At 39.2% G+C, this 144179-nt stretch overlaps 10 protein-coding genes and 2 long non-coding RNA genes across 19 annotated transcripts in view; 2 read left to right on the top strand and 10 right to left on the bottom strand.

The window, feature by feature from the left end:
- Positions 1-29837: 29837 nt before the first annotated feature.
- Positions 29838-31315, bottom strand: LOC11175982 (uncharacterized). Its single transcript, XM_003437062.2, has 2 exons — positions 30838-31315; positions 29838-30748 (listed from the first exon to the last, which is right to left on the bottom strand). The coding sequence occupies exons 1-2, from the start codon at positions 31093-31095 to the stop codon at positions 30134-30136; spliced, it is 873 nt and encodes a 290-aa protein (XP_003437110.2). The 5' UTR covers positions 31096-31315; the 3' UTR covers positions 29838-30133.
- A 2679-nt stretch (positions 31316-33994) lies between these two features.
- Positions 33995-36213, bottom strand: LOC133393076 (uncharacterized). The gene is made up of 2 exons (XM_061656398.1): positions 35445-36213; positions 33995-35374 (listed from the first exon to the last, which is right to left on the bottom strand). Exons 1-2 carry the CDS (start codon positions 35527-35529, stop codon positions 35055-35057), a joined length of 405 nt encoding a protein of 134 aa, XP_061512382.1. The 5' UTR covers positions 35530-36213; the 3' UTR covers positions 33995-35054.
- An 11128-nt stretch (positions 36214-47341) lies between these two features.
- On the bottom strand, positions 47342-49150 carry LOC133393834 (uncharacterized). Its single transcript, XM_061660588.1, has 2 exons — positions 48009-49150; positions 47342-47916 (listed from the first exon to the last, which is right to left on the bottom strand). The coding sequence occupies exons 1-2, from the start codon at positions 48025-48027 to the stop codon at positions 47501-47503; spliced, it is 435 nt and encodes a 144-aa protein (XP_061516572.1). The 5' UTR covers positions 48028-49150; the 3' UTR covers positions 47342-47500.
- Positions 49151-60929: 11779 nt separating this feature from the next.
- Positions 60930-65172, bottom strand: LOC133392929 (uncharacterized). Of its 2 annotated transcripts, none has more exons than XM_061655558.1 (3): positions 64878-65172; positions 62214-62477; positions 60930-62123 (listed from the first exon to the last, which is right to left on the bottom strand). In XM_061655558.1, exons 2-3 carry the CDS (start codon positions 62469-62471, stop codon positions 61509-61511), a joined length of 873 nt encoding a protein of 290 aa, XP_061511542.1. In that variant the 5' UTR covers positions 62472-62477; positions 64878-65172; the 3' UTR covers positions 60930-61508. The 2 variants fall into 2 exon arrangements, with proteins under 2 accessions (XP_061511542.1, XP_061511547.1); XM_061655563.1 differs by having other exon boundaries at positions 62214-62472; positions 64878-65171.
- A 2228-nt stretch (positions 65173-67400) lies between these two features.
- LOC133393763 (uncharacterized) lies at positions 67401-68986 on the bottom strand. The gene is made up of 2 exons (XM_061660107.1): positions 68578-68986; positions 67401-68507 (listed from the first exon to the last, which is right to left on the bottom strand). The coding sequence occupies exons 1-2, from the start codon at positions 68660-68662 to the stop codon at positions 68188-68190; spliced, it is 405 nt and encodes a 134-aa protein (XP_061516091.1). The 5' UTR covers positions 68663-68986; the 3' UTR covers positions 67401-68187.
- A 5037-nt stretch (positions 68987-74023) lies between these two features.
- On the top strand, positions 74024-74863 carry LOC133392680 (uncharacterized). The gene is made up of 2 exons (XR_009765745.1): positions 74024-74616; positions 74692-74863. It is a non-coding gene; the product is annotated as an uncharacterized LOC133392680 (long non-coding RNA).
- Positions 74864-81920: 7057 nt separating this feature from the next.
- LOC133391189 (uncharacterized) lies at positions 81921-82632 on the bottom strand. Its single transcript, XM_061642916.1, has 2 exons — positions 82429-82632; positions 81921-82336 (listed from the first exon to the last, which is right to left on the bottom strand). The coding sequence occupies exons 1-2, from the start codon at positions 82445-82447 to the stop codon at positions 81921-81923; spliced, it is 435 nt and encodes a 144-aa protein (XP_061498900.1). The 5' UTR covers positions 82448-82632.
- Positions 82633-95312: 12680 nt separating this feature from the next.
- Positions 95313-104143, bottom strand: LOC5666769 (uncharacterized). Of its 4 annotated transcripts, none has more exons than XM_061660127.1 (6): positions 103766-104143; positions 102041-102307; positions 100372-100638; positions 98702-98968; positions 96394-96660; positions 95313-96303 (listed from the first exon to the last, which is right to left on the bottom strand). In XM_061660127.1, exons 2-6 carry the CDS (start codon positions 102299-102301, stop codon positions 95689-95691), a joined length of 1677 nt encoding a protein of 558 aa, XP_061516111.1. In that variant the 5' UTR covers positions 102302-102307; positions 103766-104143; the 3' UTR covers positions 95313-95688. The 4 variants fall into 4 exon arrangements, with proteins under 4 accessions (XP_061516111.1, XP_061516116.1, XP_061516106.1 ...); XM_061660132.1 differs by having other exon boundaries at positions 102041-102302; XM_061660122.1 differs by having other exon boundaries at positions 103809-104143.
- A 2158-nt stretch (positions 104144-106301) lies between these two features.
- LOC133393981 (uncharacterized) lies at positions 106302-107692 on the bottom strand. The gene is made up of 2 exons (XM_061661697.1): positions 107447-107692; positions 106302-107376 (listed from the first exon to the last, which is right to left on the bottom strand). The coding sequence occupies exons 1-2, from the start codon at positions 107529-107531 to the stop codon at positions 107057-107059; spliced, it is 405 nt and encodes a 134-aa protein (XP_061517681.1). The 5' UTR covers positions 107532-107692; the 3' UTR covers positions 106302-107056.
- Positions 107693-112535: 4843 nt separating this feature from the next.
- Positions 112536-113376, top strand: LOC133392270 (uncharacterized). Its single transcript, XR_009765581.1, has 2 exons — positions 112536-113129; positions 113205-113376. It is a non-coding gene; the product is annotated as an uncharacterized LOC133392270 (long non-coding RNA).
- Positions 113377-125543: 12167 nt separating this feature from the next.
- On the bottom strand, positions 125544-126283 carry LOC133395042 (uncharacterized). The gene is made up of 2 exons (XM_061663300.1): positions 126080-126283; positions 125544-125987 (listed from the first exon to the last, which is right to left on the bottom strand). Exons 1-2 carry the CDS (start codon positions 126096-126098, stop codon positions 125572-125574), a joined length of 435 nt encoding a protein of 144 aa, XP_061519284.1. The 5' UTR covers positions 126099-126283; the 3' UTR covers positions 125544-125571.
- Positions 126284-138976: 12693 nt separating this feature from the next.
- LOC5666768 (uncharacterized) overlaps positions 138977-144179 on the bottom strand; it is a 5488-nt gene continuing 285 nt past the window's right edge. The window contains exons 1-4 of one of the 4 annotated variants that reach the window (XM_061660440.1): positions 144087-144179; positions 142364-142630; positions 140056-140322; positions 138977-139965 (exon numbers count right to left, since the gene is read on the bottom strand). The exon at positions 144087-144179 is cut by the window's right edge and continues 285 nt beyond it. In XM_061660440.1, coding sequence (XP_061516424.1) covers positions 139351-139965; positions 140056-140322; positions 142364-142624 — 1143 coding nt within the window. In that variant the 5' untranslated portion in view covers positions 142625-142630; positions 144087-144179 and the 3' untranslated portion in view covers positions 138977-139350. The remainder of the gene's footprint in view (positions 139966-140055; positions 140323-142363; positions 142631-144086) is intronic. The other 3 variants (XM_061660457.1, XM_061660446.1, XM_001689350.3) reach the window with 3 other exon arrangements.

Below are 144179 nucleotides of genomic sequence, written 5' to 3'. Positions count from 1 at the left end.
TATGTATAGCAGCATGGTCCATTTGCGGCTTGAACCTACGACATATGAAGATATAGAAACATGATGAACGTCCGGAGTTTGAAGCTACATTTTTTACTTAATGGTACCTATTGAGAAATTTGAACGTTTTGTCTGTTGTTAAACGTTGTGTATTTGTATAAGTTAGAATATTGCATTAGAATTAATTCTTCTTTTTCTTCTTTGGGCTCAACAACCGGTATTTAGAACCGGAATTTAGGTATAATAATGTTTTTACAACTATTAGAACTAAGAATATGTATAAAATATTACACGAATTTTAAAGGAAATCTCAATTAATATTTACAAAACATGAAGATATGCTGCGATCAGAACTAAATTATTTGACACAAAGTTCTTCTTCTTCTTCTTTGGCTCAACAACCGTTGTCGGTCAAGGCCTGCCTGTACCACTTATGGGCTTTGGCTTTCAGTGACTAATTGATTTCCCCCCATAGCAGGATAGTCAATCCTTGCTATCCTAAACTCGATCGAATATAAAAAGTAGATGCAGTTGCCAGGATCCAATGATTGTTTCAATTTATCTCATGAGTGCCGTGCTGTGTAGAACTTCAATTTTACTTCATATTCAATTCAAACTTCAATTTTATGTCATATTGACAATCGCTGCGATCGTTCCCAAATTTGTTTGCTATTAATGCATGTTCACGTCATGTTGAGAAGCCATGCAAGTAGAAGAATAGAAGAATGTTATGGAAAGCCAGATGAACTCAGTTCGCGGGCCGAATTTGACCCGTCCACTAGAACGGACTAAATAAAGTTTACCAAACTCTTGGAACAGTCTCAGTTAAATAATTATCAACTCACTACTACAGAAGCATTCCAAAATATAAAAATAGGTAAAAAACAATAATTCTATTACATTGACAACAGCTGAATTAGATTTTCTTTCAAAGAAAATGTAGGGAACTGTGTACATTTTAGTGTACTTCCTGATAGGCTGCACACTCAGCAAATTACAAATTATATTTGCAACATGCGTAACAAAAACGAAACTTATTGGAATGCTGGTAAATATCTTTGTTTTTTTTAAAGAAAATTCTTATTCGACAACCTATTTAATCTTCTTTTTTGGCACAACAACCGCTGTCGGTCAAGGCCTGCCTGTACCCACTAGTGAAGTGAGCTTGGCTTTCAGGTAGTCAGTTCTACGTATGGGGACGCGGTCGATTCGGGAACTTGAACTAGAACTTAAATATACGTATCGAACTAAGAATGCAGCAGCTTACATTCCAAATGACAAAAGCAATGACAAATACATTAAATAAAAATTACAGAAAATTTAGGACTGCAACAGTACCATGTGAAGCCTAATCACCAATGTCTAAAATAACTATAAATTATGGTAGAACTAGGCTTACTGTTCCAGAAGACGCTAGCTAGAGTTTGATAATTTGAAAATTAGTTCTAAATTAAAAGTGATTGAAGATGACAATGCTTTTACAGCTTCATGAATTTGAAAACATGGGTTTACAATTGTTACATTTTTGTTTCTATGTTTTTAAATAAAAATAAAACAAACATGTATAATAACATGCATTTTTGCCGATTCATAGGAGAAAAGTTTCAAACTGTAAATAACTTAAATAAAGTCTTACTTAGAAAACGAATGATACGTGTGAGATTGTGTTGGCATGATGTGTCACCATTACTACGAAAAAATAAAGTAAAGTTCTAACGCAACAATGGATGGAAAGTGAAGAAAATCAGAACAATCTTTAAAAAAAAACAGTACAATAAATCAGAATAAACGCAAAAGGTCCAAAAGCAGTCGGGAGCTATACGAGTCTTATCTTATCTGATTGCAAGGCAAGCCTGTATGTAGAAATAGACACATACATGTGTGGCCGGGTGTGCACCGTAGCTTCGCAGCGAAACCGTGTCTTTCCGTGTGAATTTGCTTCGCTGTCCCAATTGGATGGATTATGCGTCCTCTATCAGTGGAGCGTTTCATACGATGATAAGATCGTCCAATCAGCTTAACACATTCATCACTCAATGACGACCGCTAGTGATACGCTAGTAGACGCGCAACTATTGTACCCTCGGCGGTATGCAGAACACCGATGGCGGTAGACATTGTACGGAAAAGTGTAACAAAAGTGTAGAAATGACATCATATCGATACCAACTTTAGATAATAGGGTTTCTGTCTCCCCGTCTTGAATCGACACACGGAAAATTAATCAGTAATAAACTGAAAATAAATATATCATATTTCCCCTTTGTTTGTTATTTGTTTGTTTGTTTTAAATTAATCAAACTAAACTCTAAACCTCAAACTCTAAATTCTTCCTTACGTGTTTTTATTCCATTCTATGTCAATATTTTCAAAAGGATGAAAAACTGTATCCAGTGGCCTACGACAGCATGAATACAAAGTTTTAACTCGAAGGAGAATTTCGTATAAAGTCTTGCGTGTTTCTTTCTGTATTCTAAGCTACCAATAATGAACAATCTTGTAACGACGATTTGCCAGAAAAGAAGAGGACAAAAATGCCGTTTCGTCATCTTTTTATTAAATCTAACGCGCTAGTGATGTCAGCGTAAACAAGTTCAAAAATAAACGGATTTGTTCTGCTCCGCTTCAAACTGCTCGACTCCAGCAGTTGCTCCGACACAAAGATACACAGATAACATAACGGAATCTTCGGATAACAGCTCATATTGGGGTTGCTCTCAGCGATGTGGATTATAACATTTTTATAATTATTAAAATGTGGATTGAGGGTCTACTTCGTTCATTTACAAACCCCTCGTTATTGTTTTTAAAAGTAAAAAAAATAAATTTGAAAGAAATAGTCAAAATAATAACATTCTAATTTTATCTTTAACAAAGTTATTGTGGGTCTCATTATAGGCTCTCAAAGACCGTAGTTTAGAGACACTCATTATAAATTAATTGACTGATGGCGAGATATTCAAAAAATAACATTGAACTCGTCAACATCTCCTTCCGAACCTTGCAATATCGCACTAAAAGAGACAATTATATGGTCAAATGCTCCTCTCTACCTGATTCTTTCCCAAGTGCTCTTGACTACTTCTCCTGTAGGTGTACTACTATTTCTTTTTCTCTGAATAGATAAATGTAATATAATATTCTACACTACTTCCCGTTGCTTAGTTGTATATTGTTACGTTCTAGATCGGGTCCAGGTAAATTCCGTCTGGATGATATAGTTCTTAGGTGTGTTGCTTGACAGTAGCCTTATGATCATTATGATTACATTGTTAGCAGAACTTGGAAAAAGCTGCAATTGATTAAGCATTGATCTTCCGAATTTACCGATCCACGCTGTCTTTAGGCATTTTTCAGTTAGTTAGTAGATTTTTGCTGAAGATATTTGTGCTCCGGAATGTGTTGTTCACATTGACTACATCAACCCAGCATAGAATGCATTTACTGGATTTTCTGTTTGCAGAATCATAGTAAATTTATTCATGTATTTTCTTTACTATGTTTCCATGTGTTGATTACTACGGGAAAGCTCTTTCGAAATCCGCTGCACACACGCCCAATTTTTATTAGTCCCCTTGCGACATTTGTATTTGTATGCGAATGTAGCTATTATTTCTTACGTGCACTGTCCTTATTCCTTACGTAACCATTTTGATTTTCAGCTCTCTTTGATTTTCAGCAAATCTCTACCAATTTTATTTTATTATTATTAGTCATATGCGACATATGTCATATATTTTTGGTCGTACACAAGACGGTTAAAAGCCTCTCTGAATTCATTTCTCTTATTTAGATCAAATAGTTCATTGATATAAATACTTTATAAAATGAAGTCCAGTACATGTATCAGACACGTTACATTGCTTTTAACAACTTTGTATCTCATGGTTGTAAAGAAAAAAAGCCAACACTTAAAATTCTGTTCTTCAAATCAATAACGATATTCGCAAAGAGTATATATATATATATATATAGCATTAAAATTGCAGTTAATACATTTTTTTTCTTCTTACTACAATTGAGGCTGTTTTCAACAACAATAGTGTAAATGTACTATGTACTATCTTCGCCACCGTTTAAAAATATCGTAGCTACCTTCGGTGTGTATTTTTTTATTTTAAATTAGCGACAATACGGCATCGGCAGCATTTTTATTGAAAAAACTGTAAGTGGATAGCACTAATAAAGGTAATTTAGTCACAATTTCAGACTCATTTTAATTTACGTAAAAAATTTAACAACTAAAAATAACAGAATACAAGATTGTGTTATCATCATTGTTGAGCCCTACATGATGATGTGGTAACAGTTCATTGGTTTTTAATTATTTTGTTTTTATGCTTTAAATTTGCTTTTAATTGGTTGAATTTGTTTCTTGATACCATTGGAAATGTTTAAGCATTCAACTTTTCCTTAGTACTGTTCCCTTAGTCTTGAAATGTTGGCATCATTATACGTTTTTTGAAATGTGTGTATAACCATTGCAGTCGTTCAGCGAGCCGTTAAGCTTGCTTACTTGATTGTTATGTATAAATTTTTCATTTGCTTCTATTTCAATATCTAACATTCAATAGTCAACGTAGTGTGCTTATGTGCGCTTGGTCGCTGTCGAATGCCTTCTTAAAAGAGCATGAGTTTGACATCATAGTATGCCCCAGCCATCGTATCCTGTCGGTCTTCGCCACAATCGCCGAGCAGCTCAGCAAGCTCGTTGCGCGTCCTTCATCTTCTCTTTCTATGCTCGAACATACTGCCAAATATGATCTCAAGGAAGCGTAACTCAAACACGCTAGAACGTCTGCATCCTTCGCTTGGATGGTTAAAGACACATGGCTCAATTGCTGCGATCTAACTGGAAGCTTTGAAGTCTTGGCTTACTGTGAAATATTAAAAACAAAACCAATAATTATTTCAAAATACAATATTATTCAAGCAATACGGCTGGGCCGTCCCTATTGAAAAATAAATAAATAATCAAAATTATTTATTGATTTATTTAATTTTGAGTTTAATGGCTTTTAACACTGACTAAACCATACCAATAAGTCACCAAAAGCCAAGTCCAGTTGAGGTACAGGCAAGCCTAGACAGGCAGCGGTTGTTGTACCAAAAAGAAGAATATGTAATCCGGTCCTTGACCCAAAACGAGTTTGAAATCTCGCGCTCCAACATAGGTCATTACACTGCTCTTGACTGGTGCCATTTAAAAATGTTCCTCGCTTTCGGGCACTTTCTTGGGGTATACGGTTCAGGAAACAACAAAAATGAGTTGAATGAGAAAGAGAGAGAGAGAGAGAGAGAGAGAGAGAGAGAGAGAGACAAAGAGATCATTGCAGATTTTACGGTTGCTCGGCCTCGTCCCGAAACACTAATAACGTTGCGTTGTTATGTGTTTTACGACCTGCAGCGCATTTTTTCACACTCTTCGCTGACCTTATATCAATACGTTGCCAGCTTTGCTTGCCTTTGAGGATGTGCTGGAAGCTGCATTCGGAGAAACTATAAGTTAACAAATTATAACGATAGCTAGCATAGTTTTGAATAATGCGTATTATGTGTCGTGTATTTATGTCCTACATTTTTGTAGGGCAACTGAGTATAGCAATATTTGAAAAACTTCTGGAAAGAAGGAGGAGGAGGGAGATAGTGGCTTTATGTGGAATCTACCAAAAGGCTCGCAAAAGCAAAACAATCAACTCAAACTCAAAGAATGCCTCGCCTGGTGCAGCTCCACACGAGATGAAATCGTTTTTATTGCTTTATTGCTTACGCGTTTTTAAACTGATCTGTTCAGTAGGGTTTAAGTCATCGCTCCCCGGGACATCCAGGGAATGGTCAAGCTTGCTTCAGTCGTGATCGGAGAGAATTTCGTAGCAGCATCAAAGAAGCATGCCATACTCTCTCAAAGAGGCGAAAGAACTCCGCAGGAGCCAAAGCCTCTCTAAACTATTCCAACAACAACAACAATTCCATAGTCTCTGATCTAAAGATTTATGGTACCTACTGTCTGGTGCTACCTTTGACGTGCTGTGCATCGCTTTCTGTCGTTCTGTCTGTCTTGAGTTGCAGTGACTTTGAAATGTTACGCTTTATGTCTGTTCTCCAGCGCATCGTTGCGATAGTTGGCAGTAGGCAGTAGAGTCCTGAATGGGAAGCAGAGGTGCATCATTCTGAACGATAAGATTATTCAGATCATCAAATAAGATCAATTCAGATCTGCTATGCTGCAAACAATATCGTTCAAATCAGCACTGGTTTTTCGAATTGGTAATAGTAGATAGGAACTGATACCAATAATTTATTTTAGCATCTTTCGCAGTAAAACCGTTGAATGCTGATTCAATTACATTGCAGTCAATGCTTCATATTTGCTGTTTTATTTCATTTACTGGTTTATTTCTTATGAATGTTATGCTTTTATTATCATTGGGTTTTTATCAGTATTCTTGGCGATATGTCATAAACATCCGTCAAAATAAAGGGCAGCACATACCAAATTAAGCGTTATTATCTTTCTTAGCTGATCGCAATATTTTGTGAACATATCACTTAAGAAAGCTACGAACAAACATGTTATAACAATTACTTAACTAGACGACGTGGAAGGGAAAAGAAAAGAGCATAAACTATAACGAATATTTGAATAGTTTGTATGTGAATAGTTGATGAAAATAGCCGGTCTCGTAGTACAGTCGTCAACTCGTACGACTTAACAACATGCCCGTCATGGGTTCGATCCCCAAATAGACCGCGCCGCCATACGTAGGACTGACTATCCTGCTATGGGGGGAAATCAATTAGTCACTGAAAGCCAAGCCCAAAAGTGGGTACAGGCAGACCTTGACCGACATCGGTTGTTGAGCCAAAGAAGAAGAAGAAGAGTTGATGAAAATAGAATTAAAAAAAATCTCGATGAATATCATTATGAAATATGCAATTGAAATACAGATAAATTGTACATGGTAGTGCTATTTTGATGTGTTTTCTTATACATCAGAAAATGATATGACAATATATGATATGATATGATATGATTCTATTTTACGTAACGAGTAACTACGCTAACGCTTTCGAGACTTATTACATACGAACTGAAAAATCAGTTCTTGCTACGGGGACGTTCAAATGGAGCTTGATGAGCATGCTCTTAAATCGTGTGAGTTTATGACAGATGTCCGCCACTAATGAGAGCATATGTGCAATTTTTGTGCATGCAGCCCGCGATAAGATATTTACACTCAATGAAGCCCGCCAACAAAATTTAGTTTGACATCTCTGATGTGAACGATTTGATCAATCCCTTGGTTCAAAACCACAGATTAATTTATTTGAGTTTTCCAAATCCCTTGGCCTTGTCCATCGAATTTAATTGTTGTTGAGATCACTCATATGGGCTGTTTAGCAGTTGACTTTGAGCTATTTCGAAGCAGCGGATTTTAAAACAGTCAAACTACCAGAAGGCCGTTTATTATTCGAGTTAATAGATCTGTTGTTTATTGCATGAAGTTCTGATAGGAAAGCATCTCGGTTGCCGTTGTTTGTCGATGTCATTTCCTCAACTATTATAATCATATCCCCGTTTGCAAAGTAAGTTTAATCAATTTTACAAACTGATTGATTAAAATTTCAAGCTCGAGAGCAACATTTAAATGTGCATCAACTAATACAGACGACGCAATGGAAGTAATAAATTGCAAGTTTGCATTAAAAAAGGAAGCTGTTGCGGGGTTAAGTATAATGACACGCTGTCGTAGCCCATTTAAATGAAAGACGCATTCCACTTTATTATATTTACTTAGATTATTTGTAAACATTACAAAAATATTGAAAATATATTAACTGTCATTTAGTTTTACAACCTAAACAACCTGTTGTTGATCAACAACATCAAATTTGAACAAAAGAAAGCGACAGATAAAGGCACTGTCAGGTGTTACAGACGACTCAATGGAAGAAAAGCATAAGTCATCAAAAAGTACTGTGACTCCAAATATTACAACAGCAGCCAATATTAATATGGAAGCCTGAGTACAAATTTTTTTTGTTTTTTGATGTTGTTGTCCCACTCACGTCATACAGGAGGTGTAGCTGTTTATGCCAGGAGCGAAATTGTCCTAAAGGTGATTTTTAATGAATCATCGGAGGGTAATTGGTTTCTTGGTGTTGCAGTTTCTAAGGGAATGACAGCAGGCAATTACGGGATATTGTATCATTCGCCAAGTGCAAGTGGCTCAAGGTTTGTTGACATTTTGGAAGAATGGTTAGATAGGTTCTTGAATTTTAGCAAACTTAACATTATCGTCGGTGATTTCAATATTGACTGGTTAACTGTTGAAAAATCTGCGAAGTTGAAAAGCTTAATGGATTCAGTAAACATGAAACAAAAGGTTAACGAATTCACACGAATTGCTAGGCAGAGCAGAACATTGATCGATCAGGTTTACAGTAGCACAGACTCAATCAAGGTCACTACTGATCCGTTATTAAAAATATCGGATCATGAAACACTTGTTTTGAATATAAACGTGAAACGTGGTGAAACGATTCAACGAAAATTTAAATGCTGGAATAGGTACTCGAAATTTGCTCTTTGCAATCATGTGTCACAAGGATTAAGGCAAGAAGCGCCGAGCTTCAACGAAGCTGCAGACTTGTTATGGAACACATTGAAAAAAGCTATGGGCACCTTGGTTGAAGAGAAGACAATCTTGTCAAGAGAGACTAGTAGGTGGTATACTTTGGAACTTAGCCGTGCGAAACGGAAAAGAGACGAAGCATACCAACATTTTATTAGAACAAACTCAGGCTACGATTGGACTGAATACACTAGACTAAGGAATACATACAGCAGGAATCTCAAAACTACTCGTAGAAATTACTTTAGCGGTGAGATATCTAAGCATAAAGGAAATAGCAAGGAGTTGTGGAAAGTGCTTAAAAGTTTACTAAGGCCAGAGGAATCACGCGTTTCTGTTGTAAAATTTGATGGGTTGGTAGAATCGGAAGATTCAATAATATGCCAGAAATTCAATTTGTTTTTTGTAAACAGTGTTTTAGATATAAATCAAAACATTGCTGATGCCAGAGCGCCTGATTCTTTGTTTTGTAATGATGCTCCAGGAAACCAATTCAAATTTCAGAAAATAACAAAAGAGAAATTAAAAACTATTTGTTTCAGCCTGTCCAAAACAGCGGGCATAGGGAATGTTAACTGTAATACTATTCAGGATTGCTTCCATGTGGTAGGAGAGTCTCTTCTTATAGTGATCAATCAGTCGCTGGAGGAGGGTATTTTTCCGGAGACTTGGAAGGAATCATTGGTAATACCTATTCCTAAAGTGAGCGGAGCTGCCAGTGCGGAAGAGTTTCGTCCTATCAATATGTTGCATGTACTCGAAAAGGTGCTGGAATTGGTGGTTAAGGAGCAATTGGTCCAGTTTCTAACTCGAAATGACCTGTTGATTAGTGAACAATCAGGATATCGACAGGGACACTCTTGTGAAACTGCTTTAAATCTTGTACTGGCGAGGTGGAAGGTGTTGATGGATCGAAAGGAATCGATAGTTGCCGTTTTCTTGGATCTAAAACGAGCATTTGAGACTATATCAAGACCGTTATTGCTGCAGACCTTAAGGCGTTTTGGTATTGTGGGGAAAGAGCTCAGTTGGTTCGAAAATTATTTAAAAGACAGAACTCAGAGAACAGTTTTTGGAAACTCTATATCAGAGCCTATAGAAAATACCCTTGGAGTTCCGCAAGGAAGTGTTCTTGGACCAATTTTGTTTATAATGTATATCAATGACATGAAACAGGTTTTGAAGTCTTGTGAGATCAATCTTTTTGCCGATGATACTGTTTTGTTTATCTCGCACAAAGACATCAAGCAAGCAGAGTCTCTGATTAATTTCGATTTAAACGCTCTGGATGGTTGGCTTAGGTACAAAAAGCTAGCATTAAACGTTAAGAAGACTAGTTACATGGTAATGACTGTTGGTGTATTAGACAGTCCCCCATCCATCGTGATAAATAAGGAACCAATCGAAAGAGTCCGTCAGGTTAAATATCTGGGGGTTATTTTAGACGACAGATTGAAGTTCAACACTCACATAGACTGGGTCATCGCTAAAGTGGCATCAAAGTGTGGGGTTATTAGTAGGCTGGCAAAAGATCTCGATTTTTTTGGGATAGTTAACCTCTATAAGTCACTGATTTCACCACATTTTGATTTTTGCTCGTCGATTCTGTTTCTTGGCAATAAGGGACAAATTAAAAGGCTTCAGAGATTGCAAAATCGTATTATGCGGTTAGCTTTAGGGTGTGGCCGACGTACGTCGTCTTTTGTTATGCTAGATATTCTTCAGTGGATGTCTGTAGAGCAGAGGATTGTGTATCAAACCATGACCTTTATATTTAAACTTTTGGGGGGTCTTTTGCCAGGGTATTTAGGGGAACGCATTGTTCGAGGATCTGATGTTCCTCGGCACTGTACACGCAGAGCAAATGAGCCGAGGGTTCCCAACTTAATTTCACATGGTGCCAGAAACTCTTTGTTTTTCAAGGGGATTCAATTGTACAACAGATTACCCGGAGAAATCAAGAATGCGAGTAACTTGCCAGACTTCAAACGTAGGTGTGCGGCATATGTTAAACAAACTGTGTAATGTCATATTTGTGTAGAAGTCCTATGTCACTATGTTATGTACAACTGCACTTGTCCTCATGAGCTTGATGATGATGATAAGATTTTTCTTGATATATGAAATCAAATTAGAAAAAATATATAAGAAAGAGACAACATAAGTTTGAGACACGCGCGCGTACAAGTGGACAATCGGATTTAGTTTGGGAGAGCTTGCTGTCTGCATGTCTGGGAGGTCACAGCGAGATTCACTCATTGATGATTGTAAGTGGCCAATTCCAGATACATTAGGTTCTCCTGCATCGGAAGGTAGTGCCCTGGTGCCATCGTTGGTACCAGCGGAACTGGCCATATGCATGTTGCAGTGTGCCCTGATAATTTCCAATACATTAGGTTCTGCTGCTTCGGAAGGTAGTGCCCTGGAGCCGGTGTGGCACCAGTGGAACTGGCCATATGCATGTCGCAGTTATGTCCTGATGTGTTCGATGGAGTTGACCCGTTTTTTCTTGATGAAACTACGTCGGTCGTCTTGGGTGTGTGTATGACTTGGTGATTTCTTTTGAATGACGTCCGATGCCACCACTTGCTCGTCAATTTTTATTTTATTCAAAAAACTACCTTAGAGTAATATTATCGTAAAGATACTTCCGTCCTTCTCAAACCTGTGTTGGGGTAAGAGGTGGGACTTATCATCATCATCATCATCATTTTTATTCAGGAAGGACGGCTTTGCCGTATTGCTTAACACATAAATATTTTAAATACTATTAAAATGTTACACTAACTGCCAATAAAAGGACAGAACAAAATTAATCCCTAACAATTATGTATTTAGTGATCGTTCAAATATGTTCATAAAAAATGCGAACAGTGTAATCTTTATTGATATTGATAAATTTTGGGGACTTTGAAGGAAACTAGGGCCCTGAGATGGATGAATCCGCCTCTGGCTACGAACATTTGTGAACACCAAGCGACACAAATTAGCTACATTTTTCATTCAATCGTAAAATCAAATCATAAAATACAATAAAAATAAATTCAAATATTATTCTATTTGAACACTTTTCACCGGCCAGATTTTTTAAAAATAATTTTCAGTGGATTTGATAGGGAAATTTGAAAATGAGGACGATCAAATAAACGATTTCACTCAATGCATCCGACCAGATCTACTCTCGAAGCATGCGTCTTTTTGCGCCAGTTAATGTTTAGGGTAATTTAATGAAAACGAACTGCTATGATGTGTGATTAGAACGAGAGTGATTTATTTATCGATTACCAATTATTGCGAAGGAATGTGAAGTAAGGAAAAATGGATTATGATGAATCGGTTATGATCGGTGCGATTGTCTAATTCGCATACGTTTGCATAACTGCAGTTACGGTTGTCGCCTGGTGTTGCAGTCGATGTCGCTCGTTGTTGCTATCGCTGTGGCTGCACATAAAGTGCTGATCGCTAATTCGGTGGAGCACCTAAAGTGCTGACTGTTGACGCACATAAAGTACTTGGCGTTAACTCGTTCTCGGATACACGATATAGACTGACGGGTGATTCTGTTGGGGATGTGCAATCTATCATCCAACAATCGTCACAAAGTTGATAAGCGTGTATGTGTAGGATGCTGTCCTCAATTTCTTCCTCGTTAAACTGTTCGTAGCCGGTCTCGTAGTACAGTCGTCAACTCGTACGACTTAACAACATGCCCGTCATGGGTTCAATCCCCAAATAGATCGCGCCGCCATACGTAGGACTGACTATCCTGCTATGGGGGGGGGGGGGGAATCAATTAGTCACTGAAAGCCAAGCCCACAAGAGGGTACAGGCAGGCCTTGACCGACATCGGTTGTTGAGCCAAATAAGAAGAAACTGTTCGGAGAGGTAGTTAGTCTCGCTGAGTGTGGTGCTTTCTATACTTTCTATATAAGACACTCACTCCTTTTACTCTTTTCCTTCCGTCCAGCAATCACCTAGGCAAGGTAGGCATGTATCATTAACTAAAGCTTCATAAATATGGTGTCCGGATACGAACTCAGAGCACGTTCTAGATGAGCTCCATTCCCAATGAGATAGTTGTTCCAGAAGAATAAAGATGACGATGAAAATATTTGCTGACATTAAAGTGCACCCTTTTGCTGGGGAGATAGGGAATAGTTCCAAGCAAACAGTAAGATAAGACGTTTAAGATATTCAAACACAAATCAAAAAGGTAACCCAATGCCCTGGATGATGTCACGCAGAGGAAGTTGAACCCTTGCATAACTTGAATCATCGATGTAGGAATGCATTGGTGTTAGAAGCAGTAAATCTTTTGTATGTTCATATTATTTCAACATATTGTATAATTTAGCTTTGAATTATTTAAAGTGTTACTTTTCCTTCCCTATGATCCCGATATTATGGGCAAAAACGATACTCAAGACAAGATCTCGTAAGTACTTTGACATTCTTGACGCGCAGTTCAACACGTTTTAGTGTTGCAGAACAAACAAAGATGATGCAAGTTTGCTGCTACATTTTATGACTCACATTCTGGAGAAATGTGTTTACGAATTTGCGACACTCTGCTAACCATCTCGTCGTTCGCTCCATTGTTTCCATTAGCGATTTTTATTTTTTTACACGTCAGAACGTCATCAGATGTCAAGACGCTGTTAATATTCCACGTTACATGTTTCGTCTTATTCGTGTCGAGATTTTCTTTCTTTAAACAACCGAAACGCGCAGCATAAGCAATTCAATCGTTACTGCAGCAAAGTAGACAAACAGAGAACGCATAGCAACTTATCGCAAAAAGCACAACGTAGGCAAAGATCGACCGATGCAACCGTTCTTTGGCTAGAACAGTTTAAACGTTCCAGAACCTTTGTAAAAACACTAAAAGCGCAGCATAAGCACATAATGACAGACACCTCAATCAGATACAATGTATAAATTGCACCTCATATCAATAACCTTCAATTGGGACAAAAGCACATTCCAATACCAAAGGTACGAAACCCATTGAGTATAAATAAAACCAATTCCAACCGAAGCAAGTCAGATAGGACGTTACGCTCCCTCAAAACTTCGCCTTCCTTATTTCAAGAGTTTAGTTATGTCCCGCAACCCAAGGTAAGGCTTCTAAACTCCAACGTTTCCAGAAAGGGAACCCCCTTCTGGGTTTTCATGATCGCCTGGACGATCTAGTGTCGAAAAGTCCGCTTCGAACAAAGTGTTATTCTACTTCCATACATGTCAGCGAAACACTGATTTACCGCAACGGTACTCGATGTACAGTTGTACGATCATCACATTACATGGCAACCAGCACCTTCTTCCGAACCCATTACATGGCGACCGTATTCTATATAATAAGCCGTGAGCCCAGATGCTTTTCATCTGGGGAGTAAGTGTACCAATAAAGAGGCCCTTCACGATTCTAGTCAGTTTTTGTATGGAGTTGGACAGTTGGAGGCTGAAGTCATGTAAACACGCCATACAAAACCACACATAAAATCAACCTGCAATTTTCAGTCTAAATTATTCTAGTCTCAAAGCTAGAATTAGATTCGAGTACCTGCTCGAACAATTTCAAAACAATGTGGTGTTTACATTTATCCCAGCATTACAGAGATCTGGTGATGGAATCCAGAATCAAAGTGTATGTAGTCCAGGTAGTCTCATAGCATGTTTTTTATAACCAACTTTTAATATCACTTTTTGACCGGATGTGTTCAAACAAGTTTTCTGGAGGCTTGACGAATACAAAAAACACTCTTAAAATCTTCATTCAGAAGCAGAAGCGATAAAAATCAGCATTCTAAATTCATACACCTTGGTACAAGCCCACCTGTATATTATACCGACTTAGATATCTTCTCGAAAACTGCTATACAATGCAAATAGCTGACAGTCTGAAAGCCTACGCCTACGAACTTAAAACGGAAAGAGCTTCAATGATGGAAATACATGGTGTATCATGTATTAGCTATAATTGAAATCATGTATACCAAGCTATAGCTCTTTTATTTATTTGTAACAAATTGTAATTAAACGATTTGTAACGAATGTACTAAAATTGATGGGGTTTGGGCTCTACTTGCTCAATTTTAAGTATTTTTTGCCATTTAGCCATGCAAGAGGGGGGGGGGGGGTGGTAGCCCCGAGATGAATAATTCTACGTAAAGGTGTGCCCAATGTTTAACTTTAATTCACAATTTCAACACGACTGTTAATTTTTTAAACAATATCGACCAGCACCCTTGGAAATGGTAATTGCATGATTTCCCTAATGTACACACTTGCACAGTACTTGACAATACCACGCAAAGTGTGGGTAATAAATGCATTTGAATTAAAGCTGGATTCCTTAGATGGTGGAATATTGGAAATAAATGGATGGAAATGTGATTAAACAACACACTCATACCATGGTTTGGAGATCTGAAATGACAGGAAATGGTTGACGACACTCTGTCGAATTTTATGCCGGTTTAGCGAATATTCATGTTAGTGGAACATATTTGACTATGAGTGATATTTGACTATGAGTCCGGCAGATCGTGCCAATTCTAGAATGTGTTTGAAATATCTTTGAAAGAAAGGTTGAATGTCAGCAAGTATTTTTTTGTCAAGGTGAACAGGTACGTTTTGAAGGTTTTTTGTTTGAAAACGGCGAGATATGTTTCTCAGTATTCCGTTTCGCTTACATCCGTTGCCCAGTCATTCGCAAAGATACCCGTAAGATCAGTGGCGCGTTAAACGGTGGGCGGACTGGGCGGCCGCCAGGGGCCCCGTCGATCTAGGGGGCCCCGTCATTGTGGATGTTCGACTTCGTACCGATTCTACCCCCCCCCCCCCCCCCCCCCCCCTCTGGATGGGACTTTTACCATCTATTTCAAAAAGACACATTTTTTATTAATTCATTTTTCCCATCGCTTTACTCACTGTATTTTGTCGAGGGCCCCGAACTGCTGAAAACCGGGGCCCATACTACTCAAAGCAGCACATTAAATGTTCTAAGAAATCTGCCAATACTTGCATCAAAGCTGCGCTGCGACACGCGCGCACAGCTCAAATCAATACCTCATCATCGTTGGCGCAAAGTATTGGACAGAGCGAGAAACCGTCAATTTTTGCTGGTGTGGGTGGCCTGTGCACGAGACACCCAAACCCAGAACCACGCAGAGCAACTTGCTGCTAAAATGGAATGCACAGAACGCTGCGCTTAACTACCACCGAAAACCCGTTACACAACACAAGCATACAACACACCCAAACAAAAGTTTAAAGGCCCCGAAACACAATATCAATACACCGGCTCGTAGCCGGTAAAATTAGCAGGAAAAACTGACTAACATCAAGCAAGCAACGGTGCTCCAGTGGGTAGAGGTTTCATTCGAGAAACGATTCCATCGATATCGATGTGTGCGCTTTTCAATTTGGCTTGGATGAAACGTGCCTGTTTTTGTCTGGGGGCCCCCTATACTTGTTTTGAAGATGTGTGCCGAAAACAGATAGCTGTTTTCACGCGAAAAATGGTATTCACATCTCAAGCCTGAGATCGTGGAGCGTGCCTGCTTTTAACGCAAAACCTTAAATTTCCACGCGGGGCCTTACTCAACTTTTGTGGTCAACTGACAAATAGGGGAAATCGGGAAGGGGTGGTATTTATACGTCCAAAAAGAAACTGTGCCATGTTAATATTAAAATGATGTTTTATCACTATTTACATACAACTTTTTGCGTGAAGACAAGATAAAAAACCGTTACAGCTATGCTGAAACTAAAACTCAAAGGTGGTTTACGGGACCCCAACTATTATGTGGACTCTTCGATGAAGGGGCCCCTTCGGTAAGGGCCCCCGTCGGTAAGGAGGCCCCGTCGATAAGGGGCCCCGTCTATAAGGGGCCCCGTCAATGAAGGGCCCGTCCATTTGGTGTCTTGGTGTGGATGGTCGATGCACGAGCTCACCAAAAAAACGCGGAGACACTTGCTGCTAAAATCCAATGCACAGCACACAGAACAGAACGCTGCGTTTAACCACAAAGAAAACCCGTTTCAACAGCCACAAGCACACATCATACACAGTCAAAAATTTAAAGGCCCCTAAACAAAATTTCAATACACCGGCTCGTAGCCGGAGAAATTAGCAGGAAAAAATGACACCAAGCTCGCGTCGCTTTAAAAAGCCTAGGAAGGTCGTTTGGTCAACGGTGGGTTCAGTGGGTTGAGGTTTCATTCGAGGAATGGTTAAATCGATGTCATTGTGTGCGCTCTTGGCTGGGATGAACCGTCCTGTACTTGTATACGGGGCCCCTGCTACCGCTTTGCGATTCTGTGCCAAAAGCAGACAGCTGTTTCACACGAAAAATGGTATTCACATTCCTGGTCTGGGATAGTGGATTGTGTGTGTCTTTTAATGCAAAAACTAAAATTTTCATTCTTGGCCCTAATCGAACACATCCAGTTTGTGGACCGAAGAGAAGGGGAAATGGGAAAGGTTTCAGTTAGAAGAAAGGGGGGAAGGGTATAAAAATACTCAAGGAACCTATGGAACATGTTCATTTATATATGGTTTTTATCGACTATTTCAAGTTTTGCGAATACAACAAGACCAAAAACCGTTACAGATGCATCTACATACAGCCATACACAGCCATAATACGAAGAACAATCTCCATTGCCGCGTCCATTTGGGGCCCCGTTGATGATCCCGTCGATTGAGGGGCCCCTTCTATTTGGTGTTGTCAACCCAATATACCTCCATTTTCCCCCCGGGGGTTATGTTTACAATCAGATTTACTATTACTACCAGACCTATCAGAAGCATATTTATTTTATTTATCACAAGCATTTTACTATCAGAAGCAGAAAATATTTGCCTTTTTAACATGTGCAATATTTTTTCCTTAGTTGGAAGCGCAGAACGCTGCGATACATGCCCACAGCTCAAAACAATACCATTTCATCATCGTTGGCCCAAAGCGTTGCATCAAATGCATTGAACGCTACGCACGAATTGGGTAAAGCGAAAATCCGTTACAAGAGATGCCTCTCGCAAACTACAAGGACATACGACATTAAAAGGCTCCGAAACCGATCTCAACACAACGGTTCGTAACCGTAGAAATTAGCAAGAAAAATTGGCTGACACCAAGCACGCTGTTTTTATCTGTTGAGGTTTCATTCAAGAATCGATTCCGATGTCGATGTGTGCGCTTTTTAATTTGGCTTGTGTCTATGTTATCTCGCAAAAACTAAGAACTCGTGCCGCGGCTATTCTTTGGGGCCCCAGTCAAAATTGTGGACTGGACGAAGTGCTGGTGGAAAGGCAAGCTGTTGAAGGGTTTGGGTCAAAAGGGTCGACGGAAAGGAAATATCGATATGAATGATCGCGTAAAATTTGAACTAATTAAGCTGTCGGCAGCGGTCGGCAAAGTCCGGCCCGCCACAATATGCAGTCAGGCCCGAGAAAATATTTGCGCGATTTTGAAAGATAGGAAGATCCTATTCATTACAAATTAACTGAACATATTTTAATATGACAATTCATATCGTTGAACTATTCCAAATTTGATCACCATAACATGGATTGTCGGACCAATCAATATGGTCAAATTTGAGGAGAAATTAGAAAATAGAAACGAATAATTCCATAAAAACCTGACTGTTGATTTTACGAGAACAATGGTTACACACTATTGCTTTTTAAGGATGCAACGATTTTCTTGGAGTTTTTTTTTTAAAGAAATGCACTATCAATTGGTCTGACCTGGCCTTACTTGTCCGTGGCCTCATAATAGTACTGAACGATTGTACGATTGTCTCGATAATTTTTCAGCTGTTAAGGTTTTTGTACCATCTTCAGATATATCCTGAAAATATTTTGCAACATGGAAGGAAGGGTACATTCAGAAGCGATATTGCGATTTTGCTTAATTGTTTTGAAATTTTTATGACTTTTGCACAGTATGCTGCAGACTCTTAATTGAAGAATCTTTACAATCAATTTTAGTTATTTAATAAAATGAATTTGAAACTTGCTTGGATAATATAATAATTTAAGAAAACCAATAACCAATCGCATTGTTTAATATCATAAACCAGTTATTTGGGTATTAACTGTAATAATATAATAATATATGTGTAAAAAAATGCATTCTCCTGGCCCTCACCGCTCGATCATTTAGAAAGCAGCTGATCTAAAGCAGTGGTCTCCAACCTGTGGTCCGTGGATTACTTGAGACAAACATACTGCAATACAAGGTATTTCCAGTTACTTTCGAATGAAAATATTGTTTTTCCCGCGAGCAACAAGTTATCGCTCTGACCGATTGAAAATGAAGTGGCCGTAATTCGAAGCAAGACGGTACTTCAGTATTCATTGTAAAGGTAAACACCAACGTAAAAGCAAAATATTGTTTTCATGTTATGCTCACGATGATGATTTTAAATCAAATCGTCCGTATTATGAAACACGAGCTAGAAACTGTAAAGTAGGAAAGAAAATATCGTTTAGAACCATCGTTCTTGTCAATAAAAGACAAATGTAACCAGCTTAGCGAAAACGATAACTTTCCGACCTTTAACTTCTTTTGAGTATAGATAAAACCAACTCCGATCATGGCAGGTCAGATTTGTTCGGATTGTCAGGATAGGACTAAGCCCATCCATCATCTATCGACTTCTCATTTAAGGAGTTTAGTTATGTCCTCCTACACAAGGTAATCCCTCTAAACTCCAACGTCCTAAAGGTTTTTATGATCGCCTAGACGATCAAGTGTCGAAAGTCCGCTTCGAAACAGTATCCACAGTACCCAAAATTTGAACATACCACAAAGCCTTTCTGATATTACTGATTGTTTAGTCATTGATATCGATTAAAAATTGGCGAAAAAAAGTATTGAAATTGGGGTTTTTATTGATGCGCGGGTGGCAGTCCATGCTGCTCTTGTTCATCTCTGTTTCATAAAGATTTATACAGATGTGAACTGTATTTTGTCGAAGCAAGTTTGTTGATTTGGTACGCACTCACGGTTATCATGAAATTTCAGCAAGAACAGCAAAGTGGTGTGAAGATTTTTCTCAACCAAAACGTTAATCCCGCAAGCCGAATACGCACCTAAAATTTATCGGGGTGTAAGCGGTTACCAAATCAAATGTTTGTTCATCACGAGCAAGTGGGCATCGCATTTTGTTTTCTTTTGAAGCTCAGAAATGTCGTTTTGACAGAATAAATAGCTGCATTTTCAGTAATTTGTTTTCATTCAGTGAAACGAGAAAACCATGTATTACTCAATAGCTTTCAGTAAAAAATGTAACTGCAGCAAACTTATAAAATTTGCAGTGCGTGATTCGTACACCAAACCCCCCCCCGTCGATGGATTTGGTGAAGGGGCCCCGTCTACCATAACGCCTAGGGCCTCGGAGAGGCTTGACCCGCCGCTGCGTAAGATGCGTGTTCCTGTTCGACAATCAAGCGCTCAGATGAACTAGAGTGCCATTTTTTTTCCAAAGAGCAGCATGCATGGATATTTTTTTATCTCATAGCTGAAGGCATCCGGTGGATGCGATGGAGTCAAAATGGGTCACTAGGGTCATATCGTATATTCGCGTATTTAACGACCACTGGGGTAAAAAGATCCCCTGATGAATTACATGGTTTTCGAGGATCTATCAGCGAGATATATAATTGTTCGGAAGTAGGCGTTGAACGATGGAAAGCCCTCGTGTACGATAAAAGCAACAATTGTGAAAATAAAGCTGTTTACAATACATATGTTAAAAATCTTAGAAAATGGTTATTTGCTGCTTTTAGGATATTTCTCTTCTTCTTCTTCTTTTTGGTTCAACAACCGTTGTCGGTCAAGGCCTGCCTGTACCCTCTTGTGGGCTTGGCTTTCAGTGACTAATTGATTCCCCCCATAGCAGGATAGTCAATCCTACGTATGGCGGCACGGTCTATTTGGGGATCGAACCCATGACGGGCATGTTGTTAAGTCGTACGAGTTGACGACTGTACTACGAGACCGGCTTGCTTTTAGGATATTTAAGAATGAAAAATTGAACGCTGCGGCACAGACCGCACAAAACCGAAATGGATACGTCTCCAACATCTGCACAGCAGATTTTAATTGTTTTTTTTTCTTGTTTTATTTATTTCAAAAATGTGTGCTTCTTTTTCAATGATTTATCGCTGTATGATTGCTTCATTTAAATGTTAAATATATTTTATCAAACGTGGAGTATCTAAACCGTTATCCAAAATATATATGCTGATGTGTGTATCGATGCGTTCCTTGAAAACATATGACATTTTTGCTCATTTATGTGAATCAAAAGTTAGTTTAGTTAGTATTATTTGTAAATTAAACTACTTTCGCTTTATCTGTACTGAATTAATCTCCATTAAGGTACACAGCTTTCAGCGTTTTTGATGTTTGAACGAGGATATTTTCTTATAATTATCATCTAATCAGATTCCTAAAGGATGAAAGACATTCTCTTACTCTTTTAATTGTGTTTTGTAATAGATTATTGTCCATTTAATTCTTTTTTTTATACGCTTTGTCCATTGAATATTTATGTTATGTATTACAGGGATAACAACCGTTGTTGATCAAGGCCTGCCTGTACCCACTAGTGAAGTGGGCTTGGCTTTCAATGACTTTTTGTTACCGTAGCAAGATAGTCAGTCCTACGTTTGGGGGCACAGTCTATTCGGGACATGAACCCGTGGCGGGCATGTAGTTACGTCGTACGAGTTAACGGCTGTACCACCAGACCGGCCCAAAAAGGATCTATAGTCTTCGTGTAATCAAGCTAATATATTTTGCATAATTTTTAAGATGTGCATCATCGTTGTTTCCGGTAGTGCAAAAATCAAAACTATATTCAAATACTACACAGCAAATTTTCTCATGTGGCTTCAGTAAAGATTTTTTACTGAAACGGTTCAGTAATAAAATATTTTACTGGTTTTCAGCATGAATGTCATATTTTTACGAACTTTCTGCAAAACAATTTACTGAATGCATTTCAGTAATACGCAGTGTACTGAAAATCATTAAAATAAGTGTCAAAGTAGTCGTTTTACTGAATATCAGTAAAACAAATTACTGAAAATGCAGCAATTGATTTTGTCAAATTGACCTGTCAGTCAGAACATCAAAACAAAACAATGCGGTACCCACTTGCTGGTGATGTGCAAAAAGTTAATTTGGTAGGTGCTTACAGACACCCTGGTGAAATTTCAGGTGAGATTTCGACTTACGAGATTGATTTCAAATAATTGGCAGCCGTGCTGGTGTGTAAAATGTTTGCTACAATCCAATGTGCTCGCTGAAATTGCGTGGTGACTGTGAGCGCTTACTGAACCATATACACTTGCGGCGGCAAAATACAGTATAAAAACTGTATAAAAAACCACAAAACATGTATGAACATGAATTGAGGAACTGGCAATCTCCAAGCATAAATAAAAACTCAATTTAAAAGAAACATTTCCTCATTGTTTAATCGCTACCAACTACTGAAAAATCAGTAATATGAGAATGGCTTCACTGGGATTTCAGTAAACGAGCTGTCATTTTGGTGAGCACCGGACATTACTGAATGATTCAGTAAACATTATTTTTACTGAAAGGATTACTGAACCTTTAGTTTAAAAAATTTCAGTAAAATTTTGCTGAAGTTCAGTAAAAAAAGTTTTCTGTGTAGCTATACTAGTGTTACTAGTGTTTGGTGTAAAGCAGCATTTCATTCTCTGTAGTAGTTTTTCAACACAAGTGCGCATTAGGTCGTTTTTCTAAGCTAAGAGTCTTGTATATTGAAATAAATCAATGAACAATGAAATAATAAACTGTAGTTAGTAAAACTCCAGACTTTCCGAATTTCAGTAGAGATCTAGGCATATCTAGATAAAGGCATATCTGGAAAACCTGACAAAAGGATCTGAATTTTACTCATTTATACTTTTGTATTTTTAGAACAGAGTTTGCAATACATTTGTTTGCTCATTCATCTACATGAGCAGTGAAAGCCACTATACAAAGCTTGTCTGATTTCCTGCTTCACAGATACATAAAAAGTGCCTGAAATCCAAGCGTCCAACAATGATTATCCTGCACTTGCGTATTTGTAGTCTTTTCGTCCTTGCAATCGAGACCGTTTAGGAAGTTCTTAAAAAATATAAATTAATCATCAGGAGCATCTTTATGACTTATTATCAGGAGGGGATTTATTGTTTTTAATATGGAAGAGTGCGAAAGTATGTAAAATTTGTTTTGGCCTTCAAAAATTATCTCCAAAGTTCATATCAACTTTTAATTGCTATAAACGTTATCAACACATTCCACACACTTACTTGTTAGAATGAACTACTTTGAGAATGATTTAGTTTTCCGTTCATTTGTGCAATAAAAACAAAAAAATCAATCGCTTATAAAAGTGATTTAACATGTGGAGGTTTAGCTCGGGGCCCCCTTTAGGCCGGGCCCCCCCGCGGCCGCTCAGTCAGCTTATAGGAAAATCCGCCACTGCATATAATAGACTCTTTCAGCGATATATAGCAATGTTCGGAAGTAGGCGTTCATTTCATACTATTTCACGATTTTTTGGTCTCGGAGGAAACGTGTTACTGATTTTTTGGTAAGCCCTCAGTTTAAATCCGAAATAAACTCATTTATTTATTTATTTATTTATTTATGTATTTATTTTTATTTTATTAATTGCTCGGCCACGTTGGGTTACAGCAATAGTGCTTACTGACTATAGTATACAATTATTCACGAAGGAGTTGGAAGGAGTTTATGGTACGGAAAAGGAGCGAAGACGGGATCGGTAGACAGGATAGGATATGTTGAAATCGAACAGATCAGAAGTACTATTAAAAGACGACATAGCTCTTACAAAAGGCTCATTGCGAGCTAAACGTGTACGACATATAGGTAACTGGAGACGAAAACGATAACGTAAGGTGCGACAAGGTGCATACAAATGTAAGCGCGACAGAAGTGAAGGGGTATCAATCGTATTGAGCAATATGCCAGCGACGAAGGAAGCCTGAGCGACCGAGAGGCGGTGCTCCAACTTGACAAGGCCTAATAGAGTGCATCTATCGTCATACGAAGGAAGCGGAATAGAGTGATGACCCAGCGACCTACGAAATACGATCCTTGTAAAACGTCTCTGGATCCTCTCAATCCTTTGGAGCAGAGATAGTTGGACAGGAGACCAGATGACACAGCCATATTCCAGTACGGAACGGACCCAACAACAATAAAGGGACTTAAGACAAAAGGGATCACGAATTTCAGTGGACATGCGACAAATATAACCAAGACTTTTGTTGGCCTTGTTGATGACATAGTCAGTGTGCTCCTTGAAAGAAAGACTCGGGTCAAAGAAGACGCCAAGATCCTTAGACAAGGACGCACGGGGAATAGACACTATAAGCATGAGTTATACTTGTAGAAGATCGGAAGAAAGACAAGACGGAACAACTCATGCTCATTTCGGAATGCACTCTTCAACACAGCAGAAGAGGCTTATATAACATCTTATGTTTTTTCGAACGCATTCACGCGATTAGTGATAGTTGCATCAGGGACGCAAGCAGGTACGTTATTCAATAGATCCTGAGGCAGTAGGTCAAACGTTTCCAGCAAAGTTTCCGAACTGACATCAACAATGTAATCCATTTCATCTTCATTTGTGTGCATGGTATGAGCCCATTCGTCAAAAGCTTGCAACAACGTAACCAAAATGTCATTCGATTCAGCGGTGTTTATATCAGCTTCTTCGTAAGACTCGTTCTGGTGTAGGACATCGAAACATGATGACGACTGCATACCATTCCATGGTTGATCCATGTTGTTGTCGGTGTTTCGTTGTTCCGAACGTTTGCTGTACGAGTGTTCTGTGAAGGTAGCGTTACTCGATGATGGTTGCATATCATTCCATGTTTGATTCGTGGTGTTGTCTTCGGGCTGTTGTTCCGAACGTTTGCTGTAGGAGTGTTCTGCGAGCACAGCGTAACGCAATGACGGTTGCATATCATTCCATTCCTTATCCATGACGTGACCTATGTTCCGTTGCTCCGGATATCTTCTGTGTTTAAAGAAATAAAGAAATAAAGAAATAAAGAAATTAATTAATTAATTAATTAAGTAAGTTTACTTCTTATAAATAACAGTATTATTTTGTTACAAAACATATTTAGCTTACCAATAGCTAAACGATTTGGACGGATTAGAAAACCTCACGATTATTATTCCCTATCCCTTATATGGGGACGCCCAGTACATCGTAAGAGTGCGTGCGTGAAATATGAACGGTCATTGTCACACATATTGTGCCATTTGGGGAATGCTAGCACCGCCGTTTACCAGCTCGTTACCGTGAAGTAGGCATATGGAAAAGAAAAAACAGATATTTTTTATAGTCTTCCACGCAAACTGCAAACTGTTGTAGATGACGCCACTGCGGTGCTGACTGAGCGAATTTACACAATGAGCGCTGATGTTCTGAGTTGGCTTTTGCGGAGTACAAACTGCAAGTTGAGAGAGCGGAGCGCGAGTTACGTTGGCTTACGTTGGCACGCTCTTCAGAACATCTGAAGCAATTGCGATTCTGCATTACGTGCTTTACTCGTACTTTCCATGTTGCATTGCGTTTTGTTCTGAGACACAGCTGCTGAGACTTCGTACATCCGAACGCAAACCCCAAACCCAACGCTCAAAATTGATCGCTTTAAATTTAAAATCCTTTAATAAATTACGTAAAAGATATCCTAAATGAATTCCACAGTTCTCAATTTTTTACTTTGTAGTGGTACATTAACATTTCAGAAAATGGGACAAAATAAAATTATGTTTACATTTACATGGCATGAAGTCCGTACAGTAATCATATTCATTTTTTTTTTATTTTAGTATCTGCCTGCAAGGTTAAGATCACTTGTTAAGAAGACTTGTTAAGTAGGACCTAACTGCTAGCTAACTGACTAACTGACTGCCAGCTACGGGTAATCAAAAAGTCACCGAAATCCAATCCCACTAGTTTCTTAGTCTTTGAAATATCTAAAGAGCTTGAAATTTAAGTACCTCCTTTCGAAACTCTACCAGAAATCCAGATCTTCGAATAATCTTGAGCAAAATTTTAGCAAGCATGCCATATGTATATTGAAAAGAGAAACTGATCTGCAATTAGTTACACAGTAGTTAAACTAGAACAAAATGGACCGCGCCCCCATACGTAGGACGGACTATCCTGATATTGGTAACCAATAAGTAACTGAAAGCCAAGCTTTGACCGACAATGGTTGTTGTGCCAAAAGAAGAAGAATAAGTTAGGCAAATTACTAGGCACTGCTAGAAGAACTAGGCAAAAAACTGTTTATGCTACTTTGTAAGAAAATAATGTAATAAAGCACAAATTAGTTGTTTTTATTAAAAAAAAGGCTTAGTGGGTCTAAAGCAACTACGGTTAAACCTAGTAGGCGAGAAACAAGAAAACAGAAATGTTGTTCATTAGATTCCGTGAAGGATAAAATAAATACCACACATTGTAAACTGATGAAACACTCACATTTGTTCAATTCACTCAATTTCAAAACAAAAAGTCGACTTATCGCCGTCTAGTTTTACGTGTCCGAGTATCGATCTATGCTGTTGGACGGTTCACAGCAAACTGAACGCAAATCGCTGAACACGATTGTACATAGGTAAACGAAAACGCAAGTGTGCTTGTTCTTTAATGGTCGTCCCCTCGGAATGAATCATGAGCCTAGCCCAATGTGACTGGCGGTTAGAGCGAAGCAGATCAATTACATTATACGGCAATCTCACCACAACTGTTACTTAGCATTTCGAATAGGAGATCATACAAATGAGTGCATTGTGCAAATTAGTAATGGACGTTTGAATTTGGATCAAAGAAGAAAAATAAAAAAGCCGCTGCTGCCTGATTGTAATATTTGGTCGTATTAGTTTACGAACCTTCCGTGTAGTGACAATCCAATGGTAGCAGAGCACAATTCAACCACAGCAGCGTAAACACTGTAATCACGTGAAATGTTATACGTAATGCTGATGAGCACAAATCGTGTAACTGTCCTCCAACTAGAAGCAAGCTAATGAGAAAATACCAACTGAATGTAACAAAAATATATTTATGTATACATATTTAAAATGAAGCTAGATTTTGAAATTAAAATAAATTTCATAAATTAAATAATAGCTGACTAATAAACTTTTTGTGTTAATCTTCACAAAGTCTTCACAGGCCGCATTATTGGCTCTCGAGGGCCGTATGCAACCCGGGGACATATTTTGGAGACCCCAGGTAAAACACATTGAAAACAAAGCGCATACTAACAAAAAATCTGTCGGTCTTGATACTTTCAATAATGGTACTTACCGAACAAATCCATTGTTTATTTATCTTTTTACTTTCAACAGCTTTCTAAAGCTTGAATAAGTTTCAAAAGTGTGTAAAAGTCCAAAATATTAGCAATACCTTAACACGACAAAGATTCAACTACACAAGAAAACTATAGACCAATCAGCATTTTAAGCATCACAGGTTTTTTTTTTTTAAGTAGTATTATAAAGGAAACGGTGAACGGTTTCGGACATTTGGTACAAAAATGATTGTAGCGCCTGATAAGTAACTAAGTAAGTACAGCGCCTACCACAACTATATGGACAGTCGTTTTTCGCGATTTTCGAACAATCCATAAGAGATAGATAAAAACAGTGAATGTATGAGTTGTGCAGAATACTGTTTCACTTCTTCGTATATTTTTTCAAATTTTTTTAACACATTTTTACACGACTTATGACAAAAATCCAAATTTATGGTCGTACCATAACTATAAAGACAATTCGAAAAACAGGTTTTATGCGATAACTAATGCATGTAAAAATCGTTCAAAAATATAAATAAGATATTTTACAAAGGTTTTAAAGAAATATTTTTTTGAACGATTCTTAAAAAGTGTTCTTATAACTTATTTTAAGGCTTTATAAGTTTTATGAGAGTAATTATCAAAATATATTTTTTCGAATATCAAAAACCTAGAGAAATTTTTTGTCGCCTGTAATGATTGTTTTGAAAATGCAAACCAAAGTATGTTAAAAGTTTTTCAAACATTATTTTGAAATTGCTAAAAAAAAAAACACATTGTTTTCAAGGTGTTTTGAAATTGGGAGGAAAAACATATCATGTTAGGTGCCTTTTAGTGTCGCTTTTGTTTGATCGGATCAGTTTTTTGAACCGTTGTTCACAAAATTGATAAGATTCTCATGGCAGTTTCAAAACATTTTTTGAAAATCTTCCTAAATTCTTTGGATTTCATTTTCAAAACAATCATTACAGGCGAAAAAACATTTTTTAGTGATTTTTATATTTAAAAAAATAGATTTTGATGATTACTCTAATAAAATTTTTTTAAACTTTAAAATAAGTTATTAAAACACTTTTTAAAAATCGTCTAAAAATATGTATCTTTAAAACCTTTCTAGAATATGTTATTTATATTAATGAACGATTTTTAAATGCGTTAGCTAGCACCTGTTTTAAAACCTGTTAAACCTGTTGTTTTTCGAAGTGTCTTTATAGTTATGGTACGACCATAAATTTGTTTTTTCGTCATAAGTCGTGTCATAAAAACGTGTTAAAATAAATTGAAAAAAATATACGAAGATGTGAAATAGTATTCTGCACAACTCATACATTCACTGTTTTTCTCTATCTCTTATGGATTGTCCGCAAATCGCGAAAAACGACTGTCCATATAGTTGTGGTAGGCGCTGTATTGACTTCCCTCAATTACCAATGAAGGCAACATCATACCTAATTATCAATTCTAAGTCAACTACACATCAAATTCATAAAATGAAGCAAGATTTACTCAAAACCCGTCCAACAAGGAAATCAACCGACCTAGCACTACTCCATGGTGAAAAAGCGTTTGATAATGATAAAAGGTTCATGATAGGCAATAACATTTCTAAAGACAAAAGTAAGTCAAAACCATTCACATCAGTAGTAACTTATCATCGCTACTTTTCCACAATTTTATCTCAGACATACTAGTCGTGCAAATAAGCAGAGTGCAGCTCCCTCAAATACAGCGAGCCTCATATCGTCCAAGCTGGTAATCCGCCAAATCTGGCCACCATTCCAAGCTGGTATCCCTGTCTAAAAATCGTGGTGAGACAACTGGCCTATTTACCCGCTGAATATGTCGCAAACCCCTCTTCATGTAAACTTCGTCGCATACTTGTGGACAAGCTACCAGATGCCAAAGTAGCACATGAAAATCAACAACTTTGTTGGACCAGAATCTGGGCTAATATGCAAAGCTTTGATTTATCAGCACAACAACGAGCTACTCTATACATGCTAGCAAATGGTAAAGTGTCACATGGAGAGCTCTTGTTTCGGATGGGAAGAAGGGCTTCCAATCAATGTTCGTTTTGTCCACAAATGGAAAGTCTGGAACACAAATTTGCTTGCTGTAGTAGAGTAGCGGCGGCTTGGGCACTGCTGCAGCAAGAAATAGTTTCAAAAGCTCCAGGACGCCCCTATTTGTTCAATAGTCTGCGATTTCCAGAACTAGAAGGAGTTAGTCTGGGAATACGTATATTTATTCTTAGGTTGTTTGCTAACTACATTTTCCACATCGTTGAAAACAACGATGTTGAGATAGATATAGTCGTCCTTAAGTGTGCACTACTTTTGTAAATGTAAAGTTTTTTTTTTGTTGTAAATATCCACACTAGTAAATAGAAATTAATCTGTACACGCAAATAAATATATTTAAAAAAAAACAATACACTTTTGCTGATGATTTCGCTATAGAAACATATTTTACACAATTTAAAGCTATAGTCATGCCACTTAACAATAAACTAAGACAACACAATATACCCTGCAGCAAATGGAAGCCAAAGGTCAACCAAGCAAAATCTGAGGAAAGTTAGGATATTTATTGATTGTATAAATATTTGCATGAGGGCTTAAGATAAGATTTTTCAACAACACTAATTCCGATCACCAAAAAAAATGCAATTTGATTAAATTTGGGTCAGTTAGTTTATCCAGACAATGAGCATAGAAAAACTATTCGAACTCATTACACATTAATACGCAGGAATAAATCCAATGTTCAATGAATAAAAGCTTGTATAATACTGAAGACGGCACGTGGTTTAATGCAAACAGTCGACCATTTAGGGAGAGTATGCCGAAGGAATAAAGGAAACATATATCATGTCTTTGTTATGCGGTATGAACTCTTCAAAAATATTGTTTTCTTTATTGACTTCAAATATTAGTACAAAATGTAGTCATACAAATGTTTAACGTTTAAATGATTTTTTACCAAAATACATTGTATTAAAGTAAAATTAATCCTCAAAATTGGTCCACTTTCTCCAATAAGGGTACAAACAAGGGTAGGTTTGGTTTACCGATAGCTGCACCGTTTTCGTGGGCACATCCTATTCAATCGAATGGCCAGGCATCTGCTTCGGGCCATACGGAACCGTCACCAGCTCGCCAGTCGACATTCTGCGTTGCAGCAAAAGCGATGTAAGTATCGGTGGGGGTCCCTGGTGATCCGGTGGCAGCTCTGGGGCAAATATGACGCAATCCGGGATACGCTCCATGATATCGTGGCTTCCCAATTGAGCGTACCAAATCGCGTACAGTGAACCGTACGATCCTGCTCTACCGATTAGTTTAACTATGATTGGAACATCGACGGATAGTTGCTGGTCGGGCTGTTCCGTATGCTCATGCAGCGGTGGCCAGCACGGGTTAGCAATCGATGCAGCACCATTGAATGCTGTCATATTTGCTTCCTCATTTTCGGGTTGCAAAAATATCGGTGCGCTAATAGCAGTTGGACATGCGGGAATCATAACGTCGTCCAATTCCGACGAGTCTTGTTCGTTTGCTTCATCATCAGACCCGGTCTCGTGTTGATACGGTTCCACTACCGCTACGGCGCCACTAGCTCTCGGGACCAGCCCAGCGGATTTAATTCTCATTGGAGCCACTGGAGCACCACTGACATCGGCTTCCACCAGCTCGTCCTCCCGAGGTGTAATTACCTGCAACGTTTGAGAATCGTTATACGGTTGATGTTTTCGAAAGCGTGCATTCTATCGAAAATAGAAACCTGGAAAGTGGGTAAAAGTACCTGGGACGGTAAGTCGGCATGCTGCTGCTGCTGCCACGGCTGTCCCGATGCCCCCTCATCACTACTGACAGGTGAGCGTAGGAAGCTCAAATCGATCGGAACCGGCAAACCGTACAGCTGCTGTCCGGCGGGGAACCCACGCAAGTCCGGAAACGTCATCGGACGCCAAGGGGTTGCGCTGGACTCGGCCACTCTACTGACCATCGGTGACGATTGTACACCGTTACCGGAATCACTCCCTTCAGCTGCTTGGCTCATCCTGTTCTGGAGGGTATCGCAGGATTACACGAGCAAACACACCACATAAAAAGATAAATCAAACAAACAAAACAATTATAATGTTAAAACATATTTTTGGCTCGTTCCCACTATTTATTGGAATCTTCCCATTGCAATTCGATACCAATAGTCTGGGTCTGGGATACCAATAGACATTTCTGGGTAAACCCAATCAATTGTTGAAACTATAAAAAAAATTAGAAACAACAAAAATAAATCGGAAAAATGACCAAAACCGATCCCGTAGCAACTGTGTACGAGTGCAGCGTTACAATTAAGTTTATACATCAAATGTTTACAGTACAATATAAAATAGCTTCAATGTATACTACGATGATATGGATTTTAAGCTCAACGGTCTCAGTAAGGTTCTTCGATTTTCTGGGACAAAACAATTTCACGAACTTTTATCATAAATTTTGAAGCATTATTAACAATCAGCACACATGATCAAATGGGTTAATATCTGTTATTTTTTACCAAAAAAAAAATCACATGTGTCGCAAATAATGCCCGGTTTACATTTATTTCCTGGATGTGAAAAACAATCGCTAAAACCCGGTCTAACAGCGACGCGCGACGAAGAAATCAAAATGGAGAACAAAACAACTTCCCCTTATCTCACTTGGACAAACCACAAAACCATAGCGCTTTGTTTTGCCCGCATTAAGGCTCGAGCACATCGCTGAATGGATTCAATCCATATATTGTTCAGCCCAATGTAGCAGGCAAGAATATGGATGCAAAATTAAGAATGATATAAAAAAAGAACACAACGACAGCAACGAATTCAGTCACGAAAAAAAATCTACGTGAGCACACACATACAAAACCAATTGAAACAGCCACTAAGCAGAACAATCAGGGAACATCCGAATGGGTATGGCAAACATCGAATCTCTCCTTCAGTTGAAATGTCTCGGCATCATCAAATACAACTCACTCGACTGTAAACAATATTAAATTACGATAAGTATAATTCGAAATGTATCCTAATTAGCGCGGTTATTGCTCGCCTGTGCAACACTTTTGCAATTTTGGCGCGTATTTGGACGCGTAAGGAGAACCGGCGCAACAGAATGACTTTGGCAGATCAGAATCACTAATGAAAAAAATTATGTATGCCCGCACTAATATTTGAAGATGTGGCGTTGAAACGATGTGCAGCAATGGGGTGTATGACCAAAGGAGGGACTTCACTGTGTAAGAATCGCATGCTAACGGGATGGCCCGTGTGACAATGGGAGTCTAAGAAGATTCCTCCTCTTTGTAAAACACGCAAACACACACACGCACTCACACAAAAACACAGAACACGCGATCAGAACATTGTCATAATCGCAGACAGACGGGTCAGGCCTTCAGCGTACGTAACAATGCCCAGGAAAAGAGTGGGAATAAATGATGATGGTTGTCCATGATCTTGATGCAAAAAAAAAACCCAAAACCCTCCCGTTGTATTACGTTGTATTTTGAATCCCTTCACCACACAATGCTATTTTCTAACCACAAAGCACTGGAACTGCACCGCCGGAGAACTTTTAACTGCGCTTCTATACAATCACCGGCCGCTTCAAGCTCTTGCGCATTTATGATGGGTGTGCGCTTCCTTCAGTTTTCACTTCGATGGTGCGATTGAGCGTAACCTTACGCACTAATACTGGAGCAACCACACACGAGCCGCCGACTCCACGCGCGTTTGAGGGCCACACTGCGAGAGAGCCTCGCCACCGTGCGAGAAAGCGAGAGAGCGAGCGAACGAGCGAGCGTGTGTGCGAGCGAGAGGCGATTGGTTTCGCAGCATCCTTAAGAGAGCTTCTTGGAATTTCAGTTAGTGATATCTTCCGATGTAGCTGTGCGATATATTGCCTGCGCTTGCCTCAATGTGTGTGTGTGTGCATGTGTTCGCAAAGGTAGTGGTAATCATGCGTGCAGAAAAAAAAACAAAATTGGCAAAAAACATCCGCTGCGGCTGTCTAATTCCCCACAATGAAGACGTATGGACGCTATTGAAGATACCTTTTGCGTTTAAGTGGAATTTTTCCGGACGTGGACAAAGCGCGATAGTGTGTTTGTTGTACAGTGCGCATTGATCTGTTTCTGTTTCTTTTTCGCTGGTGCTGCGCAGAAGAACGCGGGGTACACTGCTGCTAGTAAAAAAACTAAAAAAAAAACGCGACGGCACAATGCATCCGTTCTAGGACCGTCTAGCCACCGGCGGTACCCAGACGAGTTGTCGTGATCCGAGCCTAACGAAATGTTAAGTTGTATAGGTGTGTGTGTGTGTGTGTGTGTGTGTGTGTGTGTGTGTGAAAATGTTTTTTAGCTTGATGGTGAGACAGATACAGACGAGATAGTGGTACAGAGGAAAAGAGAGAGAAATATAGAGGGAGGGAGAGAGAGAGAGAGAGCAAGCAAGAGAGAATGAAGAGAGCATTAGAGTGGTTGATCGTGACAGGTTGGGGGAGAAGGGAGATAGCATACTCTAGTTAAAAAAAATCAATTTTACGGAATTATTGCACAGCACTCCGTGGATGATGTTTGCATAAGAGCTCTTTGTTAACGGACGAATGTTAAAATTAGCGCGTTTGGCGACCATAGCTTAGTACGGCTGTAGCTTAATTTTCCGAAATAAACACACAATCTCAATCACAATCACAATACCTGATGCTAAATCTAGCTCTGAAGTGTTCAGTTGTTTTCAAAAAACGATAGACATTAAAGTAAGCATCACTCATTCAAACGATGTTCTAACAACAAAACAGATTTTCTGTATTACGCGAATAATGCGTTCCATAGACATTCACGTAAAACCGACTTTGGCGTATTTCAGATATCACGTTCAGCCAAAACATAGTTAATGAACAGTACCAGTACTAGACAAAAATAAATAAGCACTTGTTATTCATATATAAACATCGCTATAACTATTCTTGCATTGGACATTTTAGTAAGCTTTCTTTTGATAAATTATAGCATTTTGTAAGTTCAAAATTAATACCTTGGTGATGTTACATATATTTCTAGAAGTTTGATCTAATAGCAGCGTAATTCATTTTTCAGATAGACAAAGTAAAGTGCGCACTTTGAGAATCGATAGCTCTAAATTATAATTACTATAACCAATAGTTTTTATGACCATCTCACGCTTCAATAACAGTTTGACAGCGAGGTGACATACTTTCAACGAGGTTTGAATGTGTTGAGGGTTTAAATTTATCCAGACTTTCTCCAGCGCTACAAACAGTTTTTCACGGTTGGTCATGTCATCTATTTTACCTTTTTGGCCCACAATAGACCAATGGTTTAGCGGTTTCGGACACTCCTGAAGCAGGTCCTGAAGATCGCAAAACGGTTATAGCGCCGGATAAATAAGTAAGTAAGTATTCTCCTCATAAGTCCATTGTAACCTAAAGAGTGAATGACAGAACAATGTATCCTCCCTTAACTGAAATCTTTCTAGTGATGCTTCTTTAGCGATTATGTTTTACCCAACAAGGAGTTGATTGTAGACAACGTCGGGCGGAGTCACACCAAACAAAGAGAGCTTTCTCATAAACGGAGGGTTCTACCCCTGCAATCATCACACATACGGTTGGTCGATTGAGGAAAACATTAAATACAAATAATAGCACTACGCCCTATCGCACCTGCGCAAAAAGTCCCTGCGAACCTGCGAAAAAAAAACGAGTTGAAGAAGTCGAAGAGATAAACGAGAATCACCTACATGGCAACGGCCATACAAAAAACAACCTAGGCTACCCTTGTCCTAGCCTTTCCGTTGCTGGAAAACCAATCGAAAACACTAGTTGCCCTGTGGTTTTCTTGGGATACGTACAATTATATCGAACGCTCGACAGTCGGTGGGTGTATGTTGACCATTGCACAACATTCGACTACATGGCACGTATGCGTGTGCTGCGTCGCGTCTCTTTCCCTCATTTCGCTTTATCCTTTTCTGGCTCCTTATTTTCATATTCTTCTGATTTTACTTTGATGATTGGCTCACAGATCTGCCTGTCGTATTTGCCGCAAAACCGGAAGTTGCACGACTCCCCCGCCACGTGACCCTCACGCATTAACGTGGTCATGCAAAAGGTACAGTACTGACTACCAGGTTCATAGCACAATTTCACATTTTGCTGTGGCTGCTTGTTTTCCTCTTTGTCCCGTTGTTCGTCTAGTTTCAGCTCTTGGTCCTCGAAAAACAGAAACTGCAACTCTTCCGACTCATCGGCCGCTCTACCGGACACGAGCGCTGTAAACACGATTTATCATGAAACAAATCTTTCAGCTTCCTACGGGTAGTTAGAACAACCCCTTTGTACCTTGACTCAGCTTCAGCTCCATATTCAGTATTTGAAGGGCGTGAGCGTTTAAAAAGACGTTAGATGATAGAAGCCACAGCCGCATAAAAACACTATTCCACTCTGCAAGAATATAGAATCAACGTTTTGGAAGCGAAACAGCAGAAAGCGACCGCCCCGAGTGTAAAGAACGATTGCACTGCTGAACAAGCGCACAGCAAACCACTGCATGTTTAAGTTGACAATTCCAGGGTTCTGCAACCCTTACGTGTGTGAGATTATGTGAGATAATGAGGAGAATAAATTAAACAAAATATCTACATCAACAAATCTTATTTTTTCCAAATTATGATTTATTGAATGTTGATACATCGTGCTTTCATCTTTCACCTTCCTTCTGCAATGGCAACTTGCCAACCAATCGGTAAAAAAAAAATTAAACACAAAAGTACGTGTTCCTTGAAAACACCTCTTTAATGATGGTAAGTAATTCATTTTACAAACTTGACTGTAAATCTTTTCCCTTTGTATTAATGTAATTTTTTGTTAAGCAATACGCCCAAATCCGTTCTTTCGGAATATTTTTTTTGAACTCTAAAATACTCAACTTTACTAACCCGATCGTACTATGAATTAATGCTCGGTCGGAGTATGCCAGCAGTCTTTTGACATATACTAACCTAGAAGGTCAGTGATAGACGCCGATGAACCGGATTCCACTGGTCGCAGTTAGAGCTTCTCTTCTTTAGCAATTCGCCATCAAATCGCATGTTTGCAATACAGCCTCTAACAGCAACAGGTAAGCACAAGTGTTTCTTCCGTGCTAATATGCATGTTTGTACAATATTGATCAAGTCTTGTCATCCAGTACTCATCGTTATATGTTTGTTCGTTGCATGTTTCAAATCACATTTACCGGTACATCTTGACAACTGGTCAATAAAATGAACGTGTGTTTACAGCATAACAGTGAGTGTCTGTGAATATTTGCAATCATGGAATTGTCGTTGATGGTTCAACGCGTCTCATACAACAGGATTAGCAAAGTATGAGAATCACATTCGTCGCTTTAATGTCTCTAGCTCTTACTGTAACTCTTACGTGTATCCGTGTGACATTGCTGCTGTCGCGTCTTTTTAAACGACAACGGTTCGGACGCACCATTAGAGACTAAACACCTGTAAGTCTAAAACAGATACCGCAATAAAACATTATATGTACCGGTACGATCACGAATATAGAACACTCTCACTTTTAAATAGAACTCAAGAATTTAAATAGAACTAGTTATGTATTTAAACAATCTCAGCCAATTAAGTTTAACAAAAACAGGTTTAAGAAATAATGTTTTCGCCAAATCAGATAAAACAATGTGGAAAGCCTCATGTTTTAGCCACCGTACTGTAAAGACACTGTACATTCAGCTCAATAGACTGTTCTAAGCAAATAATTTAATGAATTTGAATTAAATTTAAACAACATTTTTCAAAGCTATGTTTGTTTCACACATTTACACACATATGGTCGACTTCATGTTATCTCACCTGTCCTTGGTATCATATGACCGTTGAAAAAGTATAAGGGTGAGTTTTTTAGCGGGTCGTTCTTTGTCTATACCATGTTAGTGTTTAGAGGGGAGAGTCTGTCTCCTCATGATAAATCAGATTGAAAAGAAGTTTCTTGTTTCGATGAGAACTCAAGCAACTCTGTTTTATTTTGTGTCACTCCAACTTATATAATTCAGCAGCATACTATCCTTATCGCAGAAGAGTTCTGTCCAGTTCAGTTCGAACCGGAATCGTTTCCAGTGGAGGTGCGGTACGGAAATTCGAATTCCAATTTCGCCTTGTCTGCCATTCCCCATTCGCCCTTTTGCAGAGGGCTTTCTTGGCTGAACGTCAAACCTCAATGACAACGGGATTGTTTTTGAAGGTCGGAACACGTGTGATGCTTCAGCGAGCTCATTTGCTCTCTATCCACTGTGTCGAAAGGACGGACTGCAATAACGCGCTACACAAATATCCGACCATGGACTGTAAGTGTAAAGTGTTTTACGTATTTCTGAGCACACCTAATATTTACATTATTCTAATCAGCATTTAGTAAAGGCTACAAGATAAGCAACGAGGCTCTTCCGCCCTGGAAGTGCTCGAAACCCGGAGAGTTACAATTTTCCTTCTTTGAAGATCAGGAGCTACGACCAAAAACCAACAATGAATACCTCAATTCAAATAATAAACGGCCTTCTAATACTTCGACTGACTCATCTTCTGCCGCAAAACAGCCCAGAGTAGTAACGTTAATGGTGGAAGCTGCTATCGAATTTAAGCCATTGCTTACAAAAAAGGCGCGAGATAGCTCTCAGCAACGATCGACGGTGATCGACAAGACAAACAGGATCAGATTTTGAAAACTCAAAGAGCTTAAACTGTTTTAGCTTTAGCTTCAAAAATATATCAAAATTAACAGCTTAATTATATCGTTCATATCAAAGATTGTATTGTAGTAAGCAAACACGCAACAGAAGAAACGAATAAAAATAATTTACAGAAACAATAGAAAATATGTAATTGAAATCACAGCACAAATGGGAGGCTTTACGGTGAAAGATTGATAAGTTGTTTCTTCTTCTTCTTCTTTTTTTTCTTATTATTATTATTATTATTGTTATTATTATTGTTATTATTTATATAAGTATTATTATTTTTATTATTATTTCTGTTATTATTTTTATTAGTGTTATTATTATTATTATTATTATCATAATTATTATTATAATTAATATTATTATTATTATTATTTTTATTATTATTGTTCTTCTTTTTCTTTTTCTTTTTCTTCTTCTTCTTCTTCTGCTTTTTCTTTTTCTTCTTCTTCTTCTTCTTCTTCTTCTTCTTATTCTTACCTTGCATCTACTTCATCTTCTTTGGCACAACATACGTTGTCGGTCAAGGACTGTCTGTACAACTGATGGGCTTAGCTGATTGATAGGTTTAAAATTGAATAAAATCGCCATACTGGTTACGGAGCGTGACCTTGACTCTGAATGTTGTAGTTGTACTGAGAATAATGCAAATGTAAATGATCTACCTTAACTGAAAACCTGCGATGTCCTGAGTGATCTCATTTGCAGCATAGCTTTCCGCCCGATCTGGAAAAGAAGCCGTCATAATCGCTTTCGGAATGAAGCACCCCGCTCTGGAGGAACCATAGAATGGTGCCAACTACCGCAACGATGCGCTGGAGAACCAACATAAAGCGCAATATTTCAAAACCACTGCATCTCAAGGCAGAAAAACCGTCAGAAAACCAGATGCACAGCAAAGGTAAAGGTAATAAAACGTAGCATCAGACGCTAGGTACAATAAATCTTAATATCAGAGACACTCACTGTCTGGAGATATTTTTTTTTGCGTTTGTGTGCTGCACTGGAACGCTCCCCAAATAAGGGTAAATGCGAGCTTTTCCCAGATGCCCCGGGGGACAAATACCATTAAACTGAAGAATTGAAGAACTGCTATTAATAACAAGTTTGCAGACGCGCTGAATAATAGACGTCATTGGAGCTGCTCCGGATGAGTTGTTTTTTATTTTATTTTTATTTTTTTTACTACCAGACCTACCATTCGCTATTGCTGTTGTCTGCTCAGAAAAGTTCCCCACTTTTGCCATCAATCAAGCCGATTACGATTACGGCGATTACAAAAGCTTTGCAGAAGAGCATCAAAGTACAAAGCGTTTACATGAAATGTTTCCCAAATCGTTCGTCTACCAGGTTAATGAAACTGAAGCATCGAAGAAAAGACTAGTGCTGATTTCTGGTAGTATCAGTTTATTCGTAAATAATTGCTTGTTTTCAATTAAATTCAGCATCAAGCAATTTGCATGGGATATGTTAGAAGGTTCGGCCAGCGTAGAACTATTGAGTGTCGAAAGAACTCCTTACTGTCGAACGCTAGAAATATCCGTACGAAACACACAAACGGAACGATATTGATGTGCCTATTGCGCGTATCTCTTTTTGGTGTACTTTCTCGCACTCTGCTGTAGTTCGGGTTTGGTTAGTGCATATGTATGTTGTTTTTTACTTTGCCGAACTTCCATCCCGCTGCCAAAAATCCTGCTGCCGTCGTCTCAAAAAAATATAGCTCGCGCACGCTGCGCACAATGCACATGGAATCGCTCCTGTATTTGTAAAAATAGAAAAACCAAATTATTTGTGCTGTGTTATGGTGGTGATGGAGGTGATAGTTGGTTATCGCTCTAGTATGGACACCCTCCCTTCTTTACCTACCCCGTCATGCAACACGTCGTAGGGGCATATACGCATTGAAGGTCCATTATATTGAACGCACATCCTGCACGCGAAGATAACGACGTCATGGCAGAAAATGCACAGCCCTAGCAGTCTGCGAAGGGCTGCTGTAGAGGAAAGCAGAAATTAACCAAAGCAAAAATAAAACGTACAATAGAGAAGAGTGAGCTGCGCTCCTATCGCTAATAAAAAATATTTACCATCGCCTTGGGCCAAGCGCATACCGCACGGTCCAGCGTTGGGATTGCCCATTTTGTCTGCACAGTTGTTCTGTATCGGTACTGATCGAATTTTCGCCAAAATTTGTACCGTAATACTTCCACACACACGCACACATACACTAAGAAATAAGCAAGCAACGCGTACGGCTCACGTCTAACACGTCGTCAGCATGGGGCGAAAAAAGCGATGTCTCTGCTCCACTGGAACTCGTCCACTGGAGCGGCATCTTCTCAGAAGTTTGTACGTCTCGATACACTCTCTCGAACAAACACACACACATACACATACACTCATCCTCTTTCTTTCTCTTTTTCTCTATCTCTCTCTCTCTCTTTCTCTCTCTCTCTCTCACACACACATACACTCTGTAGTACTCATTCTCTGCCACACGGTATATTCTCTCAATACTTCCAACCCACTACATCCCTTCCAACCGATGTCTCTGGGGTGTGGGGGCACGAAGCAGTAACAATGACGCCAGGTGATTGGGAAGAGAGGATATTGTGGATGCAATTAATATTTGCAGTATAATAGTGAGACCTAAGTCCAAGATGCAGGGGCGGATTAAGCCCTAAGCGAACTAAGCGGCCGCATTGTTCGAACTATGTTCATTCGCATGACCGCTTAGGGCCTCCTCTCGTCTTAATCCGCCACCGCTAAGCTGTATGGAAATAAGAAGGTAAAGTGCTTCAACTCAAATTGACATTTGCCGACTTGACATAACAATACTAAAAGCTTCTTCTGCTTCATTGGCAAAACAGCCGTTGTCGGTAAAGGGATGCCTGCACTGGGCTAATGGGCTTGGATGTATGTGATTTGTTCATTACCCATAGCAGGATAGTCAGGCCTACGTATGAGGGCTAAGAGCTCCGGCGATAAACTCGGGAAGGGTTGGACAGGTGCATAGAAAATAAAATACGTTTAGACATAACAATACACCTTTCACTAAGAAGAAGAGGCAAGCAAATGAGTAAAAGCATCCATTGATTGCAAATTCATCCATTGATTGTCCAGGCTGAATGTGTGGGGCTGACTTTCACCCATCGGGTGCCTTGTCCTCGCTTGATTGTGATGCAATGACACGATGATGAATGAAAAAATTATTGCCATCCCATTTTATGGACGCGAATTTCCGCGAATTTGCGAAATCGCAAGAGTGACATGTTCAACTCACGGGAAATCTATCAGTTCCTTCCTTTATACCAGTTACCAAAAAGATATACGCGCAACAGGCACATCAATATCGTTCCGTTTGTGTGTTTCGTACGGATATTCTTTCTCTCTCTCACTATATCTTTCTCTCTCTCTCTCTCTCTCTCTCTCTCTTTCTTTCTTAAGCTTTTCTATATGAAGTTTCACGCACACAAGCTGTCATCGCCGCAGGCACTCCCAATTTGACCCTTGTGTCGAACCGGACCTGCGCTCGTGAGCGCTAATTCATTCCACATTCAACCATCGGGTACTACGGTGCGTGTCACGGATTAGTTTTGTTTGACTGTGTTTTTGTTCCTGTGTTGTGGCAACACGATTTCATTCATCCCACACTCGGCCGATCGCAGCACGATGCAGAAAGCATACTGGACAAGTGAGAATTTAATGCCCGCATTGTGGTGCGGTATCGTATGCTTTTGTGGTGCATTTTGCTAACTGGCCCCCATCCCGTGTCTCTCTTTTGCAGTTTTTGTGTCGCCCAAAAGTCGCTGTGATTTTTGCGAGCGACCTTTGCGTGCTGTATGTAACAAGTGCAAGTACTCTGGTCGCGTTGGAACGTGCCCGATCGTAGTGCGAAAGAGAAATGTAAGTGCCGGTGTAACGCTACTAGCTGTGATGTGTCCAGATATGTCAACAACTAACTGCCCTACTACTACCCTCCCATACAGGTTTTGGTTCACTCGCACTGCTGGGAGCGGATGTTGGGACGCTAGCAAATCTCTACCTTAGCAGCAGCAATAGCTTCACTTGGGCCATACATCCATCCCTTGAAACTAGCTTCAATGTCATAAAATTGTCCTCTTTATGCACTCGCTGCTGCAAGCGTCATTGATGCTAAAAATAAAACCAGAAAAATAAATTGTACACCCATGCTTTCGCATGGCCACTACAACGACTGGCTTTTGTTACATATCGCTTTCTATCAAGTGTACAGCACCTATGCTTCCTTCGTATTAGATTAGCAAAACCAGCGTCCATGTTCGGAAACTTGGCTGAAGTGATTTCAATAATTTGTCTACTAATAATTTGTTAATAATAATAATTTGTAATAATTTGTTAGCTGTCAATGGTTTCGGAATGCAAATCGCAGAATTTTTTGAAAAAGACACAATTACAGGAGTAAGTAATGGTACTCTGATAGATGTATAACTGTTTGTTTTTGAGCAATCTGCTCCTGTTATCTCTGGTATTCGCAGTCTGATTAATATGAGAATGCTTGTTAGTCTGTACCTAGATGCTCGGGGGTAAGTAATTACTTAACGTTTGTACAAAAAAAAACATAGATTGCCGATTTGTCATAAAGTTTCCTTCACACCCTCCAATCATGCAGCATCAATGGTCGGTAGGGCCCCGATCACCACCAGTCAAATTGTGTATGATGGTTCATACAATGGCAGATTTAGGGTACCGGGAGCTCTAGGCGATCCGACGAAGGTTGGCCCCCACCCCCTCTCCCCCGCTCATCATCTACAGGGGGCCAACATTCGTCGGATCGCCTAGAGCTCCCGGTACCCTAAATCCGCCACTGCATGAGCCATCATACACAATTTGACACTTCTATCTCTCGAACTCGGGAGCATGTTGTATTTTAGACCAATGAAAAATATTACACTCGAGCGAAAACTCTAGCATTTTCTTAAACTGGTTCAGACAAGAAAAAAGCCAAAAGCAAAACGATACATATTTTTCAGTATGTAATGCTAAAACAGCGGCACCATCTACTACCTACCACCTCAATACAAACTGAAACGAAACGATAATCGGAGAACCGGTCTCGAGCATCGCATGACTCATTCTACACAGGTATTTTGCATGGGGAGCGGGTTGAAAATTGTTTACTCTTAGCATCACATTCTCCATGCATTCTTCAGCTGATTTTCCGCTGCAATCGGAGCTATTCTCGGGTCGGTTGGAAAGCTGTGATTCTGCATACTCCGCAACAAACCGGTTCCTCCGTTTCACATGGTTTCGTTTGGATCCTTTCACGTTCTCCTCTTGGGTCGCTTCGTCCAACCGACCGGCCCCCTGCGAGATGTAATCGAGCAGCTAATTCCATGTCATAAATTGTGTCCCATGACGCATGCCTAGTCGAACGAGTCATGGTCACACAGCCACCAGTGTGCAAGCACCTTTGATTTTTACATAACATTTTTCATTTCAGTTACGCTTTTTGTGTACAGCTGATGATGTCCGACAATAGATCTAAACAATTAATTTTAAACCTCCATCATTTTCGAGATTTAATAGTTGATAACGTGCTTTAAGTTTAACTAGAGTCGTCAGCTATTCCTGCATCAACAGTCTTTTTGCCATCCTGTTCATGATTTCCTGATTTCTCTGATTTCGTCTGAGCTCGATGTATTTGTGTACAAAGTTTCGAAGATAGCTAACAGAAATATGATTATGAAGCTGAAATGTGATCAGTGCCAGACAATTGCGCGAGCTACTCATAGATGACGCTGTTTAACGCAAACAGGAAGATCGCCCTTTAGTCGCGTTGGTTTTACGACCACTGCACCTCAGCCCTATCTTTTCTCATATTACTCATGCATATTTGTGTGAGACTGTGTGCGGAAGCCATGCAATCGTGTCGAGGAGATAAATGGTGTTATTTTGATCGCCGCTACATTCGATGCGTTTAGATGGAGCTTTTTTTTACATCTCTTCTTAAGCTCAATGTGAGTGTGTACGTACAGATCTTCCGCTGTCCGTGAACTATCCGCGTGAAAAAATGAACATACTGCTGACTTATTCGTTGTTGTATGTCTTTGTTTGGCGTCACTTTGAACCGATTGGCTTCGCATGTCACTTGCATCTTATCTGCAATCTATTTCCTAGCATCTTTTGTGCTGGGCTTTTCCTCCTACCAATTTCCCGTAGAGTTCCGACCTCGCTTGTCCCACGGTATCCATCGCGCCGAAGTGCCAACACATCGAACGAAAAAGGGCGTACCCTCGCAAACCGATTACGATACGACTCACCATTGCAAGCTACGCAGCACTCTGGCGTACAAAGTTGCAGACCATGGCTATGGTCTGGCTCATGGCAATAACAACGAGTTAATTAAACAAGAAACTGGCCAATCGCTAAGCGCCGTACGAAATCCCATCAGCGCTTATACACCTACGCGTTCTCTGAAGCGTGCATTCGTCCCGTCGTATCATATTCACCTGATTAAGCTGTTGCATAAGAGCGTGAATGTGTGCACAATCACGACCAACACAATTGGCGATTAGATGGAAAAAGAGAACACCTGCAGTGCAATGGCTATGATTCATAATAACCAGCTATATTTCCTGAGTAGCCAATTCTACAATTTATAAAAGCCAAGGAGTACTTGATACTTTGCAAAAAGAATTAAAAAATGTTAAATAAGTTTATCAGGTTTATTTTAATTTTATAATCAAGTCGTCTCGTCGACGAGTTGATGAATTTTGTTGGTTCATTTGTATGGAAAAGTTAACTTTGGAGTTAATTTTCTCGACTCAAATCTTATAGATTTCAGAATAGAATAAGCCTACTATAGATGATTAAAAATTTCAAAATATAACTTGAAAATATGTGGGTCAAAGCAAATTTTGGTTTTTGAATGATACTCTAATTTATGGGCATTTAAGGGTGTAGATGAGGTATTCAATAAAAAAGAAAAAGAAGTATTGGTTGCAAAAGTCAAGCACAACATAAGCTTATTTATCTTATTTTTTATTATTTTGGCTTTTATAAATTATACACATATGTTTGTTTTATTGAGCTTCGGTAAAATTTTACTGATTTTTCTTTGGGCTGAAGTTTCAGTAATCTTTTCAGTAAAAAGAATGTTTACTGAATCATTCAGTAATGTCTGATGCTCATTAAAATGACAGCTCGTTTACTGAAATCGCAGTAAAGCCATTATGATATTACTGATTTTTCAGTAGTTAGTAGTGATTAAAAAATGACGAAATATTTATTTTAAATTGACTTTTTATTGATGCGCAAAGATTGCCAGTCCCTCTTTTCATTTGGATAAATGTTTGTTTTTTGTTTTATACAGTTTAATATTTTGTCGCAACAAGTGTTGATGGTTCAGTAAGCGCTCATAGACACCACCAAATTTCTGCAAGCACAGTGAATTGTAGCCAACATTATACACGCCAACACGGCTGGCTTTTTACACATCACGAGCGCACCGCGTTGTTTTGTTTTGATGTTTTGACTGACAGGTCGATTTGACAGAATGAATAGCTGCATTTTCAGTCATTTGTTTTACTGATATTCAGTGAAACGACCAATTTGACACTGATTTTACTGATTTTTAGTAAAATGTGTATTACTGAAATGCATTCAGTAAATTGCGTTACTGAAAATCAGCAAAACAAAAAAAAAATTATGCTGAAAATCAGTAAAATATTCTATAACTGAACCGTTTCAGTACAAAACTTTACTGAAGCATGATGATAAAATTTGCTGTGTAGCCATTGCACTGCAGGTGTTCATTCTCTTCTTTCATCTAATTGCCAATTGCGTTGGTCGTGATTGTGCACACATTCACGATCTTATGCAACAGCTTAATCAGGTGAATATGATACGACGGGACGAATGCACGCTTCAGAGAACGCGTAGGTGTATAAGCGCTGATGGGATTTCGTGCGGCGCTTAGCGATTGGCCAGTTTCTTGTTTAATTAACTCGTTGTTATTGCCATGAGCCAGACCATAGCCATGGTCTGCAACTTTGTACGCCAGAGTGCTGCGTAGCTTGCAATGGTGAGTCGTATCGTAATCGGTTTGCGAGGGTACGCCCTTTTTCGTTCGATGTGTTGGCACTTCGGCGCGATGGATACCGTGGGACAAGCGAGGTCGGAACTCTACGGGAAATTGGTAGGAGGAAAAGCCCAGCACAAAAGATGCTAGGAAATAGATTGCAGATAAGATGCAAGTGACATGCGAAGCCAATCGGTTCAAAGTGACGCCAAACAAAGACATACAACAACGAATAAGTCAGCAGTATGTTCATTTTTTCACGCGGATAGTTCACGGACAGCGGAAGATCTGTACGTACACACTCACATTGAGTTTAAGAAGAGATGTAAAAAAAGCTCCATCTAAACGCATCGAATGTAGCGGCGATCAAAATAACACCATTTATCTCCTCGACACGATTGCATGGCTTCCGCACACAGTCTCACACAAATATGCATGAGTAATATGAGAAAAGATAGGGCTGAGGTGCAGTGGTCGTAAAACCAACGCGACTAAAGGGCGATCTTCCTGTTTGCGTTAAACACCGTCATCTATGAGTAGCTCGCGCAATTGTCTGGCACTGATCACATTTCAGCTTCATAAGCATATTTCTGTTAGCTATCTTCGAAACTTTGTACACAAATACATCGAGCTCAGACGAAATCAGAGAAATCAGGAAATCATGAACAGGATGGCAAAAAGACTAAAAAAGCAAAAAGAGGAATAGCTGACGATTCTAGTTAAACTTAAAGCACGTTATCAACTATTAAATCTCGAAAATGATGGAGGTTTAAAATTAATTCTTTAGATCTATTGTCGGACATCATCAGCTGTACACAAAAAGCGTAACTGAAATGAAAAATGTTATGTAAAAATCAAAGGTGCTTGCACACTGGTGGCTGTGTGACCATGACTCGTTCGACTAGGCATGCGTCATGGGACATAATTTATGACATGGAATTAGCTGCTCGATTACATCTCGCAGGGGGCCGGTCGGTTGGACGAAGCGACCCAAGAGGAGAACGTGAAAGGATCCAAACGAAACCATGTGAAACGGAGGGACCGGTTTGTTGCGGAGTATGCAGAATCACAGCTTTCCAACCGACCCGAGAATAGCTCCGATTGCAGCGGAAAATCAGCTGGAGAATGTGATGCCAAGAGTAAAAAATTTTCAACCCGCTCCCCATGCAAAATACCTGTGTAGAGTGAGTCATGCGATGCAAGAGACTGGTTCTCCGATTATCGCCTCGTTTTGTATTGCCGAAAGACTTACGATTTTGTATCAACAAATCGGGACTGCAACAGTTTTATGATGTGTATGGATTTGATTTCATCAAGATTTTTCATTGATGAAATGGTAATAGCGATCATGTTAACAACGTACAACAGTTTTTTTTTAAAGTAATAAAGGGCTATCGTAGAAAGCACAATTATTTTATATTAAAAAGCAAAAGTTTTTTATTTATTATAATACATTATGAATTTGTTTTTATATACAGATATAAATATATCCATTATTAGCTAATAAGGACGACGGTGCGCCACATCAAAGGAAGATGTAGTGCGAACTGTTGCTCTTGAATAACTTGAAAATTATTTTTAAAAAAACTACCCTTCTATCAACCGTGAATCTTCTCCGTTGTCGTCCGTTTCGATAAGCTCGCTCGTGTCTGTTAGGCTATCTGAATCCGTAAAGTCGGCCACGGCCGTCGTTTGAAGTGTGTTGGGCGGTGTGGCCGGCGCTTTTTCACACATCCAGCAAATCAACCGTGGATGCGACTGGCAGGTCAGCAGCAGATCGTTCTCGTAGCACTGGAATTGGCACTGGTGGCAGCAAGCGCATCGCAAAACATCGTTCAACAGATAGGGCGGTTGTTTCATGCTGTATGGCATCGCTTCCTGTCCCTCCTCTTCTGAGTCCAGAGAAAGTTTGAGCTCCTGGTCCTCGAAGAATAAAAACTGCCACTCGCCCGGCTCGGAGGGCTTCCATTCGATGAACTCGCCTTGCATTTGCTTCGTAGGCTCTAGTATGTGTACAAGTGCACACAGGGGCAATCACAATTAGATATTATATTATTTACCATCTGCCAGTGCCAGCAGTGAGCCCATTGCCTACCTTGATTCGGGTGCTCCATCGATGTTTTGCGTACAAGATGCAGGAGTGATTTAAAGCGAATGTTAAGCGACACGGTGGCGTTTCGTTGTGTTCAATAGCTGGTCGACGAATTCACCCGATCGCAAGGTTCAAGGCAAAGCCCTCGCCGAAGCAACTGCTCGAAGCGACTCGTCGGCTCGACCAGAGAAACGGTGCACTTACGCATGCAGACACATAAAACTCGATGCTGACTAATACTCGTATGCGAACGCCTTCCAAAGCCTACTAACGATACACGCCAGAAGACATCATCGTCGCAGCTGCTACGATGTATACCAGGATTGGGCAGACAATGGAAGCATTATTATTCTAGGTTGTTTAACTCCATAGCCCAGTCTTAAACGGAAAGCATGACAAACAGAGATAGAAAGAGAGCGAAAGAGAAAGAGATGCTTTGCATCCATCGTCTTTCTCCTAAAGATCAGATTTCTCGCATTGAAGCAGAAAAACGATACTCACGAGGCTCACGACTTTCGTGCCGGGGTGTATGACTTATTTTTTATCGCAGTAAGTGGGTTATCTTTAAATATAAAATAATGCTAATGCATTAGTTTTGCTTCCGCCTATTTTTAAAAAATCAACACTTTGTTCGCTCAATTCCTTCTCAATCAACTCAATTTGAATCAATTTCAGGGATAAGAAAAAACACCCTGTTTCACAGCAAGTTTCTTTTAAATAACATTGCTTTCTTTTTTCTGGTGAAGATAAGCTTTCTTTAAAGTTGAACATGTCAAAAGAACGATAAGGTTAGAGCCTGCCTGTCATTTAAATTTCTGCTGATGTCTGCTTCATTTGAAACGGAATTCAAGCATTCGATGAGACAAGTTTTGGTATTTTCTGGTTCACTGGAGCATCAAACGACAGTAAATACTAAACTAGCATGAATTATAAAAACATTTCTTTACAATGAACGATCTGACCATATTGCTGATATTATCACAACGCTATATGTTTTACAGTAACGCTACTCTGTACCCTTATCTGTTTATATGCATTAAGGTGATCTGCATAAAATAATACATTTCATTAAATAGTCTTGTAATAATGTTTGGCCATTTATCGGCTCATGTTTTAAGTTACATAGTATTGTGACAGTATGCATATTTCGTGATTCAGGCAATGACAACGCACATATAGTATATAGTGCCATTGTATTAAACTATATGAGTGCCACGTTGGATAAATTATAGCATGAACCCAACAAATTACGAGTAACAACCAGAAAACCATGGAAATCTTGTAGAACAAATAGTTGTTGAGGTATACGCGATTCACTAAACTCGTCTAAGTGGTAAAATATCATTGTATATAATTCAGATATCGTAATATATTCATAAAATAAATATACATTCATTGTTCAATATAATAATTGCATTCGTCATAGCGCGAAATTGATGTCACAATTAGTTTAAATGCGTCTTCTCTTTATTTCTATATGTTGGGAAATCATGGTACATTTTTATGATAGCTTGTGGGCTTGTATGCATTCCAGTTTTGCTAATATTATTATGGCTGTATTCTCTAGTGATTCACACCCAATCTTTTAAGATACGTTATTTCTTCAGTGCAAGCGTATCGTGACATAACTTTGGATTGCTTCGTTTTTCTATTTTTATAGTTGTATTCCATTTAATTTTCCTTCTATTAATTCTCTCTTGATTTCATGTAATGTGTGTTTTTTGCGAGGCTCATTGTTGAATTTCTTTTTTTCTATCATTTAATGTGATTGTATCTCCCATAGAGGTTAACAAATCTTGTGAAATATTTCAAACGATGACAACAACGAAATTGTTTTTAATTGTTATCCGACATTTTAATCGTTAACAGAGGTAATTGTGGGGTATGTAGGTTTGCTAATTCTTTGAGTTCAAGATTCCTAGATTTGTTTTATTCATGACACCTCGTCTGATAATACGTTCATGTTACCATTTATGTAATTAATTTCTCAAATTAAATTCTTCATGTTTTTATAGTTTCTACTATAAATACTATAGTCTATATAGTATAGTATAGTTTATACTATAAATATTCTAAATTCAAGTTAGGGTTTAAAATATTCAGCAAACCTATTCTATAAGTTCCTCCTATATTGTTGATGGATTAGATCTCTTCTTTTGTGTATGCCTTACTTGCATTTATAGCCATTAGTTACTTTTGCTGGAACTGCGCCTCAGGCTTGTTTCGAAGCTTCGGTTATGATTATGAAATCCTTAATTTATACCGAAATTTGTTCGACGTGAGGTTAAATTCATTTCCTAGTTTTCCAAAGCCTTTTGAAATGTTTCGCTCATTTTAAAAGGCGCATCTTTCTGTAACATTTTCGTAAAGTTAGGCCTGTTTTAAGTGTTTTATAAAACTATGATAACTATTAGAAAAAGCGAAGGACCTCATCGTACCTTATCCGTATTTTTAAGGATATCTTAACTTAGTATTCGTCGATGAGTACTTTGAGTAATCTCGTTCTAATATCGTGTTTCGTAACCGTAAATCAAACCGTATATGATATCTATTATATGTCTTATGAGTAATATATGTGTAAACTATGGGCTGTGTACATTCCTTATTCAATTGTTCAAAATTTACACTTTGAAAACACAAAATCAAATTAAATGTACGTATATTAGGTTACGTATAATGGTTATTAGAGTATCCTGGCTATAATACAATAATACAGATATAATTTAACAATAAATATCATCGAGGTATTAGAATGTATACTGTGAAGATCCTACCAGAGATGGCCTGATCTAAAATAAAAATCCTGACTTGAGGTTCAGAGCAAAGATGTGTTTTGTACTGTTATAATACTTTTTTCTTATTTGTGTATGTGATTCTCAGCTTAGCAGCTTCTCCTATAAACTATTGAGCTTGCACAAAACAATCATGTACAAGTTTTTTTCTAACATAAACATGGAATCTTCATTTATAATTTTTTTGAAGGAAAAATAATACGTTTTTACAATATTGTATTATTTTTTTCATAAAATTTTGCTTCTAATTGCATTATTTATAAAATAATGTTGTAGGTCTATGTTCAAAAACTAAAAGTTATAATCTATATTATATTTTTTACTTTGTATTTATGTGAGGTGTAAGAAAATTATCGCCTTCGTATTTCATCAAACGGAATAGGAACATCTTCATGCACTACATGCACTATTCATGGGCAGTTAAAGATTTGTTGTTTTATGATATGAGGCAATTTCACAACTTTTTACTGAATATATCTGACGCACAGGTATCGACACATTTAAGCTTTGTTTTAATTTTTGGCATGTTCGCGTAGGACGTTACGCCAAATAGAATAGACCCACTTATCAAATATCATATACAATTTGTAAACTCACACGTTTATGGTGTAACCAGTTCTGAAACACCTAAAATACGCTTAATTTTCATTACAAACACCATCGTTCCCTAGGTACTGAAAGCTCTGTTAGCGAACTGACCCGTTTTTTCATGTGGCTCTGTCCATAAAGATATTACGATATTTTTCCAATTTTCATTGCGATTTACCGTTAAACGACTCATATGTCTTTTTGCATGTTATTTTTAGTTTCGAAAATTGTGTTAAAAAAATTTAGACTTTTTTTTATTTTTGAGTTTCAATCGATGGACTAATGTTTCCATGGATTCCTTAAATAAACACTTTTTATAGCCTCCAATATTTCATCCGCATTATTACTGTTACATGCTAATTTTTAACTTATTTATCGCATATAGTTCCTCTCTTCACTGCTTCACTTATATTTTCACAAACACGGCTACACCATGATCAATATTATGTCCGATGTTTCGTTCACGCCGTCGTTAGTTCCCTTCAGCGCCGATGGTATGGCCATTTTACTGTATGTTTTTCGGTTTCCAGCGAGGTCCAGCGCCTTTCCAGCATCACCATTATTAGAAACGTCATTCATTCAAACATCTTCCTGATTATTCATAAATATGTTGATTTTTTCTTCGTTATTTTGTTAGGGTCACCTTCTGGTGGAAATAGTAACATGATGATGGTCTTAATAATGTTTAATTATACTGGTTTTATTCATTTGTTCAGGAGTTTTATACAAAAAAGTTATAGTAAACCATATCTTGTCCATGTTAAAGCCTACCTTACAATACACCAAACCATATCTACTTTCCGAAAATGAAGAGGAAAATTGAAAAGACGTAGATCTACAGAAAAAAGCACAACAACAAAATAAGTAATCGAAACGAACACACGTAGCCGCCAATTAACTTCAAAACTGTTATCATCAGCTGAAGGAGTGAGCGATTGTTCCTCTCACTCTATTCTTCTTCTTCTTTGGCTCAACAACCGTTGTCGGTCAAGGCCTGCCTGTACCACTTGTGGCCTTGGCTTTCAGTGACTAAATGATTTCCCCCCATAGCAGGATAGCCAGTCCTACGTATGGCGGCACGGTCCATTTGGGGATTGAACCCATGACAGGCATGTTGTTAAGTCGTACGAGTTGACGACTGTACTACGAGACCGGCTACTCTATTCACTCTATTCTACCACATGATTATTAACTCCTACTATTTGCATCATATTACACTTATGTGTGTCAAGATCTTTTTCACATTTGCTTTTTTTTAATATTAATTACATTTTATTGTAATTAAATAGCATTTACATGTTCAGTATAAAAAACTTTAAATGTTTAGTTTCGTTGAATAACACAATTTTATTACTAGCTAAAAGGGCTAAATTAAGTTTGAATTTGAATATAATAAATTCAATAATGGATATATATCGTATTAACTTATTCTTAATTGATGTGAAATGCAATACGTTGAATATAGAATGACCTGTTTCATAAAAACTAATACCTCTACACCCACATCCTAATCAAATTTACTAACTTATCTATCAAATAAAAAACAGAACATTGCTCGTTTACTATTCGCGTTGCTATGTGGCTCACCATCTCAGCCATCGATTTGCGACCACTCCTTCCATTTCCTGCAAAAGAATAAAAAAACGATAAGAGGAACGACATAAGCCCAAGTTGAGTTTGATCATAATATATTATCCCTTACTGCCTGCGTATATCGTATAGTTGTCCAGTTGTCTGTTAAATGCCTTTTGACTATCTCCAGCAGTTGCAGTTGTCTTTGCAGGATATGAGGGTGCAGCTATCGGTTTGTGTTTATGATTTTGCACCAAATTTTTTAGCTTCATACCTTGAGATCCTAATCATATGGTGTATTGTATTCAAATAGCCTAGCAAATCATACTTAACGGTATTCCTGTGATTCTTGCCCTACCAAGCAGCGAACAATATTTACATTTTGACAGTGGTATTTTGCGTGTTTTTTTTTTTTAATTTTGTTTGCTTTTTTTTGTATAAAGACTCAGGGCGACCTAAGTAGGCTTGTGTTGTTGCCTTTTTTATACTGGTTAATGCAGGGAGGACTGATTTTCTTATAATGGAAGCCTTATGTTAATGCAGGGAGGACGCACGGGCCGAATGGAAGACGAGTCGCTTCCAAGCATTACGCAGCGCTCTAAAAAAAGAGCCACTAGCCTCCGCTAACGGCTAATGACCTTTAAATTATGAAACAGTATTTCAACATTACTCTGCCTAATACAAACATTTAACAACATATAGAATACAGATGAAATTGCAAATGATAGAAAAAAACTTTTCTGATCATTTCAATTAAAAGACTCATAATAATAGGCCCCACCTTATCATTGCATAAATCAATAATAAACATTGCAAAAGGCAAACGACCAGACGCTGAAAATCTGAGATAATCAGTCGAACCAGCGAACTCGGTCGTTCCAGGGACGGTTCGCCGCGACGCTCATTTTCACTCATTTCATAGCCCTCTATTTGAACAATTTACAAAACTAAGCGATGCAATACTCAAATATCAGGAAGATGAGACAAACTCCACAAGTGATTTATACTAGCGAAAGAAATGACGAAAAAGGGAGACGAGCTATGGCGTGGCATGAAGGACAAATCCGAACAATAGTCATATACAATTCGATTTCGCCATGCAATACTTTTTGCTAATTCAAAAGAATAATAATATTCAAACTAAATGAAGACTTCGGCCAGATTATCTAAAGCTTAATAACATAGTTTCACTTGATACATTTCCTATGTTACACATCCAGGAAAGCACCTGTGCAGGAAATGTGCAATCGAACGAACACGGCTAGGTTAGCCAATATGGATACAATATTTGGGAAAACTTATTATCAGAGCATTGAGTGGTTGATATTTCTCCCAGACACACAATCCGAGCAATAGTCATATACAATTCGATTTCACCACAGAGGCGGATTAATCCATCTCGGGGCCCTAAGCGGGGGATAGAATAGGGGCCCCTGGTTTCCTTAAAAGTCCAGAAAATTATATTGCATTTTTTTTAATATCTTGTTGCGAATACCAAATATGTCATCCTGATTTCGTGAGGGATTAATTTTCTTCTGTCGTTTTTTATGGCAGTTAGTTAATTATTTTAATAGCATCTATCTTTTTCTTCATTGGCATAACAACCGTTGTTGATCAAGGCCTGCCTGTACCCACTAGTGAAGTGGGCTTGGCTTTCAATGACTTTTTGTTACCGTAGCAAGATAGTCAGTCCTACGTTTGGGGGCACAGTCTATTCGGGACATGAACCCGTGGCGGGCATGTAGTTACGTCGTACGAGTTAACGGATGTACCACCAGACCGGCCCAAAAAGGATCTATAGTCTTCGTGTAATCAAGCTAACATATTTTGCATATTATTAAGATGTGCATCATCGTTGATTCCGGTAGTGCAAAAATCAAAACTATATTCAAATACTACACAGCAAATTTTCTCATCTGGCTTCAGTAAATTTTTTTAGTGAAACGGTTCAGTAATAGAATATTTTACTGGTTTTCAGCATGAATGTCATATTTTTACGAGCTTTCAGCAAAACAATTTACTTAATGCATTTCAGTAATACGCATTGTACTGAAAATCATTAAAATAAGTGTCAAAGTAGTCGTTTTACTGAATATCAGTAAAACAAATTACTGAATATGCAGCAATTGATTTTGTCAGATCGACCTGTCAGTCAGAACATCAAAACAAAACAATGCGGTACCCACTTGCTCGTGATGTGCAAAAAGTTGATTTGGTAGGCGCTTACAGACACCCTGCTGAAATTTCAGGTGAGATTTCGACTTACGAGATTGATTTCAAATAATTGGCAGCCGTGCTGGTGTGTAAAATGTTTGCTACAATCCACTGTGCTCGCTGAAATTGCGTGGTGACTGTGAGCGTTTACTGAACCATATACACTTGCGGCGGCAAAATACAGTATAAAAACTGTATAAAAGACCACAAAACATGTATGAACATGAATTGAGGAACTGGCAATCTCCAAGCATAACTGGGATTTCAGTAAACGAGCTGTCATTTTGGTGAGCACCGGACATTACTGAATGATTCAGTAAACATTATTTTTACTGAAAGGATTACTGAACCTTTAGTTTAAAAAATTTCAGTAAAATTTTGCTGAAGTTCAGTAAAAAAGTTTTCTGTGTAGCTATACTAGTGTTACTAGTGTTTGGTGTAAAGCAGCATTTCATTCTCTGTAGTAGTTTTTCAACACAAGTGCGCATTAGGTCGTTTTTCTAAGCTAAGAGTCTTGTATATTGAAATAAATCAATGAACAATGAAATAATAAACTGTAGTTAGTAAAACTCCAGACTTTCCGAATTTCAGTAGAGATCTAGGCATATGTAGATAAAGGCATATCTGGAAAGCCTGACAAAAGGATCTGAATTTTACTCATTTATACTTTTGTATTTTTAGAACAGAGTTTGCAATACATTTGTTTGCTCATTCATCTACATGAGCAGTGAAAGCCACTATACAAAGCTTGTGTGATTTCCTGCTTCACAGATACATAAAAAGTGCCTGAAATCCAAGCGTCCAACAATGATTATCCTGCACTTGCGTATTTGTAGTCTTTTCGTCCTTGCAATCGAGACCGTTTAGGAAGTTCTTGAAAAATATAAATTAATCATCAGGAGCATCTTTATGACTTATTATCAGGAGGGGATTTATTGTTTTTAATATGGAAGAGTGCGAAAGTATGTAAAATTTGTTTTGGCCTTCAAAAATTATCTCCAAAGTTCATATCAACTTTTAATTGCTATAAACGTTATCAACACATTCCACACACTTACTTGTTAGAATGAACTACTTTGAGAATGATTTAGTTTTCCGTTCATTTGTGCAATAAAAACAAAAAATCAATCGCTTATAAAAGTGATTTAACATGTGGAGGTTTAGCTCGGGGCCCTCTTTAGGCCGGGGCCCCCCGCGGCCGCTCAGTCCGCTTATAGGAAAATCCGCCACTGCATATAATAGACTCTTTCAGCGATATATAGCAATGTTCGGAAGTAGGCGTTCATTTCATACTATTTCACGATTTTTTGGTCTCGGAGGAAACGTGTTACTGATTTTTTGGTAAGCCCTCAGTTTAAATCCGAAATAAACTCATGCTCATTTCGGAATGCACTCTTCAACACAGCAGAAGAGGCTTATATAGCATCTTATGTTTTTTCGAACGCATTCACGCGATCATCATCAACATCGACAATGTAATCCATTTCATTTTCATTTGTGTGCATGGTATGAGCCTATTCGTCAATAGCTTGCAACAACGTAACCAGAATGTCATTCGATTCAGCGGTGTTTATATCAGCTTCTTCGTAAGACTCGTTCTGGTGTAGGACATCGAAACATGATGACGACTGCATACCATTCCATGGTTGATCCATGTTGTTGTCGGTGTTTCGTTGTTCCGAACGTTTGCTGTACGAGTGTTCTGTGAAGGTAGCGTTACTCGATGATGGTTGCGTATCATTCCATGTTTGATTCGTGGTGTTGTCTTCGGGCTGTTGTTCCGAACGTTTGCTGTAGGAGTGTTCTGCGAGCACAGCGTAACGCAATGACGGTTGCATATCATTCCATTCCTGATCCATGACGTGACCTATGTTCCGTTGCTTCGGATATTTTCTGTGTTAAAACACGTTTTATGAGTTTTATATAAGTTGTCTATATACATCGGGATTAGATGCATGAAAGGTTAAAAGATTATCCACAAATGTAGTCCATATATCTACATGGCGGTAACTACTGGTGTAATATATGATGATTTTGCTACAGCCGAGCCTTTATTCTCAATAAAATAAATAAATAAAAACAAATAAAAAAAGCGAATAAATAAATAAATAAATAAATAAATGAATGAATAAATAAATAAATAAATGAATAAATAAAGAAATAAAGAAATAAAGAAATAAAGAAATAAAGAAATAAAGAAATAAAGAAATAAAGAAATAAAGAAATAAAGAATTAAAGAATTAAAGAAATAAAGAAATAAAGAAAATAATTAAATAATTAATTAATTAATTAATTAGTAACTGAATAATAAAATAAAGAAACAAATAGAAGGATGAATAAATTATTGAATAAATAAATTAAAAAATCAATAAATAAATGTATAAATTCATGACGATTATGACTAAATTATAATTATGATGATTTTATTGGAATACTTTAATTGTTTTCTATGACAGAGTTTTCCAACTCCATTTCGAATATCCACAAAATCATTCACCGCATACAAGAAGTTTTTCAACAGCTGTCAAATGGTGTATTTCTTCAAAATAAAACTTCAGTTTCAACACATGATAAAGCACTGTCAAACTCAATGCAGTTTGAGACGTGTTGAAAATCATGCTGAAGAAATTAAAAAATATGATGGAAATGAAATATCAGATTGATGTGAATTTACATATGGCACGTGCAGAATGATAATGATAGCATTCAAACGACTTGGAAAACCCTGTATTGGTGTTGTTATGATTGTTATCATCATTATTATTATTATCAGTTTTTTAATAACACTTTTATGCATATTTTAACAAATATAACTTCCTATAAAATAGTTTATTAATGAAAGTAAGTTTACTTCTTATAAATAACAGTATTATTTTGTTACAAAACATATTTAGCTTACCAATAGCTAAACGATTTGGACGGATTAGAAAACCTCACGATTATTATTCCCTATCCCTTATATGGGGACGCCCAGTACATCGTAAGAGTGCGTGCGTGAAATATGAACGGTCATTGTCACACATATTGTGCCATTTGGGGAATGCTAGCACCGCCGTTTACCAGCTCGTTACCGTGAAGTAGGCATATAGAAAAGAAAAAACAGATATTTTTTATAGTCTTCCACGCAAACTGCAAACTGTTGTAGATGACGCCACTGCGGTGCTGACTGAGCGAATTTACACAATGAGCGCTGATGTTCTGAGTTGGCTTTTGCGGAGTACAAACTGCAAGTTGAGAGAGCGGAGCGCGAGTTACGTTGGCTTACGTTGGCACGCTCTTCAGAACATCTGAAGCAATTGCGATTCTGCATTACGTGCTTTACTCGTACTTTCCATGTTGCATTGCGTTTTGTTCTGAGACACAGCTGCTGAGACTTCGTACACCCGAACGCAAACCCCAAACCCCACGCTCAAAATTGATCGCTTTAAATTTAAAATCCTTTAATAAATTACGTAAAAGATATCCTAAATGAATTCCACAGTTCTCAATTTTTTACTTTGTAGTGGTACATTAACATTTCAGAAAATGGGACAAAATAAAATTATGTTTACATTTACATGGCATGAAGTCCGTACAGTAATCATATTCATTTTTTTTTTTTTTAGTATCTGCCTGCAAGGTTAAGATCAAGACTTGTTAAGTAGGACCTAACTGCTAGCTAACTGACTAACTGACTGCCAGCTACGGGTAATCAAAAAGTCACCTAAATCCAATCCCACTAGTTTCTTAGTCTTTGAAATATCTAAAGAGCTTGAAATTTAAGTACCTCCTTTCGAAACTCTACCAGAAATCCAGATCTTCGAATAAGCTTCAGCAAAATTTTAGCAAGCATGCCATATGTATATTGAAAAGAGAAACTGATCTGCAATTAGTTACACAGTAGTTAAACTAGAACAAAATGGACCGCGCCTCCATAGTAGGACTGACTATCCTGATATTGGTAACCAATAAGTAACTGAAAGCCAAGCTTTGACCGACAATGGTTGTTGTGCCAAAAGAAGAAGAATAAGTTAGGCAAACTACTAGGCACTACTAGAAGAACTAGGCAAAAAACTGTTTATGCTACTTTGTAAGAAAATAATGAAATAAAGCACAAATTAGTTGTTTTTATTAAAAAAAGGCTTAGTGGGTCTAAAGCAACTACGGTTAAACCTAGTAGGCGAGAAACAAGAAAACAGAAATGTTGTTCATTAGATTCCGTGAAGGATAAAATAAATACCACACATTGTAAACTGATGAAACACTCACATTTGTTCAATTCACTCAATTTCAAAACAAAAAGTCGACTTATCGCCGTCTAGTTTTACGTGTCCGAGTATCGATCTATGCTGTTGGACGGTTCACAGCAAACTGAACGCAAATCGCTGAACACGATTGTACATAGGTAAACGAAAACGCAAGTGTGCTTGTTCTTTAATGGTCGTCCCCTCGGAATGAATCATGAGCCTAGCCCAATGTGACTGGCGGCTAGAGCGAAGCAGATCAATTACATTATACGGCAATCTCACCACAACTGTTACTTAGCATTTCGAATAGGAGATCATACAAATGAGTGCATTGTGCAAATTAGTAATGGACGTTTGAATTTGGATCAAAGAAGAAAAAAGCCGCTGCTGCCTGATTGTAATATTTGGTCGTATTAGTTTACGAACCTTCCGTGTAGTGAAAATCCAATGGTAGCAGAGCACAATTCAACCACAGCAGCGTAAACACTGTAATCACGTGAAATGTTATACGTAATGCTGATGAGCACAAATCGTGTAACTGTCCTCCAACTAGAAGCAAGCTAATGAGAAAATACCAACTGAATGTAACAAAAATATATTTATTTATACATATTTAAAATGAAGCTAGATTTTGAAATTAAAATAAATTTAATAAATTAAATAATAGCTGACTAATAAACTTTTTGTGTTAATCTTCACAAAGTCTTCACAGGCCGCATTATTGGCTCTCGAGGGCCGTATGCAACCCGGGGACATATTTTGGAGACCCCAGGTAAAACACATTGAAAACAAAGCGCATACTAACAAAAAATCTGTCGGTCTTGATACTTTCAATAATGGTACTTACCGAACAAATCCATTGTTTATTTAACTTTTTACTTTCAACAGCTTTCTAAAGCTTGAATATGTTTCAAAAGTGTGTAAAAATCCAAAATATTAGCAATACCTTAACACGACAAAGATTCAACTGCACAAGAAAACTATAGACCAATCAGCATTTTAAGCATCACAGGTTTTTTTTGTAAAAGTAGTATTATAAAGGAAACGGTGAACGGTTTCGGACATTTGGTACGAAATTGGTTGTAGCGCCGGATAAGTAGCTAAGTAAGTACAGCGTCTACCACAACTATATGGACAGTCGTTTTTCGCGATTTGCGGACAATCCATAAGAGATAGAGAAAAACAGTGAATGTATGAGTTGTGCAGAACACTATTTCACATCTTCGTATATTTTTTTCAATTTATTTTAACACGTTTTTACACGACTTATGACGAAAAAACAAATTTATGGTCGTACCATAACTATAAAGTCACTTCGAAAACCAGGTTTTATGCGCTAACTAATGCATGTAAAAATCGTTCAAAAATGTATATAAGATATTTTGCAAAGGTTTTAAAGATACATATTTTTAGACGATTTTTAAAAAGTGTTTTAATAACTTATTTTAAAGTTTTATAAATTTTATTAAAGTAATCATCAAAATATAACTTAAGAATTAACTTAAGACTTAACAATAAACTAAGACAACACAATATACCCTGCAGCAAATGGAAGCCAAAGGTCAACCAAGCAAAATCTGAGGAAAGTTAGGATATTTATTGATTGTATAAATATTTGCATGAGGGCTTAAGATAAGATTTTTCAACAACACTAATTCCGATCACCAAAAAAAAAAGAAATTTGATTAAATTTGGGCCAGTTAGTTTATCCAGACAATGAGCATAGAAAAACTATTCGAACTCATTACACATTAATACGCAGGAATGAATCCAATGTTCAATGAATAAAAGCTTGTATAATACTGAAGACGGCACGTGGTTTAATGCAAACAGTCGACCATTTAGGGAGAGTATGCCGAAGGAATAAAGGAAACATATATCATGTCTTTGTTATGCGGTATGAACTCTTCAAAAATATTGTTTTCTTTATTGACTTCAAATATTAGTACAAAATGTAGTCATACAAATGTTTAACGTTTAAATGATTTTTTACCAAAATACATTGTATTAAAGTAAAATTAATCCTCAAAATTGGTCCACTTTCTCCAATAAGGGTACAAACAAGGGTAGGTTTGGTTTACCGATAGCTGCACCGTTTTCGTGGGCACATCCTATTCAATCGAATGGCCAGGCATCTGCTTCGGGCCATACGGAACCGTCACCAGCTCGCCAGTCGACATTCTGCGTTGCAGCAAAAGCGATGTAAGTATCGGTGGGGGTCCCTGGTGATCCGGTGCCAGCTCTGGGGCAAATATGACGCAATCCGGGATACGCTCCATGATATCGTGGCTTCCCAATTGAGCGTACCAAATCGCGTACAGTGAACCGTAAGATCCTGCTCTACCGATTAGTTTAACTATGATTGGAACATCGACGGATAGTTGCTGGTCGGGCTGTTCCGTATGCTCATGCAGCGGTGGCCAGCGCGGGTTAGCAATCGATGCAGCACCATTGAATGCTGTCATATTTGCTTCCTCATTTTCGGGTTGCAAAAATATCGGTGCGCTAATAGTAGTTGGACATGCGGGAATCATAACGTCGTCCAATTCCGACGAGTCTTGTTCGTTTGCTTCATCATCAGACTCGGTCTCGTGTTGATACGGTTCCACTACCGCTACGGCGCCACTACCTCTCGGGACCAGCCCAGCGGATTTAATTCTCATTGGAGCCACTGGAGCACCACTGACATCGGCTTCCACCAGCTCGTCTGCCCGAGGTGTAATTACCTGCAACGTTTGAGAATCGTTATACGGTTGATGTTTTCGAAAGCGTGCAATTCTATCGAAAATAGAAACCTGGAAAGTGGGTAAAAGTACCTGGGACGGTAAGTCGGCATGCTGCTGCTGCTGCCACGGCTGTCCCGATGCCCCCTCATCACTGCTGACAGGTGAGCGTAGGAAGCTCAAATCGATCGGAACCGGCAAACCGTACAGCTGCTGTGCGGCGGGGAACCCACGCAAGTCCGGAAACGTCATCGGACGCCAAGGGGTTGCACTGGACTCGGCCACACTTCTGGCTATCGGTGACGATGGTACACCGTTACCGGTATCACTCCCTTCAGCTGCTTGGCTCATCCTGTTCTGGAGGGTATCGCAGGATTACACGAGCAAACACACCACATAAAAAGATAAATCAAACAAACAAAACAATGATAATGTTAAAACATATTTTTGGCTCGTTCCCACTATTTATTGGAATCTTCCCATTGCAATTCCCCAAATAGCCAGCTCATACTTTATAGCTGATTTAGGGCTGTTTAACGAAAAATCGTTCCTATGTCGTACTTTGTGGCTGATTAAGAGATAGACGGTACTTTGCGGAACTATGGAGCATTTTAACAGGCACATGGTACTCTTTGGAACTTTGCGGCTGATTAGCACTATGCGTAGGGTTCATGATGGAACTTGAAGGCTTGTTAAGAAAGGGTACTGAACTTGGTGGAACTTTATAGCTTTTTAATGCATGACATCGGTACAAGGTAGCTCTTGTCAAAGTGTCAAAGACGGACGCCGGCAATAATCTCATTGCTGCTGCACAAGTTAGATTCGTTAATTGAAGAATGAATATTGAGTGAAGTGATTGTGAATTATCATTAAATTGTGTAAAATTTTGTGTAATCATCAATACAAAGGATTTAAAAATATACATATGTGTTTAAACGAAACAAATCTTGTTGTTTATTTCATCGATGACGCTTGCTTGAAAATAAAACACAAAGAAAAATAATCCCTGGCATCCTGGCATAAGGAAGCTGCTTAGGCGCTGTTTGAAAGACCCACATAGAACTTTGATGCTGTTTATCTACTGCAAAAGGCGAATTAGAGCAGCGATCTTTAGCGTGCCAAAATGAGCTGCTTAAGCAATTCTGGCTATTTGGGTCGATACCAATAGTCTGGGTCTGGGATACCAATAGACATTTCTGGGTAAACCCAATCAATTGTTGAAACTATAAAAAAAATGAGAAACAACAAAAATAAATCGGAAAAATGACCAAAACCGATCCCGTAGCAACTGTGTACGAGTGCAGCGTTACAATTAAGTTTATACATCAAATGTTTACAGTACAATATAAAATAGCTTCAATGTATACTACAATGATATGGATTTTAAGCTCAACGGTCTCAGTAAGGTTCTTCGATTTTCTGGGACAAAACAATTTCACGAACTTTTATCACAGATTTTGAAGCATTATTAACAATCAGCACACATGATCCAATGGGTTAATATCTGTTATTTTTTACCAAAAAAAAAATCACATGTGTCGCAAATACTGCCAGGTTTATATTTATTTCCTGGATGTGAAAAACAATCGCTAAAACCCGGTCTAACACAAGGTGTTATAAATGACAAGGTGAAGTTGTTCAGAGCAAAATGACATTTCTCGACTTGACATTTCTCTTCCGTGGGCTCCGGTATAAAAATCGGGGAGGGCTGGTGCGGGGTAATGAAATTTGTATGCAGAGAATGACAGATGTCCCCCACAATGTCGCCCAGCAAAAGCGATAAAAATCAACCTTTTAAATACGTTATCCTTGGTCTAACAGCGACGCGCGACGAAGAAATCAAAATGGAGAACAAAACAACTTCCCCTTATCTCACTTGGACAAACCACAAAACCATAGCGCTTTGTGCCCGCATTAAGGCTCGAGCACATCGCTGAATGGATTCAATCCATATATTGTTCAGCCCAATGTAGCAGGCAAGAATATGGATGCAAAATTAAGAATGATATAAAAAAAGAACACAACGACAGCAACGAATTCAGTCACGAAAAAAAATCTACGTGAGCACACACATACAAAACCAATTGAAACAGCCACTAAGCAGAACAATCAGGGAACATCCGAATGGGTATGGCAAACATCGAATCTCTCCTTCAGTTGAAATGTCTCGGCATCATCAAATACAACTCACTCGACTGTAAACAATATTAAATTACGATAAGTATAATTCGAAATGTATCCTAATTAGCGCGGTTATTGCTCGCCTGTGCAACACTTTTGCAATTTTGGCGCGTATTTGGACGCGTAAAGAGAACCGGCGCAACAGAATGACTTTGGCAGATCAGAATCACTAATGAAAAAAATTATGTATGCCCGCACTAATATTTGAAGATGTGGCGTTGAAACGATGTGCAGCAATGGGGTGTATGACCAAAGGAGGGACTTCACTGTGTAAGAATCGCATGCTAACGGGATGGCCCGTGTGACAATGGGAGTCTAAGAAGATTCCTCCTCTTTGTAAAACACGCAAACACACACACGTACTCACACAAAAACACAGAACACGCGATCAGAACATTGTCATAATCGCAGACAGACGGGTCAGGCCTTCAGCGTACGTAACAATGCCCAGGAAAAGAGTGGGAATAAATGATGATGGTTGTCCATGATCTTGATGCAAAAAAAAAACCCCCAAAACCCTCCCGTTGTATTACGTTGTATTTTGAATCCCTTCACCACACAATGCTATTTTCTAACCACAAAGCACTGGAACTGCACCGCCGGAGAACTTTTAACTGCGCTTCTATACAATCACCGGCCGCTTCAAGCTCTTGCGCATTTATGATGGGTGTGCGCTTCCTTCAGTTTTCACTTCGATGGTGCGATTGAGCGTAACCTTACGCACTAATACTGGAGCAACCACACACGAGCCGCCGACTCCACGCGCGTTTGAGGGCCACACTGCGAGAGAGCCTCGCCACCGTGCGAGAAAGCGAGAGAGCGAGCGAACGAGCGAGCGTGTGTGCGAGCGAGAGGCGATTGGTTTCGCAGCATCCTTAAGAGAGCTTCTTGGAATTTCAGTTAGTGATATCTATCCGATGTAGCTGTGCGATATATTGCATGCGCTTGCCTCAATGTGTGTGTGTGTGCATGTGTTCGCAAAGGTAGTGGTAATCATGCGTGCAGAAAAAAAAACAAACTTGGCAAAAAACATCCGCTGCGGCTGTCTAATTCCCCACAATGAAGACATATGGACGCTATTGAAGATACCTTTTGCGTTTAAGTGGAATTTTTCCGGACGTGGACAAAGCGCGATAGTGTGTTTGTTGTACAGTGCGCATTGATCTGTTTCTGTTTCTTTTTCGCTGGTGCTGCTCAGAAGAACGCGGGGTACACTGCTGCTAATAAAAAAACTAAAAAAACGCGACGGCACAATGCATCCGTTCTAGGACCGTCTAGCCACCGGCGGTACCCAGACGAGTTGTCGTGATCCGAGCCTAACGAAATGTTAAGTTGTATAGGTGTGTGTGTGTGTGTGTGTGTGTGTGTGTGTGTGTGTGTGTGTGTGTGTGTGTGTGTGTGTGTGTGTGTGTGTGTGTGTGTGTGTGTGTGTGTGTGTGTGTGAAAATGTTTTTTAGCTTGATGGTGAGACAGATACAGACGAGATAGTGGTACAGAGGAAAAGAGAGAGAAATATAGAGGGAGGGAGAGAGAGAGAGAGAGAGAGAGCAAGCAAGAGAGAATGAAGAGAGCATTAGAGTGGTTGATCGTGACAGGTTGGGGGAGAAGGGAGATAGCATACTCTAGTTAAAAAAAATTCAATTTTACGGAATTATTGCACAGCACTCCGTGGATGATGTTTGCATAAGAGCTCTTTGTTACCGGACGAATGTTAAAATTAGCGCGTTTGGCGACCATAGCTCAGTACGGCTGTAGCTTAATTTTCCGAAATAAACACACAATCTCGGCGCACTCGCAATCTAGACAGTTAAAATGATTTGTGACCTAACAAAAATGTATATGTTAAATATAATTGCTTAATAATATATATTAAATATAATTGCTTGCTACCGTTGCAAACATTAACACTAACCAAAATAATTTAAAAACACCTGTTTTTACAATGTTTTTTTTTTTTTTTGCTTTGAACGTGTAACCAACAAAGTTCGTATTACGTTCACACCTGCAGCGTGCGACAGCACCACGAACTGTCTGATTTTTCATTCATAAATTTGGAAATGAGATAAATTTGTCGAACGCGCCAATTGTCACATTCGTGTGGTGTGTAAGAGCTCTAACGCTTTATAGCTGCTAGTGACAAACATTTTTAACCCTACATTAAATAACTAGAAGCATTAGACAAAAAGTTACGCTTACTGTACTGACGCTTACGTAACAAACTACGTGTTACAGTGCATTGTTAGTCTGGAGGATAAATTTAGCGGCAAAACGCCTATATTATGAATGCCAGAAAACACTGGCTGGTAGGTTTTAGTTTCTAGCGCAATAAAAATGCATTACAAATATCACTATCTAGCGGGCCAACCAGCCGTGTGTGCCGTATTTTGACGCCCACGCTGTGTATTTCAAAACGCGTTGCTTCTCGTAATGTTATTTCACATGTTCTATTTTGATGTACTTGCCTTCACTTTTGCCACTTTACTGTCTACGGTTTGGGTTTGATATATCGGAACCGTAAGAGCACACTTTCACCGCCTTCATGTGCACATTGTGTAACTGCAGCCCTGGGCGTACTCGTGCCCGTACTCGAAACACATGTAGATGCATGGAGATACATACCTGATGCTAAATCTAGCTCTGAAGTGTTCAGTTGTTTTCAAAAAACGATAGACATTAAAATAAGCATCACTCATTCAAACGATGTTCTAACAACAAAACAGATTTTCTGTATTACGCGAATAATGCGTTCCATAGACATTAACGTAAAACCGACTTTGGCGTATTTCAGATATCACGTTCAGCCAAAATATAGTTAATGAACAGTACCAGTACTAGACAAAAATAAATAAGCACTTGTTATTCATATATAAACATCGCTATAACTATTCTTGCATTGGACATTTTAGTAAGCTTTCTTTTGATAAATTATAGCATTTTGTAAGTTCAAAATTAATACCTTGGTGATGTTACATATATTTCTAGAAGTTTGATCTAATAGCAGCGTAATTCATTTTTCAGATAGACAAAGTAAAGTGCGCACTTTGAGAATCGATAAATTATAATTACTATAACCAATAGTTTTTATGACCATCTCACGCTTCAATAACAGTTTGACAGCGAGGTGACATACTTTCAACGAGGTTTGAATGTGTTGAGGGTTTAAATTTATCCAGACTTTCTCCAGCGCTACAAACAGTTTTTCACGGTTGGTCATGTCATCTGTTTTACCTTTTTGGCCCACAATAGACCAATGGTTTAGCGGTTTCGGACACTCCTGAAGCAGGTCCTGAAGATCGCAAAACGGTTATAGCGCCGGATAAATAAGTAAGTAAGTATTCTCCTCATAAAGCCATTGTAACCTAAAGAGTGAATGACAGAACAACGTATCCTCCCTTAACTGAAATCTTTCTAGTGATGCTTCTTTAGCGATTATGTTTTACCCAACAAGGAGTTGATTGTAGACAACGTCGGGCGGAGTCACACCAAACAAAGAGAGCTTTCTCATAAACGGAGGGTTCTACCCCTGCAATCATCACACATACGGTTGGTCGATTGAGGAAAACATTAAATACAAATAATAGCACTACGCCCTATCGCACCTGCGCAAAAAGTCCCTGCGAACCTGCGAAAAAACACGAGTTGAAGAAGTCGAAGAGATAAACGAGAATCACCAACATGGCAACGCCCATACAAAAAACAACCTAGGCTATCCTTGCCCTAGCCTTTCCGTTGCTGGAAAACCAATCGAAAACACTAGTTGCCCTGTGGTTTTCTTGGGATACGTGCAATTATATCGAACGCTCGACAGTCGGTGGGTGTATGTTGACCATTGCACAACATTCGACTACATGGCACGTATGCGTGTGCTGCGTCGCGTCTCTTTCCCTCATTTCGCTTTATCCTTTTCTGGCTCCTTATTTTCATATTCTTCTGATTTTACTTTGATGATTGGCTCACAGATCTGCCTGTCGTATTTGCCGCAAAACCGGAAGTTGCACGACTCCCCCGCCACGTGACCCTCACGCATTAACGTGGTCATGCAAAAGGTACAGTACTGACTACCAGGTTCATAGCACAATTTCACATTTTGCTGTGGCTGCTTGTTTTCCTCTTTGTCCCGTTGTTCGTCTAGTTTCAGCTCTTGGTCCTCGAAAAACAGAAACTGCAACTCTTCCGACTCATCGGCCGCTCTACCGGACACGAGCGCTGTAAACACGATTTATCATGAAACAAATCTTTCAGCTTCCTACGGGTAGTTAGAACAACCCCTTTGTACCTTGACTCAGCTTCAGCTCCATATTCAGTATTTGAAGGGCGTGAGCGTTTAAAAAGACGTTAGATGATAGAAGCCACAGCCGCATAAAAACACTATTCCACTCTGCAAGAATATAGAATCAACGTTTTGGAAGCGAAACAGCAGAAAGCGACCGCCCCGAGTGTAAAGAACGATTGCACTGCTGAACAAGCGCACAGCAAACCACTGCATGTTTAAGTTGACAATTCCAGGGTTCTGCAACCCTTACGTGTGTGAGATTATGTGAGATAATGAAGAGAATAAATTAAACAAAATATTTACATCAACAATTTTTATTTTTTCCAAATTATGATTTATTGAATGTTGATACATCGTGCTTTCATCTTTCACCTTCCTTCTGCAATGGCAACTTGCCAACCAATCGGTAAAAAAACAATTAAACACAAAAGTACGTGTTCCTTGAAAACACCTCTTTAATGATGGTAAGTAATTCATTTTACAAACTTGACTGTAAATCTTTTCCCTTTGTATTAATGTAATTTTTTGCTAAGCAATACGCCCAAATCCGTTCTTTCCGAATAATTTTTTTTTAACTCTAAAATACTCAACTTTACTAACCCGATCGTACTATGAATTAATGCTCGGTCGGAGTATGCCATATACTAACCTAGTCTTTTGATAAGTCTTTTGACATATACTAACCTAGAAGGTCAGTGATAGACGCCGATGAACCGGATTCCACTGGTCGCAGTTAGAGCTTCTCTTCTTTAGCAATTCGCCATCAAATCGCATGTTTGCAATACAGCCTCTAACAGCAACAGGTAAGCACAAGTGTTTCTTCCGTGCTAATATGCATGTTTGTACAATATTGATCAAGTCTTGTCATCCAGTACTCATCGTTATATGTTTGTTCGTTGCATGTTTCAAATCACATTTACCGGTACATCTTGACAACTGGTCAATAAAATGAACGTGTGTTTACAGCATAACAGTGAGTGCCTGTGAATATTTGCAATCATGGAATTGTCGTTGATGGTTCAACGCGTCTCATACAACAGGATTAGCAAAGTATGAGAATCACATTCGTCGCTTTAATGTCTCTAGCTCTTACTGTAACTCTTACGTGTATCCGTGTGACATTGCTGCTGTCGCGTCTTTTTAAACGACAACGGTTCGGACGCACCATTAGAGACTAAACACCTGTAAGTCTAAAACAGATACCGCAATAAAACATTATATGTACCGGTACGATCACGAATATAGAACACTCTCACTTTTAAATAGAACTCAAGAATTTAAATAGAACTAGTTATGTATTTAAACAATCTCTGCCAATTATGTTTAACAAAAACAGGTTTAAGAAATAATGTTTTCGCCAAATCAGATAAAACAATGTGGAAAGCCTCATGTTTTAGCCACCGTACTGTAAAGACACTGTACATTCAGCTCAATAGACTGTTCTAAGCAAATAATTTAATGAATTTGAATTAAATTTAAACAACATTTTTCAAAGCTGTGTTTGTTTCACACATTTACACACATATGGTCGACTTCATGTTATCTCACCTGTCCTTGGTATCATGTGACCGTTGAAAAAGTATAAGTGTGAGTTTTTTAGCGGGTCGTTCTTTGTCTATACCATGTTAGTATTTAGAGGGGAGAGTCTGTCTCCTCGTGATAAATCAGATTGAAAAGAAGTTTCTTGTTTCGATGAGAACTTAAGCAACTCTGTTTTATTTTGTGTCACTCCAACTTATATAATTCAGCAGCATACTATCCTTATCGCAGAAGAGTTCTGTCCAGTTCAGTTCGAACCGGAATCGTTTCCAGTGGAGGTGCGGTACGGAAATTCGAATTCCAATTTCCAATTTCGTCTGCCATTCCCCATTCGCCCTTTTGCAGAGAGCTTTCTTGGCTGAACGTCAAACCTCAATGACAACGGGATTGTTTTTGAAGGTCGGAACACGTGTGATGCTTCAGCGAGCTCATTTGCTCTCTATCCATTGTGTCGAAAGGACGGACAAAGCTCCTACGATAACTGCAATAACGCGCTACACAAATATCCGACCATGGACTGTAAGTGTAAAGTGTTTTACGTATTTCTGAGCACACCTAATATTTACATTATTCTAATCAGCATTTAGTAAAGGCAACAAGATAAGCAACGAGGCTCTTCCGCCCTGGAAGTGCTCGAAACCCGGAGAGCTACAATTTTCCTTCTTTGAAGATCAGGAGCTACGACCAAAAACCAACAATGAATACCTCAATTCAAATAATAAACGGCCTTCTAATACTTCGACTGACTCATCTTCTGCGGCAAAACAGCCCAGAGTAGTAACGTTAATGGTGGAAGCTGCTATCGAATTTAAGCCATTGCTTACAAAAAAGGCGCGAGATAGCTCTCTGCAACGATCGACGGTGATCGACAAGACAAACAGGATCAGATTTTGAAAACTCAAATAGCTTAAACTGTTTTAGCTTTAGCTTCAAAAATATATCAAAATTAACAGCTTAATTATATCGTTCATATCAAAGATTGTATTGTAGTAAGCAAACACGCAACAGAAGAAACGAATAAAAATAAATTACAGAAACAATACAAAATATGTAATTGAAATCACAGCACAAATGGGAGGCTTTACGGTGAAAGATTGATAAGTTGTTTCTTCTTCTTTTTCTTCTTTTTCTTATTATTAGTATTATTATTATTATTATTATTGTTATTATTTATATAAGTATTATTATTTTTATTATTATTTCTGTTATTATTTTTATTAGTGTTATTATTATTATTATTATTATTATAATTATTATTATAATTAATATTATTATTATTATTATTATTTTTATTATTATTGTTCTTCTTTTTCTTTTTCTTTTTCTTTTTCGTTTTCTTTTTCCTTTTCTTTTTCTTTTTCTTTTTCTTTTTCTTTTTCTTTTTCTTTTTCTTTTTCTTTTTCTTTTTCTTTTTCTTTTTCTTTTTCTTTTTCTTTTTCTTTTTCTTTTTCTTTTTCTTTTTCTTTTTCTTTTTCTTTTCCTATTACTTTTTCTTTTTCTTTTTCTTTTTCTTTTTCTTTTTCTTTTTCTTTTTCTTTTTCTTTTTCTTTTTCTTTTTCTTTTTCTTTTTCTTTTTCTTTTTCTTTTTCTTTTTCTTTTTCTTTTTCTTTTTCTTTTTCTTTTTCTTTTTCTTTTTCTTTTTCTTTTTCTTTTTCTTTTTCTTTTTCTTTTTCTTTTTCTTTTTCTTTTTCTTTTTCTTTTTCTTTTTCTTTTTCTTTTTCTTTTTCTTTTTCTTTTTCTTTTTCTTTTTCTTTTTCTTTTTCTTTTTCTTTTTCTTTTTCTTTTTCTTTTTCTTTTTCTTCTTCTTCTTCTTCTTCTTCTTCTTCTTCTTCTTCTTCTTCTTCTTCTTATTGTTACCCTTCATCTACTTCGTCTTCTTTGGCACAACATCCGTTGTCGGTCAAGGACTGTCTGTACAACTGATGGGCCTAGCTGATTGATAGGTTTAAAATTGAATAAAATCGCCATACTGGTTACGGAGCGTGACCTTGACTCTGAATGTTGTAGTTGTACTGAGAATAATGCAAATGTAAATGATCTACCTTAACTGAAAACCTGCGATGTCCTGAGTGATCTCATTTGCAGCATAGCTTTCCGCCCGATCTGGAAAAGAAGCCGTCATAATCGCTTTCGGAATGAAGCACCCCGCTCTGGAGGAACCATAGAATGGTGCCAACTACCGCAACGATGCGCTGGAGAACCAACATAAAGCGCAATATTTCACAACCACTGCATCTCAAGGCAGAAAGACCGTCAGAAAACCAGATGCACAGCAAAGGTAAAGGTAATAAAACGTAGCATCAGACGCTAGGTACAATAAATCTTAATATCAGAGACACTCACTGTCTGGAGATTTTTTTTTTTGCGTTTGTGTGCTGCACTGGAACGCTCCCCAAATAAGGGTAAATGCGAGCTTTTCTATCCCCCAGATGCCCCGGGGGACAAATACCTTTAAACTGAAGAATTGAAGAACTGCTATTAATAACAAGTTTGCAGACGCGCTGAATAATAGACGTCATTGGAGCTGCTCCGGATGAGTTGTTTTTTATTTTATTTTTATTTTTTTTACTACCAGACCTACCATTCGCTATTGCTGTTGTCTGCTCAGAAAAGTTCAATGAAGCATCGAAGAAAAGACTAGTGCTGATTTCTGGTAGTATCAGTTTATTCGTAAATAATTGCTTGTTTTAAATTAAATTCAACATCAAGCAATTTGCATGGGATATGTTAGAAGGTTCGGCCAGCGTAGAACTATTGAGTGTCGAAAGAACTCCTTACTGTCGAACGCTAGAAATATCCGTACGAAACACACAAACGGAACGATATTGATGTGCCTGTTGCGCGTATCTCTTTTTGGTGTACTTTCTCGCACTCTGCTGTAGTTCGGGTTTGGTTAGTGCATATGTATGTTGTTTTTTACTTTGCCGAACTTCCATCCCGCTGCCAAAAATCCTGCTGCCGTCGTCTCAAAAAAATATAGCTCGCGCACGCTGTGCACAATGCACATGGAATCGCTCCTGTATTTGTAAAAATAGAAAAACCAAATTATTTGTGCTGTGTTATGGTGGTGATGGAGGTGATAGTTGGTTATCGCTCTAGTATGGACACCCTCCCTTCTTTACCTACCCCGTCATGCAACACGTCGTAGGGGCATATACGCATTGAAGGTCCATTATTTTGAACGCACATCCTGCACGCGAAGATAACGACGTCATGGCAGATAATGCACAGCCCTAGCAGTCTGCGAAGGGCTGCTGTAGAGGAAAGCAGAAATTAACCAAAGCAAAAATAAAACGTACAATAGAGAAGAGTGAGCTGCGCTCCTATCGCTAATAAAAAATATTTACCATCGCCTTGGGCCAAGCGCATACCGCACGGTCCAGCGTTGGGATTGCCCATTTTGTCTGCACAGTTGTTCTGTATCGGTACTGATCGAATTTTCGCCAAAATTTGTACCGTAATACTTCCACACACACGCATACATACACTAAGGAATAAGCAAGCAACTCGTACGGCTCACGTCTAACACGTCGTCAGCATGGGGCGAAAAAAGCGATGTCTCTGCTCCACTGGAACTCGTCCACTGGAGCGGCATCTTCTCAGAAGTTTGTACGTCTCGATACACTCTCTCGAACAAACACACACACATACACATACACTCATCCTCTTTCTTTCTCTTTTTCTCTATCTCTCTCTCTTTCTCTCTCTCTCTCTCACACACACATACACTCTGTAGTACTCATTCTCTGCCACACGGTATATTCTCTCAATACTTCCAACCCACTACATCCCTTCCAACCGATGTCTCTGGGGTGTGGGGGCACGAAGCAGTAACAATGACGCCAGGTGATTGGGAAGAGAGGATATTGTGGATGCAATTAATATTTGCAGTATAATAGTGAGACTTACACACTTAAAAATATTTCACGACCTCGGTTAAAAAAACTGACGAAATCCGTCGGCTCTTTCGATTCTTGCTGATATGTCAGTTGAAAAAACCCAGTAGCCGAAAATCAGTACCATTTAAAACTGAAATATCAGTTAAATAAATATTTGAACCGAAACTCGGCAACACAACATGCCGAGCACATACGTTAACACTGCTGTCACTGAGATAATCCGTCAAAATAACCGAGATTTCAGCTTTACTACTTGGATTAGCCGAGGCTCGGTATTCTATCTGTCATTCGCCATTCTGTTAATCTCGTGCTAATGAAACGAAAACCTTTCGGAGTGATGTTGTGATGTAAAATAAAAAAAAAAAAAAAAGTGAAAATGAGTCTCTCAGCGTGAAAAAAACGAGAATCAGTAGCGTGCGATCGAGCACAGGTATGGAGCGGGGTTGGGGCTAGGAAACTCCATCAGCGCACGCAACCGGTGCTCTTCAGAGCGTCGCTCGGAGCAGTCCCTATTCAAGGATCAGATGTGGAAGCTAATCCGGTTGGTTCAACCTTTACCAGACCGTTCAAACTTCCAGGATTCATTTCCGGTCACCTACACGAGGTAAGTATCAACACTCGATCACATGAAATCTAAAAAGGGTTCACTCAGACTTGTTTCACTCTGCCCGCTTTACAGAACCGTGCCTGTACCAGTGCCCGCTCCTTGTCCGGCTCATTTTCCTGTACCGGTACCACATCCAAACGCTGTACCCCATCCGGCGGTTGAATCGGCGCCTGTCCCAACACTTTCCATCACATCAAAAAACCCCATTTGATACGCAAATAAAATCACTAAAATAAAAATAAAATGTTTTTATATTTAGCCGAAATCTCGATTTGCTCTAACCGAAATTCTCGGTTAAACGTAAACGTCAAAACAAAATGAAATTAACCGAGATGTCGGCAACAGAAATTTAACCGAGATCTTTGCCGAGATCTCAGTTGTGCAGATCTCGGCAAAAATTAACCGAGATTCGGCAAAAATTTTTAAGAGTGTAAGGCCAAGATGCAGGGGCGGATTAAGCCCTAATCGAACTAAGCGGCCGCATTGTTCGAACTATGTTCATTCGCATGACCGCTTAGGGCCTCCTCTCGTCTTAATCCGCCACCGCTAAGCTGTATGGAAATAAGAAGGTAAAGTGCTTCAACTCAAATTGACATTTGCCGACTTGACATAACAATACTAAAAGCTTCTTCTGCTTCATTGGCACAACAACCGTTGTCGGTAAAGGGATGCCTGCTCTGGGCTAATGGGCTTGGATGTATGTGATTTGTTCATTACCCATAGCAGGATAGTCAGGCCTACGTATGAGGGCTAAGAGCTCCGGCGATAAACTCGGGAAGGGTTGGACAGGTGCATAGAAAATAAAATACGTTTAGACATAACAATACACCTTTCACTAAGAAGAAGAGGCAAGCAAATGAGTAAAAGCATCCATTGATTGCAAATTCATCCATTGATTGTCCAGGCTGAATGTGTGGGGCTGACTTTCACCCATCGGGTGCCTTGTCCTCGCTTGATTGTGATGCAATGACACGATGATGAATGAAAAAATTATTGCCATCCCATTTTATGGACGCGAATTTCCGCGAATTTGCGAAATCGCAAGAGTGACATGTTCAAATCACGGGAAATCTATCAGTTCCTTCCTTTATACCAGTTACCAAAAAGATATACGCGCAACAGGCACATCAATATCGTTCCGTTTGTGTGTTTCGTACGGATATTCTTTCTCTCTCTCTCACTATATCTTTCTCTCTCTCTCTCTCTCTCTCTCTCTCTCTCTCTTTCTTTCTTAAGCTTTTCTATATGAAGTTTCACGCACACAAGCTGTCATCGCCGCAGGCACTCCCAATTTGACCCTTGTGTCGAACCGGACCTGCGCTCGTGAGCGCTAATTCGTTCCACATTCAACCATCGGGTCCTACGGTGCGTGTCACGGATTAGTTTTGTTTGACTGTGTTTTTGTTCCTGTGTTGTGGCAACACGATTTCATTCATCCCACACTCGGCCGATCGCAGCACGATGCAGAAAGCATACTGGACAAGTGAGAATTTAATGCCCGCATTGTGGTGCGGTGTCGTATGCTTTTGTGGTGCATTTTGCTAACTGGCCCCCATTCCGGGTCTCTCTTTTGCAGTTTTTGTGTCGCCCAAAAGTCGCTGTGATTTTTGCGAGCGACCTTTGCGTGCTGTATGTAACAAGTGCAAGTACTCTGGTCGCGTTGGAACGTGCCCGATCGTAGTGCGAAAGAGAAATGTAAGTGCCGGTGTAACGCTACTAGCTGTGATGTGTCCAGATATGTCAACAACTAACTGCCCTACTACTACCCTCCCATACAGGTTTTGGTTCACTCGCACTGCTGGGAGCGGATGTTGGGACGCTAGCAAATCTCTACCTTAGCAGCAGCAATAGCTTCACTTGGGCCATACATCCATCCCTTGAAACTAGCTTCAATGTCATAAAATTGTCCTCTTTATGTACTCGCTGCTGCAAGCGTCATTGATGCTAAAAATAAAACCAGAAAAATAAATTGTACACCCATGCTTTCGCATGGCCACTACAACAACTGGCTTTTGTTACATATCGCTTTCTATCAAGTGTACAGCACCTATGCTTCCTTCGTATTAGATTAGCAAAACCAGCGTCCATGTTCGGAAACTTGGCTGAAGTGATTTCAATAATTTGTCTACTAATAATTTGTTAATAATAATAATTTGTAATAATTTGTTAGCTGTCAATGGTTTCGGAATGCAAATCGCAGAATTTTTTGAAAAAGACACAATTACAGGAGTAAGTAATGGTACTCTGATAGATGTATAACTGTTTGTTTTTGAGCAATCTGCTCCTGTTATCTCTGGTATTCGCAGTCTGATTAATATGAGAATGCTTGTTAGTCTGTACCTAGATGCTCGGGGGTAAGTAATTACTTAACGTTTGCACAAAAAAAAACATAGATTGCCGATTTGTCATAAAGTTTCCTTCACACCCTCCAATCATGCAGCATCAATGGTCGGTAGGGCCCCGATCACCACCAGTCAACGATCACCAGGCCACTGCATGAGCCATCATACACAATTTGACACTTCTATCTCTCGAACTCGGGAGCATGTTGTATTTTAGACCAATGAAAAATATTACACTCGAGCGAAAACTCTAGCATTTTCTTAAACTGGTTCAGACAAGAAAAAAGCCAAAAGCAAAACGATACATATTTTTCAGTATGTAATGCTAAAACAGCGGCCCATCTACTACCTGCCACCTCAATACAAACTGAAACGAAACGATAATCGGAGAACCGGTCTCGAGCATCGCATGACTCATTCTACACAGGTATTTTGCATGGGGAGCGGGTTGAAAATTGTTTACTCTTAGCATCACATTCTCCATGCATTCTCCAGCTGATTTTCCGCTGCAATCGGAGCTATTCTCGGGTCGGCTGGAAAGCTGTGATTCTGCATACTCCGCAACAAACCGGTCCCTCCGTTTCACATGGTTTCGTTTGGATCCTTTCACGTTCTCCTCTTGGGTCGCTTCGTCCAACCGACCGGCCCCCTGCGAGATGTAATCGAGCAGCTAATTCCATGTCATAAATTGTGTCCCATGACGCATGCCTAGTCGAACGAGTCATGGTCACACAGCCACCAGTGTGCAAGCACCTTTGATTTTTACATAACATTTTTCATTTCAGTTACGCTTTTTGTGTACAGCTGATGATGTCCGACAATAGATCTAAAGAATTAATTTTAAAACTCCATCATTTTCGAGATTTAATAGTTGATAACGTGCTTTAAGTTTAACTAGAGTCGTCAGCTATTCCTGCATCAACAGTCTTTTTGCCATCCTGTTCATGATTTCCTGATTTCTCTGATTTCGTCTGAGCTCGATGTATTTGTGTACAAAGTTTCGAAGATAGCTAACAGAAATATGCTTATGAAGCTGAAATTTGATCAGTGCCAGACAATTGCGCGAGCTACTCATAGATGACGGTGTTTAACGCAAACAGGAAGATCGCCCTTTAGTCGCGTTGGTTTTACGACCACTGCACCTCAGCCCTATCTTTTCTCATATTACTCATGCATATTTGTGTGAGACTGTGTGCGGAAGCCATGCAATCGTGTCGAGGAGATAAATGGTGTTATTTTGATCGCCGCTACATTCGATGCGTTTAGATGGAGATTTTTTTTACATCTCTTCTTAAACTCAATGTGAGTGTGTACGTACAGATCTTCCGCTGTCCGTGAACTATCCGCGTGAAAAAATGAACATACTGCTGACTTATTCGTTGTTGTATGTCTTTGTTTGGCGTCACTTTGAACCGATTGGCTTCGCATGTCACTTGCATCTTATCTGCAATCTATTTCCTAGCGTCTTTTGTGCTGGGCTTTTCCTCCTACCAATTTCCCGTAGAGTTCCGACCTCGCTTGTCCCACGGTATCCATCGCGCCGAAGTGCCAACACATCGAACGAAAAAGGGCGTACCCTCGCAAACCGATTACGATACGACTCACCATTGCAAGCTACGCAGCACTCTGGCGTACAAAGTTGCAGACCATGGCTATGGTCTGGCTCATGGCAATAACAACGAGTTAATTAAACAAGAAACTGGCCAATCGCTAAGCGCCGCACGAAATCCCATCAGCGCTTATACACCTACGCGTTCTCTGAAGCGTGCATTCGTCCCGTCGTATCATATTCACCTGATTAAGCTGTTGCATAAGAGCGTGAATGTGTGCACAATCACGACCAACACAATTGGCGATTAGATGGAAAAAGAGAACACCTGCAGTGCAATGGCTATGATTCATAATAACCAGCTATATTTCCTGAGTAGCCAATTCTACAATTTACAAAAGCCAAGGAGTACTACTTTGGAGGAGGATACTTTGCAAAAAGAATTAAAAAATGTTAAATAAGTTTATCAGGTTTATTTTAATTTTATAATCAAGTCGTCTCGTCGACGAGTTGATGAATTTTGTAGGTTCATTTGTATGGAAAAGTTAACTTTGGAGTTAATTTTCTCGACTCAAATCTTATAGATTTCAGAATAGAATAAGCCTACTATAGATGATTAAAAATTTCAAAATATAACTTGAAAATATGTGGGTCAAAGCAAATTTTGGTTTTTGAATGATACTCTAATTTATGGGCATTTAAGGGTGTAGATGAGGTATTCAATAAAAAAGAAAAAGAAGTATTGGTTGCAAAAGTCAAGCACAACATAAGCTTATTTATCTTATTTTTTATTATTTTGGCTTTTATAAATTATACACATATGTTTGTTTTATGGAGCTTCGGTAAAATTTTACTGATTTTTCTTTGGGCTGAAGTTTCAGTAATCTTTTCAGTAAAAAGAATATTTACTTAATCATTCAGTAATGTCTGATGCTCATTAAAATGACAGCTCGTTTACTGAAATCGCAGTAAAGCCATTATGATATTACTGATTTTTCAGTAGTTAGTAGTGATTAAAAAATGACGAAATATTTATTTTAAATTGACTTTTTATTGATGCGCAAAGATTGCCAGTCCCTCTTTTCATTTGGATAAATGTTTGTTTTTTGTTTTATACAGTTTAATATTTTGTCGCAACAAGTGTTGATGGTTCAGTAAGCGCTCATAGACACCACCAAATTTCAGCAAGCACAGTGAATTGTAGCCAACATTATACACGCCAACACGGCTGGTTTTTTACACATCACGAGCACACTGCGTTGTTTTGTTTTGATGTTTTGACTGACAGGTCGATTTGACAGAATGAATAGCTGCATTTTCAGTCATTTGTTTTACTGATATTCAGTGAAACGACCAATTTGACACTGATTTTACTGATTTTCAGTAAAATGTGTATTACTGAAATGCATTCAGTAAATTGCGTTACTGAAAATCAGCAAAACAAAAAAAAATAAATTTATGCTGAAAATCAGTAAAATATTCTATAACTGAACCGTTTCAGTACAAAACTTTACTGAAGCATGATGAGAAAATTTGCTGTGTAGCCATTGCACTGCAGGTGTTCTCTTTTTCCATCTAATCGCCAATTGTGTTGGTCGTGATTGTGAACACATTCACGCTCTTATGCAACAGCTTAATCAGGTGAATATGATACGACGGGACGAATGCACGCTTCAGAGAACGCGTAGGTGTATAAGCGCTGATGGGATTTCGTGCGGCGCTTAGCGATTGGCCAGTTTCTTGTTTAATTAACTCGTTGTTATTGCCATGAGCCAGACCATAGCCATGGTCTGCAACTTTGTACGCCAGAGTGCTGCGTAGCTTCCAATGGTGAGTCGTATCGTAATCGGTTTGCGAGGGTACGCCCTTTTTCGTTCGATGTGTTGGCACTTCGGCGCGATGGATACCGTGGGACAAGCGAGGTCGGAACTCTACGGGAAATTGGTAGGAGGAAAAGCCCAGCACAAAAGATGCTAGGAAATAGATTGCAGATAAGATGCAAGTGACATGCGAAGCCAATCGGTTCAAAGTGACGCCAAACAAAGACATACAACAACGAATAAGTCAGCAGTATGTTCATTTGTTCACGCGGATAGTTCACGGACAGCGGAAGATCTGTACGTACACACTCACATTGAGCTTAAGAAGAGATGTAAAAAAAAGCTCCATCTAAACGCATCGAATGTAGCGGCGATCAAAATAACACCATTTATCTCCTCGACACGATTGCATGGCTTCCGCAAACAGTCTCACACAAATATGCATGAGTAATATGAGAAAAGATAGGGCTGAGGTGCAGTGGTCGTAAAACCAACGCGACTAAAGGGCGATCTTCCTGTTTGCGTTAAACACCGTCATCTATGAGTAGCTCGCGCAATTGTCTGGCACTGATCACATTTCAGCTTCATAATCATATTTCTGTTAGCTATCTTCGAAACTTTGTACACAAATACATCGAGCTCAGACGAAATCAGAGAAATCAGGAAATTATGAACAGGATGGCAAAAAGACTGTTGATGCAGGAATAGCTGACGACTCTAGTTAAACTTAAAGCACGTTATCAACTATTAAATCTCGAAAATGATGGAGTTTTAAAATTAATTCTTTAGATCTATTGTCGGACATCATCAGCTGTACACAAAAAGCGTAACTGAAATGAAACATGTTATGTAAAAATCAAAGGTGCTTGCACACTGGTGGCTGTGTGACCATGACTCGTTCGACTAGGCATGCGTCATGGGACACAATTTATGACATGGAATTAGCTGCTCGATTACATCTCGCAGGGGGCCGGTCGGTTGGACGTCGCGACCCAAGAGGAGAACGTGAAAGGATCCAAACGAAACTATGTGAAACGGAGGGACCGGTTTGTTGCGGAGTATGCAGAATCACAGCTTTCCAACCGACCCGAGAATAGCTCCGATTGCAGCGGAAAATCAGCTGGAGAATGTGATGCCAAGAGTAAACAATTTTCAACCCGCTCCCCATGCAAAATACCTGTGTAGAGTGAGTCATGCGATGCAAGAGACTGGTTCTCCGATTATCGCCTCGTTTTGTATTGCCGAAAGACTTACGATTTTGTATCAACAAATCGGGACTGCAACAGTTTTATGATGTGTATGGATTTGATTTCATCAAGATTTTTCATTGATGAAATGGTAATAGCGATCATGTTAACAACGTACAACAGTTTTTTTTTAAAGTAATAAAGGGCTATCGTAGAAAGCACAATTATTTTATATTAAAAAGCAAAAGTTTTTTATTTATTATAATACATTATGAATTTGTTTTTATATACAGATATAAATATATCCATTATTAGCTAATAAGGACGACGGTGCGCCATATCAAAGGAAGATGTAGTGCGAACTGTTGCTCGTGAATAACTTGAAAATTATTTAAAAAAAAAACTACCCTTCTATCAACCGTGAATCTTCTCCGTTGTCGTCCGTTTCGATAAGCTCGCTCGTGTCTGTTAGGTTATCTGAATCCGTAAAGTCGTCCACGGCCGTCGTTTGAAGTGTGTTGGGCGGTGTGGCCGGCGCTTTTTCACACATCCAGCAAATCAACCGTGGATGCGACTGGCAGGTCAGCAGCAGATCGTTCTCGTAACACTGGAATTGGCACTGGTGGCAGCAAGCGCATCGCAAAACATCGTTCAACAGATAGGGCGGTTGTTTCATGCTGTATGGCATCGCTTCCTGTCCCTCCTCTTCTGAGTCCAGAGAAAGTTTGAGCTCCTGGTCCTCGAAGAATAAAAACTGCCACTCGCCCGGCTCGGAGGGCTTCCATTCGATGAACTCGCCTTGCATTTGCTTCGTAGGCTCTAGTATGTGTACAAGTGCACACAGGGGCAATCACAATTAGATATTATATTATTTACCATCTGCCAGTGCCAGCAGTGAGCCCATTGCCTACCTTGATTCGGGTGCTCCATCGATGTTTTGCGTACAAGATGCAGGAGTGATTTAAAGCGAATGTTAAGCGACACGGTGGCGTTTCGTTGTGTTCAATAGCTGGTCGACGAATTCACCCGATCGCAAGGTTCAAGGCAAAGCCCTCGCCGAAGCAACTGCTCGAAGCGACTCGTCGGCTCGACCAGAGAAACGGTGCACTTACGCATGCAGACACGTAAAACTCGATGCTGACTAATGCTCGTATGCGAACGCCTTCCAAAGCCTACTAACGATACACGCCAGAAGACATCATCGTCGCAGCTGCTACGATGTATACCAGGATTGGGCAGACAATGGAAGCATTATTATTCTAGGTTGTTTAACTCCATAGCCCAGTCTTAAACGGAAAGCATGACAAACAGAGATAGAAAGAGAGCGAAAGAGAAAGAGATGCTTTGCATCCATCGTCTTTCTCCTAAAGATCAGATTTCTCGCATTGAAGCAGAAAAACGATACTCACGAGACTCACGACTTTCGTGCCGGGGTGTATGACTTATTTTTTATCGCAGTAAGTGGGTTATCTTTAAATACAAAATAATGCTAATGCATTAGTTTTGCTTCCGCCTATTTTTAAAAAATCAACACTTTGTTCGCTCAATTCCTTCTCAATCAACTCAATTTGAATCAATTTCAGGGATAAGAAAAAACACCCTGTTTCACAGCAAGTTTCTTTTAAATAACATTGCTTTCTTTTTTCTGGTGAAGATAAGCTTTCTTTAAAGTTGAACATGTCAAAAGAACGATAAGGTTAAAGCCTGCCTGTCATTTAAATTTCTGCTGATGTCTGCTTCATTTGAAACGGAATTCAAGCATTCGATGAGACAAGTTTTGGTATTTTCTGGTTCACTGGAGCATCAAACGACAGTAAATACTAAACTAGCATGAATTATAAAAACATTTCTTTACAATGAACGATCTGACCATATTGCTGATATTATCACAACGCTATATGTTTTACAGTAACGCTACTCTGTACCCTTATCTGTTTTTATTCATTAAGGTGATCTGCATAAAATAATACATTTCATTAAATAGTCTTGTAATAATGTTTGGCCATTTATCGGCTCATGTTTTAAGTTACATAGTATTGTGACAGTATGCATATTTCGTGATTCAGGCAATGACAACGCACATATAGTATATAGTGCCATTGTATTAAACTATATGAGTGCCACGTTGGATAAATTATAGCATGAACCCAACAAATTACGAGTAACAACCAGAAAACCATGGAAATCTTGTATAACAAATAGTTGTTGAGGTATACGCGATTCACTAAACTCGTCTAAGTGGTAAAATATCATTCTATATAATTCAGATATCGTAATATATTCATAAAATAAATATACATTCATTGTTCAATATAATAATTGCATTCGTCATAGCGCGAAATTGATGTCACAATTAGTTTAAATGCGTCTTCTCTTTATTTCAATATGTCGGGGAATCATGGTACATTTTTATGATAGCTTGTGGGCTTGTATGCATTCCAGTTTTGCTAATATTATTATGGCTGTATTCTCTAGTGATTCACACCCAATCTTTTAAGATACGTTATTTCTTCAGTGCAAGCGTATCGTGACATTACTTTGGATTGCTTCGTTTTTCTATTTTTATAGTTGTAGTCCATTTAATTTTCCTTCTATTAATTCTCTCTTGATTTCATGTAATGTGTGTTTTTTGCGAGGCTCATTGTTGAATTTCTTTTTTTCTAGCATTTAATGTGATTGTATCTCCCATAGAGGTTAACAAATCTTGTGAAATATTTCAAACGATGACAACAACGAAATTGTTTTTAATTGTTATCCGACATTTTAATCGTTAACAGAGGTAGTTGTGGGGTATGTAGATTTGCTAATTCTTTGAGTTCAAGATTCCTAGATTTGTTTTATTCATGACACCTCGTCTGATAATACGTTCATGTTACCATTTATGTAATTAATTTCTCAAATTAAATTCTTCATGTTTTTATAGTTTCTACTATAAATACTATAGTCTATATAGTATAGTATAGTTTATACTATAAATATTCTAAATTCAAGTTAGGGTTTAAAATATTCAGCAAACCTATTCTATAAGTTCCTCCTATATTGTTGATGGATTAGATCTCTTCTTTTGTGTATGCCTTACTTGCATTTATAGCCATTAGTTACTTTTGCTGGAACTGCGCCTCAGGCTTGTTTCGAAGCTTCGGTTATGATTATGAAATCCTTAATTTATACCGAAATTTGTTCGACGTGAGGTTCAATTCATTTCCTAGTTTTCCAAAGCCTTTTGAAATGTTTCGCTCATTTTAAAAGGCGCATCTTTCTGTAACATTTTCGTAAAGTTAGGCCTGTTTTAAGTGTTTTATAAAACTATGATAACTATTAGAAAAAGCGAAGGACCTCATCGTACCTTATCCGTATTTTTAAGGATATCTTAACTTAGTATTCGTCGTTGAGTACTTTGAGTAATCTCGTTCTAATATCGTGTTTCGTAACCGTAAATCAAACCGTATATGATATCTATTATATGTCTTATGAGTAATATATGTGTAAACTATGGGCTCTGTACATTCCTTATTCAATTGTTCAAAATTTACACTTTGAAAACACAAAATCAAATTAAATGTACGTATATTAGGTTACGTATAATGGTTATTAGAGTATCCTGGCTATAATACAATAATACAGATATAATTTAACAATAAATATCATCGAGGTATTAGAATGTATACTGTGAAGATCCTACCAGAGATGGCCTGATCTAAAATAAAAATCCTGACTTGAGGTTCAGAGCAAAGATGTGTTTTGTACTGTTATAATACTTTTTTCTTATTTGTGTATGTGATTCTCAGCTTAGCAGCTTCTCCTATAAACTATTGAGCTTGCACAAAACAATCATGTACAAGTTTTTTTCTAACATAAACATGGAATCTTCATTTTTAATTTTTTTGAAGGAAAAATAATACGTTTTTACAATATTGTATTATTTTTTTCATAAAATTTTGCTTCTAATTGAAATATTTATAAAATAATGTTGTAGGTCTATGTTCAAAAACTAAACGTTATAATCTATATTATATTTTTTACTTTGTATTTATGTGAGGTGTAAGAAAATTATCGCCTTCGTATTTCATCAAACGGAATAGGAACATCTTCATGCACTACATGCACTATTCATGGGCAGTTAAAGATTTTTTGTTTTATGATATGAGGCAATTTCACAACTTTTTACTGAATATATCTGACGCACAGGTATCGACACATTTAAGCTTTGTTTTAATTTTTGGCATGTTCGCGTAGGACGTTACGCCAAATAGAATAGACCCACTTATCAAATATCATATACAATTTGTAAACTCACACGTTTATGGTGTAACCAGTTCTGAAACACCTAAAATACGCTTAAACCTAAAATTGTTTTAGCGAAAAAAATTATACATTTTCATTACAAACACCATCGTTCCCTAGGTACTGAAAGCTCTGTTAGCGAACTGACCCGTTTTTTCATGTGGCTCTGTCCATAAAGATATTACGATATTTTTCCAATTTTCATTGCGATTTACCGTTAAACGACTCATATGTCTTTTTGCATGTTATTTTTAGTTTCGAAAATTATCCATTGTGTTAAAAAAATTGAGACTTTTTTTATTTTTGAGTTTCAATCGATGGACTAATGTTTCCATGGATTCCTTAAATAAACACTTTTTATAGCCTCCAATATTTCATCCGCATTATTACTGTTACATGCTAATTTTTAACTTATTTATCGCATATAGTTCTTCTCTTCACTGCTTCACTTATATTTTCACAAACACGGCTACACCATGATCAATATTATGTCCGATGTTTCGTTCACGCCGTCGTTAGTTCCCTTCAGCGCCGATGGTATGGCCATTTTACTGTATGTTTTTCGGTTTCCAGCGAGGTCCAGCGCCTTTCCAGCATCACCATTATTAGAAACGTCATTCATTCAAACATCTTCCTGATTATTCATTAATATGTTGATTTTTTCTTCGTTATTTTGTTAGGGTCACCTTCTGGTGGAAATAGTAACATGATGATGGTCTTAATAATGTTTAATTATACTGGTTTTATTCATTTGTTCAGGAGTTTTATACAAAAAAGTTATAGTAAACCATATCTTGTCCATGTTAAAGCCTACCTTACAATACACCAAACCATATCTACTTTCCGAAAATGAAGAGGAAAATTGAAAAGACGTAGATCTACAGAAGAAAGCACAACAACAAAACAAGTAATCGAAACGAACACACGTAGCCGCCAATTAACTTCAAAACTGTCATCATCAGCTGAAGGAGTGAGCGATTGTTCCTCTCACGCTATTCTTCTTCTTCTTTGGCTCAACAACCGTTGTCGGTCAAGGCCAGCCTGTACCACTTGTGGCCTTGGCTTTCAGTGACTAAATGATTTCCCCCCATAGCAGGATAGCCAGTCCTACGTATGGCGGCACGGTCCATTTGGGGATTGAACCCATGACAGGCATGTTGTTAAGTCGTACGAGTTGACGACTGTACTACGAGACCGGCTAATCATATGGTGTATTGTATTCAAATAGCCTAGCAAATCATACTTAACGGTATTCCTGTGATTCTTGCCCTACCAAGCAGCGAACAATATTTACATTTTGACAGTGGTATTTTGCGTGTTTTTTTTTAATTTTGTTTGCTTTTTTTTGTAGATTTGTATTCAAATAGCCTAGCAAATCATACTTAACGGTATTCCTGTGATTCTTGCCCTACCAAGCAGCGAACAATATTTACATTTTGACAGTGGTATTTTGCGTGTTTTTTTTTAATTTTGTTTGCTTTTTTTTGTAGATTTGATAGATAAGTTAGTAAATTTGATTAGGATGTGGGTGTAGAGGTATTAGTTTTTATGAAACAGGTCATTCTATATTCAACGTATTGCATTTCACATCAATTAAGAATAAGTTAATACGATATATATCCAGTTGACGACTGTACTACGAGACCGGCTAATCATATGGTGTATTGTATTCAAATAGCCTAGCAAATCATACTTAACGGTATTCCTGTGATTCTTGCCCTACCAAGCAGCGAACAATATTTACATTTTGACAGTGGTATTTTGCGTGTTTTTTTTTTTTAATTTTGTTTGCTTTTTTTTGTATAAAGACTCAGGGCGACCTAAGTAGGCTTGTGTTGTTGCCTTTTTTATACTGGTTAATGCAGGGAGGACTGATTTTCTTATAATGGAAGCCTTATGTTAATGCAGGGAGGACGCACGGGCCGAATGGAAGACGAGTCGTTTCCAAGCATTACGCAGCGCTCTAAAAAAAGAGCCACTAGCCTCCGCTAACGGCTGATGACCTTTAAATTATGAAACAGTATTTCAACATTACTCTGCCTAATACTAACATTTAACAACATATAGAATACAGATGAAATTGCAAATTATAGAAAAAAAACTTTTCTGATCATTTCAATTAAAAGTCTCATAATACTAGGCCCCACCATATCATTGCATAAATCAATAATAAACATTGCAAAAGGCAAACGACCAGACGCAGAAAATCTGAGATAATCAGTCGAACCAGCGAACTCGGTCGTTCCAGGGACGGTTCGCCGCGACGCTCATTTTCACTCATTTCATAGCCCTCTATTTGAACAATTTACAAAACTAAGCGATGCAATACTCAAATATCAGGAAGATGAGACAAACTCCACAAGTGATTTATACTAGCGAAAGAAATGACGAAAAAGGGAGACGAGCTATGGCGTGGCATGAAGGACAAATCCGAACAATAGTCATATACAATTCGATTTCGCCATGCAATACTTTTTGCTAATTCAAAAGAATAATAATATTCAAACTAAATGAAGACTTCGGCCAGATTATCTAAAGCTTAATAACATAGTTTCACTTGATACATTTCCTATGTTACACATCCAGGAAAGCACCTGTGCAGGAAATGTGCAATCGAACGAACACGGCTAGGTTAGCCAATATGGATACAATATTTGGGAAAACTTATTATCAGAGCATTGAGTGGTTGATATTTCTCCCAGACACACAATCCGAGCAATAGTCATATACAATTCGATTTCACCACAGAGGCGGATTAATCCATCTCGGGGCCCTAAGCGGGGGATAGAATAGGGGCCCCTGGTTTCCTTAAAAGTCCAGAAAATTATATTGCATTTTTTTTAATATCTTGTTGCGAATACCAAATATGTCATCCTGATTTCGTGAGGGATTAATTTTCTTCTGTCGTTTTTTATGGCAGTTAGTTAATTATTTTAATAGCATCTATCTTTTTCTTCATTGGCATAACAACCGTTGTTGATCAAGGCCTGCCTGTACCCACTAGTGAAGTGGGCTTGGCTTTCAATGACTTTTTGTTACCGTAGCAAGATAGTCAGTCCTACGTTTGGGGGCACAGTCTATTCGGGACATGAACCCGTGGCGGGCATGTAGTTACGTCGTACGAGTTAACGGATGTACCACCAGACCGGCCCAAAAAGGATCTATAGTCTTCGTGTAATCAAGCTAACATATTTTGCATATTATTAAGATGTGCATCATCGTTGATTCCGGTAGTGCAAAAATCAAAACTATATTCAAATACTACACAGCAAATTTTCTCATCTGGCTTCAGTAAATTTTTTTAGTGAAACGGTTCAGTAATAGAATATTTTACTGGTTTTCAGCATGAATGTCATATTTTTACGAGCTTTCAGCAAAACAATTTACTTAATGCATTTCAGTAATACGCATTGTACTGAAAATCATTAAAATAAGTGTCAAAGTAGTCGTTTTACTGAATATCAGTAAAACAAATTACTGAATATGCAGCAATTGATTTTGTCAGATCGACCTGTCAGTCAGAACATCAAAACAAAACAATGCGGTACCCACTTGCTCGTGATGTGCAAAAAGTTGATTTGGTAGGCGCTTACAGACACCCTGCTGAAATTTCAGGTGAGATTTCGACTTACGAGATTGATTTCAAATAATTGGCAGCCGTGCTGGTGTGTAAAATGTTTGCTACAATCCACTGTGCTCGCTGAAATTGCGTGGTGACTGTGAGCGCTTACTGAACCATATACACTTGCGCCGGCAAAATACAGTATAAAAACTGTATAAAAGACCACAAAACATGTATGAACATGAATTGAGGAACTGGCAATCTCCAAGCATAACTGGGATTTCAGTAAACGAGCTGTCATTTTGGTGAGCACCGGACATTACTGAATGATTCAGTAAACATTATTTTTACTGAAAGGATTACTGAACCTTTAGTTTAAAAAATTTCAGTAAAATTTTGCTGAAGTTCAGTAAAAAAGTTTTCTGTGTAGCTATACTAGTGTTACTAGTGTTTGGTGTAAAGCAGCATTTCATTCTCTGTAGTAGTTTTTCAACACAAGTGCGCATTAGGTCGTTTTTCTAAGCTAAGAGTCTTGTATATTGAAATAAATCAATGAATGAAAATCAATGAAATAATAAACTGTAGTTAGTAAAACTCCAGACTTTCCGAATTTCAGTAGAGATCTAGGCATATCTAGATAAAGGCATATCTGGAAAACCTGACAAAAGGATCTGAATTTTACTCATTTATACTTTTGTATTTTTAGAACAGAGTTTGCAATACATTTGTTTGCTCATTCATCTACATGAGCAGTGAAAGCCACTATACAAAGCTTGTGTGATTTCCTGCTTCACAGATACATAAAAAGTGCCTGAAATCCAAGCGTCCAACAATGATTATCCTGCACTTGCGTATTTGTAGTCTTTTCGTCCTTGCAATCGAGACCGTTTAGGAAGTTCTTAAAAAATATAAATTAATCATCAGGAGCATCTTTATGACTTATTATCAGGAGAGGATTTATTGTTTTTAATATGGAAGAGTGCAAAAGTATGTAAAATTTGTTTTGGCCTTCAAAAATTATCTCCAAAGTTCATATCAACTTTTAATTGCTATAAACGTTATCAACACATTCCACACACTTACTTGTTAGAATGAACTACTTTGAGAATGATTTAGTTTTCCGTTCATTTGTGCAATAAAAACAAAAAATCAATCGCTTATAAAAGTGATTTAACATGTGGAGGTTTAGCTCGGGGCCCTCTTTAGGCCGGGGCCCCCCGCGGCCGCTCAGTCCGCTTATAGGAAAATCCGCCACTGCATATAATAGACTCTTTCAGCGATATATAGCAATGTTCGGAAGTAGGCGTTCATTTCATACTATTTCACGATTTTTTGGTCTCGGAGGAAACGTGTTACTGATTTTTTGGTAAGCCCTCAGTTTAAATCCGAAATAAACTCATGCTCATTTCGGAATGCACTCTTCAACACAGCAGAAGAGGCTTATATAACATCTTATGTTTTTTCGAACGCATTCACGCGATCATCATCAACATCGACAATGTAATCCATTTCATCTTCATTTGTGTGCATGGTATGAGCCTATTCGTCAATAGCTTGCAACAACGTAACCAGAATGTCATTCAATTCAGCGGTGTTTATATCAGCTTCTGCGTAAGACTCGTTCTGGTGTAGGACATCGAAACATGATGACGACTGCATACCATTCCATGGTTGATCCATGTTGTTGTCGGTGTTTCGTTGTTCCGAACGTTTGCTGTACGAGTGTTCTGTGAAGCTAGCGTTACTCGATGATGGTTGCATATCATTCCATGTTTGATTCGTGGTGTTGTCTTCGGGCTGTTGTTCCGAACGTTTGCTGTAGGAGTGTTCTGCGAGCACAGCGTAACGCAATGACGGTTGCATATCATTCCATTCCTGATCCATGACGTGACCTATGTTCCGTTGCTCCGGATATTTTCTGTGTTAAAACACGTTTTATGAGTTTTATATAAGTTGTCTATATACATCGGGATTAGATGCATGAAAGGTTAAACGATTATCCACAAATGTAGTCCATATATCTACATGGCGGTAACTACTGGTGTAATATATGATGATTTTGCTACAGCCGAGCCTTTATTCTCAATAAAATAAATAAATAAAAACAAATAAAAAAAGCAAATAAATAATTAAATAAATAAATAAATAAATAAATGAATAAATAAATAAATAAATGAATTAATAAAGAAATAAAGAAATAAAGAAATAAAGAAATAAAGAAATAAAGAAATAAAGAATTAAAGAATTAAAGAAATAAAGAAATAAACAAAATAATTAAATAAATAATTAATTAATTAATTAGTAACTGAATAAAAAAATAAAGAAATAAATAGAAGGATGAATAAATTATTGAATAAATAAATAAATATATCAATATATAAATGTATAAATTCATGACGATTATGACTAAATTATAATTATGATGATTTTATTGGAATACTTTAATTGTTTTCTATGACAGAGTTTTCCAACTCCATTTCGAATATCCACAAAATCATTCACCGCATACAAGAAGTTTTTCAACAGCTGTCAAATGGTGTATTTCTTCAAAATAAAACTTCAGTTTCAACACATGATAAAGAACTGTCAAACTCAATCCAGTTTGATACGTGTTGAAAATCATGCTGAAGAAATTTAAAAAAATATGATGGAAATGAAATATCAGATTGATGTGAATTTACATATGGCACGTGCAGAATAATAATGATAGCATTCACACGACTTGGAAAACCCTGTATTGGTGTTGTTATGATTGTTATCATCATTATTATTATTATCAGTTTTTTAATAACACTTTTATGCATATTTTAACAAATATAACTTCCTATAAAATAGTTTATTAATGAAAGTAAGTTTACTTCTTATAAATAACAGTATTATTTTGTTACAAAACATATTTAGCTTACCAATAGCTAAACGATTTGGACGGATTAGAAAACCTCACGATTATTATTCCCTATCCCTTATATGGGGACGCCCAGTACATCGTAAGAGTGCGTGCGTGAAATATGAACGGTCATTGTCACACATATTGTGCCATTTGGGGAATGCTAGCACCGCCGTTTACCAGCTCGTTACCGTGAAGTAGGCATATAGAAAAGAAAAAACAGATATTTTTAAAGTCTTCCACGCAAACTGCAAACTGTTGTAGATGACGCCACTGCGGTGCTGACTGAGCGAATTTACACAATGAGCGCTGATGTTCTGAGTTGGCTTTTGCGGAGTACAAACTGCAAGTTGAGAGAGCGGAGCGCGAGTTACGTTGGCTTACGTTGGCACGCTCTTCAGAACATCTGAAGCAATTGCGATTCTGCATTACGTGCTTTACTCGTACTTTCCATGTTGCATTGCGTTTTGTTCTGAGACACAGCTGCTGAGACTTCGTACATCCGAACGCAAACCCCAAACCCAACGCTCAAAATTGATCGCTTTAAATTGAAAATCCTTTAATAAATTACGTAAAAGATATCCTAAATGAATTCCACAGTTCTCAATTTTTTACTTTGTAGTGGTACATTAACATTTCAGAAAATGGGACAAAATAAAATTATGTTTACATTTACATGGCATGAAGTCCGTACAGTAATCATATTCATTTTTTTTTCAGTATCTGCCTGCAAGGTTAAGATCAAGACTTGTTAAGTAGGACCTAACTGCTAGCTAACTGACTGCCAGCTACGGGTGATCAAAAAGTCACCGAAATCCAATCCCACTAGTTTCTTAGTCTTTGAAATATCTAAAGAGCTTGAAATTTAAGTACTACCTTTTGAAACTCTACCAGAAATCCAGATCTTCGAATAATCTTGAGCAAAATTTTAGCAAGCATGCCATATGTATATTGAAAAGAGAAACTGATCTGCAATTAGTTACACAGTAGTTAAACTAGAACAAAATGGACCGCGCCCCCATACGTAGGACGGACTATCCTGATATTGGTAACCAATAAGTAACTGAAAGCCAAGCTTTGACCGACAATGGTTGTTGTGCCAAAAGAAGAAGAATAAGTTAGGCAAACTACTAGGCACTGCTAGAAGAACTAGGCAAAAAACTGTTTATGCTACTTTGTAAGAAAATAATGTAATAAAGCACAAATTAGTTGTTTTTATTAAAAAAGGCTTAGTGGGTCTAAAGCAACTACGGTTAAACCTAGTAGGCGAGAAACAAGAAAACAGAAATGTTGTTCATTATATTCCGTGAAGGATAAAATAAATACCACACATTGTAAACTGATGAAACACTCACATTTGTTCAATTCACTCAATTTCAAAACAAAAAGTCGACTTATCGCCGTCTAGTTTTACGTGTCCGAGTATCGATCTATGCTGTTGGACGGTTCACAGCAAACTGAACGCAAATCGCTGAACACGATTGTACATAGGTAAACGAAAACGCAAGTGTGCTTGTTCTTTAATGGTCGTCCCCTCGGAATGAATCATGAGCCTAGCCCAATGTGACTGGCGGTTAGAGCGAAGCAGATCAATTACATTATACGGCAATCTCACCACAACTGTTACTTAGCATTTCGAATAGGAGATCATACAAATGAGTGCATTGTGCAAATTAGTAATGGACGTTTGAATTTGGATCAAAGAAGAAAAATAAAAAAGCCGCTGCTGCCTGATTGTAATATTTGGTCGTATTAGTTTACGAACCTTCCGTGTAGTGACAATCCAATGGTAGCAGAGCACAATTCAACCACAGCAGCGTAAACACTGTAATCACGTGAAATGTTATACGTAATGCTGATGAGCACAAATCGTGTAACTGTCCTCCAACTAGAAGCAAGCTAATGAGAAAATACCAACTGAATGTAACAAAAATATATTTATGTATACATATTTAAAATGAAGCTAGATTTTGAAATTAAAATAAATTTAATAAATTAAATAATAGCTGACTAATAAACTTTTTGTGTTAATCTTCACAGGCCGCATTATTGGCTCTCGAGGGCCGTATGCAACCCGGGGACATATTTTGGAGACCCCAGGTAAAACACATTGAAAACAAAGCGCATACTAACAAAAAATCTGTCGGTCTTGATACTTTCAATAATGGTACTTACCGAACAAATCCATTGTTTATTTAACTTTTTACTTTCAACAGCTTTCTAAAGCTTGAATATGTTTCAAAAGTGTGTAAAAATCCAAAATATTAGCAATACCTTAACACGACAAAGATTCAACTGCACAAGAAAACTATAGACCAATCAGCATTTTAAGCATCACAGGTTTTTTTTGTAAAAGTAGTATTATAAAGGAAACGGTGAACGGTTTCGGACATTTGGTACGAAATTGATTGTAGCGCCGGATAAGTAGCTAAGTAAGTACAGCGTCTACCACAACTATATGGACAGTCGTTTTTCGCGATTTGCGGACAATCCATAAGAGATAGAGAAAAACAGTGAATGTATGAGTTGTGCAGAATACTATTTCACATCTTCGTATATTTTTTTCAATTTATTTTAACACGTTTTTACACGACTTATGACGAAAAAACAAATTTATGGTCGTACCATAACTATAAAGACACTTCGAAAACCAGGTTTTATGCGCTAACTAATGCATGTAAAAGCGTTCAAAAATATATATAAGATATTTTACAAAGGTTTTAAAGATACATATTTTTAGACGATTTTTAAAAAGTGTTTTAATAGCTTATTTTAAAGTTCTATAAATTTTATTAAAGTAATCATCAAAATATAACTTAAGACTTAACTTAAGACTTAACAATAAACTAAGACAACACAATATACCCTGCAGCAAATGGAAGCCAAAGGTCAACCAAGCAAAATCTGAGGAAAGTTAGGATATTTATTGATTGTATAAATATTTGCATGAAGGCTTAAGATAAGATTTTTCAACAACACTAATTCCGATCACCAAAAAAAAAAGAAATTTGATTAAATTTGAGCCAGTTAGTTTATCCAGACAATGAGCATAGAAAAACTATTCGAACTCATTACACATTAATACGCAGGAATGAATCCAATGTTCAATGAATAAAAGCTTGTATAATACTGAAGACGGCACGTGGTTTAATGCAAACAGTCGACCATTTAGGGAGAGTATGCCGAAGGAATAAAGGAAACATATATCATGTCTTTGTTATGCGGTATGAACTCTTCAAAAATATTGTTTTCTTTATTGACTTCAAATATTAGTACAAAATGTAGTCATACAAATGTTTAACGTTTAAATGATTTTTTACCAAAATACATTGTATTAAAGTAAAATTAATCCTCAAAATTGGTCCACTTTCTCCAATAAGGGTACAAACAAGGGTAGGTTTGGTTTACCGATAGCTGCACCGTTTTCGTGGGCACATCCTATTCAATCGAATGGCCAGGCATCTGCTTCGGGCCATACGGAACCGTCACCAGCTCGCCAGTCGACATTCTGCGTTGCAGCAAAAGCGATGTAAGTATCGGTGGGGGTCCCTGGTGATCCGGTGGCAGCTCTGGGGCAAATATGACGCAATCCGGGATACGCTCCATGATATCGTGGCTTCCCAATTGAGCGTACCAAATCGCGTACAGTGAACCGTACGATCCTGCTCTACCGATTAGTTTAACTATGATTGGAACATCGACGGATAGTTGCTGGTCGGGCTGTTCCGTATGCTCATGCAGCGGTGGCCAGCACGGGTTAGCAATCGATGCAGCACCATTGAATGCTGTCATATTTGCTTCCTCATTTTCGGGTTGCAAAAATATCGGTGCGCTAATAGCAGTTGGACATGCGGGAATCATAACGTCGTCCAATTCCGACGAGTCTTGTTCGTTTGCTTCATCATCAGACCCGGTCTCGTGTTGATACGGTTCCACTACCGCTACGGCGCCACTAGCTCTCGGGACCAGCCCAGCGGATTTAATTCTCATTGGAGCCACTGGAGCACCACTGACATCGGCTTCCACCAGCTCGTCCTCCCGAGGTGTAATTACCTGCAACGTTTGAGAATCGTTATACGGTTGATGTTTTCGAAAGCGTACAATTCTATCGAAAATAGAAACCTGGAAAGTGGGTAAAAGTACCTGGGACGGTAAGTCGGCATGCTGCTGCTGCTGCTGCCACGGCTGTCCCGATGCCCCCTCATCACTGCTGACAGGTGAGCGTAGGAAGCTCAAATCGATCGGAACCGGCAAACCGTACAGCTGCTGTGCGGCGGGGAACCCACGCAAGTCCGGAAACGTCATCGGACGCCAAGGGGTTGCGCTGGACTCGGCCACACTTCTGGCTATCGGTGACGATGGTACACCGTTACCGGTATCACTCCCTTCAGCTGCTTGGCTCATCCTGTTCTGGAGGGTATCGCAGGATTACACGAGCAAACACACCACATAAAAAGATAAATCAAACAAACAAAACAATTATAATGTTAAAACATATTTTTGGCTCGTTCCCACTATTTATTGGAATCTTCCCATTGCAATTCGATACCAAAAGTCTAACATTTCTGGGTAAACCAAATCAATCGTTGAAACTATAAAAAAAATTAGAAACAACAAAAATAAATCGGAAAAATGACCAAAACCGATCCCGTAGCAACTGTGTACGAGTGCAGCGTTACAATTAAGTTTATACATCAAATGTTTACAGTACAATATAAAATAGCTTCAATGTATACTACGATGATATGGATTTTAAGCTCAACGGTCTCAGGAAGGTTCTTCGATTTTCTGGGACAAAACAATTTCACGAACTTTTATCACAGATTTTGAAGCATTATTTGCTGATTGTTAATCAAATGGGTTAATATCTGTTATTTTTTACCAAAAAAAAATCACATGTGTCGCAAATAATGCCAGGTTTACATTTATTTCCTGGATGTGAAAAACAATCGCTAAAACCCGGTCTAACAGCGACGCGCGACGAAGAAATCAAAATGGAGAACAAAACAACTTCCCCTTATCTCACTTGGACAAACCACAAAACCATAGCGCTTTGTTTTGCCCGCATTAAGGCTCGAGCACATCGCTGAATGGATTCAATCCATATATTGTTCAGCCCAATGTAGCAGGCAAGAATATGGATGCAAAATTAAGAATGATATAAAAAAAGAACACAACGACAGCAACGAATTCAGTCACGAAAAAAAATCTACGTGAGCACACACATACAAAACCAATTGAAACAGCCACTAAGCAGAACAATCAGGGAACATCCGAATGGGTATGGCAAACATCGAATCTCTCCTTCAGTTGAAATGTCTCGGCATCATCAAATACAACTCACTCGACTGTAAACAATATTAAATTACGATAAGTATAATTCGAAATGTATCCTAATTAGCGCGGTTATTGCTCGCCTGTGCAACACTTTTGCAATTTTGGCGCGTATTTGGACGCGTAAAGAGAACCGGCGCAACAGAATGACTTTGGCAGATCAGAATCACTAATGAAAAAAATTATGTATGCCCGCACTAATATTTGAAGATGTGGCGTTGAAACGATGTGCAGCAATGGGGTGTATGACCAAAGGAGGGACTTCACTGTGTAAGAATCGCATGCTAACGGGATGGCCCGTGTGACAATGGGAGTCTAAGAAGATTCCTCCTCTTTGTAAAACACGCAAACACACACACGCACCCACACAAAAACGCAGAACACGCGATCAGAACATTGTCATAATCGCAGACAGACGGGTCAGGCCTTCAGCGTACGTAACAATGCCCAGGAAAAGAGTGGGAATAAATGATGATGGTTGTCCATGATCTTGATGCAAAAAAAACCCCAAAACACTCCCGTTGTGTTACGTTGTATTTTGAATCCCTTCACCACACAATGCTATTTTCTAACCACAAAGCACTGGAACTGCACCGCCGGAGAACTTTTAACTGCGCTACAGTGAACCGTACGATCCTGCTCTACCGATTAGTTTAACTATGATTGGAACATCGACGGATAGTTGCTGGTCGGGCTATTCCGTATGCTCATGCAGCGGTGGCCAGCACGGGTTAGCAATCGATGCAGCACCATTGAATGCTGTCATATTTGCTTCCTCATTTTCGGGTTGCAAAAATATCGGTGCGCTAATAGCAGTTGGACATGCGGGAATCATAACGTCGTCCAATTCCGACGAGTCTTGTTCGTTTGCTTCATCATCAGACCCGGTCTCGTGTTGATACGGTTCCACTACCGCTACGGCGCCACTAGCTCTCGGGACCAGCCCAGCGGATTTAATTCTCATTGGAGCCACTGGAGCACCACTGACATCGGCTTCCACCAGCTCGTCCTCCCGAGGTGTAATTACCTGCAACGTTTGAGAATCGTTATACGGTTGATGTTTTCGAAAGCGTACAATTCTATCGAAAATAGAAACCTGGAAAGTGGGTAAAAGTACCTGGGACGGTAAGTCGGCATGCTGCTGCTGCTGCTGCCACGGCTGTCCCGATGCCCCCTCATCACTGCTGACAGGTGAGCGTGGGAAGCTCAAATCGATCGGAACCGGCAAACCGTACAGCTGCTGTGCGGCGGGGAACCCACGCAAGTCCGGAAACGTCATCGGACGCCAAGGGGTTGCGCTGGACTCGGCCACACTTCTGGCTATCGGTGACGATGGTACACCGTTACCGGTATCACTCCCTTCAGCTGCTTGGCTCATCCTGTTCTGGAGGGTATCGCAGGATTACACGAGCAAACACACCACATAAAAAGATAAATCAAACAAACAAAACAATTATAATGTTAAAACATATTTTTGGCTCGTTCCCACTATTTATTGGAATCTTCCCATTGCAATTCGATACCAAAAGTCTAACATTTCTGGGTAAACCAAATCAATCGTTGAAACTATAAAAAAAATTAGAAACAACAAAAATAAATCGGAAAAATGACCAAAACCGATCCCGTAGCAACTGTGTACGAGTGCAGCGTTACAATTAAGTTTATACATCAAATGTTTACAGTACAATATAAAATAACTTCAATGTATACTACGATGATATGGATTTTAAGCTCAACGGTCTCAGGAAGGTTCTTCGATTTTCTGGGACAAAACAATTTCACGAACTTTTATCACAGATTTTGAAGCATTATTTGCTGATTGTTAATCAAATGGGTTAATATCTGTTATTTTTTTACCAAAAAAAAATCACATGTGTCGCAAATAATGCCAGGTTTACATTTATTTCCTGGATGTGAAAAACAATCGCTAAAACCCGGTCTAACAGCGACGCGCGACGAAGAAATCAAAATGGAGAACAAAACAACTTCCCCTTATCTCACTTGGACAAACCACAAAACCATAGCGCTTTGTTTTGCCCGCATTAAGGCTCGAGCACATCGCTGAATGGATTCAATCCATATATTGTTCAGCCCAATGTAGCAGGCAAGAATATGGATGCAAAATTAAGAATGATATAAAAAAAGAACACAACGACAGCAACGAATTCAGTCACGAAAAAAAATCTACGTGAGCACACACATACAAAACCAATTGAAACAGCCACTAAGCAGATCAATCAGGGAACATCCGAATGGGTATGGCAAACATCGAATCTCTCCTTCAGTTGAAATGTCTCGGCATCATCAAATACAACTCACTCGACTGTAAACAATATTAAATTACGATAAGTATAATTCGAAATGTATCCTAATTAGCGCGGTTATTGCTCGCCTGTGCAACACTTTTGCAATTTTGGCGCGTATTTGGACGCGTAAAGAGAACCGGCGCAACAGAATGACTTTGGCAGATCAGAATCACTAATGAAAAAAATTATGTATGCCCGCACTAATATTTGAAGATGTGGCGTTGAAACGATGTGCAGCAATGGGGTGTATGACCAAATGAGGGACTTCACTGTGTAAGAATCGCATGCTAACGGGATGGCCCGTGTGACAATGGGAGTCTAAGAAGATTCCTCCTCTTTGTAAAACACGCAACCACCAGCGCACCAGCTCGTCCTCCCGAGGTGTAATTACCTGCAACGTTTGAGAATCGTTATACGGTTGATGTTTTCGAAAGCGTGCAATTCTATCGAAAATAGAAACCTGGAAAGTGGGTAAAAGTACCTGGGACGGTAAGTCGGCATGCTGCTGCTGCTGCTGCCACGGCTGTCCCGATGCCCCCTCATCACTGCTGACAGGTGAGCGTAGGAAGCTCAAATCGATCGGAACCGGCAAACCGTACAGCTGCTGTGCGGCGGGGAACCCACGCAAGTCCGGAAACGTCATCGGACGCCAAGGGGTTGCGCTGGACTCGGCCACACTTCTGGCTATCGGTGACGATGGTACACCGTTACCGGTATCACTCCCTTCAGCTGCTTGGCTCATCCTGTTCTGGAGGGTATCGCAGGATTACACGAGCAAACACACCACATAAAAAGATAAATCAAACAAACAAAACAATTATAATGTTAAAACATATTTTTGGCTCGTTCCCACTATTTATTGGAATCTTCCCATTGCAATTCGATACCAAAAGTCTAACATTTCTGGGTAAACCAAATCAATCGTTGAAACTATAAAAAAAATTAGAAACAACAAAAATAAATCGGAAAAATGACCAAAACCGATCCCGTAGCAACTGTGTACGAGTGCAGCGTTACAATTAAGTTTATACATCAAATGTTTACAGTACAATATAAAATAGCTTCAATGTATACTACGATGATATGGATTTTAAGCTCAACGGTCTCAGGAAGGTTCTTCGATTTTCTGGGACAAAACAATTTCACGAACTTTTATCACAGATTTTGAAGCATTATTTGCTGATTGTTAATCAAATGGGTTAATATCTGTTATTTTTTACCAAAAAAAAATCACATGTGTCGCAAATAATGCCAGGTTTACATTTATTTCCTGGATGTGAAAAACAATCGCTAAAACCCGGTCTAACAGCGACGCGCGACGAAGAAATCAAAATGGAGAACAAAACAACTTCCCCTTATCTCACTTGGACAAACCACAAAACCATAGCGCTTTGTTTTGCCCGCATTAAGGCTCGAGCACATCGCTGAATGGATTCAATCCATATATTGTTCAGCCCAATGTAGCAGGCAAGAATATGGATGCAAAATTAAGAATGATATAAAAAAAGAACACAACGACAGCAACGAATTCAGTCACGAAAAAAAATCTACGTGAGCACACACATACAAAACCAATTGAAACAGCCACTAAGCAGAACAATCAGGGAACATCCGAATGGGTATGGCAAACATCGAATCTCTCCTTCAGTTGAAATGTCTCGGCATCATCAAATACAACTCACTCGACTGTAAACAATATTAAATTACGATAAGTATAATTCGAAATGTATCCTAATTAGCGCGGTTATTGCTCGCCTGTGCAACACTTTTGCAATTTTGGCGCGTATTTGGACGCGTAAAGAGAACCGGCGCAACAGAATGACTTTGGCAGATCAGAATCACTAATGAAAAAAATTATGTATGCCCGCACTAATATTTGAAGATGTGGCGTTGAAACGATGTGCAGCAATGGGGTGTATGACCAAAGGAGGGACTTCACTGTGTAAGAATCGCATGCTAACGGGATGGCCCGTGTGACAATGGGAGTCTAAGAAGATTCCTCCTCTTTGTAAAACACGCAACCACCAGCGCACCAGCTCGTCCTCCCGAGGTGTAATTACCTGCAACGTTTGAGAATCGTTATACGGTTGATGTTTTCGAAAGCGTGCAATTCTATCGAAAATAGAAACCTGGAAAGTGGGTAAAAGTACCTGGGACGGTAAGTCGGCATGCTGCTGCTGCTGCTGCCACGGCTGTCCCGATGCCCCCTCATCACTGCTGACAGGTGAGCGTAGGAAGCTCAAATCGATCGGAACCGGCAAACCGTACAGCTGCTGTGCGGCGGGGAACCCACGCAAGTCCGGAAACGTCATCGGACGCCAAGGGGTTGCGCTGGACTCGGCCACACTTCTGGCTATCGGTGACGATGGTACACCGTTACCGGTATCACTCCCTTCAGCTGCTTGGCTCATCCTGTTCTGGAGGGTATCGCAGGATTACACGAGCAAACACACCACATAAAAAGATAAATCAAACAAACAAAACAATTATAATGTTAAAACATATTTTTGGCTCGTTCCCACTATTTATTGGAATCTTCCCATTGCAATTCGATACCAAAAGTCTAACATTTCTGGGTAAACCAAATCAATCGTTGAAACTATAAAAAAAATTAGAAACAACAAAAATAAATCGGAAAAATGACCAAAACCGATCCCGTAGCAACTGTGTACGAGTGCAGCGTTACAATTAAGTTTATACATCAAATGTTTACAGTACAATATAAAATAGCTTCAATGTATACTACGATGATATGGATTTTAAGCTCAACGGTCTCAGTAAGGTTCTTCGATTTTCTGGGACAAAACAATTTCACGAACTTTTATCACAGATTTTGAAGCATTATTTGCTGATTGTTAATCAAATGGGTTAATATCTGTTATTTTTTTACCAAAAAAAAATCACATGTGTCGCAAATAATGCCAGGTTTACATTTATTTCCTGGATGTGAAAAACAATCGCTAAAACCCGGTCTAACAGCGACGCGCGACGAAGAAATCAAAATGGAGAACAAAACAACTTCCCCTTATCTCACTTGGACAAACCACAAAACCATAGCGCTTTGTTTTGCCCGCATTAAGGCTCGAGCACATCGCTGAATGGATTCAATCCATATATTGTTCAGCCCAATGTAGCAGGCAAGAATATGGATGCAAAATTAAGAATGATATAAAAAAAGAACACAACGACAGCAACGAATTCAATCACGAAAAAAAATCTACGTGAGCACACACATACAAAACCAATTGAAACAGCCACTAAGCAGAACAATCAGGGAACATCCGAATGGGTATGGCAAACATCGAATCTCTCCTTCAGTTGAAATGTCTCGGCATCATCAAATACAACTCACTCGACTGTAAACAATATTAAATTACGATAAGTATAATTCGAAATGTATCCTAATTAGCGCGGTTATTGCTCGCCTGTGCAACACTTTTGCAATTTTGGCGCGTATTTGGACGCGTAAAGAGAACCGGCGCAACAGAATGACTTTGGCAGATCAGAATCACTAATGAAAAAAATTATGTATGCCCGCACTAATATTTGAAGATGTGGCGTTGAAACGATGTGCAGCAATGGGGTGTATGACCAAAGGAGGGACTTCACTGTGTAAGAATCGCATGCTAACGGGATGGCCCGTGTGACAATGGGAGTCTAAGAAGATTCCTCCTCTTTGTAAAACACGCAAACACACACACGCACCCACACAAAAACGCAGAACACGCGATCAGAACATTGTCATAATCGCAGACAGACGGGTCAGGCCTTCAGCGTACGTAACAATGCCCAAGAAAAGAGTGGGAATAAATGATGATGGTTGTCCATGATCTTGATGCAAAAAAAAAACCCCCAAAACCCTCCCGTTGTATTACGTTGTATTTTGAATCCCTTCACCACACAATGCTATTTTCTAACCACAAAGCACTGGAACTGCACCGCCGGAGAACTTTTAACTGCGCTTCTATACAATCACCGGCCGCTTCAAGCTCTTGCGCATTTATGATGGGTGTGCGCTTCCTTCAGTTTTCACTTCGATGGTGCGATTGAGCGTAACCTTACGCACTAATACTGGAGCAACCACACACGAGCCGCCGACTCCACGCGCGTTTGAGGGCCACACTGCGAGAGAGCCTCGCCACCGTGCGAGAAAGCGAGAGAGCGAGCGAACGAGCGAGCGTGTGTGCGAGCGAGAGGCGATTGGTTTCGCAGCATCCTTAAGAGAGCTTCTTGGAATTTCAGTTAGTGATATCTTCCGATGTAGCTGTGCGATATATTGCCTGCGCTTGCCTCAATGTGTGTGTGTGCATGTGTTCGCAAAGGTAGTGGTAATCATGCGTGCAGAAAAAAAACAAAATTGGCAAAAAACATCCGCTGCGGCTGTCTAATTCCCCACAATGAAGACGTATGGACGCTATTGAAGATACCTATTGCGTTTAAGTGGAATTTTTCCGGACGTGGACAAAGCGCGATAGTGTGTTTGTTGTACAGTGCGCATTGATCTGTTTCTGTTTCTTTTTCGCTGGTGCTGCTCAGAAGAACGCGGGGTACACTGCTGCTAATAAAAAAACTAAAAAAACGCGACGGCACAATGCATCCGTTCTAGGACCGTCTAGCCACCGGCGGTACCCAGACGAGTTGTCGTGATCCGAGCCTAACGAAATGTTAAGTTGTATAGGTGTGTGTGTGTGTGTGTGTGTGTGTGTGTGTGTGTGTGTGTATGTGTGTGTGTGTGTGTGTGAAAATGTTTTTTAGCTTGATGGTGAGACAGATACAGACGAGATAGTGGTACAGAGGAAAAGAGAGAGAAATATAGAGGGAGGGAGAGAGAGAGAGAGAGCAAGCAAGAGAGAATGAAGAGAGCATTAGAGTGGTTGAGTGGGGGAGAAGGGAGATAGCATACTCTAGTTAAAAAAATTCAATTTTACGGAATTATTGCACAGCACTCCGTGGATGATGTTTGCATAAGAGCTCTTTGTTACCGGACGAATGTTAAAATTAGCGCGTTTGGCGACCATAGCTCAGTACGGCTGTAGCTTAATTTTCCGAAATAAACACACAATCTCGGCGCACTCGCAAACTAGACAGTTAAAATGATTTGTGACCTAACAAAAAATGTATATGTTAAATATAATTGCTTAATAATATATATTAAATATAATTGCTTGCTACCGTTGCAAACATTAACACTAACCAAAATAATTTAAAAACACCTGTTTTTACAATGTTTTTTTTTTTTTGCTTTGAACGTGTAACCATCAAAGTTCGTATTACGTTCACACCTGCAGCGTGCGACAGCACCACGAACTGCCTGATTTTTCATTCATAAATTTGGAAATGAGATAAATTTGTCGAACGCGCCAATTGTCACATTCGTGTGGTGTGTAAGAGCTCTAACGCTTTATAGCTGCTAGTGACAAACATTTTTAACCCTACATTAAGTAACTAGAAGCATTAGACAAAAAGTTACGCTTACTGTACTGACGCTTACGTAACAAACTACGTGTTACAGTGCATTGTTAGTCTGGAGGATAAATTTAGCGGCAAAACGCCTATATTATGAATGCCAGAAAACACTGGCTGGTAGGTTTTAGTTTCTAGCGCAATAAAAATGCATTACAAATATCACTATCTAGCGGGCCAACCAGCCGTGTGTGCCGTATTTTGACGCCCACGCTGTGTATTTCAAAACGCGTTGCTTCTCGTAATGTTATTTCACATGTTCTATTTTGATGTACTTGCCTTCACTTTTGCCACTTTACTGTCTACGGTTTGGGTTTGATATATCGGAACCGTAAGAGCACACTTTCACCGCCTTCATGTGCACATTGTGTAACTGCAGCCCTGGGCGTACTCGTGCCCGTACTCGAAACACATGTAGATGCATGGAGATACATACCTGATGCTAAATCTAGCTCTGAAGTGTTCAGTTGTTTTCAAAAAACGATAGACATTAAAGTAAGCATCACTCATTCAAACGATGTTCTAACAACAAAACAGATTTTCTGTATTACGCGAATAATGCGTTCCATAGACATTCACGTAAACCCGACTTTGGCGTATTTCAGATATCACGTTCAGCCAAAATATAGTTAATGAACAGTACCAGTACTAGACAAAAATAAATAAGCACTTGTTATTCATATATAAACATCGCTATAACTATTCTTGCATTGGACATTTTAGTAAGCTTTCTTTTGAGAAATTATAGCATTTTGTAAGTTCAAAATTAATACCTTGGTGATGTTACATATATTTCTAGAAGTTTGATCTAATAGCAGCGTAATTCATTTTTCAGATAGACAAAGTAAAGTGCGCACTTTGAGAATCGATAAATTATAATTACTATAACCAATAGTTTTTATGACCATCTCACGCTTCAATAACAGTTTGACAGCGAGGTGACATACTTTCAACGAGGTTTGAATGTGTTGAGGGTTTAAATTTATCCAGACTTTCTCCAGCGCTACAAACAGTTTTTCACGGTTGGTCATGTCATCTGTTTTACCTTTTTGGCCCACAATCGACCAATGGTTTAGCGGTTTCGGACACTCCTGAAGCAGGTCCTGAAGATCGCAAAACGGTTATAGCGCCGGATAAATAAGTAAGTAAGTATTCTCCTCATAAAGCCATTGTAACCTAAAGAGTGAATGACAGAACAACGTATCCTCCCTTAACTGAAATCTTTCTAGTGATGCTTCTTTAGCGATTATGTTTTACCCAACAAGGAGTTGATTGTAGACAACGTCGGGCGGAGTCACACCAAACAAAGAGAGCTTTCTCATAAACGGAGGGTTCTACCCCTGCAATCATCACACATACGGTTGGTCGATTGAGGAAAACATTAAATACAAATAATAGCACTACGCCCTATCGCACCTGCGCAAAAAGTCCCTGCAAACCAGTGAAAAAACACGAGTTGAAGAAGTCGAAGAGATAAACGAGAATCACCTACATGGCAACGGCCATACAAAAAACAACCTAGGCTATCCTTGTCCTAGCCTTTCCGTTGCTGGAAAACCAATCGAAAACACTAGTTGCCCTGTGGTTTTCTTGGGATACGTACAATTATATCGAACGCTCGACAGTCGGTGGGTGTATGTTGACCATTGCACAACATTCGACTACATGGCACGTATGCGTGTGCTGCGTCGCGTCTCTTTCCCTCATTTCGCTTTATCCTTTTCTGGCTCCTTATTTTCATATTCTTCTGATTTTACTTTGATGATTGACTCACAGATCTGCCTGTCGTATTTGCCGCAAAACCGGAAGTTGCACGACTCCCCCGCCACGTGACCCTCACGCATTAACGTGGTCATGCAAAAGGTACAGTACTGACTACCAGGTTCATAGCACAATTTCACATTTTGCTGTGGCTGCTTGTTTTCCTCTTTGTCCCGTTGTTCGTCTAGTTTCAGCTCTTGGTCCTCGAAAAACAGAAACTGCAACTCTTCCGACTCATCGGCCGCTCTACCGGACACGAGCGCTGTAAACACGATTTATCATGAAACAAATCTTTCAGCTTCCTACGGGTAGTTAGAACAACCCCTTTGTACCTTGACTCAGCTTCAGCTCCATATTCAGTATTTGAAGGGCGTGAGCGTTTAAAAAGACGTTAGATGATAGAAGCCACAGCCGCATAAAAACACTATTCCACTCTGCAAGAATATAGAATCAACGTTTTGGAAGCGAAACAGCAGAAAGCGACCGCCCCGAGTGTAAAGAACGATTGCACTGCTGAACAAGCGCACAGCAAACCACTGCATGTTTAAGTTGACAATTCCAGGGTTCTGCAACCCTTACGTGTGTGAGATTATGTGAGATAATGAAGAGAATAAATTAAACAAAATATTTACATAAACAATTTTTATTTTTTCCAAATTATGATTTATTGAATGTTGATACATCGTGCTTTCATCTTTCACCTTCCTTCTGCAATGGCAACTTGCCAACCAATCGGTAAAAAAACAATTAAACACAAAAGTACGTGTTCCTTGAAAACACCTCTTTAATGATGGTAAGTAATTCATTTTACAAACTTGACTGTAAATCTTTTCCCTTTGTATTAATGTAATTTTTTGCTAAGCAATACGCCCAAATCCGTTCTTTCCGAATAATTTTTTTTTAACTCTAAAATACTCAACTTTACTAACCCGATCGTACTATGAATTAATGCTCGGTCGGAGTATGCCATATACTAACCTAGTCTTTTGATAAGTCTTTTGACATATACTAACCTAGAAGGTCAGTGATAGACGCCGATGAACCGGATTCCACTGGTCGCAGTTAGAGCTTCTCTTCTTTAGCAATTCGCCATCAAATCGCATGTTTGCAATACAGCCTCTAACAGCAACAGGTAAGCACAAGTGTTTCTTCCGTGCTAATATGCATGTTTGTACAATATTGATCAAGTCTTGTCATCCAGTACTCATCGTTATATGTTTGTTCGTTGCATGTTTCAAATCACATTTACCGGTACATCTTGACAACTGGTCAATAAAATGAACGTGTGTTTACAGCATAACAGTGAGTGTCTGTGAATATTTGCAATCATGGAATTGTCGTTGATGGTTCAACGCGTCTCATACAACAGGATTAGCAAAGTATGAGAATCACATTCGTCGCTTTAATGTCTCTAGCTCTTACTGTAACTCTTACGTGTATCCGTGTGACATTGCTGCTGTCGCGTCTTTTTAAACGACAACGGTTCGGACGCACCATTAGAGACTAAACACCTGTAAGTCTAAAACAGATACCGCAATAAAACATTATATGTACCGGTACGATCACGAATATAGAACACTCTCACTTTTAAATAGAACTCAAGAATTTAAATAGAACTAGTTATGTATTTAAACAATCTCTGCCAATTAAGTTTAACAAAAACAGGTTTAAGAAATAATGTTTTCGCCAAATCAGATAAAACAATGTGGAAAGCCTCATGTTTTAGCCACCGTACTGTAAAGACACTGTACATTCAGCTCAATAGACTGTTCTAAGCAAATAATTTAATGAATTTGAATTAAATTTAAACAACATTTTTCAAAGCTGTGTTTGTTTCACACATTTACACACATATGGTCGACTTCATGTTATCTCACCTGTCCTTGGTATCATGTGACCGTTGAAAAAGTATAAGTGTGAGTTTTTTAGCGGGTCGTTCTTTGTCTATACCATGTTAGTATTTAGAGGGGAGAGTCTGTCTCCTCGTGATAAATCAGATTGAAAAGAAGTTTCTTGTTTCGATGAGAACTTAAGCAACTCTGTTTTATTTTGTGTCACTCCAACTTATATAATTCAGCAGCATACTATCCTTATCGCAGAAGAGTTCTGTCCAGTTCAGTTCGAACCGGAATCGTTTCCAGTGGAGGTGCGGTACGGAAATTCGAATTCCAATTTCGCCTTGTCTGCCATTCCCCATTCGCCCTTTTGCAGAGAGCTTTCTTGGCTGAACGTCAAACCTCAATGACAACGGGATTGTTTTTGAAGGTCGGAACACGTGTGATGCTTCAGCGAGCTCATTTGCTCTCTATCCATTGTGTCGAAAGGACGGACAAAGCTCCTACGATAACTGCAATAACGCGCTACACAAATATCCGACCATGGACTGTAAGTGTAAAGTGTTTTACGTATTTCTGAGCACACCTAATATTTACATTATTCTAATCAGCATTTAGTAAAGGCAACAAGATAAGCAACGAGGCTCTTCCGCCCTGGAAGTGCTCGAAACCCGGAGAGCTACAATTTTCCTTCTTTGAAGATCAGGAGCTACGACCAAAAACCAACAATGAATACCTCAATTCAAATAATAAACGGCCTTCTAATACTTCGACTGACTCATCTTCTGCGGCAAAACAGCCCAGAGTAGTAACGTTAATGGTGGAAGCTGCTATCGAATTTAAGCCATTGCTTACAAAAAAGGCGCGAGATAGCTCTCTGCAACGATCGACGGTGATCGACAAGACAAACAGGATCAGATTTTGAAAACTCAAATAGCTTAAACTGTTTTAGCTTTAGCTTCAAAAATATATCAAAATTAACAGCTGAATTATATCGTTCATATCAAAGATTGTATTGTAGTAAGCAAACACGCAACAGAAGAAACGAATAAAAATAAATTACAGAAACAATAGAAAATATGTAATTGAAATCACAGCACAAATGGGAGGCTTTACGGTGAAAGATTGATAAGTTGTTTCTTCTTCTTTTTCTTCTTTTTCTTATTATTAGTATTATTATTATTATTATTATTATTGTTATTATTTATATAAGTATTATTATTTTTATTATTATTATTGTTATTATTTATATTAGTATTATATTAGTATATTATTAATATTATTATTATTATTTTTTTATAATTATTCTTCTTCTTTTTCTTTTTCTTTTTCTTCTACTTCTTTTTCTTCTTTTTCTTCTTCTTCTTCTTCTTCTTCTTCTTCTTCTTCTTCTTCTCCTTATTCTTACCCTTCATCTACTTCGTCTTCTTTGGCACAACATCCGTTGTCGGTCAAGGACTGTCTGTACAACTGATGGGCCTAGCTGATTGATAGGTTTAAAATTGAATAAAATCGCCATACTGGTTACGGAGCGTGACCTTGACTCTGAATGTTGTAGTTGTACTGAAAATAATGCAAATGTAAATGATCTACCTTAACTGAAAACCTGCGATGTTCTGATTGATCTCATTTGCAGCATAGCTTTCCGCCCGATCTGGAAAAGAAGCCGTCATAATCGCTTTCGGAATGAAGCACCCCGCTCTGGAGGAACCATAGAATGGTGCCAACTACCGCAACGATGCGCTGGAGAACCAACATAAAGCGCAATATTTCAAAACCACTGCATCTCAAGGCAGAAAGACCGTCAGAAAACCAGATGCACAGCAAAGGTAAAGGTAATAAAACGTAGCATCAGACGCTAGGTACAATAAATCTTAATATCAGAGACACTCACTGTCTGGAGATTTTTTTTTTTGTGTTTGTGTGCTGCTCTGGAACGCTCCCCAAATAAGGGTAAATGCGAGCTTTTCTATCCCCCAGATGCCCCGGGGGACAAATACCTTTAAACTGAAGAATTGAAGAACTGCTATTAATAACAAGTTTGCAGACGCGCTGAATAATAGACGTCATTGGAGCTGCTCCGGATGAGTTGTTTTTTATTTTATTTTTATTTTTTTTTACTACCAGACCTACCATTCGCTATTGCTGTTGTCTGCTCAGAAAAGTTCCCCACTTTTGCCATCAATCAAGCCGATTACGATTACGGCGATTACGAAAGCTTTACAGAAGAGCATCAAAGTACAAAGCGTTTACATGAAATGTTTCCCAAATCGTTCGTCTACCAGGTTAATGAAACTGAAGCATCGAAGAAAAGACAAGTGCTGATTTCTGGTAGTATCAGTTTATTCGTAAATAATTGCTTGTTTTCAATTAAATTCAGCATCAAGCAATTTGCATGGGATATGTTAGAAGGTTCGGCCAGCGTAGAACTATTGAGTGTCGAAAGAACTCCTTACTGTTGAACGCTAGAAACATCCGTACGAAACACACAAACGGAACGATATTGATGTGCCTATTGCGCGTATCTCTTTTTGGTGTACTTTCTCGCACTCTGCTGTAGTTCGGGTTTGGTTAGTGCATATGTATGTTGTTTTTTACTTTGCCGAACTTCCATCCCGCTGCCAAAAATCCTGCTGCCGTCGTCTCAAAAAAATATAGCTCGCGCACGCTGTGCACAATGCACATGGAATCGCTCCTGTATTTGTAAAAATAGAAAAACCAAATTATTTGTGCTGTGTTATGGTGGTGATGGAGGTGATAGTTGGTTATCGCTCTAGTATGGACACCCTCCCTTCTTTACCTACCCCGTCATGCAACACGTCGTAGGGGCATATACGCATTGAAGGTCCATTATTTTGAACGCACATCCTGCACGCGAAGATAACGACGTCATGGCAGATAATGCACAGCCCTAGCAGTCTGCGAAGGGCTGCTGTAGAGGAAAGCAGAAATTAACCAAAGCAAAAATAAAACGTACAATAGAGAAGAGTGAGCTGCGCTCCTATCGCTAATAAAAAATATTTACCATCGCCTTGGGCCAAGCGCATACCGCACGGTCCAGCGTTGGGATTGCCCATTTTGTCTGCACAGTTGTTCTGTATCGGTACTGATCGAATTTTCGCCAAAATTTGTACCGTAATACTTCCACACACACGCATACATACACTAAGGAATAAGCAAGCAACTCGTACGGCTCACGTCTAACACGTCGTCAGCATGGGGCGAAAAAAGCGATGTCTCTGCTCCACTGGAACTCGTCCACTGGAGCGGCATCTTCTCAGAAGTTTGTACGTCTCGATACACTCTCTCGAACAAACACACACACATACACATACACTCATCCTCTTTCTTTCTCTTTTTCTCTATCTCTCTCTCTTTCTCTCTCTCTCTCACACACACATACACTCTGTAGTACTCATTCTCTGCCACACGGTATATTCTCTCAATACTTCCAACCCACTACATCCCTTCCAACCGATGTCTCTGGGGTGTGGGGGCACGAAGCAGTAACAATGACGCCAGGTGATTGGGAAGAGAGGATATTGTGGATGCAATTAATATTTGCAGTATAATAGTGAGACTTACACACTTAAAAATATTTCACGACCTCGGTTAAAAAAACTGACGAAATCCGTCGGCTCTTTCGATTCTTGCTGATATGTCAGTTGAAAAAACCCAGTAGCCGAAAATCAGTACCATTTAAAACTGAAATATCAGTTAAATAAATATTTGAACCGAAACTCGGCAACACAACATGCCGAGCACATACGTTAACACTGCTGTCACTGAGATAATCCGTCAAAATAACCGAGATTTCAGCTTTACTACTTGGATTAGCCGAGGCTCGGTATTCTATCTGTCATTCGCCATTCTGTTAATCTCGTGCTAATGAAACGAAAACCTTTCGGAGTGATGTTGTGATGTAAAATAAAAAAAAAAAAAAAAAGTGAAAATGAGTCTCTCAGCGTGAAAAAAACGAGAATCAGTAGCGTGCGATCGAGCACAGGTATGGAGCGGGGTTGGGGCTAGGAAACTCCATCAGCGCACGCAACCGGTGCTCTTCAGAGCGTCGCTCGGAGCAGTCCCTATTCAAGGATCAGATGTGGAAGCTAATCCGGTTGGTTCAACCTTTACCAGACCGTTCAAACTTCCAGGATTCATTTCCGGTCACCTACACGAGGTAAGTATCAACACTCGATCACATGAAATCTAAAAAGGGTTCACTCAGACTTGTTTCACTCTGCCCGCTTTACAGAACCGTGCCTGTACCAGTGCCCGCTCCTTGTCCGGCTCATTTTCCTGTACCGGTACCACATCCAAACGCTGTACCCCATCCGGCGGTTGAATCGGCGCCTGTCCCAACACTTTCCATCACATCAAAAAACCCCATTTGATACGCAAATAAAATCACTAAAATAAAAATAAAATGTTTTTATATTTAGCCGAAATCTCGATTTGCTCTAACCGAAATTCTCGGTTAAACGTAAACGTCAAAACAAAATGAAATTAACCGAGATGTCGGCAACAGAAATTTAACCGAGATCTTTGCCGAGATCTCAGTTGTGCAGATCTCGGCAAAAATTAACCGAGATTCGGCAAAAATTTTTAAGAGTGTAAGGCCAAGATGCAGGGGCGGATTAAGCCCTAATCGAACTAAGCGGCCGCATTGTTCGAACTATGTTCATTCGCATGACCGCTTAGGGCCTCCTCTCGTCTTAATCCGCCACCGCTAAGCTGTATGGAAATAAGAAGGTAAAGTGCTTCAACTCAAATTGACATTTGCCGACTTGACATAACAATACTAAAAGCTTCTTCTGCTTCATTGGCACAACAACCGTTGTCGGTAAAGGGATGCCTGCTCTGGGCTAATGGGCTTGGATGTATGTGATTTGTTCATTACCCATAGCAGGATAGTCAGGCCTACGTATGAGGGCTAAGAGCTCCGGCGATAAACTCGGGAAGGGTTGGACAGGTGCATAGAAAATAAAATACGTTTAGACATAACAATACACCTTTCACTAAGAAGAAGAGGCAAGCAAATGAGTAAAAGCATCCATTGATTGCAAATTCATCCATTGATTGTCCAGGCTGAATGTGTGGGGCTGACTTTCACCCATCGGGTGCCTTGTCCTCGCTTGATTGTGATGCAATGACACGATGATGAATGAAAAAATTATTGCCATCCCATTTTATGGACGCGAATTTCCGCGAATTTGCGAAATCGCAAGAGTGACATGTTCAAATCACGGGAAATCTATCAGTTCCTTCCTTTATACCAGTTACCAAAAAGATATACGCGCAACAGGCACATCAATATCGTTCCGTTTGTGTGTTTCGTACGGATATTCTTTCTCTCTCTCTCACTATATCTTTCTCTCTCTCTCTCTCTCTCTCTCTCTCTCTCTCTCTTTCTTTCTTAAGCTTTTCTATATGAAGTTTCACGCACACAAGCTGTCATCGCCGCAGGCACTCCCAATTTGACCCTTGTGTCGAACCGGACCTGCGCTCGTGAGCGCTAATTCATTCCACATTCAACCATCGGGTCCTACGGTGCGTGTCACGGATTAGTTTTGTTTGACTGTGTTTTTGTTCCTGTGTTGTGGCAACACGATTTCATTCATCCCACACTCGGCCGATCGCAGCACGATGCAGAAAGCATACTGGACAAGTGAGAATTTAATGCCCGCATTGTGGTGCGGTGTCGTATGCTTTTGTGGTGCATTTTGCTAACTGGCCCCCATCCCGTGTCTCTCTTTTGCAGTTTTTGTGTCGCCCAAAAGTCGCTGTGATTTTTGCGAGCGACCTTTGCGTGCTGTATGTAACAAGTGCAAGTACTCTGGTCGCGTTGGAACGTGCCCGATCGTAGTGCGAAAGAGAAATGTAAGTGCCGGTGTAACGCTACTAGCTGTGATGTGTCCAGATATGTCAACAACTAACTGCCCTACTACTACCCTCCCATACAGGTTTTGGTTCACTCGCACTGCTGGGAGCGGATGTTGGGACGCTAGCAAATCTCTACCTTAGCAGCAGCAATAGCTTCACTTGGGCCATACATCCATCCCTTGAAACTAGCTTCAATGTCATAAAATTGTCCTCTTTATGTACTCGCTGCTGCAAGCGTCATTGATGCTAAAAATAAAACCAGAAAAATAAATTGTACACCCATGCTTTCGCATGGCCACTACAACAACTGGCTTTTGTTACATATCGCTTTCTATCAAGTGTACAGCACCTATGCTTCCTTCGTATTAGATTAGCAAAACCAGCGTCCATGTTCGGAAACTTGGCTGAAGTGATTTCAATAATTTGTCTACTAATAATTTGTTAATAATAATAATTTGTAATAATTTGTTAGCTGTCAATGGTTTCGGAATGCAAATCGCAGAATTTTTTGAAAAAGACACAATTACAGGAGTAAGTAATGGTACTCTGATAGATGTATAACTGTTTGTTTTTGAGCAATCTGCTCCTGTTATCTCTGGTATTCGCAGTCTGATTAATATGAGAATGCTTGTTAGTCTGTACCTAGATGCTCGGGGGTAAGTAATTACTTAACGTTTGTACAAAAAAAAACATAGATTGCCGATTTGTCATAAAGTTTCCTTCACACCCTCCAATCATGCAGCATCAATGGTCGGTAGGGCCCCGATCACCACCAGTCAACGATCACCAGGCCACTGCATGAGCCATCATACACAATTTGACACTTCTATCTCTCGAACTCGGGAGCATGTTGTATTTTAGACCAATGAAAAATATTACACTCGAGCGAAAACTCTAGCATTTTCTTAAACTGGTTCAGACAAGAAAAAAGCCAAAAGCAAAACGATACATATTTTTCAGTATGTAATGCTAAAACAGCGGCCCATCTACTACCTGCCACCTCAATACAAACTGAAACGAAACGATAATCGGAGAACCGGTCTCGAGCATCGCATGACTCATTCTACACAGGTATTTTGCATGGGGAGCGGGTTGAAAATTGTTTACTCTTAGCATCACATTCTCCATGCATTCTCCAGCTGATTTTCCGCTGCAATCGGAGCTATTCTCGGGTCGGCTGGAAAGCTGTGATTCTGCATACTCCGCAACAAACCGGTCCCTCCGTTTCACATGGTTTCGTTTGGATCCTTTCACGTTCTCCTCTTGGGTCGCTTCGTCCAACCGACCGGCCCCCTGCGAGATGTAATCGAGCAGCTAATTCCATGTCATAAATTGTGTCCCATGACGCATGCCTAGTCGAACGAGTCATGGTCACACAGCCACCAGTGTGCAAGCACCTTTGATTTTTACATAACATTTTTCATTTCAGTTACGCTTTTTGTGTACAGCTGATGATGTCCGACAATAGATCTAAAGAATTAATTTTAAAACTCCATCATTTTCGAGATTTAATAGTTGATAACGTGCTTTAAGTTTAACTAGAGTCGTCAGCTATTCCTGCATCAACAGTCTTTTTGCCATCCTGTTCATGATTTCCTGATTTCTCTGATTTCGTCTGAGCTCGATGTATTTGTGTACAAAGTTTCGAAGATAGCTAACAGAAATATGCTTATGAAGCTGAAATTTGATCAGTGCCAGACAATTGCGCGAGCTACTCATAGATGACGGTGTTTAACGCAAACAGGAAGATCGCCCTTTAGTCGCGTTGGTTTTACGACCACTGCACCTCAGCCCTATCTTTTCTCATATTACTCATGCATATTTGTGTGAGACTGTGTGCGGAAGCCATGCAATCGTGTCGAGGAGATAAATGGTGTTATTTTGATCGCCGCTACATTCGATGCGTTTAGATGGAGATTTTTTTTACATCTCTTCTTAAACTCAATGTGAGTGTGTACGTACAGATCTTCCGCTGTCCGTGAACTATCCGCGTGAAAAAATGAACATACTGCTGACTTATTCGTTGTTGTATGTCTTTGTTTGGCGTCACTTTGAACCGATTGGCTTCGCATGTCACTTGCATCTTATCTGCAATCTATTTCCTAGCGTCTTTTGTGCTGGGCTTTTCCTCCTACCAATTTCCCGTAGAGTTCCGACCTCGCTTGTCCCACGGTATCCATCGCGCCGAAGTGCCAACACATCGAACGAAAAAGGGCGTACCCTCGCAAACCGATTACGATACGACTCACCATTGCAAGCTACGCAGCACTCTGGCGTACAAAGTTGCAGACCATGGCTATGGTCTGGCTCATGGCAATAACAACGAGTTAATTAAACAAGAAACTGGCCAATCGCTAAGCGCCGCACGAAATCCCATCAGCGCTTATACACCTACGCGTTCTCTGAAGCGTGCATTCGTCCCGTCGTATCATATTCACCTGATTAAGCTGTTGCATAAGAGCGTGAATGTGTGCACAATCACGACCAACACAATTGGCGATTAGATGGAAAAAGAGAACACCTGCAGTGCAATGGCTATGATTCATAATAACCAGCTATATTTCCTGAGTAGCCAATTCTACAATTTACAAAAGCCAAGGAGTACTACTTTGGAGGAGGATACTTTGCAAAAAGAATTAAAAAATGTTAAATAAGTTTATCAGGTTTATTTTAATTTTATAATCAAGTCGTCTCGTCGACGAGTTGATGAATTTTGTAGGTTCATTTGTATGGAAAAGTTAACTTTGGAGTTAATTTTCTCGACTCAAATCTTATAGATTTCAGAATAGAATAAGCCTACTATAGATGATTAATTTTATGTTCTTTCGATCGCAGAGGTGGTCGAATAAAACTCACGCGTTACTAATAAATTTACTAACGTATATATTCAACTTCACTTGGTTACAATTTGGTGTTGGCTTCGAGCACGCTTCCTTGCTGACCGCTAGTTCTTCAGTGCGCGCTGGTGTTTGGCGGTCAACGTCCGTGACCGCGCAACCGATGACCCCCGGATCGATCACACGCATACATTGACGGATGACGCTTTGCTGTCATCCGTGAGTTACCGCCGTGAATGAGTCCGGGCCAGGTTAGCTCACAACATCTCCCCCTTTTAATTACAGACGATACCCCTCGAGCCTACGCGGAAGTCTTCTAAGCCTAGAAGACCGGCGTGGCGACCGTATCGGCTGCTGGCGTTTTGTAGTAGCGAACGGGATTGGGCGTGGAGATGGTTGTGTGGGTGACGCGCTAGTTTGATGGTCCGTCAAGGGAACAGAACTCGATTCCGCTACCGCGCTGTCCGTCAGCAGATCAAACGGCAAATGATCTATGTCCACGTCCTCGCTGGAAGCCCCCACGGCCGAATCACGTTTTCGCAGCTGGTTCACATGGCGCCTGTGAACCCGTTGATTGTTCGTCTGCACCTCGAACATAACGCTGCCCAACTCTCGTATGATTTGCGCCGGAACCCACTTCCATGAATTCCGCGTATAGAACTTGGCGTAGACGAGGTCACCGCGCTGAAATCGTCTATCCAAGTTGGCCGGTTCTGCTTGCGCTGCAGGTGGAGGTTTCAGCAGTGCCAACGCTGTTCGCATTTTTCTGCCTAGCATGGCTTCAGCTGGCGACTGCATGTCCGGCAAAATAGCGTTGGGGGTTGACCGGTAGCTCGCCAGAAAAACGTCAAGCGCTTCGTCCTGCGTTGTTCCCCCTTCCTGGATCTTCCTCATCGACCGCTTGAAGGTGTCAACAAAGCGCTCCGCCTGCCCATTCGATTGCGGATGGAATGGCGCAGTTGTGACGTGCTGTATACCGCGACTACTGCAATACTCCGAAAACTCAGCACTGACAAATTGTGGCCCGTTGTCGCTCACCATCGTTTCCGGGTATCCAAATCTCGCAAAGATTGACCTCAGTATCGCGATCGTTGCTGCTGATGTAGTACTTCGCGTTCGTATCACCTCTGGCCACTTGGTAAACGCGTCTACCACGATCATAAAATAGTCACCATCGATTGGCCCAGCGAAATCGATGTGAATACGTTCCCAAGGTTTCTGTGTCGCTGGCCAGGGAACAGGTTTTTCGCGAGGTGAAGTCTTTGCCGCTATCGCACAAGCATGGCATCCCTTTACGTGCTCCGTTATGTCCTTATCAACGGATGGCCAGTACACGTAACTCCGGGCCTTCGACTTCATTCGCTGGATACCGGGGTGCCCTTCATGTAGTTGCTTCAAGCAACGCTGCTGCAGCTTGCTAGGGATCACCACTCTTTCCCCAAACAAAATGCAACCACGGACCGTGGTTAGGGCTTCGCTTCTGTGGTAAAAGCAAGCCAGCTCTGCAGCATATGCGACATTTTGGGGCCACCCTTCCATGATGTATCCGTAAACCTTCTTCAGGACAGGGTCGGACTCCGTGGCCTTCGCAACGTCTCTAAAATTGAGTGGAAATATATTAATACAGTATGATGCTATGGAACTTACATCATTTTCCAACTCAGCGCTTGCGATTATGTATTCCGGATCCGGTTTTGCGTGCTCGTGTATCAGCCTTGAGAGCACGTCCGCATTGCCAAACTTATCGGTTTGCACGTACTCGATGGTAAAATCATACATCAGCAACTGCAATGCAAACCGCTGCAACCTATTTGCCGTGTACACTGGTATACCCTTATGTGACCCGAAAATCCGCAACAAGGGTCGATGATCGGTTTGCAGTCGGAAGTGGCGCCCAAACAGCATCTTATGAAACTTTTTCACAGCAAATATAATCGCCAAACCTTCGCGGTCAATTTGGCTGTAATTTGCTTCAGCCTTCGTAAGGGCTCTCGATGCGTGCTGAACAACCTTCAGCGAGCCATCCGCGTACCTGTGGCTTATGGTCGCGCCTAGTCCAACCGACGATGCATCGGCAGAGACCACTATCTCTGCATTCGGGTCGTAGTGCGTCAGCAGCAAGTCGGATGCTAACAGGTCTTTGAACCTGTTAAAAGCATTTGCGCACTCCCGTGTCCAAACAAATTTGGTGTCATTTTTGAGCAATGCATCCAGCGGGTATCGCAATTCTCGCATCTTTGGTACAAATTTGCCGTAATAATTCACAGCACCCAGAAAGGATCGAACCTCACTAACGTTCGTCGGTGCTGGCATCTTCAGGATCGCATCTATTTTCGCTGGGTTTGGTCTGAGACCCTGTCTGTCGATAACAAAACCCAGGTACTCTATCCTTGGCATTTTAAACGAACACTTTTCCGCTCGAATTGTAAATCCGTACTCCTTTATGCGCCGGAAAAGGTTGAGCAAATTCTCATCGTGCTCGCGTTCTGTTTTGCCTCCAACAACTACATCATCCATGTACCCAGATGTACATTTTAGGCCGGAGAGCATTGCATCGATGAGTTGCTGGAACGCGGCTGGAGCAATTTTAATGCCAGGTGGTAGACGGTTGTAATGGTACAATCCGCGATGCGTGTTAATCGTCAGGAGTGGACGATATTCCTCTTTAATTTGTACCTGCAAGAATGCATCCGTTAGATCAATTTTTGAAAAATACTTGCATTGTGCCAGTTTTGCAAAAATATCCTCTGGGAGTGGGAGTGGATATTCGTACGATTGAAGAGCTGCATTCAACCCAGTTGAATAATCTCCACAAATCCGCACGCTGCCGTTCTGCTTCCTCACCACCACAATTGGGGCCGCCCAGTCCGAATAATCCACCGGAGTAATCACCCCTAGATCCTCTAAGCGATCGAGCTCCTTGTCCACCGTTGCTCGCATCGCGTACGCTACCGGGCGCTTAGGACAAAACACAGAACGGTGATTTGGCTTGAGCTGAATCTGTACATTCGCCTTGGTGCACAATCCGTTGCCTTTAAACAATGCAGGGAATCGGCTCTCCCATTTCACTCCCTCTGCTTCCACCTTGTTGCAAAACTGGTCCATGGGGACGGCACCGAGCTCGAACGTTGCTATCATATCGGCCCCCAAAAGATGCAAGGCCGAGTCCATAACGCGTATAACAGCAGACCGCGTTCTGTCACCGATCGTTATCTGTGCCTCGAATTCACCATCCAATTCAAGGCGGGACCCAGATGCTGTTTTTGCGTGGACTGTTACCGGCTTCAGTGTTGGCTTACCCAGCTGCTGCCACGTTTCTCGTCCGATTACTGTAATATCCGATCCAGTGTCAAGCTGCAGGCGGACCCTGTTACTGTTGATGAAAATGTTAACAAATTTTCTAGCTTGCTGGACATTACAAACATTGACCGTCACCGTACGCATGTCCACCGACGTGCGTTTTTTTTTCTTGTACTTCCCCTTTTTGTTGCCTCTTTTCTGCTGGTTGCAAAACCCTTCTCGGTGACCGGTTACGTTACAATCGCGACACTTGTGCAGAGCATATGAGCACTCACTTGCCCAATGAGCCTCACCACATAACCAACACGGCCCAGGTGGTTTGTTTACATTATCACTGTTCCTCGTATGCTGGTACTGCTTCCTTTGTTTCCACTTGCTCGCCTGCTGTTGTGCATTGCTTCTACTTCTTAGTGCTAGGATTTGCTCCTCCGCCTGAGTAGCGATCATGGCGCTATCCACCTTCAAGCTGGAGATTCGCTCACACTCAGCGGAGAGCTGCTCTAGCGTGACGTCGGTTCTCTCCTCGATACGAGAGAGAAGTCTCGTGCGCACGTCCGCATCAGCATCATCCTTTAAGCCGCACACTAATATCAGGCATTTGAACTGCTCCTCGCTCATTGCGGACAGCTGAAAGTTGACGCAGGAGCGGTTCACGCGGCAAACAAACGACACGAAATCCTCCGTACGAGATTTCGTTAGCTGCAAACACTTGTAGCGCTTACTCACAAGCGTTTCAGCTCTCCCAAAAAGGGCCTTCAGCTTTTTCACCGTTTCATCGAACGGTATCTCCCGAGGAACGCTGGGCAGGATGAAACTAGCGTAGCGTGCGTGCTCCGCAGGGCCTAACTTGCGCACCAGTAAGCGCACCTTTGCTGCATCGTCGAGGCGGGAGGCATCCTGTGCGAACAGGTCCTCGTAGCGCGCGAACCACGTATCGAAAGTTATTTCGGATTCCGCCTCGTACCGGAACTCGGTGATGCTACCCGACAACGCATCAATAATCAACTCCGGATTACTGGGGGCAATGACCTGCGTCGGGAAGGCCTGGCTTTGCTGGTTTGTAACTTGTGACTGCTGCAATACTTGCGTGATTAGTTGCTGCTGTTGCTGCATCTGTTGCTGCACCTGCTGCTGCTGCTGCATCTGCTGTTGCATTAACTGCATCATCTGCATCAGCATCGCAGAATCGGGTGACTGCGCCGGCACTGATGATGACGCAGCAAAATGCTGTAGCGATGGCTGCCCCGCTGCATTCTGCGATGGCAGATTCACCGTTGGCACAACATTCTCGTTCGCGGGTGGAAAAATTTGCTGTCCCGTAGCAAAACCAGTCGAACGCAGCAAGGATGATCTTCGCTGCTCTCCTTCCATGGGGAAATCCGATGCACCGTTTTCGCTGGTGCTCATCCTTCTGCGTTTTGCTCGCGGGCGCGTAATTTTTCGAACAGCACAACTTCACTCACAGTCGAAATGCAATGAAAAAAAAATCCTTTTTTTTTTTTTTTTTTACTCGTCGCCACTTTTATGTTCTTTCGATCGCAGAGGTGGTCGAATAAAACTCACGCGTTACTAATAAATTTACTAACGTATATATTCAACTTCACTTGGTTACAATTTGGTGTTGGCTTCGAGCACGCTTCCTTGCTGACCGCTAGTTCTTCAGTGCGCGCTGGTGTTTGGCGGTCAACGTCCGTGACCGCGCAACCGATGACCCCCGGATCGATCACACGCATACATTGACGGATGACGCTTTGCTGTCATCCGTGAGTTACCGCCGTGAATGAGTCCGGGCCAGGTTAGCTCACAACAATTAAAAATTTCAAAATATAACTTGAAAATATGTGGGTCAAAGCAAATTTTGGTTTTTGAATGATACTCTAATTTATGGGCATTTAAGGGTGTAGATGAGGTATTCAATAAAAAAGAAAAAGAAGTATTGGTTGCAAAAGTCAAGCACAACATAAGCTTATTTATCTTATTTTTTATTATTTTGGCTTTTATAAATTATACACATATGTTTGTTTTATGGAGCTTCGGTAAAATTTTACTGATTTTTCTTTGGGCTGAAGTTTCAGTAATCTTTTCAGTAAAAAGAATATTTACTTAATCATTCAGTAATGTCTGATGCTCATTAAAATGACAGCTCGTTTACTGAAATCGCAGTAAAGCCATTATGATATTACTGATTTTTCAGTAGTTAGTAGTGATTAAAAAATGACGAAATATTTATTTTAAATTGACTTTTTATTGATGCGCAAAGATTGCCAGTCCCTCTTTTCATTTGGATAAATGTTTGTTTTTTGTTTTATACAGTTTAATATTTTGTCGCAACAAGTGTTGATGGTTCAGTAAGCGCTCATAGACACCACCAAATTTCAGCAAGCACAGTGAATTGTAGCCAACATTATACACGCCAACACGGCTGGTTTTTTACACATCACGAGCACACTGCGTTGTTTTGTTTTGATGTTTTGACTGACAGGTCGATTTGACAGAATGAATAGCTGCATTTTCAGTCATTTGTTTTACTGATATTCAGTGAAACGACCAATTTGACACTGATTTTACTGATTTTCAGTAAAATGTGTATTACTGAAATGCATTCAGTAAATTGCGTTACTGAAAATCAGCAAAACAAAAAAAAATAAATTTATGCTGAAAATCAGTAAAATATTCTATAACTGAACCGTTTCAGTACAAAACTTTACTGAAGCATGATGAGAAAATTTGCTGTGTAGCCATTGCACTGCAGGTGTTCTCTTTTTCCATCTAATCGCCAATTGTGTTGGTCGTGATTGTGCACACATTCACGATCTTATGCAACAGCTTAATCAGGTGAATATGATACGACGGGACGAATGCACGCTTCAGAGAACGCGTAGGTGTATAAGCGCTGATGGGATTTCGTGCGGCGCTTAGCGATTGGCCAGTTTCTTGTTTAATTAACTCGTTGTTATTGCCATGAGCCAGACCATAGCCATGGTCTGCAACTTTGTACGCCAGAGTGCTGCGTAGCTTCCAATGGTGAGTCGTATCGTAATCGGTTTGCGAGGGTACGCCCTTTTTCGTTCGATGTGTTGGCACTTCGGCGCGATGGATACCGTGGGACAAGCGAGGTCGGAACTCTACGGGAAATTGGTAGGAGGAAAAGCCCAGCACAAAAGATGCTAGGAAATAGATTGCAGATAAGATGCAAGTGACATGCGAAGCCAATCGGTTCAAAGTGACGCCAAACAAAGACATACAACAACGAATAAGTCAGCAGTATGTTCATTTGTTCACGCGGATAGTTCACGGACAGCGGAAGATCTGTACGTACACACTCACATTGAGCTTAAGAAGAGATGTAAAAAAAAGCTCCATCTAAACGCATCGAATGTAGCGGCGATCAAAATAACACCATTTATCTCCTCGACACGATTGCATGGCTTCCGCAAACAGTCTCACACAAATATGCATGAGTAATATGAGAAAAGATAGGGCTGAGGTGCAGTGGTCGTAAAACCAACGCGACTAAAGGGCGATCTTCCTGTTTGCGTTAAACACCGTCATCTATGAGTAGCTCGCGCAATTGTCTGGCACTGATCACATTTCAGCTTCATAATCATATTTCTGTTAGCTATCTTCGAAACTTTGTACACAAATACATCGAGCTCAGACGAAATCAGAGAAATCAGGAAATTATGAACAGGATGGCAAAAAGACTGTTGATGCAGGAATAGCTGACGACTCTAGTTAAACTTAAAGCACGTTATCAACTATTAAATCTCGAAAATGATGGAGTTTTAAAATTAATTCTTTAGATCTATTGTCGGACATCATCAGCTGTACACAAAAAGCGTAACTGAAATGAAAAATGTTATGTAAAAATCAAAGGTGCTTGCACACTGGTGGCTGTGTGACCATGACTCGTTCGACTAGGCATGCGTCATGGGACACAATTTATGACATGGAATTAGCTGCTCGATTACATCTCGCAGGGGGCCGGTCGGTTGGACGTCGCGACCCAAGAGGAGAACGTGAAAGGATCCAAACGAAACTATGTGAAACGGAGGGACCGGTTTGTTGCGGAGTATGCAGAATCACAGCTTTCCAACCGACCCGAGAATAGCTCCGATTGCAGCGGAAAATCAGCTGGAGAATGTGATGCCAAGAGTAAACAATTTTCAACCCGCTCCCCATGCAAAATACCTGTGTAGAGTGAGTCATGCGATGCAAGAGACTGGTTCTCCGATTATCGCCTCGTTTTGTATTGCCGAAAGACTTACGATTTTGTATCAACAAATCGGGACTGCAACAGTTTTATGATGTGTATGGATTTGATTTCATCAAGATTTTTCATTGATGAAATGGTAATAGCGATCATGTTAACAACGTACAACAGTTTTTTTTAAAGTAATAAAGGGCTATCGTAGAAAGCACAATTATTTTATATTAAAAAGCAAAAGTTTTTTATTTATTATAATACATTATGAATTTGTTTTTATATACAGATATAAATATATCCATTATTAGCTAATAAGGACGACGGTGCGCCATATCAAAGGAAGATGTAGTGCGAACTGTTGCTCGTGAATAACTTGAAAATTATTTTAAAAAAAACTACCCTTCTATCAACCGTGAATCTTCTCCGTTGTCGTCCGTTTCGATAAGCTCGCTCGTGTCTGTTAGGTTATCTGAATCCGTAAAGTCGTCCACGGCCGTCGTTTGAAGTGTGTTGGGCGGTGTGGCCGGCGCTTTTTCACACATCCAGCAAATCAACCGTGGATGCGACTGGCAGGTCAGCAGCAGATCGTTCTCGTAACACTGGAATTGGCACTGGTGGCAGCAAGCGCATCGCAAAACATCGTTCAACAGATAGGGCGGTTGTTTCATGCTGTATGGCATCGCTTCCTGTCCCTCCTCTTCTGAGTCCAGAGAAAGTTTGAGCTCCTGGTCCTCGAAGAATAAAAACTGCCACTCGCCCGGCTCGGAGGGCTTCCATTCGATGAACTCGCCTTGCATTTGCTTCGTAGGCTCTAGTATGTGTACAAGTGCACACAGGGGCAATCACAATTAGATATTATATTATTTACCATCTGCCAGTGCCAGCAGTGAGCCCATTGCCTACCTTGATTCGGGTGCTCCATCGATGTTTTGCGTACAAGATGCAGGAGTGATTTAAAGCGAATGTTAAGCGACACGGTGGCGTTTCGTTGTGTTCAATAGCTGGTCGACGAATTCACCCGATCGCAAGGTTCAAGGCAAAGCCCTCGCCGAAGCAACTGCTCGAAGCGACTCGTCGGCTCGACCAGAGAAACGGTGCACTTACGCATGCAGACACGTAAAACTCGATGCTGACTAATGCTCGTATGCGAACGCCTTCCAAAGCCTACTAACGATACACGCCAGAAGACATCATCGTCGCAGCTGCTACGATGTATACCAGGATTGGGCAGACAATGGAAGCATTATTATTCTAGGTTGTTTAACTCCATAGCCCAGTCTTAAACGGAAAGCATGACAAACAGAGATAGAAAGAGAGCGAAAGAGAAAGAGATGCTTTGCATCCATCGTCTTTCTCCTAAAGATCAGATTTCTCGCATTGAAGCAGAAAAACGATACTCACGAGACTCACGACTTTCGTGCCGGGGTGTATGACTTATTTTTTATCGCAGTAAGTGGGTTATCTTTAAATACAAAATAATGCTAATGCATTAGTTTTGCTTCCGCCTATTTTTAAAAAATCAACACTTTGTTCGCTCAATTCCTTCTCAATCAACTCAATTTGAATCAATTTCAGGGATAAGAAAAAACACCCTGTTTCACAGCAAGTTTCTTTTAAATAACATTGCTTTCTTTTTTCTGGTGAAGATAAGCTTTCTTTAAAGTTGAACATGTCAAAAGAACGATAAGGTTAAAGCCTGCCTGTCATTTAAATTTCTGCTGATGTCTGCTTCATTTGAAACGGAATTCAAGCATTCGATGAGACAAGTTTTGGTATTTTCTGGTTCACTGGAGCATCAAACGACAGTAAATACTAAACTAGCATGAATTATAAAAACATTTCTTTACAATGAACGATCTGACCATATTGCTGATATTATCACAACGCTATATGTTTTACAGTAACGCTACTCTGTACCCTTATCTGTTTTTATTCATTAAGGTGATCTGCATAAAATAATACATTTCATTAAATAGTCTTGTAATAATGTTTGGCCATTTATCGGCTCATGTTTTAAGTTACATAGTATTGTGACAGTATGCATATTTCGTGATTCAGGCAATGACAACGCACATATAGTATATAGTGCCATTGTATTAAACTATATGAGTGCCACGTTGGATAAATTATAGCATGAACCCAACAAATTACGAGTAACAACCAGAAAACCATGGAAATCTTGTATAACAAATAGTTGTTGAGGTATACGCGATTCACTAAACTCGTCTAAGTGGTAAAATATCATTCTATATAATTCAGATATCGTAATATATTCATAAAATAAATATACATTCATTGTTCAATATAATAATTGCATTCGTCATAGCGCGAAATTGATGTCACAATTAGTTTAAATGCGTCTTCTCTTTATTTCAATATGTCGGGGAATCATGGTACATTTTTATGATAGCTTGTGGGCTTGTATGCATTCCAGTTTTGCTAATATTATTATGGCTGTATTCTCTAGTGATTCACACCCAATCTTTTAAGATACGTTATTTCTTCAGTGCAAGCGTATCGTGACATTACTTTGGATTGCTTCGTTTTTCTATTTTTATAGTTGTAGTCCATTTAATTTTCCTTCTATTAATTCTCTCTTGATTTCATGTAATGTGTGTTTTTTGCGAGGCTCATTGTTGAATTTCTTTTTTTCTAGCATTTAATGTGATTGTATCTCCCATAGAGGTTAACAAATCTTGTGAAATATTTCAAACGATGACAACAACGAAATTGTTTTTAATTGTTATCCGACATTTTAATCGTTAACAGAGGTAATTGTGGGGTATGTAGATTTGCTAATTCTTTGAGTTCAAGATTCCTAGATTTGTTTTATTCATGACACCTCGTCTGATAATACGTTCATGTTACCATTTATGTAATTAATTTCTCAAATTAAATTCTTCATGTTTTTATAGTTTCTACTATAAATACTATAGTCTATATAGTATAGTATAGTTTATACTATAAATATTCTAAATTCAAGTTAGGGTTTAAAATATTCAGCAAACCTATTCTATAAGTTCCTCCTATATTGTTGATGGATTAGATCTCTTCTTTTGTGTATGCCTTACTTGCATTTATAGCCATTAGTTACTTTTGCTGGAACTGCGCCTCAGGCTTGTTTCGAAGCTTCGGTTATGATTATGAAATCCTTAATTTATACCGAAATTTGTTCGACGTGAGGTTCAATTCATTTCCTAGTTTTCCAAAGCCTTTTGAAATGTTTCGCTCATTTTAAAAGGCGCATCTTTCTGTAACATTTTCGTAAAGTTAGGCCTGTTTTAAGTGTTTTATAAAACTATGATAACTATTAGAAAAAGCGAAGGACCTCATCGTACCTTATCCGTATTTTTAAGGATATCTTAACTTAGTATTCGTCGTTGAGTACTTTGAGTAATCTCGTTCTAATATCGTGTTTCGTAACCGTAAATCAAACCGTATATGATATCTATTATATGTCTTATGAGTAATATATGTGTAAACTATGGGCTCTGTACATTCCTTATTCAATTGTTCAAAATTTACACTTTGAAAACACAAAATCAAATTAAATGTACGTATATTAGGTTACGTATAATGGTTATTAGAGTATCCTGGCTATAATACAATAATACAGATATAATTTAACAATAAATATCATCGAGGTATTAGAATGTATACTGTGAAGATCCTACCAGAGATGGCCTGATCTAAAATAAAAATCCTGACTTGAGGTTCAGAGCAAAGATGTGTTTTGTACTGTTATAATACTTTTTTCTTATTTGTGTATGTGATTCTCAGCTTAGCAGCTTCTCCTATAAACTATTGAGCTTGCACAAAACAATCATGTACAAGTTTTTTTCTAACATAAACATGGAATCTTCATTTTTAATTTTTTTGAAGGAAAAATAATACGTTTTTACAATATTGTATTATTTTTTTCATAAAATTTTGCTTCTAATTGAAATATTTATAAAATAATGTTGTAGGTCTATGTTCAAAAACTAAACGTTATAATCTATATTATATTTTTTACTTTGTATTTATGTGAGGTGTAAGAAAATTATCGCCTTCGTATTTCATCAAACGGAATAGGAACATCTTCATGCACTACATGCACTATTCATGGGCAGTTAAAGATTTTTTGTTTTATGATATGAGGCAATTTCACAACTTTTTACTGAATATATCTGACGCACAGGTATCGACACATTTAAGCTTTGTTTTAATTTTTGGCATGTTCGCGTAGGACGTTACGCCAAATAGAATAGACCCACTTATCAAATATCATATACAATTTCTAAACTCACACGTTTATGGTGTAACCAATTCTGAAACACCTAAAATACGCTTAAACCTAAAATTGTTTTAGCGAAAAAAATTATACATTTTCATTACAAACACCATCGTTCCCTAGGTACTGAAAGCTCTGTTAGCGAACTGACCCGTTTTTTCATGTGGCTCTGTCCATAAAGATATTACGATATTTTTCCAATTTTCATTGCGATTTACCGTTAAACGACTCATATGTCTTTTTGCATGTTATTTTTAGTTTCGAAAATTATCCATTGTGTTAAAAAAATTGAGACTTTTTTTATTTTTGAGTTTCAATCGATGGACTAATGTTTCCATGGATTCCTTAAATAAACACTTTTTATAGCCTCCAATATTTCATCCGCATTATTACTGTTACATGCTAATTTTTAACTTATTTATCGCATATAGTTCTTCTCTTCACTGCTTCACTTATATTTTCACAAACACGGCTACACCATGATCAATATTATGTCCGATGTTTCGTTCACGCCGTCGTTAGTTCCCTTCAGCGCCGATGGTATGGCCATTTTACTGTATGTTTTTCGGTTTCCAGCGAGGTCCAGCGCCTTTCCAGCATCACCATTATTAGAAACGTCATTCATTCAAACATCTTCCTGATTATTCATTAATATGTTGATTTTTTCTTCGTTATTTTGTTAGGGTCGCCTTCTGGTGGAAATAGTAACATGATGATGGTCTTAATAATGTTTAATTATACTGGTTTTATTCATTTGTTCAGGAGTTTTATACAAAAAAGTTATAGTAAACCATATCTTGTCCATGTTAAAGCCTACCTTACAATACACCAAACCATATCTACTTTCCGAAAATGAAGAGGAAAATTGAAAAGACGTAGATCTACAGAAGAAAGCACAACAACAAAACAAGTAATCGAAACGAACACACGTAGCCGCCAATTAACTTCAAAACTGTCATCATCAGCTGAAGGAGTGAGCGATTGTTCCTCTCACGCTATTCTTCTTCTTCTTTGGCTCAACAACCGTTGTCGGTCAAGGCCTGCCTGTACCACTTGTGGCCTTGGCTTTCAGTGACTAAATGATTTCCCCCCATAGCAGGATAGCCAGTCCTACGTATGGCGGCACGGTCCATTTGGGGATTGAACCCATGACAGGCATGTTGTTAAGTCGTACGAGTTGACGACTGTACTACGAGACCGGCTAATCATATGGTGTATTGTATTCAAATAGCCTAGCAAATCATACTTAACGGTATTCCTGTGATTCTTGCCCTACCAAGCAGCGAACAATATTTACATTTTGACAGTGGTATTTTGCGTGTTTTTTTTTAATTTTGTTTGCTTTTTTTTGTAGATTTGTATTCAAATAGCCTAGCAAATCATACTTAACGGTATTCCTGTGATTCTTGCCCTACCAAGCAGCGAACAATATTTACATTTTGACAGTGGTATTTTGCGTGTTTTTTTTTAATTTTGTTTGCTTTTTTTTGTAGATTTGATAGATAAGTTAGTAAATTTGATTAGGATGTGGGTGTAGAGGTATTAGTTTTTATGAAACAGGTCATTCTATATTCAACGTATTGCATTTCACATCAATTAAGAATAAGTTAATACGATATATATCCAGTTGACGACTGTACTACGAGACCGGCTAATCATATGGTGTATTGTATTCAAATAGCCTAGCAAATCATACTTAACGGTATTCCTGTGATTCTTGCCCTACCAAGCAGCGAACAATATTTACATTTTGACAGTGGTATTTTGCGTGTTTTTTTTTAATTTTGTTTGCTTTTTTTTGTATAAAGACTCAGGGCGACCTAAGTAGGCTTGTGTTGTTGCCTTTTTTATACTGGTTAATGCAGGGAGGACTGATTTTCTTATAATGGAAGCCTTATGTTAATGCAGGGAGGACGCACGGGCCGAATGGAAGACGAGTCGTTTCCAAGCATTACGCAGCGCTCTAAAAAAAGAGCCACTAGCCTCCGCTAACGGCTGATGACCTTTAAATTATGAAACAGTATTTCAACATTACTCTGCCTAATACTAACATTTAACAACATATAGAATACAGATGAAATTGCAAATTATAGAAAAAAAACTTTTCTGATCATTTCAATTAAAAGTCTCATAATACTAGGCCCCACCATATCATTGCATAAATCAATAATAAACATTGCAAAAGGCAAACGACCAGACGCAGAAAATCTGAGATAATCAGTCGAACCAGCGAACTCGGTCGTTCCAGGGACGGTTCGCCGCGACGCTCATTTTCACTCATTTCATAGCCCTCTATTTGAACAATTTACAAAACTAAGCGATGCAATACTCAAATATCAGGAAGATGAGACAAACTCCACAAGTGATTTATACTAGCGAAAGAAATGACGAAAAAGGGAGACGAGCTATGGCGTGGCATGAAGGACAAATCCGAACAATAGTCATATACAATTCGATTTCGCCATGCAATACTTTTTGCTAATTCAAAAGAATAATAATATTCAAACTAAATGAAGACTTCGGCCAGATTATCTAAAGCTTAATAACATAGTTTCACTTGATACATTTCCTATGTTACACATCCAGGAAAGCACCTGTGCAGGAAATGTGCAATCGAACGAACACGGCTAGGTTAGCCAATATGGATACAATATTTGGGAAAACTTATTATCAGAGCATTGAGTGGTTGATATTTCTCCCAGACACACAATCCGAGCAATAGTCATATACAATTCGATTTCACCACAGAGGCGGATTAATCCATCTCGGGGCCCTAAGCGGGGGATAGAATAGGGGCCCCTGGTTTCCTTAAAAGTCCAGAAAATTATATTGCATTTTTTTTAATATCTTGTTGCGAATACCAAATATGTCATCCTGATTTCGTGAGGGATTAATTTTCTTCTGTCGTTTTTTATGGCAGTTAGTTAATTATTTTAATAGCATCTATCTTTTTCTTCATTGGCATAACAACCGTTGTTGATCAAGGCCTGCCTGTACCCACTAGTGAAGTGGGCTTGGCTTTCAATGACTTTTTGTTACCGTAGCAAGATAGTCAGTCCTACGTTTGGGGGCACAGTCTATTCGGGACATGAACCCGTGGCGGGCATGTAGTTACGTCGTACGAGTTAACGGATGTACCACCAGACCGGCCCAAAAAGGATCTATAGTCTTCGTGTAATCAAGCTAACATATTTTGCATATTATTAAGATGTGCATCATCGTTGATTCCGGTAGTGCAAAAATCAAAACTATATTCAAATACTACACAGCAAATTTTCTCATCTGGCTTCAGTAAATTTTTTTAGTGAAACGGTTCAGTAATAGAATATTTTACTGGTTTTCAGCATGAATGTCATATTTTTACGAACTTTCAGCAAAACAATTTACTTAATGCATTTCAGTAATACGCATTGTACTGAAAATCATTAAAATAAGTGTCAAAGTAGTCGTTTTACTGAATATCTGTAAAACAAATTACTGAATATGCAGCAATTGATTTTGTCAGATCGACCTGTCAGTCAGAACATCAAAACAAAACAATGCGGTACCCACTTGCTCGTGATGTGCAAAAAGTTGATTTGGTAGGCGCTTACAGACACCCTGCTGAAATTTCAGGTGAGATTTCGACTTACGAGATTGATTTCAAATAATTGGCAGCCGTGCTGGTGTGTAAAATGTTTGCTACAATCCACTGTGCTCGCTGAAATTGCGTGGTGACTGTGAGCGCTTACTGAACCATATACACTTGCGCCGGCAAAATACAGTATAAAAACTGTATAAAAGACCACAAAACATGTATGAACATGAATTGAGGAACTGGCAATCTCCAAGCATAACTGGGATTTCAGTAAACGAGCTGTCATTTTGGTGAGCACCGGACATTACTGAATGATTCAGTAAACATTATTTTTACTGAAAGGATTACTGAACCTTTAGTTTAAAAAATTTCAGTAAAATTTTGCTGAAGTTCAGTAAAAAAGTTTTCTGTGTAGCTATACTAGTGTTACTAGTGTTTGGTGTAAAGCAGCATTTCATTCTCTGTAGTAGTTTTTCAACACAAGTGCGCATTAGGTCGTTTTTCTAAGCTAAGAGTCTTGTATATTGAAATAAATCAATGAATGAAAATCAATGAAATAATAAACTGTAGTTAGTAAAACTCCAGACTTTCCGAATTTCAGTAGAGATCTAGGCATATCTAGATAAAGGCATATCTGGAAAACCTGACAAAAGGATCTGAATTTTACTCATTTATACTTTTGTATTTTTAGAACAGAGTTTGCAATACATTTGTTTGCTCATTCATCTACATGAGCAGTGAAAGCCACTATACAAAGCTTGTGTGATTTCCTGCTTCACAGATACATAAAAAGTGCCTGAAATCCAAGCGTCCAACAATGATTATCCTGCACTTGCGTATTTGTAGTCTTTTCGTCCTTGCAATCGAGACCGTTTAGGAAGTTCTTAAAAAATATAAATTAATCATCAGGAGCATCTTTATGACTTATTATCAGGAGAGGATTTATTGTTTTTAATATGGAAGAGTGCAAAAGTATGTAAAATTTGTTTTGGCCTTCAAAAATTATCTCCAAAGTTCATATCAACTTTTAATTGCTATAAACGTTATCAACACATTCCACACACTTACTTGTTAGAATGAACTACTTTGAGAATGATTTAGTTTTCCGTTCATTTGTGCAATAAAAACAAAAAATCAATCGCTTATAAAAGTGATTTAACATGTGGAGGTTTAGCTCGGGGCCCTCTTTAGGCCGGGGCCCCCCGCGGCCGCTCAGTCCGCTTATAGGAAAATCCGCCACTGCATATAATAGACTCTTTCAGCGATATATAGCAATGTTCGGAAGTAGGCGTTCATTTCATACTATTTCACGATTTTTTGGTCTCGGAGGAAACGTGTTACTGATTTTTTGGTAAGCCCTCAGTTTAAATCCGAAATAAACTCATGCTCATTTCGGAATGCACTCTTCAACACAGCAGAAGAGGCTTATATAACATCTTATGTTTTTTCGAACGCATTCACGCGATCATCATCAACATCGACAATGTAATCCATTTCATCTTCATTTGTGTGCATGGTATGAGCCTATTCGTCAATAGCTTGCAACAACGTAACCAGAATGTCATTCAATTCAGCGGTGTTTATATCAGCTTCTGCGTAAGACTCGTTCTGGTGTAGGACATCGAAACATGATGACGACTGCATACCATTCCATGGTTGATCCATGTTGTTGTCGGTGTTTCGTTGTTCCGAACGTTTGCTGTACGAGTGTTCTGTGAAGCTAGCGTTACTCGATGATGGTTGCATATCATTCCATGTTTGATTCGTGGTGTTGTCTTCGGGCTGTTGTTCCGAACGTTTGCTGTAGGAGTGTTCTGCGAGCACAGCGTAACGCAATGACGGTTGCATATCATTCCATTCCTGATCCATGACGTGACCTATGTTCCGTTGCTCCGGATATTTTCTGTGTTAAAACACGTTTTATGAGTTTTATATAAGTTGTCTATATACATCGGGATTAGATGCATGAAAGGTTAAACGATTATCCACAAATGTAGTCCATATATCTACATGGCGGTAACTACTGGTGTAATATATGATGATTTTGCTACAGCCGAGCCTTTATTCTCAATAAAATAAATAAATAAAAACAAATAAAAAAAGCAAATAAATAATTAAATAAATAAATAAATAAATAAATGAATAAATAAATAAATAAATGAATTAATAAAGAAATAAAGAAATAAAGAAATAAAGAAATAAAGAAATAAAGAAATAAAGAATTAAAGAATTAAAGAAATAAAGAAATAAACAAAATAATTAAATAAATAATTAATTAATTAATTAGTAACTGAATAAAAAAATAAAGAAATAAATAGAAGGATGAATAAATTATTGAATAAATAAATAAATATATCAATATATAAATGTATAAATTCATGACGATTATGACTAAATTATAATTATGATGATTTTATTGGAATACTTTAATTGTTTTCTATGACAGAGTTTTCCAACTCCATTTCGAATATCCACAAAATCATTCACCGCATACAAGAAGTTTTTCAACAGCTGTCAAATGGTGTATTTCTTCAAAATAAAACTTCAGTTTCAACACATGATAAAGAACTGTCAAACTCAATCCAGTTTGATACGTGTTGAAAATCATGCTGAAGAAATTTAAAAAAATATGATGGAAATGAAATATCAGATTGATGTGAATTTACATATGGCACGTGCAGAATAATAATGATAGCATTCACACGACTTGGAAAACCCTGTATTGGTGTTGTTATGATTGTTATCATCATTATTATTATTATCAGTTTTTTAATAACACTTTTATGCATATTTTAACAAATATAACTTCCTATAAAATAGTTTATTAATGAAAGTAAGTTTACTTCTTATAAATAACAGTATTATTTTGTTACAAAACATATTTAGCTTACCAATAGCTAAACGATTTGGACGGATTAGAAAACCTCACGATTATTATTCCCTATCCCTTATATGGGGACGCCCAGTACATCGTAAGAGTGCGTGCGTGAAATATGAACGGTCATTGTCACACATATTGTGCCATTTGGGGAATGCTAGCACCGCCGTTTACCAGCTCGTTACCGTGAAGTAGGCATATAGAAAAGAAAAAACAGATATTTTTAAAGTCTTCCACGCAAACTGCAAACTGTTGTAGATGACGCCACTGCGGTGCTGACTGAGCGAATTTACACAATGAGCGCTGATGTTCTGAGTTGGCTTTTGCGGAGTACAAACTGCAAGTTGAGAGAGCGGAGCGCGAGTTACGTTGGCTTATGTTGGCACGCTCTTTAGAACATCTGAAGCAATTGCGATTCTGCATTACGTGCTTTACTCGTACTTTCCATGTTGCATTGCGTTTTGTTCTGAGACACAGCTGCTGAGACTTCGTACATCCGAACGCAAACCCCAAACCCAACGCTCAAAATTGATCGCTTTAAATTGAAAATCCTTTAATAAATTACGTAAAAGATATCCTAAATGAATTCCACAGTTCTCAATTTTTTACTTTGTAGTGGTACATTAACATTTCAGAAAATGGGACAAAATAAAATTATGTTTACATTTACATGGCATGAAGTCCGTACAGTAATCATATTCATTTTTTTTTCAGTATCTGCCTGCAAGGTTAAGATCAAGACTTGTTAAGTAGGACCTAACTGCTAGCTAACTGACTGCCAGCTACGGGTGATCAAAAAGTCACCGAAATCCAATCCCACTAGTTTCTTAGTCTTTGAAATATCTAAAGAGCTTGAAATTTAAGTACTACCTTTTGAAACTCTACCAGAAATCCAGATCTTCGAATAATCTTGAGCAAAATTTTAGCAAGCATGCCATATGTATATTGAAAAGAGAAACTGATCTGCAATTAGTTACACAGTAGTTAAACTAGAACAAAATGGACCGCGCCCCCATACGTAGGACGGACTATCCTGATATTGGTAACCAATAAGTAACTGAAAGCCAAGCTTTGACCGACAATGGTTGTTGTGCCAAAAGAAGAAGAATAAGTTAGGCAAACTACTAGGCACTGCTAGAAGAACTAGGCAAAAAACTGTTTATGCTACTTTGTAAGAAAATAATGTAATAAAGCACAAATTAGTTGTTTTTATTAAAAAAGGCTTAGTGGGTCTAAAGCAACTACGGTTAAACCTAGTAGGCGAGAAACAAGAAAACAGAAATGTTGTTCATTATATTCCGTGAAGGATAAAATAAATACCACACATTGTAAACTGATGAAACACTCACATTTGTTCAATTCACTCAATTTCAAAACAAAAAGTCGACTTATCGCCGTCTAGTTTTACGTGTCCGAGTATCGATCTATGCTGTTGGACGGTTCACAGCAAACTGAACGCAAATCGCTGAACACGATTGTACATAGGTAAACGAAAACGCAAGTGTGCTTGTTCTTTAATGGTCGTCCCCTCGGAATGAATCATGAGCCTAGCCCAATGTGACTGGCGGTTAGAGCGAAGCAGATCAATTACATTATACAATCAATCTCACCACAACTGTTACTTAGCATTTCGAATAGGAGATCATACAAATGAGTGCATTGTGCAAATTAGTAATGGACGTTTGAATTTGGATCAAAGAAGAAAAATAAAAAAGCCGCTGCTGCCTGATTGTAATATTTGGTCGTATTAGTTTACGAACCTTCCGTGTAGTGACAATCCAATGGTAGCAGAGCACAATTCAACCACAGCAGCGTAAACACTGTAATCACGTGAAATGTTATACGTAATGCTGATGAGCACAAATCGTGTAACTGTCCTCCAACTAGAAGCAAGCTAATGAGAAAATACCAACTGAATGTAACAAAAATATATTTATGTATACATATTTAAAATGAAGCTAGATTTTGAAATTAAAATAAATTTAATAAATTAAATAATAGCTGACTAATAAACTTTTTGTGTTAATCTTCACAAAGTCTTCACAGGCCGCATTATTGGCTCTCGAGGGCCGTATGCAACCCGGGGACATATTTTGGAGACCCCAGGTAAAACACATTGAAAACAAAGCGCATACTAACAAAAAATCTGTCGGTCTTGATACTTTCAATAATGGTACTTACCGAACAAATCCATTGTTTATTTATCTTTTTACTTTCAACAGCTTTCTAAAGCTTGAATAAGTTTCAAAAGTGTGTAAAAATCCAAAATATTAGCAATACCTTAACACGACAAAGATTCAACTGCACAAGAAAACTATAGACCAATCAGCATTTTAAGCATCACAGGTTTTTTTTGTAAAAGTAGTATTATAAAGGAAACGGTGAACGGTTTCGGACATTTGGTACGAAATTGATTGTAGCGCCGGATAAGTAGCTAAGTAAGTACAGCGTCTACCACAACTATATGGACAGTCGTTTTTCGCGATTTGCGGACAATCCATAAGAGATAGAGAAAGGAACAGTGAATGTATGAGTTGTGCAGAATACTATTTCACATCTTCGTATATTTTTTTCAATTTATTTTAACACGTTTTTACACGACTTATGACGAAAAAACAAATTTATGGTCGTACCATAACTATAAAGACACTTCGAAAACCAGGTTTTATGCGCTAACTAATGCATGTAAAAGCGTTCAAAAATATATATAAGATATTTTACAAAGGTTTTAAAGATACATATTTTTAGACGATTTTTAAAAAGTGTTTTAATAGCTTATTTTAAAGTTCTATAAATTTTATTAAAGTAATCATCAAAATATAACTTAAGACTTAACTTAAGACTTAACAATAAACTAAGACAACACAATATACCCTGCAGCAAATGGAAGCCAAAGGTCAACCAAGCAAAATCTGAGGAAAGTTAGGATATTTATTGATTGTATAAATATTTGCATGAAGGCTTAAGATAAGATTTTTCAACAACACTAATTCCGATCACCAAAAAAAAAAGAAATTTGATTAAATTTGAGCCAGTTAGTTTATCCAGACAATGAGCATAGAAAAACTATTCGAACTCATTACACATTAATACGCAGGAATGAATCCAATGTTCAATGAATAAAAGCTTGTATAATACTGAAGACGGCACGTGGTTTAATGCAAACAGTCGACCATTTAGGGAGAGTATGCCGAAGGAATAAAGGAAACATATATCATGTCTTTGTTATGCGGTATGAACTCTTCAAAAATATTGTTTTCTTTATTGACTTCAAATATTAGTACAAAATGTAGTCATACAAATGTTTAACGTTTAAATGATTTTTTACCAAAATACATTGTATTAAAGTAAAATTAATCCTCAAAATTGGTCCACTTTCTCCAATAAGGGTACAAACAAGGGTAGGTTTGGTTTACCGATAGCTGCACCGTTTTCGTGGGCACATCCTATTCAATCGAATGGCCAGGCATCTGCTTCGGGCCATACGGAACCGTCACCAGCTCGCCAGTCGACATTCTGCGTTGCAGCAAAAGCGATGTAAGTATCGGTGGGGGTCCCTGGTGATCCGGTGGCAGCTCTGGGGCAAATATGACGCAATCCGGGATACGCTCCATGATATCGTGGCTTCCCAATTGAGCGTACCAAATCGCGTACAGTGAACCGTACGATCCTGCTCTACCGATTAGTTTAACTATGATTGGAACATCGACGGATAGTTGCTGGTCGGGCTGTTCCGTATGCTCATGCAGCGGTGGCCAGCACGGGTTAGCAATCGATGCAGCACCATTGAATGCTGTCATATTTGCTTCCTCATTTTCGGGTTGCAAAAATATCGGTGCGCTAATAGCAGTTGGACATGCGGGAATCATAACGTCGTCCAATTCCGACGAGTCTTGTTCGTTTGCTTCATCATCAGACCCGGTCTCGTGTTGATACGGTTCCACTACCGCTACGGCGCCACTAGCTCTCGGGACCAGCCCAGCGGATTTAATTCTCATTGGAGCCACTGGAGCACCACTGACATCGGCTTCCACCAGCTCGTCCTCCCGAGGTGTAATTACCTGCAACGTTTGAGAATCGTTATACGGTTGATGTTTTCGAAAGCGTACAATTCTATCGAAAATAGAAACCTGGAAAGTGGGTAAAAGTACCTGGGACGGTAAGTCGGCATGCTGCTGCTGCTGCTGCCACGGCTGTCCCGATGCCCCCTCATCACTGCTGACAGGTGAGCGTAGGAAGCTCAAATCGATCGGAACCGGCAAACCGTACAGCTGCTGTGCGGCGGGGAACCCACGCAAGTCCGGAAACGTCATCGGACGCCAAGGGGTTGCGCTGGACTCGGCCACACTTCTGGCTATCGGTGACGATGGTACACCGTTACCGGTATCACTCCCTTCAGCTGCTTGGCTCATCCTGTTCTGGAGGGTATCGCAGGATTACACGAGCAAACACACCACATAAAAAGATAAATCAAACAAACAAAACAATTATAATGTTAAAACATATTTTTGGCTCGTTCCCACTATTTATTGGAATCTTCCCATTGCAATTCGATACCAAAAGTCTAACATTTCTGGGTAAACCAAATCAATCGTTGAAACTATAAAAAAAATTAGAAACAACAAAAATAAATCGGAAAAATGACCAAAACCGATCCCGTAGCAACTGTGTACGAGTGCAGCGTTACAATTAAGTTTATACATCAAATGTTTACAGTACAATATAAAATAGCTTCAATGTATACTACGATGATATGGATTTTAAGCTCAACGGTCTCAGGAAGGTTCTTCGATTTTCTGGGACAAAACAATTTCACGAACTTTTATCACAGATTTTGAAGCATTATTTGCTGATTGTTAATCAAATGGGTTAATATCTGTTATTTTTTACCAAAAAAAAATCACATGTGTCGCAAATAATGCCAGGTTTACATTTATTTCCTGGATGTGAAAAACAATCGCTAAAACCCGGTCTAACAGCGACGCGCGACGAAGAAATCAAAATGGAGAACAAAACAACTTCCCCTTATCTCACTTGGACAAACCACAAAACCATAGCGCTTTGTTTTGCCCGCATTAAGGCTCGAGCACATCGCTGAATGGATTCAATCCATATATTGTTCAGCCCAATGTAGCAGGCAAGAATATGGATGCAAAATTAAGAATGATATAAAAAAAGAACACAACGACAGCAACGAATTCAGTCACGAAAAAAAATCTACGTGAGCACACACATACAAAACCAATTGAAACAGCCACTAAGCAGAACAATCAGGGAACATCCGAATGGGTATGGCAAACATCGAATCTCTCCTTCAGTTGAAATGTCTCGGCATCATCAAATACAACTCACTCGACTGTAAACAATATTAAATTACGATAAGTATAATTCGAAATGTATCCTAATTAGCGCGGTTATTGCTCGCCTGTGCAACACTTTTGCAATTTTGGCGCGTATTTGGACGCGTAAAGAGAACCGGCGCAACAGAATGACTTTGGCAGATCAGAATCACTAATGAAAAAAATTATGTATGCCCGCACTAATATTTGAAGATGTGGCGTTGAAACGATGTGCAGCAATGGGGTGTATGACCAAAGGAGGGACTTCACTGTGTAAGAATCGCATGCTAACGGGATGGCCCGTGTGACAATGGGAGTCTAAGAAGATTCCTCCTCTTTGTAAAACACGCAAACACACACACGCACCCACACAAAAACGCAGAACACGCGATCAGAACATTGTCATAATCGCAGACAGACGGGTCAGGCCTTCAGCGTACGTAACAATGCCCAGGAAAAGAGTGGGAATAAATGATGATGGTTGTCCATGATCTTGATGCAAAAAAAACCCCAAAACACTCCCGTTGTGTTACGTTGTATTTTGAATCCCTTCACCACACAATGCTATTTTCTAACCACAAAGCACTGGAACTGCACCGCCGGAGAACTTTTAACTGCGCTACAGTGAACCGTACGATCCTGCTCTACCGATTAGTTTAACTATGATTGGAACATCGACGGATAGTTGCTGGTCGGGCTATTCCGTATGCTCATGCAGCGGTGGCCAGCACGGGTTAGCAATCGATGCAGCACCATTGAATGCTGTCATATTTGCTTCCTCATTTTCGGGTTGCAAAAATATCGGTGCGCTAATAGCAGTTGGACATGCGGGAATCATAACGTCGTCCAATTCCGACGAGTCTTGTTCGTTTGCTTCATCATCAGACCCGGTCTCGTGTTGATACGGTTCCACTACCGCTACGGCGCCACTAGCTCTCGGGACCAGCCCAGCGGATTTAATTCTCATTGGAGCCACTGGAGCACCACTGACATCGGCTTCCACCAGCTCGTCCTCCCGAGGTGTAATTACCTGCAACGTTTGAGAATCGTTATACGGTTGATGTTTTCGAAAGCGTACAATTCTATCGAAAATAGAAACCTGGAAAGTGGGTAAAAGTACCTGGGACGGTAAGTCGGCATGCTGCTGCTGCTGCTGCCACGGCTGTCCCGATGCCCCCTCATCACTGCTGACAGGTGAGCGTAGGAAGCTCAAATCGATCGGAACCGGCAAACCGTACAGCTGCTGTGCGGCGGGGAACCCACGCAAGTCCGGAAACGTCATCGGACGCCAAGGGGTTGCGCTGGACTCGGCCACACTTCTGGCTATCGGTGACGATGGTACACCGTTACCGGTATCACTCCCTTCAGCTGCTTGGCTCATCCTGTTCTGGAGGGTATCGCAGGATTACACGAGCAAACACACCACATAAAAAGATAAATCAAACAAACAAAACAATTATAATGTTAAAACATATTTTTGGCTCGTTCCCACTATTTATTGGAATCTTCCCATTGCAATTCGATACCAAAAGTCTAACATTTCTGGGTAAACCAAATCAATCGTTGAAACTATAAAAAAAATTAGAAACAACAAAAATAAATCGGAAAAATGACCAAAACCGATCCCGTAGCAACTGTGTACGAGTGCAGCGTTACAATTAAGTTTATACATCAAATGTTTACAGTACAATATAAAATAGCTTCAATGTATACTACGATGATATGGATTTTAAGCTCAACGGTCTCAGGAAGGTTCTTCGATTTTCTGGGACAAAACAATTTCACGAACTTTTATCACAGATTTTGAAGCATTATTTGCTGATTGTTAATCAAATGGGTTAATATCTGTTATTTTTTACCAAAAAAAAATCACATGTGTCGCAAATAATGCCAGGTTTACATTTATTTCCTGGATGTGAAAAACAATCGCTAAAACCCGGTCTAACAGCGACGCGCGACGAAGAAATCAAAATGGAGAACAAAACAACTTCCCCTTATCTCACTTGGACAAACCACAAAACCATAGCGCTTTGTTTTGCCCGCATTAAGGCTCGAGCACATCGCTGAATGGATTCAATCCATATATTGTTCAGCCCAATGTAGCAGGCAAGAATATGGATGCAAAATTAAGAATGATATAAAAAAAGAACACAACGACAGCAACGAATTCAGTCACGAAAAAAAATCTACGTGAGCACACACATACAAAACCAATTGAAACAGCCACTAAGCAGAACAATCAGGGAACATCCGAATGGGTATGGCAAACATCGAATCTCTCCTTCAGTTGAAATGTCTCGGCATCATCAAATACAACTCACTCGACTGTAAACAATATTAAATTACGATAAGTATAATTCGAAATGTATCCTAATTAGCGCGGTTATTGCTCGCCTGTGCAACACTTTTGCAATTTTGGCGCGTATTTGGACGCGTAAAGAGAACCGGCGCAACAGAATGACTTTGGCAGATCAGAATCACTAATGAAAAAAATTATGTATGCCCGCACTAATATTTGAAGATGTGGCGTTGAAACGATGTGCAGCAATGGGGTGTATGACCAAAGGAGGGACTTCACTGTGTAAGAATCGCATGCTAACGGGATGGCCCGTGTGACAATGGGAGTCTAAGAAGATTCCTCCTCTTTGTAAAACACGCAAACACACACACGCACCCACACAAAAACGCAGAACACGCGATCAGAACATTGTCATAATCGCAGACAGACGGGTCAGGCCTTCAGCGTACGTAACAATGCCCAAGAAAAGAGTGGGAATAAATGATGATGGTTGTCCATGATCTTGATGCAAAAAAAAAACTCCAAAACCCTCCCGTTGTGTTACGTTGTATTTTGAATCCCTTCACCACACAATGCTATTTTCTAACCACAAAGCACTGGAACTGCACCGCCGGAGAACTTTTAACTGCGCTTCTAT

Source organism: Anopheles gambiae, chromosome X (genome assembly GCF_943734735.2).
Source record: "Anopheles gambiae chromosome X, idAnoGambNW_F1_1, whole genome shotgun sequence".
Taxonomy (NCBI): domain Eukaryota; kingdom Metazoa; phylum Arthropoda; class Insecta; order Diptera; family Culicidae; genus Anopheles; species Anopheles gambiae.
Note: the sequence above shows the minus strand (reverse complement) of the source record. Positions and strands in the feature narration are given on the sequence as shown.

Coding starts and splice junctions, on each gene's coding strand:
- LOC133393763 (XM_061660107.1), bottom strand. CDS start 68,662: ATGCGGCTGTGGCTTCTATCATCTAACGTCTTTTTAAACGCTCACGCC. Junction 68,508..68,577: donor GGAGCTGAAGCTGAGTCAAG/GTACAAAGGGGT, acceptor TCGTGTTTACAG/CGCTCGTGTCCGGTAGAGCG.
- LOC133393981 (XM_061661697.1), bottom strand. CDS start 107,531: ATGCGGCTGTGGCTTCTATCATCTAACGTCTTTTTAAACGCTCACGCC. Junction 107,377..107,446: donor GGAGCTGAAGCTGAGTCAAG/GTACAAAGGGGT, acceptor TCGTGTTTACAG/CGCTCGTGTCCGGTAGAGCG.
- LOC133392929 (XM_061655558.1), bottom strand. CDS start 62,471: ATGAGCCAAGCAGCTGAAGGGAGTGATACCGGTAACGGTGTACCATCG. Junction 62,124..62,213: donor ATGCCGACTTACCGTCCCAG/GTACTTTTACCC, acceptor CAAACGTTGCAG/GTAATTACACCTCGGGCAGA.
- LOC11175982 (XM_003437062.2), bottom strand. CDS start 31,095: ATGAGCCAAGCAGCTGAAGGGAGTGATTCCGGTAACGGTGTACAATCG. Junction 30,749..30,837: donor ATGCCGACTTACCGTCCCAG/GTACTTTTACCC, acceptor CAAACGTTGCAG/GTAATTACACCTCGGGAGGA.
- LOC133393076 (XM_061656398.1), bottom strand. CDS start 35,529: ATGCGGCTGTGGCTTCTATCATCTAACGTCTTTTTAAACGCTCACGCC. Junction 35,375..35,444: donor GGAGCTGAAGCTGAGTCAAG/GTACAAAGGGGT, acceptor TCGTGTTTACAG/CGCTCGTGTCCGGTAGAGCG.
- LOC5666769 (XM_061660127.1), bottom strand. CDS start 102,301: ATGAGCCAAGCAGCTGAAGGGAGTGATACCGGTAACGGTGTACCATCG. Junction 100,639..102,040: donor ATGCCGACTTACCGTCCCAG/GTACTTTTACCC, acceptor GATACCCTCCAG/AACAGGATGAGCCAAGCAGC. Junction 98,969..100,371: donor ATGCCGACTTACCGTCCCAG/GTACTTTTACCC, acceptor GATACCCTCCAG/AACAGGATGAGCCAAGCAGC.